General features: G+C 45.5%; 2 protein-coding genes and 1 pseudogene across 6 annotated transcripts; 2 read left to right on the forward strand and 1 right to left on the reverse strand.

Moving 5' to 3' along the window:
* The first annotated feature begins 5,511 nt into the window (after positions 1-5,511).
* KLHL7 (kelch like family member 7) lies at positions 5,512-68,920 on the forward strand. Of its 3 annotated transcripts, XM_062178218.1 has the most exons (11): positions 5,514-5,826; positions 23,150-23,252; positions 24,498-24,591; positions 24,867-24,991; positions 32,051-32,226; positions 35,231-35,405; positions 45,300-45,442; positions 60,601-60,841; positions 64,455-64,656; positions 66,178-66,275; positions 67,540-68,920. In XM_062178218.1, exons 1-11 carry the CDS (start codon positions 5,707-5,709, stop codon positions 67,821-67,823), a joined length of 1,761 nt encoding a protein of 586 aa, XP_062034202.1. In that variant the 5' UTR covers positions 5,514-5,706; the 3' UTR covers positions 67,824-68,920. The 3 variants fall into 3 exon arrangements, with proteins under 3 accessions (XP_062034204.1, XP_062034202.1, XP_062034203.1); XM_062178220.1 differs by lacking the exons at positions 66,178-66,275; positions 67,540-68,920 and adding an exon at positions 65,258-65,297 and having other exon boundaries at positions 5,512-5,826; XM_062178219.1 differs by lacking the exon at positions 23,150-23,252 and having other exon boundaries at positions 5,744-5,826.
* On the reverse strand, positions 57,251-58,259 carry LOC133749942 (poly(rC)-binding protein 2-like; annotated as a pseudogene).
* Positions 68,921-75,967: 7,047 nt separating the features above from the next.
* On the forward strand, positions 75,968-102,953 carry NUP42 (nucleoporin 42). 3 transcript variants are annotated; one of them, XM_062178626.1, is made up of 7 exons: positions 75,968-76,173; positions 77,756-77,984; positions 81,164-81,258; positions 86,612-86,688; positions 87,460-87,546; positions 100,292-100,376; positions 100,917-102,953. In XM_062178626.1, the coding sequence occupies exons 1-7, from the start codon at positions 76,056-76,058 to the stop codon at positions 101,489-101,491; spliced, it is 1,266 nt and encodes a 421-aa protein (XP_062034610.1). In that variant the 5' UTR covers positions 75,968-76,055; the 3' UTR covers positions 101,492-102,953. The 3 variants fall into 3 exon arrangements, with proteins under 3 accessions (XP_062034610.1, XP_062034612.1, XP_062034611.1); XM_062178628.1 differs by lacking the exon at positions 81,164-81,258 and adding an exon at positions 76,737-76,852 and having other exon boundaries at positions 76,082-76,173; XM_062178627.1 differs by lacking the exon at positions 81,164-81,258 and having other exon boundaries at positions 76,092-76,173.
* The last annotated feature ends 21,156 nt before the right edge of the window (positions 102,954-124,109 follow it).

Here is a 124,109-nt window from a genome sequence, read left to right on the forward strand (position 1 = left end):
TAAGTGGAAAGAGGAGTGACTAACTCCTGAAAAATGGGGACCACAGCAAACTTGTCCAGGTCCAAGCAGTGGGTACAGAAAATCTTCTCCAAACACGTAATATCCAAGTATATTTTTGAATTTTCTCCAAGAAGGGCATGCTTTACATATTTTCCAAAGTTGTTGCCAAGGTTCTCCCTCACTGCACTAGTGGTTCAGTGAGACATACCACTCACACAATTCAGGCAAAGCAGATTTATTGCTCACAGGTAGACAGCAAGAATCAATAGAAGCAATGGGCCCATGAGGAGCCAGTCCTTCAAGGTCTAGGAAGGCTTCCTAGGCCAATGGAGTCATGCCTGCACTTGCTTCACATCCCACTGCATCTGAGAGACTATCTGGGATTTTATACCTAGGTACCACTGGGAAGGTGGAGACCAAGCATTGCAGTACATCCTATTTTGGAGGAATGAGGACACAACCCAGACTGTTCTGAACATCATCATTTTCCTCTATCAAGATGTTGCATTTGGCAGCTATTCCTTTTTTTTTTTTTTAAAGATTTATTTATTTGAAAGTCAGAGTTACACAGAGAGAAGAAAGGCAAAGAGAGAGAGGTCTTCCATCCAATGGTTCACTCCCCAGTTGGCTGCAACGGCTGGAGCTGCACCAATCCAAAGCCAGGAGCCAGGAGCCTCCTCTGGGTCTCCCACATGGGTGCAGGTGCCCAAGGACTTGGGCCACCTTCCACTGCTTTCCCAGGCCATAGCAGAGAGCTGGATCGGAAGCAGAGCAGCTGGGTCTCGAACCGGTGCCCATATGGGAAGCCGGCACTTCAGACCAGGGCATTAACCCGCTGCTCCACAGTGCCAGCTCCACATTTGGCAGCTATTCTGAGAACTACAAGATGGAAGGGATAAAGTTTGACCAAGACCATCCAGGGACCTGTCTTCCTACAGATGTATTCCCAGAGAACCAATCCAGGGGGTAGATAGTGAGGAGACAAGGTTTAATCCATGGACTAATATTCTGAAGGACACATTTGGCAAATGCTAGATTAAATAGTGATAGTTGGAGCCAGCACTGTGGCGCAGAGGGTTAAAGCCCTGGCCTGAGGTGCTGGCATCCCATATGGGTGCCAGTTCTAGTCCCGGCTGCTCCTTTTCCCATCTAGCTCTCTGCTATGGCCTGGGAAAGCAGCAGAACATGGCCCAAGTCCTTGGGCCCCTGCACCAGAATGGGAGACCCGGAAGAAGCTCCTGGCTCCTGGCTTTGGATCAGCACAGCTCCAGCCACTGCGGCCATCTGGGGAGTGAACCAGTGGATGGGGGACATCTCTGTCTCTACTTCTCTCTGTAACTCTGTGTTTCAAATAAATAAAACAAATCTTTTAAAAAAAATAGTATAGTTAATATTACTAACACAGTAATAGAACTCTTTTATTATGAACTTTTCAAGAGATAGATTTTCAATTCTGTTTTTGTTGGTGTTGTTAATTCATTCAATTAATTTATTTGAAAGAGTGACAGAGAGAGAGAGAATCTTCCCATCTACTGGTTCACTCCCCAAATGACTACAATAGCCAAGGCTTGGCCAGGCTGAAGCCAGGAGCCAAGAACTCCTCCAGGTCTCCACACGGTAGCCCAACAACTTGAGCTGTCATCTACTGCCTTCCCAGGCACATTAGAGGAAGCCTGTTTGGAAGCAGAGCAACCAGAACGTCAATCAGCGCTCTGATAAGAGATGCCAGTATCACAAGCAGCAGCTTAATCTGCTGTACCACAAAACCAGCCACAATATTGAGTGTTCTGTGCTGGCATCACCACCCTTACCATTTCTCCAAGCCTTATAACACCTGCATGTTGCACAATTCTATTTTTATAGACAAGAAAACTGAAGCAAAAGAGAAGTAACTTGCCGGAAGCTGCACAACCATAAAGTTAGGGTACTGGACTGTGCATCCAGGCAAAGCCTCATGCTTAACCTCTGTGCTATATAATCCCTATGGTTTCTCTTTTTAAAAGTTTTTACTTATTTATTTTCATTTTGTTTGAAAGGCAGAGAGAGGTGGGCACTGTGGCTCACTAGGCTAATCCTCCACCTGCGGCACCAGCACCCCCGGTGGCACCCATTTGGGGGCTGAACCAACGAAAGGAAGACCTTTCTCTCTGTCTCTATCTAATTCTACCTGTCAAAAAAAAAAAAAAAAAGGCAGAGAGAGAGAGAAAGAGGGGAAAAAAAAGAGAGAGAGAGAAAGAGAGAGAGAGAGAGATCTTCTATCTGTTGGTTCTCTCCCCAAATGCCTGCAACACCCAGGGCTGGAGCCAGGCCCAAGCCAGGAGCCTAGAACTTAGCCCAGTTTCCCATGGGAGTGGCCAGGATCCAAATATCTGAACAATTATCTGCTTGCCTCCCAGGAGTTAGCATGAAGTTGGGTCAAAAGTGGGGTAGCTGGCTACCTTACACCTTACACAAAAATCCACTCAACATGGATTAAAGATCTAAATCTATGACCCAACACCATCAAATTATTAGAGAACATTGAGAAACCCTGCAAGATATAGGCACAGGCAAAGACTTCTTGGAAAAGACCCCAGAGGCACAGGCAGTCAAAACCAAAATTAATAACTGGGTTTACATCAAATTGAGAAGTTTCTGTGCTGCAAAAGAAAGTCAGGAAAGTGAAGAGGCAATCGACAGAATGGGAAAAAAATTTGCAAATTACGCTACCGATAAAGGATTAATAAGCAGAATCTACAAAGAGATTAAGAAACTGTGCAACAACAAAACAAACAACCCACTTAAGAGATGGTTCAAGGACCTAAATAGACATTTTTCAAAAGAGGAAATCCAAATAGCCAACAGGCACATGGAAAAATGTTCAGGATCACTAGCCATCAGGGAAATGCAAATCAAAACCACAATGAGGTTTCACCTCACCCCGGTGAGAATGGCTTACATACAGAAATCTACCAACAACAGATGCTGGCGAGGATGTGGGGAAAAAGGGACACTAACCCACTGTTGGTGGGAATGCAAACTGGTAAAGCCATTAAGGAAGTCAGTTTGGAGATTGCTCAGAAACCTGAATATAGCCATACCATAAAACCCAGCCATCCCACTCCTTGGAATTCACCCAAAGAAAATTAAATTGGCAAATAAAAGAGCTGTCTGCACCTCAATGTTTATTGCAGCTCAACTCACAATAGCTAAAACATGGAAGCAACCTAAATGCCCATCAACAGAAGACTGGATAAAGAAATTATGGGATCTGTACTCTATAGAATAGTATGCAGCAGTAAAAAAAAAAAAAAAAGAAAAAAAGAAAGAAAGAAAGAAAAGAAAAAAGAAATCCAGTCATTTGCAACAAAATGGAGGATTCTGGAAAACATCATGCTAAGTGAAATAAGCCAGTCCCAAAGGGACAAATATCATATGTTCTCCCTGATTGGTGACAACTAACCAAGCAATTAAAAGGAAACCTGTAGAAGTGAAATGGACACTATGAGAAACAATGTCTTGATCGGCCCTTGTCCTGACTGTCCAGGAACAAGTTACTACTTTATTCCTTTTAGTATTTTTTTGTTCTACTTAATACCATTGGTTGAACCCTTTAATTAACACACAATTATTCTTAGGCATTTAAAATTAACTGAAAAGTGATCCAGGTTAAATATAAGAGTGGAAATAAGAGAAGGAGGGGATGTACAGTTCAGCACATGCTCACTCGGACTTACCCTTAATGGTAGAGCTAAAAACACGCCAGGGGATTCCAATTCAATCCCATCAAGGTAGCGTGTACCAATGCCATCTTACTTGTTAAAGTGTTCAGCTTAAGTTCATAATTGATCAAAAAGATAGGATTAGTGTCAAAGGGATTACATAAATAAGATTAGTGTCTGCAAATAATAATTGATAGAATTAAAAAGTGGGCCACATGGGAGACCCAGATGGAACTCTGGGCTCCTGGCTTCTGCCTGGCCCAGCCCCAGCCATTGCAGCCATTTGGGGAGTGAACCAGCGGATGAAAGATCTCTCTCTCACTCTGTCTCTCCCTCTTTCTCTGTGACTCTGCCTTTCAAGTAATTAAATGAATCTTAAATAAAAAGAAAGTATAACCCTTCAATAGTGTAAATTATTTTACATAAAACATGCTTCCCTATAATCCTAATAGACCCAGGTAGAAAATGAAGGGGATATATAAAGTTTTCAGAATACAAAGTAACATACAAGTTCAAATAACCCTGTATATAACTATACTTTAGAAACCTTAAGTAAGAAAACAAAGCACTTGCAGAAAAGAATTAGCCTGGGAAACATGACTTCGAAGGAATGCAGTATTTTACACTACAAAGTCCTGCCTGTGCCCACCAACTTCATAGGTGGTCCGTCTTTCTCTCCAAAGAAATGCACCCCTGGAGAATCTTTACCCAGCGCCCACCAGGATATCCAGTCTGATAACAAAATCCTGGGAGGAAAGTCAACAATTCCACACTCAGGGAAACACTCTGTCTAGGGGAAGAGAGTGGGGGCAGGGAGGGGAGGAGAAATGGCAGGAAGACCTGGACCCCACACCCTTACAAGCCCCGGTCTAAATGAAACTTGGCTCTCAGCTTCCAGTTCTTTGCTAAGACGCCGGCCTGGCCTGTCAGGTGCATTCTATTAAACTCCGTAACCTTGCTTATCGCAGTCTAACTGGGTGCTCTCATCCGTCTGGAGACGAGTCTATGCGGTCTCCTGGATGCCTGACACCTTGAAACCTCGCCACCTCTCTTCTAACACAAATACTGCGCAAAGTTGGGCTCCTGTGCACCTATCACCCACGTGTTGACGGGCGCTGATACAAATCTGTAGCCAGCGCACGTTACGCATGAGGGCTTTTGTCTGCTCCACACTTATTGGCCCACCACGACAGTCCAGCCATCTCCGCTGACAGCAAGTTACCAAACTAACTTCCAAGAGCAAGTCCCGCCTTCCTCAGAAGCCTGACTGGAGAGAGTTCTGGAGCTGACACTGACCCCAGCGCGCGCCAAGGGGACACCTACGGGACTGCAGGCTCTCGCTTCGCCAGCACCAAGCTGGCGCACCCTGCGCTCCGTCTAACAAGCCGTCAGTCTGCAGCAGGGGACATCCTTTCACAATTGAACAACTATTTATTGCGCTTCTCCCATAGGCCAGGCTCTGATACTGCAGCGGAAAAAAAGCACCACCCTGTTCCCACGCAGCCGACACTGATGGGAGGCGCTTCTGTGTGACAACCACGTCATCTAAATCCAAAAAACCTATCCGTCTCGGACAGACGGAGGAGCACGTGCAACCTCGGCCCAGCTCCAGGGAAAAATCCACCCAGCACCGGCGGGCTGTCAACATCTCCGAGGCCCAGGTGCGCCGGGGCGCGCGGCTCCGAGCGTCGCGCAGCTGTGACGCACTAGACCCCGCCCCTTGCCCCCTTTATAGTGCTCCGCCCCCTTCCCCCCCCACCTCACACACAGCGAAGTGCGCAGACTCCTGGGCTAGGCTCGGGTGCCTGCCCGGGAAGCCGCGGAGCCGGCCCGGGCTCCTCCCTCTTGTTTCTGAGAGGGCTTCGGGCCTCGTCACGCTACCGAGACGGAGCCGGCGTCGCCGCGGCCGCAGTGCTGCCTGCCGCGAGCCGGGAGAGAGTGACGCCGCCCCCTCCTCGCGGGCCCTGCCTGACGAGCTCTGGGGCGTGACCCGCTCTGAGGGACCATGGCAGCCTCCGGGGTGGAGAAGAGCAGCAAGAAGAAGACGGAGAAGAAACTGGCGGCGCGAGAGGAAGCTAAACTGTTGGCGGGCTTCATGGGCGTCATGAATAACATGCGGAAGCAGGTACCGCCTCCGTGGGAGTGACGGGCGGTCGCCAGGAGGGGAGGGTCCCTGCGGGCCGCGACCCCCGGCCGTCTCCGCCTCGCTCCTCGCGCGCCGGCCGCTTTTGCTATTGGTGCGGGGGTTGGGGGCCCAAGAAGAGCTCCTCGCCGGCGGACCCTGGAGGGGGGGCGCTGGTTGTGTAACGGCGCCGGCCGGGCTGTTTGAGGGGTCGCGAGGGCTGGCACCGGCGCGACCCAGCCCGAGGACCCTCAGCCCAGGGGAAGCGGGAAGATCGCTGGCCGCGGGGTCGGCGCCTGCCCGGGACCCCCGCCCGCCCGCCTGCCTGCCTTGCCCAGGTGGAGCTGGTGGACGCCCTTGTTGTTAAGAGGGGCCCCCTTCGTGGGCTCTGCGGCGCGGAGGCGAAAGGTGGGTTGATGGAACGCTGGAGAAGGCAGCCCGGAGAGGTGGCGCGTGTTTGTTCATTCCGTGATGTGTCGCATAGCCGCGAGCCCAGATGGTTCCTTCTCGATTCTGCAAGCTTTGCCTGGTGGACAAAGCCACCTCCAGGGAGGTCTGTGGGAATGCTAAGGTTCTGTTGTCCGAGGGGGACAAAGCGGAGGCGTGAGTTGTGGGCTTGTCAGAGTGATCCTGCGGGCGAGGCATCGAAGGGTTTTGTGACGATGTTAACGTCTGGCTGCTTGAAGCAAACGCTGGCCGCGGGCATCGAGTCTTCCTTTGTTCACTGGCAGTAGATGTCTGCGGAACTGCGTTCGCACGGCTCCGGGCCTTTGTGCTGGAGGAGCCCTGAAGTCTGACTGCGTTGTGTTGTGTAACTTAGGCTCGTTGCTCTGCTGTCCCGGTGGCGGGCTTGCATGTACATCTGATTGTGTTTGCAGCCCCACTGACTCGTAATTGCGGGTGCATTTAGCCAGCGTCGGCCTGTAATGGTAGTCCGACGCAGCTGCCCGGTGCTAGGTCTTGTTGAGGGCTCCTGATGGTTCCCATCACTCCCCCTTGTAGCTGTGTTTTCATGCCGGGATGAGATTATTGTAAAGCATGGCCTCATCCTTACTTGGAGAGCTGCAAAAATCAAATGTTTACTTAAGAGGGGGAGGGGGCTGAGATTGTACATTTAGCTATCTGCATTTGAAAATGGATCCACATGTATTTCTTTGGCTTCTTTTTGTATTAACATGTTTGTTTACTGTTCAAACAGAAATGTGGTTACTGAGTTACAGTTGCTGGAAACTCGGGTTTCTGTTACTGAGTAGCAAAGGGAAAATGGATACATGGTAAACAGGGATCTCCCTCAGGGCTTAACTGACCTTAATTTGCCTTACTCTCCTTTTGTCATTGACTTTACATTCTCCCATAGTACTTGTACCAACTTCGTGGAATCCTGCATCTTCTTGCAAAATGTGATTTACCTTGTGTTTATATTGCATTGTTCTTTCTAACATCTTGACACAGGGGAGACTTCCCCAAGAATGACTGACAAGGGCAGTTGATGGGAATTTGCAGAAGCAAAAGCTGTTCTGAGCTGGAGGAGGAATATTTGAGTGAGGACCAGTTTTATCAGTGTTCTCCTTTAGTAAATAGTTTTGTGTTTTGACCATTTTTGTTTTCCCTTATGACCTCATTATTTTGGGGACCTGGGTGAGTGTTTAGATAACAAAGACCCCCCTCTGTATACAACCAGAAACACTCCTTCAAAAATTTGAGAACACTCTGAAATTAATATATGTTTCTTTTTTCCTTTCCTTTTTTTAAAAAAGAATTTATTTGTTTGAAAGGCAGACTTATAGAGAGGGTGGAGGGGAGGGGGAAAGAGAGAGAGAGAGAGAGGGAGAGAAAGAGAGAGGATCTTCCATCCCCTGATTCACTCCCTAGGTGGCCACAAGGGCCAGAGCTGGGCGGTTCAGGAGCTGGGGCCCAAGCACTTGAGTCATCCTCTGCTGCTTTCCCAGGCACCTTAGCAGGAAGCTGGGCCAGAAGTGGAGCAGCCGGGAATCTATCAAGCGCCCATATGGGAGAAAATTTTTGAAAATCAGAAAATTGTTTCAGTAAGATTTTCACAAATTTTGAAGGTGATGAGAAGTCAGTATAAGATTAGAACTAAAAACACTGAAAAGATGTAGCAACACAGAAGGTTTTGTTGTTGTAGTGACAGTTATTTTGATGGGGAAGCAGATGGGAGTCAGACTGGTATAAGCTGAAGTGAGTAGGATATGAGGAAATTGAGACAGCCCTTTTGAGAAATTTGGCCTTCATGGGAGTAAGAAAGTCAGATGAAGGTTGCTTGGTTTATTTGTTTAAAAGAGAGATATGTTTAAAAATTGGTGGCGAGAGGGGCCGGCACCATGGCGCACTAGGCTAATCTTCCGCCTGTGGTGCCGGCATTCCATATGGGCACTGGGTTCTAGTCTGGGTTGCTCCTCTTCCAGTCCAGCTCTCTGCTGTGGCCCAGGAGTGCAGTGGAGGATGGCTCAAGTGCTTGGGCCCCTGCACCCGCATGGGAGATCGGGAGGAAACACCTGGCTTCTGGCTTTGGATCAGCGGAGTTCCGGCCATATTGGCCATTTGGGGGGTGAACCAACAGAAGGAAGACCTTTCTCTCTGCTCTCACTGTCTATAACTCTACCTCTCAAATAAATTTAAAAAAGAATTAGTGGGGAGAATTTGAGTTGTAGAGGTTTACTGTATAGAAAACAGAATGAGTAATTGATAATTCCTGAGATGACATCCTAAGTAAATGTGATTAATCTTAGGTGGAGGGAGAGGGAAGACAGTTCTCTTCATAAGTGGGAAGGACAAGAATGATAAATAGCTGTGTTTGGAATCAGAAGGATAAAGGAAGAAAAGAGGAGGAAGAAGGTGAAGCTGGAGGTTGAAGAACGTGGTCTTTATGAAGAGTAGAAATGGTGTGATGGCTGGCAGGGTTCCTGGAAGCTCTTTTGAGGTTGTCACGAATTTATAATGAATCCTTATCCTTAACCTGGCCTTTAAAACCTATATCTGTTTTAATCCCTACCTACTTCTGCAGTCAGATCTCCTACGACTCATCTCTTAACTGTTTCACTCCAGACATCTGTCTTCCTTTCAGAGCCTAAAATATTGTAGCAGTGCCTGGAACTCCCTTCCCCTCCTACTCATGCTTCAGTTCTTACCTTAAATGCCATTTCCTCCCCGAATGTCCTAGATTATGTCAAGGCCCTCTGTTCATTTCCCTCAGGCATTCATCTCTCTAAAAATGCTGAAATCACTTTTTAGTTTAATGTTTGTCTTTTCCACAGGCAACAAACATGTTTGTCTAAGCTCCATGTTGGCAAAGATTATGTCTTAGTGGTGTATTACCAACATTACCACATAGGTACTCAATTATTTGTTAAATAAATAGCTCAGTGGTGGGGACTTAGCACTTGAGATGCCAGTTAACATCACATCCCATATCAGAATTCCATGGGTTTGATGATACCCTGCTCCAACTCTTGACTCCAGCTTCCTCCTAATGCATGCTGTGGAAGGCAGCAGGTGGTGGCTCAAGTAATTGGGTTCCTGCCGCCCACATGGGAGACCTGGATTGAGTTCCCAGCTCCCACCTTTGGACTGCACTAGCCCCAACTATTGCTATTTGGGGATTGAACCAGTGATAAGAACTTGCTTTTTCTCTGTCTCTCTCTCTCTCTCTGGCAAATAAATTAAATTTTAAATAAATAGTTGATGTATAGATATGTCTAGGGGGTGCTGAGAGCAAAGTAAGAAGTGAATAGAAGATGAAACTCTAGGCAACATCAAACTTTTTTTTTTTTAAGATTTTATTTATTTGTTTGAGAGGTAGAGTTACAGACAGTGAGAGGAAGAGACAGAGAGAAAGGTCTTCCTTCCATTGGTTCACTCCCCAAATCTGGCCACAACGGCCAGAGCTGCACCCTATCAGGAGCCAGTAGCTTCTTCCTGGTCTCCCATGTGGGTGCAGGGGCCCAAGCACTTGGGCCATTTTCTACTTCTTTCCCAGGCCATAGCAGAGAGCTGCGTTGGAAGAGGAGCATCTGGGACTTGAACCAGCACCCTTATTGGATGCTGGCGCCACAGGCAGAGGATTAACCTACTACACCACGGTGCTGGCCCAGCAACATCAAACGTTTTAAAGAATAGGACATAACATGCATTGGCAATTAAGGAGTGAAAAGGCATAAAGACAGCCAGGAATGGTATCATTGAAACCAAGATGTAAGTTAGAAAGAGACAATGAGGTGTATCAGATGTTGTAGTGAGGCCAAAAGAGATAATGTGCCAACTGAAAATTTAAACTTGAAAATTGATGCTCTTTTTAATGTAATGTCAGGGTGGGGAGGAGACAGATTTTAGAGGACAAAGGAGGGACAGAGTGCCAAGTATATGGAGAGTGAGCTGCCGTAAACTGTTGCAGTGTCCAGTACATGCAGCCATCCTGACATTTACCACTTGTTGGCTAAGTGAGTACAGCAGCACATAAGTATCTTGAGGGGATGCATGATTGTATCAAAATTCCTTTTTTTTTTTTAAGATTTATTTACTTGAAAGGTGGAATTACAGAGAGACACAGGCAACGAGAGAGAGAGAATCTTCCATCTGCTGGTTTGCCCTTAAAATGGCCGCACAATGGGTAGAGCTGGGCTGGTCTGAAGCCAGAAGCCAGGAGCTTCTTCTGGGTCTCCCACGTGGGTGCAGGGGCCCAAGCACTTGGGCCTCTTCTACTGCTTTCCCAGGCCATAGTAGAGAACTGGATCGGAAGTGGAGCAGCTGGGTCTTAAACCGGCGCCCATATGGGATGCCGGCACTGCAAGTGCCACAACACCAGCCCCCAAAATTCCTTTCAAAAGAGGAGACGGCCAAGACTTGGGAATTGCAAGAACTAAGACAGCCCCAAAAGCATCACTAGCCTTTTTCTGGGACGCTGCCTTCATTGCAGCTCAGCTGTGAGCACTCAGGTGTGCATTTTTCTATCAGAGTTTCAAATCTTGGGGAGAAAGGATCTGATAGACCTGTTCATGATTTAAAGATTAGTCCTTTGATTTATTTATTTATTTGAAAGGCAGAGTTAGGCTGAAGCAGAGAGAGAGAGGAGTCTTCCATCTGCTTATTGACTCCCCAGATTGCTGCAGTGGCTGGAGCTGCACTGAACTGAAGCCAGGAGCTTCTTCCAGGTCTCCCACGTAGGTGCAGGGGCCCAAGGACTTGGGCCATCTTCTACTGCTTTCCCAGGCCATAACAAAGAGCTGGATCAGAAGTGGAGCAGCTGGGACTTGAACCAGCACCCATATGGGATGCTGGCACTTCAGGCAGTTGCTTTACCCACTACACCACAGCGCCAGTCCCTACACCTTTCTTTTAAGTTACAATTGAATTGAATTGCAATTTACTGTTACATGGTAAACTTTTATTATGAAGAGTTATTTAAAAGTGGTTTTGTGTCCTCCATAAACTTTTGGTGTTGTCTTTGGGCACTCATTGCTTTGGGAAGCAACATGTTGTACTGGAAATAACCTGGATTTTGGAATCAAATAGATCTGTGTTTGAATCCTAGCTTAGTCTTCTTACTAATTGGATAACATTGAGCAAATCACAATTTCCTCAGTGTTATGTGTTCTTATCAGACCAACAGTGATTACAACACCATACTTGTCTACCTAACTGATATTAGAATAAGTGAGATAAAGGATGTATGAAGTATTAATAAATTGTCCAGTCCATATAAATATAGACCAGATTCCTGGTGGTAAGCAGCAGAAAGCTATTCTGTCTTAAATAAAAATAATTTTTGGTAAGATATCTGAAGCTCATAGCATTGCCCACGGGCGGGGAGATGAGCAGCCATGGCAAGCAAGCAAGGCCAGGGGTCCTCTGAAAGCTGGACAGCCGAAACCCTGGGATCGAGCTCGCAGTGCAAGAGTCGCCTTGACCACTGCTGCTGCTGCTGAAAGATGTCTTTCTTCCCCTCTTAATGCCACTCAGGAGTCAGAATTGTGGAAGTAGGTTTCCAATTAGCTAGCATTAGATCTTTTTCCAGGTCTTGGTTCTGAAAGGAGTGAATAGAAGAAATTGCTGACTTTTGGCTTCTGTAATGAGAAGCAGTCTCCGGGATTGCTGTTTTGCCAGGAGAGTTCATAATAAGAATTTTTTTCAGAAATAGGAACTAAGGGTTTTAGTTGGATGTTAGTTAGCCAGAATCCATAGATATCTACCACAGTCTGTCCCTTGTGCTGGCCAGTAAAAATGTGCATGCTCTTGTTTTTGTTTTTTCTTCACTTACCATATCTAATTGCAAGTTCAAGTCCACTAACTGATGTCCATTCCTTCTGTAGTCACTTCCAGATCCTAAGGATTAAATGAGGGTTAGTTCTTTATATGATTGTGGAGGGAAAATGAAAAGAAGGGAAACTAGTTGAAACTTGGCCAAATAAAACAGCAAGGATTACAATTAAGTTAGAAGCTACATTCATTTTTTAAAAAGATTTATTTTATTTATTTGAAAGAGTTACAGAGAGAGGCAGAGACAGAGAGATCTTCCATCCACTGGTTTACTCCCCAGATATCTGCAACGGCCGGAGCTGCGCCAATCTGAAGCCACGATCCAGGAGTCTCCTCCGGTTCTCCCACGCGGGCGCAGGGGCCCAAGGACTTGTGCCATCCTCCTCTGCTTTCCCAGGCCACAGCAGAGAGCTGGATTAGAAGAGGAGCAGCTGGGACTAGAACCGGTGCCCACATAGGATACCAGCACCTCAGGCCAGGGTTTTAACCCGCTGTGCCACAGCGCCAGCCCCTACGTTCATTTTTAAAATCTGTTCCTTAGTGTTATTTATCATGTGGTGGTTATAACTCCTTCCTTCACTACCTTCCTGTTCTTTGTCTTTAGCCAACTCCTCAAGGTTCTATCTGTTGAGGTGACTCAAACCTTTAGCCTTGAGCCTTTGATATTGCCTGTTTAGGGCTGTTTTAGTCTGATTGAGATTCACCAGTAGAGGGACAAGTGTTTAGCCTAGCCATTAAGGCACCCAGGTCCCCTGTTAGAATTTGTGGGTACTTTTCCTGGCTCCAGCTCCTGATTCCAGCTTCCTGCTAATGAAGACCTTGGGAGACAGCCATGATAGCTCCAGCTGTTGGGTTCCTGCCATCTGTGTTGGAGACCTGGATTGTATCCCTGGCTCCCAGCTTCAGCCCTGGCCCAGCATATCAGGAACATTTGGGAAGTGAACCAACAGATAGGTGCTCTTGCTCTGTGTTTCCCCCTCTCTCTGCTCTCAAATAAATTAAATATTTTTTTAAAGATTTATTTTATTTATTTGAAAGAGCCACAGAGAGACATCTTCCATCTGCTGGTTCTCTCCCCAAATGGCCATGATGGCCGGTGCTGAGCTGATCCAAAGCCAGGAGCTTCTTCAGGTCTCCCATGTGTATGCAGGGACCTAAGGACTTGGGCTGTCTTTCCCAGGTACATCAGCAGGGACTCAAACTGGTGTCCATATAGGATGCTGGTGCTATAGGCCTCGGCTTTAACCCACTGCACCACAGCATTGGCCCCTAAATCAATTTTTTAAGATTTACCAAGACTGACATGGTGGTGCAGTGGATTAAGTCACCACTTTTGACTCTCAAGTCTTATATCAGAGTGCTGATTTAAGTCCCAACTACACCACTTCCAATCCAGCTCCCTGCTAATGTGCCTGGGGAGCAGCAGATTATGGCTGAAGGAAGTGAGTCCCTGACACCCACATCAGAGACCCAGATGGAGTTCCTGGCTTCACTCTGGTCCAACTGCAGCATGCTTCTGCTTGTTCTTTCTGCATTTCAAATAAATCTTAAAAAAAAAAAAAAAAAAGATTTATCACTAGATTTCACATTACCAGTGTTGGGTATGGGATTTGACTTGACACTATTTACAAGCTAATTAGTTAGATGTTGCTGTTAAATGTGTGCTTACAGAGGACACTAGACGCTTGGATCAGCAACAGTGATTGGTTACTTACAGCATTGCATCATGAAGTTTGCTTTGTCCCAGAGTGCTATGAAGGCAGCAGATGGGAGCCCAGGTGGATGTCACACACAGTAGATTCTTGCTGCAGCCAAGGAATAAACACTAAGCTTAAGGAATCTACTATTTTTATTGCAAGAAAATAAGTTATTTCTTCCCCTAAGATCACCGTCTGCTTACACAACTCTAAGAAATGGTATCTCAGGTAAACAGTGGCAGAGTCTTGCCTTTTTGACATGTCTGGGAGATATGTGGGTCTCAACAGATCCACAGGGGGCTGTCTTTGCCAGCAATCAGAGGCCCCCCAGGGGGATCCCTTGATCACCTGAGTTCCAGGGCATCTCTTGCCCATGGAGTAGAGCAACAGTTTTGTTCTTGATGGCCAGAGTCAGACTGAGAGGCAAATGGGACCCTTTTTTTCTTTCTACCTGAAGAGGAGGTAAAAATGATCAGCCCATAATGGCCAGGTCACAGTCTTCACTTCCAATTTTGTGGAAATATTTGTATCACTTGGTTCAATCTTTCATCTTTTGGCTCCCTGAAATATCTAAACCAGCAGAACCACTTTCAGAAAGACTAATTGCTAAGATCAGAAGCAAAACTTTTGTAAGTGGATTTTTTAAAAAGATTATTTGTTTGTTTGAAAGGCGGAGGAGGAGAGGGAGCTGTCTTCCACCCACTGGTTCACTTCCCAAATGGCTGCTGTGCCAGGCTGAAGCCAGGAGCTTGGAACTCCATCCAGGTCTTGCATGTGGGTGGCGGGATTCTGCTGCTTTCCCAGGCTTAGCAGGGAGCTGGATCAGAAGTAGAGCAGGTGACTTGAACAGGTGCTCATATGGGACACCAGTGTCACAAGCAGCAGCTTAACCCACTGCACCACAACGCCAGCCCCTATAAGTAAATTATTAAGCATGATAGTGAAGGGAGACTCTTCTTTCTCTTGTTTGAGGTTGTTAGTCCTACTTACAGAGAAATCATTCTGTGAAAATAAATCATATGAGATTAGATTATTTAGGAATGACTCTTGCTGCTTAGAGAAGTTTGAAAAGCCAGCAATATAAAGGGCTTTTCCCTGGAAGGAGAGAGAGTGAGAGCGAGCGAGCAAGCGAGTGTGCACTTATTTGTGTTTGCATCTGTATGTGGCTTTAGGGGCTAAAGGAATTGGTAGGTAGAAACATTTCTGACCTTCACTCAAAAGGTAAATGAAGTATTTTGAGCTCATGTCTGTCTTGCTTTCTAACTCAGTTGCTATTCTAATTAAGTTAAAGCTTTAAGACGCTGCTGGTGTAGTTACTCTTTAGAGAACCACATTCTTCTACTTAAGGTCTCCAAAGTAAGGTGTGCCCTAAGCTAGATTTGGGCTCAGCTGTGCCCCTCCCACGCACCCACTCCTGACATATGAATATGCAGATTCAGAGATTTCAATTATTGGGATGTGCAGAGGTGATTAAAAGGCCCACCTACATTGGCTTTTTTTAGCAAAGCTTTGTTTTCCACTTCAATTTTACTAGAGAAGGGCTGCATATGGGGGATTACCAAGTAGCATCCTTCAGCCTATGGTGTGTTTTATTGTCTTCTTTGCCTGTTGATCCTTATGTAAACTCCCTGAGATGAGAATCCCAGAGCACCGAAGGTCCCACCCCAAACCCTCAACAGGAGCTAGCTGGACTAAGCAGCTCTAAGTTCTTATTTCCAGGTTTGCCTTGTCTTGGGTTTGTATTTGCTTAGCAGCACAGGAATGCCTTGTTCTCTCCTAACTGCTGATGGGCTGCTCTCCTCCAGCACTATCTGTTCTTTGTTGATCCTCCATGGAGCAGCTCAGGCGGTTATTTACATTGTTACACCACAGAGCTTTGAAATGAGTAGATAATGCATTAGTGCCTGCCTTGACATATGACGGGCTGCAAGTTCACTTCCATTTCTTTCCTCAAATATACCTAAGCCAAGTTGTTCATAGCTGTCCAGATGTACCGCAGTAAACCAGATGACAGCCTAAAACACCTGATTCCATACTAGCAACATGACATTCCCTCAAATTTGACTCTTGTGAGCCCCTTCATTACCAAATTTCCACATCTGTGTTCTCTCTGAATTAAAATGAAAGGCAATTGAATTCCAACTATCTACTCTCCCTGATGTGTTACACAGCTCAGAGTCTTCATCCAGAAAGACTGAAGTCATTGGGTACAGTCAAGGTGGCTTCTTCAGTAGATGCAGCCTGGGCTAACTTCCCTTGGAGAGAAGTCAGAAAATTTAGCACCTCTGAGACTGAATTTCTCCCCTTTCCAGGTGCACACTTTTTCAGTATGTCAGAGCATTCCTAAGACTCTTGAAAGTAGCACCGCAGCATCTCCAACCCAACAAACCTGAAAAGATAAAAGCAAATCTCCCATTTCTATTCTATTAGCAAAGATGCTGTTCCCAGCCAAGAACAGAACAGAAACTTTGAAAATCCTCTCTTCTCCAGAAACCCAAGAAAATAAAATCTTGGCTTTTGGCCCTGACAGGTTACTGTAGTCTCTTGGCTGTCAGAAAGCTGCAGACTATGATTAAACTCAGCTGGGAGGGGTCTTCCCTCAGAAGGCTAGCAGGTGCACTATTTGCTGTCTGTAGATGATTGTTCACCCATGTTTCTCTGGCATAGGGTGCATTCTTTTTCTTGGACAAAATGTTATCAATTTGCCAGAGTGAGGATATATGCAGGTCTCATGGAGTTACCTTTCTTTCCTTATTGCCCATCCTGCACATTTAAAGCTTTATTTTATTTTTAATTTCTTTTAATTCCATGCTCCTGGCATCCTAGGCATGCTGAAGTGGTTGAGTTCTGTGTAGTGACAAAGCCTTCCCTTCCCTCCCTTTGAGAGAAGAGTGATCTATATTTGCAGCCACTAGTTCTGCAGAGCAGTTGGTGGCTTTGCAGTCTCTAGCTTGCTGATCCTCCTGGTGCTTCTGCACCTGTGCATCCCTATTATGATCCTGCCCTGCTTTTCATTCCCTCATGTCTGTGAGTCCTGTCTCTTGGAGCAGTCTCTCCTCTTTTCCTTTCCATTGTCTCTGCTGGAAGATGACATTTAACAGGTCTCCTTTAGGGCCTTAACACCATACCCCTGAAAACCTTGCCTTTCTCCCATATTTGATTTATCCAGGGCCAACCTGGAATGTCACTAGGAGTGACTAGTTGAAGAAACTTTTTTTTTTTTTTTGACAGGCAGAGTGGATAGTGAGAGAGAGAGACACAGAGAGAAAGGTCTTCCCTTTTTTTGCCATTGGTTCACCCTCCAATGGCCGCTGCAGCCGGCGCATCGCGCTGATCCGAAGGCAGGAGCCAGGTGCTTCTCCTGGTCTCCCATGCGGGTGCAGGGCCCAAGCACTTGGGCCATCCTCCACTGCACTCCCTGGCCATAGCAGAGAGCTGGCCTGGAAGAGGGACAACCGGGACAGAATCCGGCGCCCCGACCGGGACTAGAACCCAGTGTGCCGGCGCCACATGGTGGAGGATTAGCCTGTTAAGCCACAGCGCCGGCCAAAGAAACTTTTTGATAAGCCATGTAAAGGATACTCATTAGGCCCCTCCTCGGCTGTAACAGAATTTGGACAGTTGATTGCATGCCTCCAGCTAATGGCAACATATGTTGTTAGATGCCAAAACTTCATACAATGCTTTGGAACTTAAGTAGACCTCACTACCTTTGCTGTCTTTCCTGTCAAATGTGATAAAGAATAAAAGGTCCAAGGTCAGCATTGTGGTGCAGTGAGTTAAGCTACTGCCTGTGACAATGGCATCCCATATGGGTGCCAGTTCAAGTCCTGAATGCTCCACTTCTGACCCAGCTCCTTGCTAATGAGCCTGAGAAAACAGTGGAATATGGCCCAAGTGCTTAAGTCTCCGTCACTCACATGGTAGACCCAGATGGAGTTACAGGCTCCTAACTTTAGCTTGGCCCAGCCTTGACCCCTGTGGCCATTTGGGTAGTGAACCACCAGATGAAAAGTCTCTCTCTTTCTCTGTGTCTTTCTCTTTCTAATTCTGCCTTTCAAATAAATAAATCTTTTCAAAGAGTAAAAGATATGGGGCCAGTGCTGTGGCACAGTGGGTTAAAGCCCTGGCGCCCCACATAGGCACTGGTTCAAGTTCTGGCTGCTCCACTTCTATTCCAGCTCTCTGCTATGGCCTGGGGAAGCAATAGAAGATGCTCCAAGTCTTGGGCCCCTGAACACATGTGGGAGACCCAAAAGAAGCTCCTGGCTTCGGATTGGCTCAGCTCTGGCTGTTGTGTTCATTTGGGGAGTGAACCAACAGATGAAAGGCCTCTCTCGCTCTCTGTCTCTACCTCTCTCTGTAACTCTGTCTTTCAAACAAATAAAATAAATCTTAAAAAAAAAAAAAAAAAGGTAAAAGATCCTGCATCAACGGATGCCTAAAATGCCTACCTGTTTTGAGATGAGCTTCTTCTAAAACCAAAGAATTCTTCCTGCCAAAGCCCCAAAGCTTGTAAGTGCTAGAATTACCCTGAAATTTGTGTTCCTGTGTGATACTTGGAGTGGCTGTACATATGAACTTGAGGGGCCTTTCTTCACTACTAGTTCTGACACAGCAAACAAGTAAGTTAATATGAAGACAGACTGAAGGCCGTGGCTTTGACCTGAGAATAAAACTGGGTTTCCTGTACTTTCTCCCCTAAACTATGTTTGGTATCACTCCCTGCTCAGGTTAAGGCTGAGCAGCTAATGACCCCAGTGAGTAGATCCCACCTGAGGCTGACTTAGGGGAGAATAATGAGCCAGGAGGCCTGGCTATGTGAGGCCAGTGACCCCTACTTGCACTCTTGACAGGAGGAGAAAAGGACTGAAACTTCCTTCCCATTGTGTCCCTGCTCAGAGGAAGAGGGGAGCACACTATGCCTGAGGAATCTCATGTTTTCCCTAAATGATTAACTTATCCCAATTTCATTTTTTTCAATTATACAATCCCTTACCACAGTTTTAAAACTAATAGAATAATGTTTAAGAACACTTTTTTTCATAAAATACCTTTATACAATTTTATTATATGAAGAAACTACATTATTCCAGCCCAAAAAATTCATAAATATTGATAGAATCATGTTTTCCATTTAAAAAGATGAAAAGATCACATTTGAAATGGTAAGAGATGATATCCACAGGCTTTACTTCAACTTCTAGAGGTCCAGGGAAATCCTCATGCAGCCAGGGTACCAGGAGCAGTCAGGCTAACTCACCATGCAGAATTTACAGCTTAATTTCTAGACATAACAGGATGTTGGTGCTGCAGGTGGTGAGCTTTGCCTGCTATGTCACAGCACCCGGCCCTCTTTTCTTTTTAAAACAGGATTACATTTTTGTAATCCAGCAAGGAAAAAATATTCCTAAATGATGTTCCTGATTGGATTCCCAAGCATTCAGCTTTACGTGATAGTGATCACTTCTGTCCCATGGGCCTTTTGCATTCATGACTATTCATCACCAAGGTTATTGAAAACTTTCTTTGAATATAACATACCAAGATGTGGCAAATAAAATCTAAATTCATCAGCTCAAATGTGATTATACTTTTTTTCTTTTTTGACAGAGTGGACAGTGAGAGAGAGGCAGAGAGAAAGGTCTTCCTTTTGCCGTTGGTTCACCCTCCAATGGCTGCCGCGGCTGGCGCGCTGCGGCCAGCGCACCGCGCTGATCCGAAGCCAGGAGCCAGGTGCTTCTCCTGGTCTCCCATGCGGGTGCAGGGCCCAAGGCCTTCCCAGGCCATAGCAGAGAGCTGGACTGGAAGAGGGGCAACTGGGACAGAATCCGGCGCCCCGACCGGGACTAGAACCTGGTGTGCCGGCACCACAAGGCAGAGGATTAGCCTGTTGAGCCACGCGCCGGCCTGTGATTATACTTTCAATGAGAATAGCTAATGTGTATCTGTTCACTTTGATGCCACATAAACTTAGGAGATAAAGGAACTCCAAGAAATACGTCTCAACTACATTTACAGGGCAGCCATCTCCTAGATACAGTTCATTTTGCTGAAGTTGTAGGTTATTATAGGCATTAGTTTAATTCTTACCTGGAGCCAAGATGCAGTACAGGTTACAGACAAATCAGCAGGACCATGGACAGACACAAAAAGCATGAGGAGCCCTCCTAGCACGCCGGCAATCTTCACTATCTCTTCAGATCTCAGCCCATGGTACCCCGGAAAACAGGAGGTTGGAACACTGTTAGGCTTGTAGTATAGAGTTCTCATTTATTCTGCTGCCCCTGTGCGTGCACACAGCCCTCATGTTGACATCTTACGGTGGTGTGATACACTTGTACAACTGGCGAGAGACAGTGTGGTTGCATTATTACTAACTAAAGGCCATCCTTTACAGTTCTTCATTTCGCCACGAGCCTTCTGTGGGTTTTGACAAATGTGTGAAATGTAGCCCTCGTTACAGTATCATACAGAATTGTTTCCCTACCCTAAACACTTCCTGTGCTTCACTTTGTCACCTTATTTTTAAAAATTAATTAATTTATTTGAAAGGCAGAGTTACAGAGAGGCAGAGAGAGAGAGAGAGAACAAAATATGTCTTTCTTCCATCCATTGGTTCACTCCCCAAATGGCAGCAACAGCCAGAGCTAGGCTGATCTGAAGCCAGGCCAGGAGCCTCTTTCAGGTCTCCCACACAGGTGCAGGAGCCCAAGGACTTTGGCCATTCTGTACTGCTTTCTCAGGCTATAGCAGAGAGCCAGATCAGAAATGGAGCAGCCAGGGCTTGATCTGGCACCCATGTGGGATGTTGGTGCTGCAGGTGGTGAGCTTTGCCTGCTATGTCACAGCACCCGGCCCTCTTTTCTTTTTAAAAAGATTTATTTTATTCACTTGAAAGGCAGCATTACAGAGAGGGAGAAACAGAGAGAAAGAGATTTTCCGTCTGCTGGTTCACTTCCCAAATGGCTGCAATGCCACAATGCCAGCCCTTGTCACCTTATTTTTTAAGTGGTGTCCTTATTCTATACCAAATCCCACTTAATGTAGATGCCTCACATTTCTTATTTCTTAATACTTTTTTTTGCTGCTATGACTTGAGATATTTTTTCTAATTTATGTTTCTCTATGGCTTATTTACATATAGAATAGCTATCTGATTTTTCATATTTATTTTGTGTCTGGCCATCTTACTCATTTTTCATGTTAGTTTTACAAATGTCAAGTTGATTTATGTTATATTTCCTAACTGGCTTGGCCAAAATTTCCAGAAGAGTGTTAAATAATAGTAGTGACAAGGGTATGTATGCCTCATTTCAAACTTGAAGAACAGCTCTCCTGTGTCACCAACACATGTGGTGTTTGCTGTTGATATCTGACAAATGACCTTCAGTATATGTGGAGACACACCATTTGATTGATTAGAGTTTTTCAGGATTTTTAATTGTGTCACACACCCTTTTGCCATCTATGGAAGATTTTCTGGATGAAAGTTTTCTTTTTTAGCCTATTGACATATGGATTACACTAGTAAAATCATTGTTCTTAAACCTTCCTTACGTTCCTGGAGTAATTGATTAATACCTTTCTGGATTCAGTTAGCAAATATTTGATAGCTGTTATAATTTCATAAAGAAAAGATAGTTTAAAAAAAGGCAGTAAGAAAGCATAATAAATAGTGTAAAAGAAGATGGCAAATATCAGCCAAAATATATTTTCATAATAAATATGAAGGGTTTAACTAACCCCTACTAAAAGTAAACTTAGATATTGAGAACTGAAGTTCCAAAAGCTGAAAATAATAAACACAAAGAAAACAAATAGGAGACATGAACAGAGGAATTGCGAAGTTGTTTTTCTTCTTCAGTTTAACAGGTAGTGTTCAGGGGTTAGTTGTTTTCACTTTTTTAACTTTGTCACTCTTCATCTCATTTAGGACACAATACCTCTTAAATTCTCTTAAGTTACCCAGGTCTCGCTCTCTTTTCCTATCTGTGGATACACCTCTTCCTTAGCTGACTGATAGCAGGAGGGAACTCTGTTGTAGTACTATCAAGTAAATGTTCTGTTTGGATATAAAGAGCTCTCACTTCACCTACACATATACAACATTAACATACAGCTGGAAATTAATCTTGGACAAAAACTCAGTTGTCAAACAAAGATTTTTTCTCCAACTTCTTTCAGTGCCTATAAATCCACTCTACTTTTAAACTCCCTATTCTTAGACATATTTTTTACCACATTTGAGTGTAGCCCTACATTTTCTGGAAGTTCCCAGTAGTAGCCACAAATTGCTCCCCTGTGAGAACTCAGGGATCAGATGTGACCTGATTTGCTTGCAACTGTGTATGTCCTGTATCGTTCTTCTCTCTCTGTCCCCTCTTCCCTCCCTCTCTGTCACTGTGCCTTTCAAATAGATAAATAAGTAAAACTTCAAAAAATAAATTTTAAGTTTTATTTCGCAAAAGTGATTTATTTTTCCTTGAAATTCATCTGTAAGGGTTGCAGTAAAGCTTAGGATTTTTCTTTAATATTCCGTTTTCCCCAAGTTTTAATTATTGGCTTTTCTGGCAGGCTGGTGATGCCATTTTGGCCCTGGTCAGAATTCACGCTGTGGCTTCTGTCCAGCTTCTGCCAGCAGTACGTTTGAAAGAAGTGTGCTGAAGGAAAGCTTGTTGGAGAGAGGACATTCAGTTCTTCTACTCTGTTTGTTCTGCATTGTTTCTGTGTCAAGTTAGATCTCCTGAGGCTACCTTCTTGGAGAATGCAGTATGCACTCTGGATTTTATCAGTGATAACTGGGGGAACGTAATGTAAAAACAGATGGCTGACTTTGAAGAAATTGTCAAGGACACTGCCATTATGACGTTTAATTCCTCCCAGAAAAGTGCACCTTGGGAATGATCTTTGAAGTTGTGTCAGAAAAAAAATTTGCTTTCAGAACGATTTATAGATGTCTTTAGTTCTGATTATAAGAAGCTTTCGTTTTTTTCTCTTGACTTTGGGAGCTCAGTGAGAAATTTTGGTGTTAAATGGAAGCATCTTAAAGTCCCTCGTAAATATGAGGGGCCTTTAAAAAGTTCACAGGAAGTGAGTCTTATGAAAAAATTACGCATAGCTTTTAAAACTGTTAGAAAGTTAACATCTAATTCCCCCTTTTCACAGACTTTCTTAAATACCTTCATATGTCTTATAAACAAACTGTGTGCTGGAAAAAGCCTGGGTTTAGATGGAAAATAGAAAGCCTTCAGTAAACATACGTGTGTGTCTGTGTGCCTGTGTCTGTGTGCCTGTGTGTTGCTAAGCTCGACCTAGTGAGCCCCATTTAACTTCATGTATTTCTCCTTTGATAGAAAACTTTGTGTGATGTGATCCTCATGGTCCAGGAAAGGAAGATTCCTGCTCATCGAGTTGTCCTTGCTGCAGCCAGTCACTTTTTTAACTTAATGTTCACAAGTAAGTTTCTTAAAACAAAACATGTCATCATTTTTCCTGTGAGAATGAGATGGGGTTAGGTTTAAAGCTCTCAAGGAGGCCGGCGCCGTGGCTCAACAGGCTAATCCTCCGCCTTGCGGCGCCGGCACACCGGGTTCTAGTCCCGGTCGGGGCACCGATCCTGTCCCGGTTGTCCCTCTTCCAGGACAGCTCCCTGCTGTGGCCAGGGAGTGCAGTGGAGGATGGCCCAAGTGCTTGGGCCCTGCACCCCATGGGAGACCAGGAGAAGCACCTGGCTCCTGCCATCGGAACAGCGCGGTGCGCCGGCCGCAGCGCGCGACCGCGGCGGCCATTAGAGGGTGAACTAACGGCAAAGGAAGACCTTTCTCTCTGTCTCTCTCTCTCTCACTGTCCACTCTGCCTGTCAAAAAAATAAATAAATAAATAAATAAAAATAAAGCTCTCAAGGAATGGAGGCTGATAGAATAGCAAAGTGTTTGAAAAGTGGTCACATGATGATTGTTCAGAGGGGAAACCTTTGAGAGCTAAAGGCATGATGCCCTCACTAATGGAGATCCCCAGCTTCCACTTGAATGCCCAGGATTTGCTTCTTTTCCTCCTCTTCCTCCTCTTCTTTTTTTTTTTCCCCCTAAGGATTTATTTATTTGAAAGGCAGAGTTACACAGAGAGAGAGGGAGAGGTGGAGAGAGAAAGAGAGAGAGAGATATCTTCCATCCACTGCTTCATTCCCCTAAATGGCCACAACAGCAAAGGTTAGGCCAGGCTGAAGCCAGAGCTTCATCTAGGTCTCCACTTTGGATGCAGGGGGCCAAGCATCTCGTGGGTACTCCAACTCCCTACAAGGGCTTTTAGGAGGAATTGTGAGAGATTTGCAAGTTATAGAGGCGATGTATATAAATGGTATTGTTCTTACAGTTTATCCAGTTACATTGGAGGCATTTGCTTATAGCAGTATGAAAAGAGGGCTGTTAAATTATTTTAGGAGTTGGGCAAAGCTAAATGTAGTTGTGTGTTTACTCGGGCTTATCTAAAGAACTACACTGATTCATTAATTTCTTGGATTAATTTAAGGCACATCTCCAGTTTGGAGAGTTGGTTTCCATTATAGGAGTGGTGGGCTTCCTGGGGTCTTTTCTTACAGAGAGCTCTGTGCCATTCTTCTCCATGTGTCATCTGGCCTGGAATGTTCTGGGCCCTCAGTTAACCTGTGATAGTCCTGATGCTATTCATGTCTCTTCACTGCAGCAAACATGCTTGAATCAAAGTCCTTTGAAGTAGAACTCAAAGATGCTGAACCTGACATTATTGAACAACTTGTGGAATTTGCTTATACTGCTAGGTGAGTGAAGAAAGATCCTTTCTGTTTTAGCAGAGTAAAGTTGGGATCTACCGTGGCAAAGCTTGCTGTGACAGATTGGCGTGCCCCAAATTCTTCAGAGTAGAAAACTGCAAGGACGGAGGAGTTAAGAATCTTCTGCCAAACTAATTCAAGGACTGTAATGCTTAATTTTTGTTTTATTTTAGTGGCTAGTACAATACATTCTACATTAGATTATTGTGGTAATAAGAAATTGTGGGGCAGTAATAACTCATTTTTATTTTATTTATTTGCAGAATTTCTGTGAATAGCAACAATGTTCAGTCCTTGCTAGATGCAGCAAACCAGTACCAGATTGAACCTGTGAAGAAAATGTGTGTTGATTTTTTGAAAGAACAAGTTGATGCTTCAAATTGTCTTGGTAAGAAATACCAGATCCTGATTTCTCGTTAAATCCACAGTGTGTATTTTAATAAAGGAAAAAAGCATTGTTAAAAGTATCAGTTCAGGGCCGGCGCCATGGCTTAACAGGCTAATCCTCCGCCTGCGGCGCCAGCACACCAGGTTCTAGTCCTGGTCGGGGCACCGGATTCTGTCCTGTTTGCCCCTCTTCCAGGCCAGCTCTCTGCTGTGGCCCGGGAGTACAGTGGAAGATGGCCCAAATGCTTGGGCCCTGCACCCCATGGGAGACCAGGAGAAGCACCTGGCTCCTGCCTTCGGATCAGCGCAATGCGCCGGCCGTGGCAGCCATTGGAGGGTGAACCAACGGCAAAGGAAGACATTTCTCTCTGTCTCTCTCTCTCACTGTCCACTCTGCCTGTCAAAAAAAGTATCAGTTCAGGGGCTGGTGCTGTGGCTTAGCAGATAAAGCTGCCACCTGCAGTGCCAGCATCCCATATGGGTGCTGGTTTGAGTCCCAGCTGCTCCACCTCCAATCCAGCTCTGGCCTGGGAAAGCAATGGAATATGTTCTAACTTTTTGGGCCCCTGCACCCATGTGGGAGACCCAGAAAAGGCTCCAGGTTTTGGATCAGCACAGCCCCGGCCATTGCAGCCATCTGGGGAGTAAACCAGCATATGGAAGACCTTTCTCTCTCCCTCTCTGCCTCTCTCTAACTCTACCTTTCAAATAAATAAATAAATCTTTACCAAAAATAAAGGTATCAGTTTACCTTAAAGACACTGCCTAGTAGAATGTTCCTTTTAATAAAATTTAAGAGGAGCTTGGCATTGTGGTGTAGCAGGTAAAGCCACCACCTGCTTCATCAGCATCCCATGTGGGCGCCAGTTTGAATCCTGGCTGCTCCTCTTCCCATCCAGCTCCCTGCTAATGCTCCTGGGAAAGCAGTGGAAGATGGCCCAAGTGCTTGGGCCCCTGCACCCACATGGGAGATCCAGATGAGCTTCCTGGCTTCTGATCCAACTCCCTGTACCTGAGCTATCTTCCACTGCTTTCTCAGGGACATTAGCCAGAACAGCCGGAATTGAACCAGCACTCTGAAATGGGATATGGGCATTGAGCAGTGGCTTAACCTGTTGTACCACAATGCCTACCCCTAAATATTTTATTAATAGCTTCAAAATAGAGTGCTATAATAATTGCTCAATTAGCAGTTAGATTTTTATGTCTTCTAGTATAAACAAGTTAGTAATTTTGACAGTGTGGGAGACAACATAGTTAAGGATTAGAATACTTGAATTCTAATAGCAGTTCTTTCACTTTCTAGCTATGTGACCTCAGACAAATTATATAACCTTAGTTTTCTCATCTGGGACAGACTTAGCACATCATATGCTTAAGTAAAAATAACATTCATGTTTATCTCATCAGCATACCATCACTAGATGGAAGCCTTATTCCTTATCCTAGATACAAGAAAGCTCTTTTTAAAAGCCATTTTGTGCTTTGGAAAATGTTGATACAGTATTTAATGAGCTTATTTATTGCTATCAGGTAAGTATCTCTTCCCAAGCTCTTTTTTTTTTTTTTTTTTTTTAAGGTTTATTTTATTTACTTGAAAGGCAGAGTTAGAGAGGGAGAAGGGGAGATAGAGATCTTCCGTCTGCCTGTTCACTCTCCAAATGGCTGCAACAGCCAGGGCTGGGCCTGGGTCCTCCATGTGGTTGCAGGGACCCAAGTCCTGGTCTGCTGCCTCACAGTACATTAGCAGGAAGCCAGCTTGGAAGCAGAGAAGCAGGGACTCTAATCTCAGGCACTTCAGTATGGGATGCAGGTTTCCCAAGCTACAACTTAGCCTGCCATGCTACAGTGCTCACCCCAGACCTTTGAAATAGCTTTGCCCTACCCTTGCTGTGATTCCACTGCAGGAAGGTAAAGAACGTCAGGGTGGAAACGTTAAGAAAGCAGCGAGCAAAGAAAAGTGGCCTCAGCTGAAGTAGAGAGAGAGAGGCCTTGTCATCCTGGTCATCCTGTGCATGCTAAGATTTTACCTCGGGGAGGGGGAAAATGAACACAAGATAGAAGCTGGGCACAAGGCTCCTAGAGATGCTTGGGAGCGTTTCTAAAACCCCTCTGTCCTTCTGCCTCCTCCTAGGCCTTCCTCCTTCTGGATCCTCCAGTATTCTTTCCAGCACATTTCACCACTGTGGGCACAGAGAGAAAGATCTTGGAAGGCAAATGGAAAGAAAGCAGAATAAATTACAGGGGAGGATAAAAGCCAGGCAAAGGAGATAAAAAATAAGGCTTGGCCTACTACCCAGAAAAGGAATTAAACTAGAAGGGGACTGGTATGCTGGTGAACACGCGACGAAAGTTTTCAAGTCATGGCTCAGAGAAGTTCCCTATGTTAGAAAGTGAAAGACCAGTCTTTAACCCACTGATGCAACAGAGACACTCTGGTGTTAGTCCCTCCATCTCTCTGGGCCATGGTTTGGGGCTGCATATATCTGTAAGATTGATGTTCCTAAGAATTTAAGTTTTTTCCCTATTATATATAAACATGAGCTCTCAAAATGTGTTTTTAAAAGAGAATTGTGCAAAGTTTGCAACTGTTGAAGTGGAGGAAAAAACATTGTATTCCAAAGCATTACTTATTTAGGGTGTTGCAAGGGAATAATGTATAATCACCTGTGTCTTTCTGAGAAAAATATTAGAGAAAGTGCTCCAGCCAGGTGAGAGGTGAAGAGCTCAAGACATATATGTACTGGTTAGATTTCTTAGCTGTAACCAAAGTAATATGACTTTTGTTGATTTAAACAGAAAGAGATTTTTATTTTTTAAATTGAGAAGCAGAGAGAAAGGTAGACAGAGCTTGTCCTTCTGCTAGTTCCCACCCCAAATGCCCATAACTGCCAGGGATGGACCAGACCAAAGTCAGGAGCTTGGAATGCAGTCCAGGTCTCCTCCATGGGTGGCAGGAACACAACTTCAGCTGTGATCGTCCTCCTCTCAGATCTGCATTAACAGAAAGCTGCAGTCAAGAGCCAAAGCCAGGAATCGAATCCAGGTACTCCAGTATGAGACTCAGGTACCCTAAAAATAGGATAAATTCCTGCTCTCAGAAAGTTAATTTTTTAAACTATTTTTTTAAAAGATTTATTTATTTATTTACTTGAAAGGCGGAATTAGAGGAGAAGAGGGAGAGACAGAGGGAGATCCTCCATCTGCTGGTTTACTCCCCAAATGGCCACACAGGCTGAAGCTGGACCAATCAGAAGCCAGGAGCTTCTTCTAGGTTTCCCACCTGGGTACAGGAGCCCAAGTACTTGGGGTTGTCTTCTGCTGCTTTCCCAAGTGCATTAGTAGGGAGCCGAATCGAAAGTGGAGCAGCCAGGACTTGAACCAGTGCCCATGTGGGATGCCAGCGCTACAGGCGGCAGCTTTACCTGCTATACCACAGAGCCCACTGCAAGAAAGGGAATTTTTTGAAAGGTTGATGAGTGACTAATAGAATTGCCCAGAAATATAAAAAATCAGCTTTAAAAAGCTATATGAATTTACATAACACAGAATTGTTCTGGTGAGTATCACAGAATGTTTTGCCTAGTGATCAAAGAACACAGTTGTTTCCAGACACCTGTGCAGTGTTTGTAAATCCTGCTTGTTGATTGCATATAATCTGGAGTACCTACAAGAGAAGAGACACAGGCTCATCCCCCAGCACCGTGCAGTAAACTCTAGAGTAACTGCAAAGGGTCATTCCTTCTCCCACATCATTGTGGACACTTGGAAACTTAACTGAAGAATGAAGTACTTTTAAAAAGATACTTAGGGGCTGACCTTGTGGCATCACAGACTCAGGTAAAGCCACCACCTGCCATACCGACATTCCCTTACAGGTGCTGGTTGGAGACCCAGCTGCTCCACTTATGATCCAACTCCCTGCTAATATGCCTGAGAAAACAGTGAAAGATGTCCCAGGTGCTTAGACCTCTGCACTGACATGGGAAACTTGGATGGAGCTCCTGGCTGTGGCCTGGCCCAGCCCCAGAAATTGCAGCCATTTGGAGAGTGAACCAGTGGGTGGAAGATCGCAGTCCCTCTCTCACTCCATATCTCTTCTCTAACTCTTTCCCCCCAAAAAAAGATACTTAAAATGAAATTACATAGCAGCATTTAGCCTAGTACTTAACATGCCCACATCCCAGTGCTTGGGTTCCATGCCCAGCCCCTAACTTCAACTTCCTCCTAATGCAGACCGTAAGTGGCAGCAGGTGGAGGCTCAAGTAACGAGATTCCTGCTGCCCATGTAGGACATGTAGATTGAGTTGCTCGTTCCCAGACTTTGACTTGGCACAGTCCTGGCTGTTACAGGAGTTTGGAGGCTGAATAGTAGATGGGAAAGCTTTTTCTGTCTCTCTAATAAGTAAATTGTTTTTAAAAGAACTAATAGATTCTATAGACATGTATGATAATATGAGGAGTTTTCAAAAAGTTCATGGGAAATGCCTATTAATGAAAAATTTATGCATGCATATCAATTTTTTTGCAGCAAAATAAACTTCTAATTCCATTTTTCCACAGACTTTTTGAAGTACCCTTGGAAGCATGCAGTAAGTCAAAACCTTTGAAATGTAGCCAGAGTATTTCTTAGGAGAAAATTTGTAGTCTTAAAATGTTTTCCAGATAACTGCATTTATTTCTGTCTTTTTTGGCTTAAGTATTCCACTCAGGTAGGGAAAACATTTAAATATATAATAGGAGTAGAAGGAAATATTTTTTGAGGCATAGATTAATGAAGTAGGAAAATAAAACTAAACAACTTGGCCAATAAAGCAGAAGCTAATTATTTCAAAGAATAGTATAAAGTAGCCAGAAACTTAACAAATCCAAAAAAAGATCAAAAAACCATCAATAATTAGAATTATAGATATGAAAACAAAAAACCAAAACCAAACTTTTCTGAAAAACAGAAAATTTGAAACCCAAAACCTCAAACAGGTGAAAAGGATAAAAGACCTGTTCCCAATTAATACTCTGCCTGATGGCTTTATGGATACCAGGCTGTCAGTGAATAGATCAGTGCTTCTGTTACTTAAGTTGTTCTAAATCAATAGCGTATAAAACTTTCCCAATCATTCATTCAGCTGGGGTGGTATTATCATAATGCGAACACTGGGTAAGGGACATATGTGTGCATATACTTGTACAAAACTTCAGTTTCATTTAGAAATGTTGAGATTTGCTTTTTTGTAAGTGCTAAAGAAAATCAGCAAATTAAATTAGGATGTGTTTTAAAGCAGAGCCTGGTGCAGGATAGTGACATTAGGAGAGCTTGTGCATGTGTGATGACACAGGGTACTTGGGGACTCTATTTCCTTCAGTTTTGCTGTGAACCTAAAACTGCTCTGGAAGTTCACTAGTTAAAAAGTACTTTGTGACCAGGTAGGATTTAATTCAGAAATGCCACAATTTCAGTGTCAAGAAATCTAGTATGGTAACTTGCTATACTAATCAGCTGTAGGAGAAAAAAACTTAGCAACAGATATTAATAGCTCTTTTGTGATTTCAGTTTCTATGGCTGATATTTTTTAAAAATTTAGGCTCTTAAAGTAGAAATAGTTTTTGAAAATATCATATTCCTAGTGGGAGCAGAAGTGTCCAAACATGGCAGACTCTTCACCACTAACACCCAGCACACAGAGGTATCAGCCAGCCAGCACATTTTACAAAGAGGAAAAGGCCATAGAGTCTGACAAGCAGGCATCAATTATGAGAACCTTTATGGTAGAAATACGAAAGCATCAAATCTTACTCACTGAAGACAACCTGCACAGTCAAAGATGATAAACTGAAAAAGATTCAACTTGGACGTAAAGGAGTGTTGTTGCATGCTTGGTCACATGCAGAAAAATAACTAGTGATTACATACAGAAAGCGAACTGCAAACTTTCTCTGCATCAGCACAAATAGTAAATATTTCAGTCTTTGTGGGCCTCATGTAGTCGTATCTTTCCTTCTGCTCCCCCATTTTTCTTCTACTCCCTTTCCTTCCTTTTCCCTCCCACTTTTCTTCATTTTCTTTCCCCACAAACCTTTAAAAATATAAAACCACTCCTAGCGGCTGATCCTACAAGACAGTCTGGGTTTGGCCCATGGATAGAACTTTGCAGACTCCTGATACAGAATAGATATGACAAATGGTGTGAAACTTGCTCCAAAATTAAAATAATCCAAAATTAAAATATCTGGGAAATGTATAGGGCTTATGTGGGAAAATTGTGTATTCACACTGAATCTCATAAAAAATCAAAACATTATAAATAAATGTATCTCTGAACAAATGTGATATTTGTCATGTTCTTAAATGGAGCACCTGTATGTTGCAGAAGTGAGCTCTCCTGAGTTCAGTGAAGTCCTACTTAAAATCACATCATAATTTTTTTTTTTTTTTGACAGGCAGAGTGGACAGAGAGAGAGAGACAGAGAGAAAGGTCTTCCTTTTGCCGTTGGTTCACCCTCCAATGGCCGCCGCGGTTGGCGCGCTGTGGCCAGCACACCGCGCTGATCCGAAGGCAGGAGCCAGGTGCTTCTCCTGGTCTCCCATGGGGTGCAGGGCCCAAGCACTTGGGCCATCCTCCACTGTACTCCCTGGCCACAGTAGAGAGCTGGCCTGGAAGAGGGGCAACCGGGACAGAATCCGGTGCCCCGACCGGGACTAGAACCTGGTGTGCCGGCGCCGCAAGGCGGAGGATTAGCCTAGTGAGCCGCGGCGCCGGCCATCACATCATAATTTTTAACATAGAAAAGATAAAACTTATTTCCTCTTGCAAATATATTTAAAGATGTTTAATCATGACCTAGAAACATTTGAACAAAATGTGGAAGGGGACTGGTTGTGCAAAAATCAAAATCAGCCAAACATAAGACATGGGTATAAAAATAGACAAATCAACCGAACAGAAAAGGATTCAGATTTATGGAACTCACTCAGTCTTATTTTTCTGAAATCATTCTTTGTCTTCGGTGTGTATTTGATTTTCTTAAGTGACGCTGCATTCTTTCCTTGTCTTGTGTGTAGGTATAAGTGTGCTGGCCGAGTGTCTGGACTGTCCTGAACTGAAAGCGACTGCAGACGACTTTATTCATCAGCATTTTACTGAAGTTTACAAAACTGATGAATTTCTCCAGCTTGATGTCAAGCGCGTAACACATCTTCTCAACCAGGACACTCTGACTGTCAGGGCAGAGGATCAGGTGACTAATTGCCTTCTCACATTTTTCTTAGTGAAAATATACTCTGAGTTCTTACACCTCTTGTTTAGATACATGACAAGGAGAAGAATCATATTAGAAAATGATGTGTTTTTTTCATTACACAGAGTAAATAGAGTCTTGTTTCTTAAGAAAAGTAAGTCTTGGGTGCTTGTGAGGGCTGGCTGTTGGAGAAACAGGCCTGATCGAGGAAACAGTGTTAGGTACCATGGTAGACAGATCTGCCTCCTCAAAAGATGTCCACACCCTAATCCCTGGAACCTGAAAATACATTACCGTACGTGACAGGTGGGACCTGATAGATGTGGTTTTAAGTTAAGGGTCTGGAGATGAGGATGTTGTCTGCGTGGGTCCCATGTGATCTTGAAGTTCCTTAAATGTGCCAGAGTGATGCAGTGTGAGACAGACTTGACTGGTCATTGCTGGCTTGGAAGGTGAAACAGCCACAAGCCAAGGAATGCAGGCAGCTGCTTGGCACTGGAAGAGGCAAGAGAATAATTTCTTCTGTACAGCCCCAGGCAGCCCTGCCAGCACCTTGGTTACCTTGGTTTTAGCCTGGTATGACTGGTTCATTTTGTACTCACCTCAGAAACTGCCAGATAAACTGTTAGAAGTTAGAGGCAGGGCACAGGCGTTTGGGAGCTGGTTATAGGACCTTTTGATATGCAGACCTGTTGCACATTTTTAGCTTCACATCCATCTCTGTATTTTAAGCCACTATGTTAATGGTAATTTGTTACAGCAGGAATAAGACACTAAAATAGGTACTATAAGATCACAGGCTTTCAGTAACTTCTGTTCTAAAGATGAAAGGTTTGCATTAAATCATGTTCTTTTGCCCTTTTTATATGACCCAGAGCATCTCTTTGTAAGCTGTCCCTGAGGTTCTTACTAGGTGGAAAAAAAAAAAAATGCAGACCTAACATGAAAATCAACTGACATATATTCAATTTGGAAAGGAAAGAAATGATAACGTCAGCCTGGAGAAACCTGACAAACACTACCTATAAATCATCAAGGTTCACACCCTCAGTACTGAGTGGTGCTAATGGCACACACTGTACCTCATGAAGACGCACCCTCAGTACTGAGTAGTGGAAATTGCAGGGCACCTCTTTAGTTGTTCTCCAAAAAAACCTGTACAGTTTCTGGCTAGAACTCAAAACTGTTAAGATCATCAAAAATTAGGAAAGGGTGAGAAACTGTCACAGTCTAGAAGAGTCTAACATGATTTAATAAATAAATGTAAGGTGGTCTACTTTATGAGGTCCTGAGACAGAAAAATCACCTTAGCTAAACACTAAAGAAGTCCAAAAAGAAATATTAACTTTAGTTAAACTGTCAATATTGGTTCAGTATTTGTGACAAACAAATCATGCTAATGTAACTTCTTAACAACTGGGTACAAGGTATATGAGAATTCTGTATACTATCTTTGCTACTTTTCTGTAAATCTGAAGCTTCTAAAATTAAATATTTTTTAAAGACCAATTCCCATAAATACTTAACTCATCAGAAAATCAGAAAATGGACCTTGTTAACATCACCACAGAATTAACTAATTTTGCTCCATAGTGTGTGTGTGTGTGTGTGTGTGTGTGAGAGAGAGAGAGAGAGAGGGAGGGAGGGAGGGAGGGAGGGAGGGAGGGAGGGAGGATGGGCTTGTTTTCAGTGTTAATTGATTTGTAAATTATGGTAAGGAGCTGCAGCTCCTTCAGTGCAGTTAAATCAGTGCAATATAGTATTTGGGGAGAAAAACTTTTAGGTAATGTGATATTCTATTATTTAAGTTCAAAATCTTTATGTCTTAGAGTTTCTAGGAAGCAGGTAAGTCTGTGAATTCACAATGCAGAAATGTTAAGATTGAAATAAAATCACAAGTGAACCTTCATACCTCTTTTGATGGAAGGCCCTTTGGAAAATTAACCTGTTTTTCTGATATTGAATGAGCACATACTGAAACTAATTGACCAATAGATTTTTTTTAACTACTGTGTATGTCATATCTCCTTCCAAAAACAAAGTTATATTTTGCTATAAAGAATCATGAATTTGAGGCTGGCACAGTGTCTCAATAGGCTAATCCTCCGCCTTGCGGTGCCAGCATACCAGGTTCTAGTCCCGGTTGGGACACCGGATTCTGTCCCAGTTGCCCCTTTTCCAGGCCAGCTCTCTGCTGTGGCCCGGGAGTGCAGTGGAGGATGGCCCAAGTGCTTGGGCCCTGCACCCTATGGGAGACCAGGATAAGCACCTGGCTCCTGCCTTCGGATCAGTGCGGTGTGCCGACCGCAGCAGCCATTGGAGGGTGAACCAATGGCAAAGGAAGACCTGTCTCTCTCTCTCACTGTCCACTCTGCCTGTCAAAAAAAAAAAAAAAATCATGAATTTGGGTCTGGCACTGTGGTGTAGCAGGTAAAACCACTGCGTGCAGTGCTGGCATCCCATGTGGGTGCCAGTTTGAATCCCAGATGCTCCATTTTGATCCAGCTCTCTGCTATGACCTGGGAAAGCAGTAGAAGATGACCCAAGTCCTTGGGCTCCTACACCCGCATGGGAGACCCAGAAGAAGCTCCTGGCTTTGGGTTGGCACAGCTCTGGCCATTGTGGCCAACTGGGGAGTGAACCAGAGGATGGAAGACCTCTCTTTCTGCCTCTGCCCCTCTGTAACTCTGCCTTTCAAATAAATAAATAAGTCACTAAATAATAATAATAATAATAATCATGAATTGATTACATTATCCAGTAGTAGTAATAGTAATGGTTCCAAAAAAACTTAGTACTAGAAGATTCACTACAGCGGTGTGAAAATCGTTATGAAATATAAGTATAGGCAGGTGTTTAGGAATGAAAGCAAGTATCTGAATAAAATACTGGGAATAAGTGGCTGTTTCCTCCTGAAGTTTTGCCCCTTCTGGGTGAGTGCAAACAGGTAACTGGAAATGCTGCTTCCATCTAAGAACTTGACTGTGCTGTTTTTCCCCTGTAGGTTTATGATGCTGCAGTCAGGTGGCTGAAATATGATGAACCTAATCGCCAGCCATTTATGGTTGATATCCTTGCTAAAGTCAGGTTTCCTCTTATATCAAAGAATTTCTTAAGTAAAACGGTACAAGCTGAACCGCTTATTCAAGACAATCCTGAATGCCTTAAGATGGTGATAAGTAAGTTGCCTTCATATTCATTTATAACCTGATCCATAGCCATTTTCTCATAATCCATTAGAATTTCTTTATAGTCCGTTAGAATGGATCAGACTCAGTAGCTGGGGAGAAACACTCAGGACTCTGCTCTTCCAGATAATTAGTGCCTTGGAGTTCTCAGCTATACCCCTGCTAAGACTTAGCCTCAGACCTTATTTTATGTAGACCTGTGTGATAGAAGGTAAAAATTAGGTAAGCTTTTCCCACTTTTGTATACAGAAGCTTTCATGCACCTGTTCCCACTGTGTCCTTTTCATTTCACTTAGCTATGTGGTATACTTTGTATATGTTTTCTTTCTTAAACAGGTACTGTGGGGAAGGGGGCAGCCTGGAGCTAATAATTGCCATATCTTTTACATTTCCTTCAATTTCTTGGTTTCAGGCTAAGTCCCAACCCCCCAGAACTTGGGTAAAATGCCACTTTAAAACGTTGTGCAATTAATATGTTGCTTTTGTTTCTGGGTAATATTGTGTCTACTCCACTAGGGACTGTGCTCTCAGGCTGAGGCCCTATGCTCATTCGGGGCCTTCCCTTCTCCACCGCCCCCACAGTCCTCTCACACCCTCCTCTGTGGGATCCGTTAGCCTCCGCCATCCCAGGTTTTCCCCCTCTTAATTCTCTCTGTTCAGTGAAACATCCTCTAAAGATTCCTGGAAAAGAGCTCATGGTCAGTAAATATTTGAAGACTTGACAAATCTCATGTTTGTGCTACAATAAAACATTGACAGATGTTTAAGCTGAATATAGAATTACATTGAAAACCATTTCCAGTTAGCCTTTTGAAAGCATTCTCTATAATATTCTCAATTCCAGTATTTCGGAAGTCTAGTACCAATTTGATCCTTTCCTTATCCCTCTCTGTAGAAATTTAAGATCTTTGTTAATCCCTGACATTTTGAAAGTTTACAATAATGTACCTATGTGCCTCTTTTTTTTTTTTTTTTTTTTTTTTTTTTGAGCCTTGTTAGTTGAGCACTCTCTATTCAGCCAGATTTCTCAGTTCTCTTTTACTAATACTGCAGTTCTTAAGCCATTGAGTCTTGAATGTTTGTCTCTTATTAGTCATCTTTGTCTCCTGGTCCTCTTATTCTTTTTTTTTTTTTTTAATCTCTTTTGCTTTTTTTGCCTTTTTTTAAAAAAGATTTATTTATTCATTTGAAAGAGTCACACGGAGAGAGAAAGAGAGGCAGAGAGAGAGGTCTTCCATCCATTGGTTCACTCCCCAATTGGCTACAACGGCCACAGTTGTACTAATCCATAGCCAGGAGCCAGGAGCTTCTTCTGGGTCTCCCACGTGGGTGCAGGGGCCCAAGGACTTGGGCCATATTCTACTGCTTTCCCAAGTCATAGCCGAGAGCTGGGTCAGAAGTAGAGCAGCCGGGACTTGAACCAGCGCCCTTTTGGGATGCCAGCACTGCAGGCAGTGACTTTACCCGCTACACCACAGCACCAGCCCTGTTTTTACTTTTTAATTTCATGTTTTATGCTTCAGTATCGTATCACTCTAAAGTAGATAAGTTGTGTGTTTTAGAAGTTTTCTTAGTACATAAAATATAGACAACTTATCTTTGAATTTTCATCTTTTTGTTGTTGAAGCTTTTTGTAAATGATTTCCTGTTTCAATCATGTAAGTACATTATTAGCAGACTCGTAAATGATGCTGTGTGTATGGGTGGGCTTCTCAGTTTTGGGCTGAGCTTTGGAGGATTCACGGCAGCCAGCTGTTACTGAGGGCTCCCAAATGCCAGTGCCTACAGACATTTTCTCAGGGAAGAATATGCTGGGTGTTGGTGTTTGGGAGCTGAATAAGGGGCATTTGGCAGCATAATCCCAGTTATCTGTCCCATGTCCTCCTCTGTTCTGTTGCCTAACTCTGGCTTATTGTCTCCAAAGACTAGTTCTGTCTCCTACAGTGCTCAAAGTACCATGGGTCCCTGATTGTGTAGCACATGAGGGATGCCTGGGATTTCAACTGTTGTTTCCTCAGAATTCAGAGTTCTCGTGTTTTCTTCTCTAACTCCACCTTCCGGGATACTTACTCTCTCCAGTCATGAGGCTCTCCAGGGTAATCTGGCGTGCTTTTCACTGGGGAAGCATTTATGCTAGACTAACCTTCCATCTGCTGCTTTTCTCCAATAATTGGGCTTTGAGGCTACAGTTCTTTGACTGTCATAGGTAGAGTTTGTATTTATTTCTTGTTTCCTTGTTTGCTATGGTTTTCTTTTCTTTTCTTTTCTTTTTTTTTTTTTTAATTTTTGACAGGCAGAGTGGACAGTGAGAGAGAGAGACAGAGAGAAAGGTCTTCCTTTTGCAGTTGGTTCACCCTCCAATGGCCGCCGTGGCTAGCGCGCTGCGGCTGGCGCACCGTGCTGTTCCGAAGGCAGGAGCCAAGTTGCTTATCCTGGTCTCCCATGGGGTGCAGGACCCAACCACTTGGGCCATCCTCCACTGCTCTCCCTGGCCACAGCAGAGAGCTGGCCTGGAAGAGGGGCAACCGGGACAGAATCCGGCGCCCCGACCGGGACTAGAACCCGGTGTGCCGGCGCCGCAAGGCGGAGGATTAGCCTGTTGAGCCACGGCAGCGGCCTGCAATGGTTTTCAAGAGGAGAGGAGAAAAAAGTTTCACTGTCTTGTTCAATCTCAAGTTGTTTTTATGTTAAATACAAACCAGTCTTTTCATCTGTGTCTGGTTTAAGATTTTGTTTATTTATTTGAGAGGTAGAGTTACAGACAGTGAGAGGGAGAAAAAGAAAGATTTTCCATCTGCTGGTTCGCTCCCCAAATAGCCGCAACGACCAGAACTGGGCCAGTCTGAAGCCAGGAGCCAGGAGCTTCTGCCCGGTCTCCCACAAGGGTGCAGGGGCCCAAGCACTGGGCAATCTTCCACTGGTTTCCCAGGCCACAGCTGAGAGCTAGATCGAAAGTGGAGCAGCTGGGACTCGAACCAGCACCCATATGTGATGCCGGTACCACAGACAGAGGATTAACCCACAGCACCAGCCCCCCAAGATTGTTTTTAATTATCTAAATTTTCCTTCTATTTGTTTTTGACCTTTATCTTTTAACCATTGAGCCTATGTCTTCCTGAAATGTGTCTGCTGCAAAGTAATCCATCTCTTATATGATTGGAAACATGATAAACTTAGTAAGTCTTTTGTCCTTGCTCATGTTTTCAGTTCTCATTTCCTTGTTTTAAGAATGGTCACTTTATATTCTGTGTTTGATCATGGCAGTGTCTGTGGTTGCTGTAAACCAAGTGCTATTTGTTGCTTCTGTTGTCTTATTCTCTTGAGCATTGTAATTTTGAATTATGTGCTTATATTGCTTGGTGTTAATCTGCAGGAATGCTGAGTGGCTTGGGTTGTGTTCCAGCAGGTCGTCTCTGGTTTCTTCAAGAGAATAATGTCTGCTTTTGCCATGTTTCTTAAGGCACAACAGTCCAGGACTACTTCAAAATTTTCTTGTCTTACGCTTTCCTAGACCTACAGGAAGGATAAAATCAAACCTCAAAGCTGCAGGAGGGCAGAACTGTCATTATCAGTCCTCAGTGTTGGAAGACTTCACTTGCCCCTGGAGCTGAAATTGAAACAGGCAGTTTACTATTTCTGCCTTTACTGACAGGCTGGGTTTTTGTTTTTACTTAGGCCGTCCTTTAAACTAAAAACACAGGCACCAATCCAGGGGCTCCAGTTTCTTGCACAGACCTCCATTCCAAGTTCTCACCCCTCATTTTGAGCAGGTCCAAGACCTTGTGTCCTCAGTCTCGCACAGCAGTCACAGCAGGCTCTGGACCCCCAGAGTTAGCATCAGCCCTGAGAACAGCCCCAGGTCTCTGCGTGGGTGCGTCTAGTGTTTAGTCCTCCTTCATTTTTAGACCTCTGAGATCTTGCAGTCCTTGTTGTGCATTTAAGAGAGTGTTTTATTCTTTCCAACATTTATAGTAATTTTGTAGCAGGAAGTTTTTCTGAAGATCTAATCTGACATTTTCTATAAGTTTAGATTGTTATTTATGTGAAAAAAAAATCATTTTCTAGTGTAATGACAGATACACTGAGTTATGTATATTCTAGTTAACCCTCATGGGCTCTTAAATTCCCATCATCGTAATTAAACCAAAAACTACTGGACAGTTACCCCTAAATGAGGCAGCATTACAGACTTCAGTTTACATGTGATGAGTGAGGAGGTCTCAGAGAGAGAAGTGGTAACCTATTTTGAACCCTTCAGTCGTTTTTGACACTTCTTTTGAGCGATTAGTTTGTGTACCTAGTTTCAGATGCAAAATTAAGAAAAGAATTAGAAGAAATGAATACTTTAGCTCACACCTACAATATCCTTCTCACGAGTGGTGATAAGTTTGAGTGTTCTGATTATTAAATCACTTGTTCCTTGATTTGGAAGTCACACAGCTACTACTTAGTAGCATTGTGTGGTAGTTCTAGGTAAGTTGACCTGGTGTTGTCCCTGTTTTGGAAAAATAATTATGTCATGGGGGTATTTAAAAAAGTTTGTGGGAAAAAACTGAATTAAGAGAAAGTTTAATATGGTACAAAAAAATGAAATCATACTTTTTTTATAATACACATTTTCTATGAATTTTTTGAAGTCTTCTCATATAGCCATATAATGAAATGCTCTATAGTTACTAAAATTATTTTACATAAACTTCTGGTAATGTGGAAAATTTTCATAGGTAGCAAAAGCATAAAACAGTGTGTGTTGTATCTTTTGTTAAAGTAAAATGAAACTTTAGAAAATACTTGAAAGTGTTTGAACCCATTTGAAGTTGTCAAGGAGAAAAGAACTCAAGGGCCTATGGGAGTAACAGGCATATACTTAACTCGGTATACCATAGTCATCACACTAGTGTGAGAGTGTGAGCCGTGGACATATCCTTCTGCTTAGGTTTAAAGGATGGGAAGAGACAAAACAGGAAAGGAGGATTCACTTGAAACAAAGGCTGGTGTCTTGAAAACCAAGATGTATGAATGTTAAGAGTGGTACATGGGTGCAGGCATTTATCTTGATGGCTAAGATGCCATTTAAGACAACAGCATGCCACATTAAGCTTCTGGTCTGTAACCCTGCTCCTGATTGCAGCTTCCTGCTAATGCAGCCCATGGAGGACAGTAGTAATGGGTCCCTGCCACCCATGTGGAAGACCTGGATTTTGTTTGTGGCTCCCAGTTTTGGCCCTGACCAATCCTAGTTATTATAGACATTTGGGTAGTACTTCCTCTGTCTCCCGAAAAGATAAAACTTTTTTAGAGACTAATTTGAGAGACAGAGCTATAGACAGAGAAAGGGAAAGACAGAGAGAGAAGTCTTCCATCCACTGGTTCACTCCGCAAATGGCCACAAAGACTGGAGCTGGGCGGATCCGAAGCCAAGAGCTTCCTCCAAATCTCCCATGTGGGTGCAGGGAAGCAGAGAAGCCATCCTCTGCTGCTTTTCCAGGCCACAAGCAGAGAACCGAATCAGGAGAGGAGCAGCCAGGGTACAAACTGGCACCCATATCAAATGCTGGAACTGCAGGTAGAGGCTTAATCTACTATGCCACAGTGCCAGCACCCAAAAAATAAATTTTTAAGAAAGTAGAAATAGTTGTGGCACAGCAGGTTGAACCACCACTAGGGATACCTGCATCCCAAATCAGTGTCTAGGATCAGTTCTCGCCTCTGCTTCCAATCCAGTTTCCTGGTAATGCGTCTGGGAGCCAGCAGATAGCCAAAGTACTTGGGTCTCTGCCAGCCATATAATCCAGTTGGAGTTCCTGGCTCTTGGCCTCAACCTGACCCAGCCCTGGCTGTTGCAGGCATTTGGGGCGTGAACCAGAAGATGGAAGATCTCTGTCACTGTGCCTTTCAAATAAATAGAACTTTTTAAAAATTTTTTTAAAGATTTATTTTTATTTATTTGAAAGTCAGAGTTACATAGAGAGGTGGAGCCAGAGAGAGAGGTCTTCCATTCTGCTGGTTTACTCGCCAGATGACCACAATGGCCAGAGCTGAGCTGATCTGAAGCCAGGAGCCAGGAGCTTCTTCCGGGTCTCCCACGTGGGTGCAGGGGCCCAAAGACTTGGGCCATCTTCTACTGCTATCCCAGGCCATAGCAGAGAGCTGGATCGGAAGTGGAACAGCCGAGACTCACCAGCGCCTATGTGGAATGCCGGCGCTACAGGCTGGGGCTTTAATCCGCTGTGCCACAGTGCTGGCCCCAGAACTTTTTTAAGCTAAGAAAACTTTAAAAACATTTAAAAGGAAGGACTAGAGCATAAGTGACCACTAGGTCTCTTTAACTGCACAGATGAAAAAAAATCAGCACCCCACCACCACCACCACCAAGTGATGTTAGATTAGGGCTTTCATATTGTGGATTCCCATATGTGTTACTGTCAGGTTTGTGTTATTCCTCCATTCCCAAGCTGTGTGCTATTTGGCCTTAAAGTTTGACTAGACAGAGCACTCCACTCACTTCTTCATATGGATGTGAGCTGTTGGAGACAACTAGCCAGTTTCATAGTCGGGTGTTTTGTGTTCATTTTGGTTCTGAATTTTAGAAATCGGAAACAGGATTATTCCAGAAATTCAACTAAGTGCAGGGATTAGGCTCTTGAACAGGAAACGTTGCTATTTAAAGCTTCTTTTAACTTATAAAGCTTATTCCATTTTTTCCCTTTTTTTTTTTTTTTTTTCTTCAAATAAAGAACAGTGAATGGCTGTAACTCCCTGACTAAGCCCAAGCAGCTGAGACTCTTCCAAGTATTGAGGCCCTGGCAAGGCTCAGTGGGGGAAAGAAGGCCTCCAGCGTCCCTCCTTCAGATCTTCAGTGTCTTCCTACCACCTGACTTACATTGCCTTTTCAGAGCAGAAGAAAACAGAAAAGATGATTGAAAGATAGAATAAAACTAAGCTAAAAGAATTTACAGCTAAAGGAGAATGAGTTACAAAGTGAAAAGCAAGTACACGATCAAAGCTACCACAAAGGGCCAGGCCGAGTTCTTACTCAGAATTTACCAGTGATAATACCTAACTCTGCAATGAATAGCTCCCAGCGGAATGAGCCTGAGGAACAGTGAGCTCCTCGGGAAATTGTCCACTCCTTGGAGAGGGGAAAAAAAAGCCCATCAGCAAAAGAAGCCATGGCTCCTGTTTCCTGCAGGGCCAGCCACTTAGGTCCAGTTCCCCCCAGACCTAAGTTCTTCCTCTGCCTGTGTCTTGCTGGGAGAATGGTGCTCAGACTACACAGTCCACCTTGTGTGTGTGTGGGAAACCCTTCTACAGCAGTGGCTCTCAAACCCCAGTTACTGGTTCAGAAGGTCTGGACTCCTGTCCAATAATATCAATTCCCCACACATTTCCAGGTGATTTGATGCCCCAGGTGATGGCACCTCACTTCAAGAACCACCCACAGTCTAAATCCAGCCTTGAGCTAAAAGCGGTTTTTACATTTGTAAAGGATTGCAAAAGACAAAGAATGTTTCACAGAAACCATACATAGCCTGGAAAACCTGAAGTGTTTACTATCTGGCCCTTTACAGAAGAAGTTGCCAAGCCCTAACCTAGATCATGTGCCAGAGCCTGAGCCACTGTTGTTTCCAGCTGTTGATATACAGAAGTACAATTCAGATTCCAATAGAAAAGGAAATGCTAAGCGTTGGCAGTGATTTTTGTTCATTCACTAACTATTCTCTAATCATGGCTTCTCTCTCTATCCCTTTTATAAAAGTCAAACATAGCCCTGTGTACAGAAGTGCTTTGCCTGTATTAATTTTTTTGACATTTTTGGATCAAACTGTACCTCATGTACAGTTCAAAGAGTATAAAAGGATACATAGTGAAAAGTCTCTCTGTTGCCCCTGTTCCCTACCCCCTCGTCCCCTTGTGCTGGGGGCACTGTGATTGGTCATGGGGCTGTGCATACAGTCATGTACTTATATACACATGTATAAATTATATATGCACAAAAACATACATTTTAACACAATGGTATTATGCAATGTGTATTTTTCTATAGCTTGCCTTTTTTTCATTCTACATTATTTCTTGGAGCTCATTCCATTGTGCATGTATTAATCTTTCTCATTCATCTTAACAGCCACATTTTAAGTTTTATGTAGATATACCATAATTTTCAAAATACTTCCCTAACAGTAAACTTGGCTTGATAACCTCCTGAAGAGGGGAATTCCTGCATGAAAGAGTCTGTACATTGGAGATTTTTGTGGGCACACTGTATTGTCTCCAGATAGCTGAGCCCATCCACATCCCCCTTGTTATACCCTGTGTTTTGGTCAGTTTGATTTTGACCATCCTGATAAGTGGGGGAAAAAGTATGGTTTTAACTGATGTTTCTCTAACCAGAGAAGTTGAACATCTCCTTATGTTTAGAAGTTGTAGTTCTTTTTCTGTGTGAACTGATTCAGACACCTCATCGGATTTTCTGTTAAGTTACTGGTCTTAATCATATTAACAAATGGAATACCTTTTTATAATTTTATATTATTTATAAATATTATATTTTCCTAGTTTGTCATTGTCTTTTTTTTTTTTTTTTGCCATTTAGTAATTTGACTAAAACAGAATTTTATACAGTTTAACATTTGTTTATAAAGATTACTTACTTGAAAGAGATGCAGAGAGAGAGAGAGAGTAGAGATCTTTTAGCCACTGATTCACTCCCCAAATGGCTTCACTGGCTAGGGGCTAGACCACGCTGAAGCCAGGAGCCTGCAACTCCATCCAGCTCTCCCATGTGGGTAGCAGGGGCCCAAGTACTTGGGCTATCTTCAATTTCTTTCTCAGGCGCATTAGCAAGGAGCCAGAGGTAGAGCAGCCAGGTTGTGAACCAGCCCCCATGTTGGATGCTGGTGTTGCAGGCAGTGAACCTGCTGGGCCACTACAGAGGCCCCTTGTCTGAACATTTGTTTATGGCTACTGTGTTTTTTGTCATTCTTAGCCTTCCCCATGCTGGACCTTTGTTGTTTGTTTGTTTTAAATGCTTCTGTTATTTTACTGCATTTATGAGGTGTTCTTGCATATTCAGATTTTTATTGATCAGAAATTTAGAATAGAATAGAGATGGGTACGGTTTTTTCCTCCAAAGTCCGTGAAACAAACAAGCTTGAAAGATTCATCTTTCCACTGATTTGAAATGAAACCTTAAAACAGTTTTCAATTAAGTAACCTATAACAAAATTAGGGAAATCCTGAAAGAAGAGGGTCATTAAATCATAGTAGTTCTCAACCCTTGCTGCACTGTAGAGTGGTCCACACCAGTGCTTCTCATCTTAATTACCTTGTGGTTTTCTTGACTATGCAGATGATGACTTGATAGACCCAGGGTTGAGTCTGGGATTCAGCATTTCTCATGAACTCTCAGATGCCAAAGCTGTTGCTCTTTGAACCACATTTTAAGTGTCTAGGATTTAAAGAGCCCTTGTATACAACAGTGCATGAGCCCTGCCATCGCAGGTTCTGATTTAATTGATCTGTGGCAGGCCCAGGTATAAGTAGCTTCAGAGTTTTCCTGGGGGTTTCTAATGTGTGCTAAGATTGGTCTGGATTTCAGTAATTATGATTTTGGCAGATGTTGCTTTAGTAGCCAGATAATTCTCTGGGACGTAGTAAGGGGAGGGGGACAGTCTGGAATAATGGTGATTACTGAGAATAATGAATTGTTTAGGACTCAAGTCCTCAGACATGTCTCTTGCTCTTCCTTCTCCTTCTCCTAGAATGCTACAGAGGGATGATAAAAGTTCCAGGAATGAATTCACTATTATGTCTGAGGATTTCCTTCTCAGAGTGTTACGTGAGTGCTGCTGTTCTTGAAGAGTTGCCATGTATTTTTCACAGGTGGAATGAGGTACCATCTCCTGTCCCCAGAAGATCGAGAAGAACTCGTAGATGGCACCAGGCCTAGAAGAAAGAAACATGACTACCGCATAGCCCTCTTTGGAGGCTCCCAACCACAGTCTTGTAGATATTTTAACCCAAAGGTAAATAAGTAATTCTTATTCTTCTCTTTGTTTTGAAAGCTGTAAGGACACTGACACCCACCATAAGTAGTGACTCATGTCTTCAGAGTTGCTCGTTTATGTTCTTTCAAACACCTATGGTTGTCATCTTCATTTACAGATACGGAAATTGAGCCTTATCAGATTTCAGATGTTTCCATAGTTGCTCTGGAGTGCTGCACAGTAACTACTATCAAAGAAAATAGAAAGCTAGTTCTTTCTGTTAGCAACTCCTTGTTTTCATTATGTGCCATTTTCAATGAAAATCTGCTTCTGGCGCTAGATGGATTTTCTTTCTTCAATAATTATATTTTAATATAAAATGATACCTAATCATTGCAGAAAACATGGAAAACCTAGAAAAAAAACAAAGAAAAATATAAAGTTACTTTTAATCCAATCATCTGGAAGGTAGCCAATTTTAGTGTTCTTTCCTGGATATATTTATTTATCATAAACCATTAGACGTTTTCATAGGTCATTATCGTAGATCATTATCAGACCAGGTTCCGCTCGATTGCTACTCCTTGTTTCTCAGACCTATAGGAGAAATAGTTGGGGGTGGGGAGGGGGAGTTCCTGCATGTATTGCTAGGACAGAGCAGTTTCTGCAGTCCTGAATGACGGCTGTCCACACTCACATGTTGCTACCATAGCTGATGCCAAATCAAGCACACACTGTGACCCCTTTCATCACTTAAGTCCATTTGTGGTTGCTGCCTATGAGACCAGCACATCCTGTCAAGTAGATTCTTCTCTGATACCTTCGAATGTTCTGGGATATAATGTGGTGATGCAGTGTTATCAAGGGTGCTGAAGACAGAAAATACTAAGTATCAATTCCTGTGAGGACAGAACAGTGTCAACAGTGGATGGTTCCCAGTGTAATTAGTGTATTATCAGGTAACCAACTGTTTCCCTCAAAATATGGTGACAAAGCAAGGGCTTTGGATTGTTCAGTATCGCTGCCAAAGTGGCTGGTGGTCAGTAACAGGGAGCCAAATTGGCCGGAGGGAGGAAAAGTCCGTTAGCTTCTATGACTGCTGGATAATGCAACCTCTGTCAGTGCCAGTGTAGTCACTCATAAGCCCCGTTGAACAGGCATCACATTGGCTAGGGAGGAAAGATAAAGATGAAGTCCTGTCTGTAGAGAATGTTTTGAAGTTGTGGGCATTCTGAGAATTCATTAAGAGACAGCTGTAATGACACAGTGGATTAAGCTGCCATTTGGGATGCCTACATCATGAATCAGAGTGCCAGTTGGAGTTCCAGCTACTCTGCTTCTGACCCAGCTTCCTGCTAATGCATCCTGGGGACAGCAAATTATGGCTCAGTGGTTGGACCCAGGCCATCCACATGGGATACCCAGATGGAGTTTTGAGCCCCTGGCTTCAGGGTGGCCCAGCCTTGACTGTTGTGGGCATTCGAGGAGTAAACCAATGGATGGAAGTTCTCTTGCTTTCTCACTCTTACTCTGACTTTCAGGTAGATTAAAATATATAAACTTTTTTTTTATAAAAAGCATTCATATGGGACATAACTTTGTCCTTTCTGGAGAGTCACCTACATTGTTTTCCCTCAAATCTTGTCAGCAGTCTTCCATTCTTGCTTATTTCAAATCTGCATCCATCCAGGTAAGCCATTAGCAACATCCAGGAATTGGCCAGAACTGACCTTTATCTTTCCCTCCTGGACATAGAATGCACAGTAAGAAGGACTGCTTGAAATAGTCAAATCAGAATACGTTCCTTCATGTTTTCCTTGAGTGCAGTTCTTGAAGGGGCTTTAATTTGCTTTAGCAGTTCATTTTTGGTTAGTATCTTCAAAAATGAACCAAGCTGAAGTCTTCCAGATTTGCCAGCTGACACATGGGGAGCACCTCCCTGAGGGCACAGTCCTGGTTGAGGGCATGGTCTGATCATACTGGGACAGGCTTCAGTGCAGCATCCTGATTCCCAGGATCACAAGGTAGCCTGAAGGGCCAAGCAGTACTCTTGTAGCCTGTCCCTTTAAAAAGCCTTCTTCTGCTCTAGATTTTACTTATAACTGACTGCATTTTGTTTGACTCAGTAGAAGTGCGAAAAAAGGGCCACCCATATACAGGATACATGCCCTGTCTGCTAAGCAGGAGATGACTCCAAGGATATATAACTTTCTATAAAGGGCCAGAATAAGTATATTCAGCTTTGCATGCCATGTGTACTCTGCTGCAGCGATTCAGCTCTGAACAGCCACCTACAATCAAATGGGTGTGCCTGTGCCCCACCAAACTCTGCGAAAACAGGTGGTGAGCTGGTGTAGCCTTTACACTTTAGTTGACCACCCTCTGCTTTGAACCCATGGATATCTGGGGACTTTGAAGTGATCAGCACTATTCTAGGCTACTTTGTCTTCCGTCCTGTCTAGTACATGTCTTACTTGCAGCATCCTTTCCATTTCCTCCTAGTCTGCAGAACTTCTCAGCATGATGGGTATCAACGTAGGATGGAGATGACTGGGAAGGGTAGATAGTGTAGGACATCTGCTCCTTAAAATGTGGGAGAGAGCTAAAGAGTCAAGAGGTCCTTAATGTCAGACCACAACATTATTTTCCCTGCTAGCTGACGAGGAAGTCCATCTGGTAGTCTGGGTAGACAGTAATAGAATATGCATTAGCCCAAGTGTTAGACATAACATGTTAGCCAAGTGTTAGCCAAGTTGGTGGTTGTATTAATCTAGTACAGTAAGAAAACCATATCTGGCCCTGTTGATTGAAGGCAATCAGAATCACCGGCAATCTTCAAGGAAGCAGTTCCTCCTATTCAACTTTGGTACAGATCTCCAGTAGTTTCTCTTTCTTAAGATTGATTGATTGATTGATTGATTTGAAAGGCAGAATTACAGAGAGGCAGAGAGCGAGGTCTTCCTTCTGCTGGTTCACTTCCCAAATGGCTGCAATGGCTGGAACAGGACCAATCCAAAGCCAGGAGCTAGGAGCTTCTTCCGGGTCTCCCACATGGGTGCAGGGGCCCAAGCACTTGGGCCATCTTCTACTGCTTCCCCAGGCCATAGCAGGAGAGCTGGATCAGAAGTGGAGCAGCTGGGTTTTGAGCGCCTATATGGGATACTGGCACTGCAGGTAGTGGCTTTACCCACTGTGCCACAGCACTGGCCCCAGTTTCTCTTTTTTACCATAAATCTTCACTCTAACCCATAGTGTCAATGATAAGCTGCCCGTATCAAAAACACCTTGGTAAGGATGAAGGATCAAGTTGTATTGACTAAAGGCCATAATATCTGATAAGTCCTTATTGGGCTGCTCTCAGCTCAGACATCTATTCCTAATCCATTCTTACATCTCTATAATACATGCTGGTTCTTAAATTTTTTATTTACGTATTTTTTTCACTAAAGATACATGGCTTCATTTCTCAGTAGAAGGCTTGGTCACAAGTGCCATGAGAATTCATCATGGTCAGTGCATTCCAATAAACACAGTGTCCTCAGCATGCTTAAATGGTGAGTGAAACACATCTGTTTCACAGCAGTTGAGGGTAAGCCTGTTGAAATTTCAGTGACTATTTCTGTTTTTTAATTTTTTAGGATCCTTTTGTGTCAAGAACAATAAAATGAGAAACTTTTTCTTTCTTTCTTTTTTTTTTTTTTTTTTGACAGGCAGAGTGGACAGTGAGAGAGACAGAGAGAAAGGTCTTCCTTTTTGCCGTTGGTTCACCCTCCAATGGCTGCTGCGGCCGGCGCATCGCGCTGATCCAAAGCCAGGAGCCAGGTGCTTCTCCTGGTCTCCCATGCAGGTGCAGGGCCCAAGCACTTGGGCCATCCTCCACTGCCTTCCTGGGGCCATAGCAGAGAGCTGGCCTGGAAGAGGGGCAACCGGGATAGAATCCAGCGCCCCGACCGGGACTAAAACCCGGCGTGCCGGCGCCACAAGGCGGAGGATTTACCTGTTAAGCCACGGCACTGGCCGAGAAACTTTTTCTAAGCTAAAACAAATCATAGCATTTTAAATTATAATTCTGCAAGCCATAGCTTTCAAACTTTGATAACAGTTATACCCTATTTGTTTCCCAAAGTCAAACTGTAATGTTGATTTTGGCAGTTAAAAAACAATTTCTACCAAGTGTTTGTAGAAAATATTTTATTTGGCCGGCGCCATGGCTCAACAGGCTAATCCTCCACCTTGCGGCGCCGGCACACTGGGTTCTAGTCCCGGTCAGGGTGCCGGATTCTGTCCCGGTTGCCCCTCTTCCAGGCCAGCTCTCTGCTATGGCCCAGGAGTGCAGTGGAGGATGGCCCAAGTGCTTGGGCCCTGCACCCCATGGGAGACCAGGAGAAGCACCTGGCTCCTGCCTTCGGATCAGCGTGTTGCGCCGGCCGCAGCACACCGCCGCAGTGGCCATTGGAGGGTGAACCAGCGGCAAAAAGGAAGACCTTTCTCTCTCTCTCTCACTGTCCATTCTGCCTGTCCAAAAAAAAAAAAAAAATTATTTACTTTTTGATATTTTTAAATGGCTATTTTAATGTACACTTGGACATAAAGAATCCTGATTTCATTTAGAAAGCAAGGAATGTTTCTAGAATAAAGCAAATGTGGGATGACCCTTAGCACTTTATTTTTAACCTGAAGTTCTAACACTTTCATTGATTTTTTTTTTTATTGGACAGTTGAAAACAGGTGCATATTCTACACGACCCTGGAAGTGAAACTGTAACTTCAGAATTCTCATTTGATGTCTTGCTTTGCTCATATAATGACCCATTCTTAATTGCTCTTTTTATAGAAAAGAGCTCAACCAGCTGTTTTTAGATATCCATTGGGAAAATTCAAATCATTGCGGAATTACTGATAAAAACATCCTCATTCCGTCAGAATTTCTTATTCACCAAAGCTAATGTTACAATGTGTATTGAATGTTTCTCTTAAAACTGCCAGCTCCTTCCTGATTGCTGTAAAAATTCATCTTGCAAAACCTTTGCCATTTACTGTTATTTGTACACTATACTTCAGTGTAAGTTGGCCAGTCCTCACTACCTCTGATATGAAAGTAATTGGAGAAGCTGAATTCATTCTAAATTTTTATTTATCTTAGCTCTGCCAACATGATTGTTTGATTATTCAAGTACTATATGGAAGTTTTATTTTACAGTTGTTGAACTTAATGTTTGTAAATGTTAAAGTAGGTTTCATTATCATTAAATAGTGTATTCTACAGTACCCAAAACTGGTGATCATTTTCAGTGAATTAATCCCCTTTAAAGAGTGCTGTGTAAGCAGTATTATTTAACTGAATTATCCAGAATTAAGTCAGTATACCTATAAGCTGTTTATTGTCTTTCGATATTCTTTGGATATCATTTTTGATAGGCAAATATTTGTAGTAATTGATGACTAAAATGCTATAGCCAAAAAAAAAAATCTTAACTTTTTTCAGAATACTGATAGGACAAGAAGGCCTGGGTGGCTATATTAAGCCGAAATGGTATTTTTCTTGTTATGGTCCTTTTATAAACCCTACTGAGCCTCTCTTTCCCCATCCTGAATCTGTTTTTAAATCTTCAGGTATATAATGATTATAAAAGAGTTACCTGTATTCATTGTTCTATTTCTCTTAGAATTGGTATTTTCATATTGTAGCATGGTAATGCCCGATGATGTTGATGCCTAAATAAAAGTTGACACAATTGACCAGTTTCATTTGGATTCCTCTTGCCAATGAAATGATGGGCTGAGGGTTTAGACTTTGTCAGGACCTTGGCCCAAACTTTCATATGGTGGAGAAACCAGAGACTAGAGAAAAGGGGACTCTGCATGTTCCCTGCTGAAAACGAACAAGGAATCCGACTGCCAGGATGAGGGCCAGAGCCTGTAAGTGTCTTAGGCAGGAGACCTTCCCTGAGAGAATGTTCACAACTCGGCACTCTGAGGTGAACCCATCACCGTGTGGGAGACCCAGAGAAAGCTCCTGGGTGCTGACTTCAGATCGGCCCAGCTCCAGCCGTTGTGGCCACTTGCGTAGTGAACCAATGGATGGAAGTTTCTCGCTTTCTCTCTCTCTCTGCCTTTCAAATAAATAAATAAATCTTTAAAAAGTGAGACTTATGAGAATATGTCAGTATTGTTTACCATCAGCAAAAGGTGTTCTAGAAGCAGTACATTCAAGTAAGAGCACTCACAGAAACAAAATATTTGAAATAAACAGCAGCAGGCATTCCAGAGGGTTTGGACTTCACCTCTTTGACCTCCAGTCACTGGGAGGTCCAGTGACTGACATTGCTGGAATGTAACTGTGGGCCATTCCGGGTCTCCCTGAAGCTTGCTTAGTTGTCAGCATGGTAGGCACCCGTGGTTGAAGTCGGTGTTCTGCAGCTTGTGCACGGTAGGGTTTCTGCCTGATCCCAGGCAGTTTGGTAGACAGATGATCTTCACATTGGCTTCAAGATGCCGCACCGTATTCTTAGGTGAATTCTCAATTGAGGCGTCTGTCTTCCTGGAATGTCTCCTGAAACAAGAGTATTGAGCGTCTCAGTCTGTTTCCTTTCAAGCAGCTCCATGCCACACTGATTTGTAGTTTTGTTCCAAGATTAACATCACTGCCCCTTCCACTTCACCTTGGTACAGCGCCTGAAATTCCCCAGCTTCAGAGATTGTGTCTCTGTGTTAAGTCCCTGCATCTGCAGGAAACCTCCAGGGCAAATATGACCAACCCTGAGGGATGCTTTCAAATGCCTTCTCCATAAGCCACAGCCAGCCTTAATTATCATAAGTTAGCAGTTTTCCCCCTTTCTTAGGTTTGGAGAGAGTGGAAACAGCTGCAGGTATTTGGTTGTAGGCTATAACTGGGAAGAGATAAGGAAAACAGGAATAGAATCTTTGTTGGTCTTTGAAGGGACTAGCTGCTGGGAAGTAGCTGGAGAAGAGTAGGCTTGGGTGAGAGTCAGGCTGAGGATACCTGTGTACTATGCCGTATCACCTGATGAGGATAGGCTGCCTTTGGTAGATGTTCTCATGGTGACCCAGAGTCTCCATAAGCTCTGTCATCTCAGAAGTACTGAATCATATTCAGTTCATTCCTGCATTACCAGGAAGCTGGAATTGGGAGTGGAACCAGGACTCAAACCCTGGCACTCTGATATGGGATGGGGATATCCCAAGCAGCATCTTAACCACTTCACCTAGCACCCACCTCCAAAAGTGTCATTTAACTGAATGGAATCTAACTGAACTTTGCACTTTTTAAAAGAAGTGAGAATATGTGGAAGAACTGAAGCTCTAGACTATCATTCTTTTTTCTTTTGTAGGACTTGGCAGAAGGACGGTCTTTGGTTTTTTTTTCTTTTAAGGAAACAGCTATTTGGTGAAAGAGCATTTCAAGTCTAGGTATATGACCTTAGGCACGTCAGTTAGCCTTTCTAAACTTTGGTTTTCTGGTCTGAAAATAAGAAATTTAAGTCTTCTCAAATTTGTGTGAATGTCATTTATGGTCATCTCCTTATTCATGTCTTCAATCTTCATTCACTCCTGAGTCAGTTTTCTGATTGTCCGCTGTTTTAATGTAAAAGGGCTTACCATCTTCCCCGCTCATTTGGTGAACTTGATTAATTCTTTAAGCCTCCTGGTCATCTGCGTCATGCACTGTGCAAATCTGAGCACAAAAAGTAGATTCCATTGTGGAGAACATTTTGTTAAATGACTCTGATTGCATTCTGGGATTTGAGATAATCATTGACAGTGTGATATGCCTTCATAACATTAAAAATTACTCTCCAAAGTTCACTTGAAGGGCAAATCTGTTGAAGATCGCTGGTAGGGTCCTCACACAAGGATACTTCCCTAATATTTATTTTCTACTCAGAGCACAAATGCTGATAGTATACCCCTGTCATTTTTCAGTTTCAGATCGAGTTTTATTTCATACTTGAATTTCTGAGTAGTTACAGGTTTGAAAAGTACTTTGTTTTTCAGTGTGACAGTTTGAGAACAGAGAGGAAGAGCATGTGAAGCAGCCAGTCATAATCAGTAATTCCCCGACTTGCTGTCCGGCCGCATTTCTGGCTCCCTGTGAATTTATTAATCATGAACAGCTGAGAAATGTCCATTTACTCACATTTATTGCCAAGTAAGCCCAGTTGTCTTAGCAAGCAGCTACAGCACAAACTGCCCAGTGGTAGAAGCTTTCTTATTTGGCTACAATGCTGTTATTCTTGAAGAACTTAGGATGCAAAAATATTTCTTCTAATGACTAATTATTAAATCTCCTTCTGGACTTTGGGAAGTTACTATGTCTCCAGCAAAATTTGTGTGAACCTATTGAAAATGGGTACATTTCAAAATATGGGTGTAGCCTGAGAAATAACTTGGCATGAACAAGTGTTCTGCAAAACTATAGTGTCCCAAGAAAATACCAAAAAAGGCAAATTAATGTCTCTTGTCCTATAGTTGAAATTTAGCCATACAGAATTGAGAGCTATTAATGTTTTTTTAATTCTTAAAGCCTTTAACTTAATGTAACTTTAATGTTACACTTCTCACTATTGTGAAAAGCAGTTGGGATTTTTTTTTCTGTACCATAATTAAGAACTTTTTCCCTGATTGTTGTATTTTAATATATGTTCATTGTAGAAAATTCAAATATAGTAAGATGTAAAGGAAGAAGCTAAAGTACTCCCAGCATGTAAAGATGCTTATCAGTAGTTACGGAACATGAGATTACAAATACAGAATCATGCCATACCTGCTGTTTTACAAAACTTTTTTAACTCTCACTTTATATTATGGAGATATTTTCATGTCAGTGAAAATATAATCCTTTTGAGGTGCTGCAGAGTATTCTGTCATAAGGATATACCTTAATTTAATCCTTATCTTCTTCATGGGCATTTGGCCTATTGGCAGTTTTTCCGTGTTAAAAGACTCCTGCAGTGAAACCCCCTTAACCGTGGCAGCTTTGCCCTCTGTCCAGAGAAGAATTGCTCTGGGGCTGTTGTTGGGGGTTAAGCCACTACTTGGAGTGCCTGCAATCCATATTGGAGTGCCACTTCGTCCCAGCCACTCTGCTTCATAGAATATTCTCGTGGAGCTACTTCTAGGAATTTACTGGCATCTGACATAAAACTGCTTTCTGTAGAGTATCACCAGTTTGCTGATTTTTAGCTAGCCTTTAGGTACTAAGTCAGAAAATAAGAGAAAACACTTGTGATTTATTGGATTGAGTCTTCCTGAGTTTCTCCAAAGAAATCTGAAAGTTTTTTTTTTTTTTTTTTTTTTTATTTTGTAATCTTTCCTTTTTTTCTAAGACCCTGAATCCCTAGTTTGGTTTGAATCCTCTCCTAATGGTCCAAAATAAAGTTCTCAAGTCTTTAAAAAATGTATTTCTTTACCTTTTGGATTGTGATCACCTTGATTTTCAGTCTACAGTGTTTCTCTTATTTGAGAATCCTGTGTTTTCAGAAGAAATTTTATAAAAATTATTCTTTAAAGGATAAAAGAAAATAGCACACTGATGTCTTGGCCTTGAGGCATTTGAGAGAAAATGTTTACAGCTCCTTGCTAAGAAGTTGTTGCTGTCCTGGGAGTGATGAGAACTGTTGGACTAAGGCTGGAAGACCAGACAGGGCTAGAAAGAATGGAGTATACTCATCCAGTCTAGACTGCACAGTGCCCAAGGATCCAGAAAAAGATCAGGGAATCCTACAAAAATGAAGAGTCTTGAGCTTGAAAGTACAGAATGTAGCATGTCACAGCAGAGGCAAGGAAGGTAGAATTTACCCCCTGGATGTGTCATTCTGTGTGTGTATTATGTATGGGTGATATATATATATATATATATGTGTGTGTGTGTGTGTGTTGTATATATTATATATACATATCAAAATTTAAGAAATCCTTCTGCCCATGTCTTTTTCAGTGTTCCCATTTTCCTATCTTCTCAGCACCTAAGCATATAACCTTGCATGGAATAGATGCTCAATAAAACTTGGTTAAATTATCTTTTTTAAGGTAACAGTTCCCTGCCCATACATACTCCCCTCTGTATCAGTGACTCTAGTGCTGTTTGTCCACCTTGTTGCTAGCATTAATGCTGCTTGTTTCTCTAGTTTGCCTGTAGCTGAGGAATACCCCCAGGTTGTGTATAACTTTCCTTTCACCTGCAGTCTCCAGTTTGGAACTGGTTGCATCCCCCAGAGTTTAGGCCCAATGCTTATACTCCCTTGAGCTGCTGAACTTGACTTCCCATATCCTTTTTTCTCACTCTCCTTGAATCCTCGATTACACGTTACCTCCTAGATAGTATAACCAGTCACCAAGGAGCAGGCATCAGGTCACCTTCTCAGCGTTCTGTTTTGGATTGGGGGAGTTAGGTAGGTTTACCAGAGAAGTCTACCACACACACATACAAAAAGAGAGATGAGAGAGATCAACTGCCCCCTCTCTCCCACATATACACACAACCAAAGCCAGGTGTGTTCAGACAGGTGTATCTAAATGAATCCAAGTGTAAAAATACTAAATTTTAGCTGAAATGAAGTCCATTTTGCATTCTAGGTAGAAATTCTTACAATGGACTTTAACTTAACATAGGACATGAACTATTGGGCACAATATTAGAGCTGGGTAGTCTATATATCAAGCTTAGTGTCTGGTGTGTGCAATAACTTTTGACAGTTATCTAAACTCTCGTTAAACATGTTATAAATCTGCAGATTTCTAGAGAAATTGGATTCCAAATTGAAAGCAGGTAGAGCATGTGCCTGTTTCTCCCTCTTTCCTCCCACCTCTGGCTGGCTCAAAAGCTAATCTTTTTTACCCTTATGCTGATAGTTCCAAGAGAGCAGTGTATTTCAGTGCTTAAATCTGAAGTCTGCCCAAGCCCTGTAGGACCAGTACTAGTAAGCATCCACTTACTCCCTGCCCCAACCCCTGAGTAGCACTAGAAAGTCAGAACTAATCTGTTCCAAGCTCTCTGCAACCATTTCCTCATAGCCTCGTGTCTAAGTGCTGAAACACATCTGGCTAAAAGAGTGCTGTAAGGTTTTTCCTTTTAATTCTGACTGTTACATGGGCAGTTATTCTTTATTTGAAGTGTATCCAGTATTAGAAATTATTTAAAGCAGTGTATGACCAACTTTCTCATCTTAAAATTAATTTTTGGAATATTTATTGATTTATTTGAAAGAGAGGTCTTCCATCCAATGATTCACTCCCCAAATGACCAGAACAGCCAAGGCTGGGACAAGCCAAAACCAGGAGCCAGAAACTATATCTGGGTCTCCCACATGGGTGGCAGAGTACCAAGCAAGCACTTGGACCATCTTCTGCTGCTTCCCCAGGGAACTGCGTAGTAGCCAGGACTTCAGCTGGCACTTAAATGGGATGCCAGCCTCTCATCCTAAAATTAATTAAAAAGAAATGGAAAAATAATGTTCCTGAGAATATCTTTAAAAATTATGGAGAAGTGCCTATATGGCTTTCTCCCCCAACCCCTACCACCAGTTTCTATTCACAAAGAAAAAGCTCCAGTCCATCTTAATTTTTTTGAGAAATTCCTGATGTTACAGAATTGAAATTATTTTATGCTCTTAACATTTCCATGACAGAGAATTTTATGAGCCAAGGAAAAAAAGACACCAGGAAAAACTTAGAAAACTAAGTATGATCTCAGAACTAACGATTGAACAGAGAAAGGAACTAAAATGTTTTAATTAAAAAAAATCACAAGTGGATGAAGTATGAAGAAACTGAAAATTTATAAGCTATTTAAAACCTGGAATTGCTGTCAGAAACTACACAGATGGGTCATGGGTGGTGAACAGCAGCAGGGATTCTGGATGAATCTGCATTGTTCTCGTTGCTCCCTATGCCATCTGTCTCTTAGGAAAGCCTGACATTGATAAGCTATTGAGCCAGACTAACGCTGGCAGCAGATCCAGTGATCTGCCTTTCAGTACATCCTTCTACTGGGTTTGCAGTTTTGATCTGTACCCCAGACATCCATCATGTCTCACTGACTCTAGCACCCTTACTCCCAATTATGCAGCCAATCAAATCATTTCGAATGTTGAATTCATGAGATCATGTCTGAATGGATGCATCTAGTCCTGCCCAATAGCCTTTGACCTCTGGAGAGCTGGATTCAACACCACTGAATCTGATGTTATAGGTCATGGGAAAATGATACTGTTGTGTTGCCAACAGTTACAGCTTGGTCAATCTGGCTGTGGGATGGCATGCTGTCCTTGAGTGGTACAAGCCTGACCACCTGCAAAGATGACCAGAGAACTGGAAGGCTCGGGTCCAGACAGAATGGTCGTGCCCTTCTTGGGGGTCGGGGGAGGGGGGCTCCAGCATGACCACAGAGACCTGTTTGACACACTCCATGATGGATTGCAGGATGCCAGCAATAGTGAGGGCCCTCTCAGTTGAGTTGGGGAGCATCTCCTCTGCCACCTGCACCTGAGCCCTGAACTCATATTTCCTGGATCTTGCAACCACCTTTTCCAATGAGAGAGCCACACTGACTGGCAGGGTCCACCAATCTCAAGGTGATCTGAGGTCTACTGGCAGCTGTGCTGTTGGTCATGGAACTGCTGATGTCCTCTTCCTGTCTGTCGATGATCTTAGCAAAGGCTTTGAAGATGGCATCAGTGGGTCCAGCAAAGGGATCACTCTCAGGACAGTTCCCTTCTGAGGTGCTGATTTGGGCGTTACTCTTAGCAGATTCTCCTTTCTCATGATGATATTGCCCACTTCCTTGCCAGATAGTGGGAGTGATGTTTAATCCACCCTCAGTCACACTGGTGTCCATGTCGAGCAGTGTTCTTGGGAGCTGCACCATAAGTGGTCACGTGTTTGGCCATGGATGTGGATGAAAGGCAAAAACTGCAGGCACGAGGCCATGGAGGAGGAAGGGGGAGCAGGCACAAAATGGAAGGACTGGAGGCTAGTGGGTGGGGGAGGGGTGCAGAATAATGGGGTGGGTGGAGGAGAAGGAAGGGGGAAGGAGACCTCCATGGCGGGCGGGTGGGTGGGTGGGTAGGGCTCTGGCTGCTTCTGTTGGTCTGACCCATATGGCTTTCTAATAACAAATAAAAAAAATTGGGTAAGCATGGTGAAATTTAAATTCACTGAGTTAACATTGGTTATTAATGAAATTATTTTTCTATGCCAAGTAAACTTGGTCGGGTAGAAATTATGAGTGATTTGCAGAATATGTAAGCAAACCACATATATTTACCTTTGTGGGATTGCTCCCCATAGAACATAGTCATTATTTCCTATCATTTTCTTTCTTTCTTTTTTTTTTTTTAAGATTTATTTGAAAGACAAAGTTAGAGAGATCTCCCATCCTCTGGTTCCTTCCCCAAATGGCTACAATGGCCAGAACTAGGCCAGTCAGGAGCCATGAGCTTCTTCCAGGTCTCCCACGTGGGCACAGGGGCCCAAGTATCTGAGCCATCTTCCACTGCTTTCCCAAGCACATTAGCAGAGAGCTGGATCCAAAGTGGAGTAGTTGGCTGGCGCCGCGGCTCAATAGGCTAATCCTCTGCCTGTGGCGCCGGCACCCTGGGTTCTAGTCCCAGTTGGGGCGCCGGATTCTGTCCCGGTTGCTCCTCTTCCAGTCCAGCTCTCTGCTGTGGCCCAGGAGTGAAGTGGAGGATGGCCCAAGTCTTGGGCCCTGCACCCACATGGGAGACCAGGAGAAGCACCTGGCTCCTGGCTTTGGATCAGCGCAGCGCACCGGCTGCAGTGGCCATTGAGGGGTGAACCAATGGAAGGAAGACCTTTCTCTCTGTCTCTCTCTGTCACTGTCCACTCTGCCTGTCAAAAAAAAAAAAAAAAAGAAAAGAAAAGAAAAAGAAAGAAAGTGGAGTAGCCAGGACTCGAACCATTATCCATATGGGATGCCAGCACTACAGGATCTGATGTGCCATGACACTGACCCCATTTTCTTTTATTTTAAGGTAAGGTGCACAGTTTTTCTTAAGAGAACAAATGAGAATTTGTATCCATTGAGTAAAACTGAAGCTTCAGGAAGATACTATGTTTATCCCATAGTTTTGTATGCCTACTGATTGATTACCACTGAGTAACCCAGGGAGACATCGATCCTACTTGGAGAGTGAAGTCCTGACCAATTAAGGCTCTGTGTCCTGGTCACCTAAACACCAGAATGTCCATCTTCACCATGAGTCAAAATAGTCTGTATTAGAAGCTGCCCTCTGTGGTACGCTCATCTAGTCTAGTGAACATCTGAGACGTGATAGGTACCAGTCCAGTTTTCCCAGAGGGAACTCAACATTAGAATCAGCCTGTTCTGTGCTTGGTTGAGATTGGGATTTTTTGAATTCCTGTGTGACCTTGCTTGTCTTCAGAAAGCAGCAGACACGCTGTAGCTTCCTTTCTCAAAAAAGGCAAGGGTTCAGCACACTGATTGGAAGCATCCCCACTCATACACCAGACGCACATGGGACACAAGCATGCGTGGGTGCTTGTTGGTGAGTGTGGTACTGTGAACAGGCCTTGCCGTGAGGTACAGACAGGTGCTCCTTTCTAATCACTAGAAAATTGAGCATCCAGACCACTCAGACTTGTCAGCTACTTCATGGTATTGATCACAGTTGGAAGAGTGGCCGACTACACTGGCTCAACATAATGTCTCTAAGAAGTCACTCTGTCACAGAGGTCCACACAGTGCCTTCCACCTCCAGAGATCAGTAGGAGAGTGGCAGTTGAAGCTTCGCATTATCCTTTTTTTTTTTTTTTTTAATACCACTGAGTACATCTGGCTAGAAATGTATTTGAAAAAGAGGCTTTTTTAAAGTAACAAAATGACCTATTTTAGAATTTCTTGTATGTTATCTTCAATAACAGAAGGAATAGAAGACAGGGTAGTGGTGATCTGTCCAGATAAATTAGAGCCAGAAAGTCACCAAGGTAGTCATGTGCCTTCCTCCTGCTCTGCCCCAACGGGCCCCCACTCTCAAGAAAGCCTGAGGTTAATTTGGATTTTAATCTCAAGCCACATGTGTCTGTGTGTGTTCCAGTAAATTAACACATTCTTATATGTTCTGTTTGTTTGACCATCTCCTGTTGTTTTTGTTTTTATTTTCCCCTCACCAAAAGCTTTCTGTCCTTTCCTGTTACAGGATTATAGCTGGACAGACATCCGCTGCCCCTTTGAAAAACGCAGAGATGCAGCATGTGTGTTTTGGGACAACGTAGTATACATTTTGGGTGGCTCTCAGCTTTTCCCCATAAAACGAATGGACTGCTACAATGTGGTGAAGGACAGCTGGTACTCCAAACTGGGCCCCCCAACCCCTCGAGACAGCCTGGCTGCCTGCGCTGCAGAAGGCAAAATTTATACCTCGGGAGGCTCCGAAGTAGGTAAGGACTTCTTACTTTATTTTTGTTCAGGGGAAATGCTTTTAAGCCAAGCACTTTGGCTTACATATTTAAGTTAGTATTGATATTATTTATAAGGGGACTTTATGCTTCAGAGCCCCTTTCCCTGATAATTTACCTTACCCCATTATAAATCATTAACTAACAAAAATTCATCTTTCTAGGTTACATTAATTGCCAGTTGTTTTCAACATGATTAAGTTGACACCATCTGAATTTTATTTCTAGGTTAGTTTGGGGTATGTGATATCAGTAAAAATGAACTATTTGATTTGCTTTAAGATTTTTTTATTAATATTTTGATTGATTGTATCAGCATTTTTAAGATTTTATTTATTTATTTGAGAGGTAGAGTTACAGACAATGAGAGGGAGAGACAGAGAAAAAGGTCTTCCATCTGTTGGTTCACTCCCCAAATGGCCACAATAGCCAGAGCTGTGCCGATCTGAAGCCAGGAGCCAGAAGCTTCCTCAGGTCTCCCACACGGGTGCAGAGGCCCAAGGACTTGGGCCATCTTCCAGTTTTCCCAGGCCACAATAGAGAGCCGGATTGGAAGAGGAGTAGCCGGGACTAGAACCAGCGCCCATATGGAATGCCGGCACCGCAGGCGGAGGATTAACCTGTGTAACTAGGTTTTTAATCTAGTTGCTGATAGTGGAATTTCATTCTTGTTGATCAGATCAGAGTGTGGGTATAAAAACTTTTCTTGCTGATGAATAGTTTGTTAATGTCCAACACTGATCTTTTCCTAAATAAAATAATTTTCTAAGTGAATAAAGATGCCAGATAAAATACCTGTGTCCCACATCAGAGTACCTGCATTTGATACCTTCCTGCAGGACCTGACTCCAGAGTGCTGCTAATGCAGACCCTGGGGAGGTAACAGTAATGGCTCAAGTAATTGGGTTTGTCATGTGGGAGGCCTAGATTGAGTTCAGGCTCCCAGTCTCAGCCTAGCACAAGCCCAGCCATTTGCAGAGTAAACTGGCAGGTGGAAGTGCATGTTTCTCTCTCTCTGCCTCTCAGATGAATTTAAAAAACAAAACGGATTGGTAAAGAGAACTCAGACCAATTAACCCCAAGGTATAGATTTTAAATGTTATCTTTTTATTTTTCTATATTAGCCCAGAGACTGTTTTACTTTTGGACAGCATAGTTATCTGTTTCAAGTTTCTACACCCCACCATGTGTCAGATGAGTACAAGAAAAACTGATTTCCTGAAGTGTCTTAGGAGTTGACCTTTTTCCTTTAAAAGCATTCTGCATAGAATATTTCAAATACACTAAACCCTAAAAAGAATAACTGTTCTGTGACACAGCACATCACCTCATTTCAGAATCTACCAACTCAGGTTTTCAGTTAAATAGTAGTGTTTTTTTTTAAAAAAAATATCTACTATTCATGTATACTGCACACATTCCCCTCAGTTCCACCACCTGAACCTACCAAGTTGGAAAAGAAGTTCTTGTTGGCCATGACCATTGCTTTTTCTGTTTGTTGCTCTCTGATCTTTCCTTTTTCTACTGTGGTGGCAAATAGAAAATTTTAAAGGCACATTGTACTTGTTTTCAAATCATTTGGCATTAATCTAAAATGGTGTGAGGTAAGAAATAGTAAAGTTCTAACTTGCTTTTTCTCGGGGGGAGGGGAGAACACTTAATCTTCAATGTCATTTCTAAAATTCCTCACTGAGTTCCTGCACTGTGAAGTGGCAAAACATGACAAATCTATGAGTTATATTTTGCCCTCAAAACGTATCATCAAAATACAACAGAAACAGTGGCCAGTATTGTGTCGTACCACTGCTTGTGATGCCAGCATCTCATATCAGCCCAGCTACCCATATGGGAGATGAGGATGGAGTTCCTGGCTCCTGTCTTCAGCGTGGCCGAAACCTGGTTGTTTGTGGCCATTTGGGGAGTGAACTGACTGATAAAAGGTCCTCTCTCCCTCTCTCCCTCTCCCGCTCCTCCTCCTCCTCCTCCTCCTCCTCCCTCCCCTCTCCCCCTCCCCCTCCCCCTCCCCCTCCCCCTCACCTTCCTTCTCCCTCTCCCTCTCTGTCGCTCTGCCTTTCAAATAAATATTTTTTTAAAAATACAGCAAACACATTTATACCTTTTAAATATACCCAAGAATGGACTAAGAGGCAGGCATTGTGGTATAGCAGGTTAAGGCACCCCTTGGGATACCTACATCCTATACTGCAGTGCATGGTATCAAGTCCCACCTCTGCTTCCAATCCAGCTTCCTGCTGATGGACCCTGGGAGGCAACAGTTGATGTTTCCCACGCGTGTGGGAGACTCACATGAAGTTGCTGGCTCCTGGCTTCAGTCTGGCCTAGCCACAAGTATTGTAAGTGCTCTCTCTCCTCTCCTGCTTTCAAATAAAATCTAAATAAATAAACTTTTTTTTTTTTTTGACAGGCAGAGTGGACAGTGAGAGAGAGACAGAGAGAAAGGTCTTCCTTTTGCCGTTGGTTCACCCTCCAATGGCCGCCGCGGTAGCGCGCTGCGGCCGGCGCACCGCGCTGATCCGATGGCAGGAGCCAGGTGCTTATCCTGGTCTCCCATGGGGTGCAGGGCCCAAGGACTTGGGCCATCCTCCACTGCACTCCCTGGCCACAGCAGAGAGCTGGCCTGGAAGAGGGGCAACCGGGACAGGATCGGTGCCCCGACCGGGACTAGAACCCGGTGTGCCGGTGCCGCAAGGCGGAGGATTAGCCTAGTGAGCCGCGGCGCCGGCATAAATAAACTTTTTTTAAAAATAGACTTTCAGGCTTACCCATGTGATCACTGAGAGTAGTCAGGGAGTCCAGCTTTGTTAGTGATGCAGCAGGTGTTATAGAATATTAAATAAGCCATAGGATATTTTTAGATAGTGGTTTTTTTGTTTGGAGTTTTTTGTTTGTTTTTTTAGTATTAGTCTTTTAGTATTAGTCTCAGATGTTTTAACCCTATAAACTATCCTTCAAACATGAGAACTATTTAAAAGTAGTCTTTATATAGATTATTGAGAACAAAGTCAGTTTTGAGATATCTTTATTTGAAATTGATAGAAAACTTGCTCTTCACATGCCCAAGTCCAGAGTACTCCTGTAATTTGAGCAAGGGAATCATCTTCTAATACCATGTACATCACACACTTTATAAATACATGAGAAATATTTAGCCAGATACTTAACTGTAAGTTTTAATGTTTTTAAAGTGTGGAGCTACCATCCGTAAGTATGTTTTTTCACTCTGTGTTAACATTTGAAGTTTGAATAATTCCCACGATGCATAACAGGGCTTGACGAATTATGTGTTGTTTCTTACTTAATTTTTGTATTGAAATCAAGCCACTTTCTTTTTCTAATGTTTAATTACCCATAAATAAACCTTTTTAGTAGAGCCTTTTTTGCTTATTTTCCAAGGTGTATACAGAGTTATTAACTTTGTCTGTTCCTACCTACATGCTGGTGGTGGTGTTGATGGAGTGGGAACATTGCAACTCTGAATTTTTCCTTCCCATAATAATGATTCATCTATACTAAGTCAGTTCACACTCAGTTCACTGCAGACCTGCAAAGCATGATGGGCCCTTTTCCCTTACAGGGAACTCAGCTCTGTACCTGTTTGAGTGCTATGACACAAGAACAGAAAGCTGGCACACCAAGCCCAGCATGCTGACTCAGCGCTGCAGCCACGGCATGGTGGAAGCCAACGGCCTCATCTATGTGTGTGGAGGAAGTTTAGGGAACAATGTCTCTGGGAGAGTGCTTAATTCCTGTGAAGTTTATGATCCTGCCACTGAAACGTACGTATCAACTCAAAACTCTTATTTCAGTTATTCTGCAAGTTCAGTTGGTGATGTCACTGATGGAGGGAACTTGACAGAAGATGGCTTTTGTATTAAGACTATTATTATTAAATCAACCAAGACACAAATAACCGCTTTTAAAAAGGCAGATTGCTGGGGTGAGCACTTGTGATGGTCATCAAGATGCAGCTTGGGACATCCTCATCCCCTGCTGGCGTGCCTGGTGCAGCCCCAGCTCCTCCATATCTGATCCAGAATCATGCTACTGTGTACCCTGGAAGGCAGCAGATGAAGCTCAAGTACTTGGGCTCCTGTGTGCAAGCATGATGGAGTTCCAGGCTGTTGCAGGCATTTGAGGAGTGAACAGCAGGTGGAAGATAGCTTTCTCAGTAAAAGTTTTTCAGAAGACAAAATGGTAAAGAAATGACTAGCCAGTTTTCTGATCTTCTACTTAGTGGTGGAACCTGTACAGTGTGGCCAAAGGCAGTGTGCCAATCATTGAATAACAGAGGTGGGGGGAGGTACAGTGACATTAAAGCTAGTTAGGAAATAAAACAAGTAATGTCCTAATGTTTTCCTTTTGTTGACATATCCAAAGATCTTTGATAAGAAAAGTTACATGATCATATGGCTGGATTGTTCATTGTTCTTCCTGTACCAGAACAAGTTATTAGGTAAATATGTTCAACTTAAATGTTGTGCCAGGGGCTGGTACTGTGGCATAGTAGACTAAGCCTCTGGCTGTGGCTTTGGCAGCCCATATGAGTACACTTTTGTGTCACAGCTGCTCCTCTTTGATCCAGCTTTCTGCTATGGCCTGGGAAAGCAGTGCAAGATGGCCCAAGTGCTTGGACCCCTGCACCCACGTGGGAAACCTGGAAGAAGCTCCTGGCTGCTGGCTTTGGATCAGCCCAGCTTTGGCCATTGTGGCCAACTGGGGAGTGAACCAGCAGATGGAAGACCACTCTCTGTGTAACTCTGACTTTCAAATAAATAAATAAAATCTTTTTAAAAATGTTACATCAAAGAGTTGCACCAACTGTGAGGCTTCAAGGAATTAATGTCAGACTACAAAACATAGAAGCCCTCCATTCTAGCTATTGCTTTTTTGTTAATTAAGAGATATGAGCTTTTTTTTGGTGTTTTTTGTTTTTTGTTTTTTTTTTACATTATTTATGTGAAAGGCAAAATTACAGAGAGTTAGAGAGAGCAAGGTCTTCCATCCACTGGTTAGCTCCCCAAATGGCTTCAATGAATTTTGGTATTTAAAAGGTTATCTAAGTAACCAGACATTCCTCAGTTTACTGTTAAGCAAAGGTCTCAAAGTTAATTAAGAATTTTGGAAGCTATGAGTATGTTTAAGCTCATACAGCATAGATAAAGGCAGTTCCTGTTTCTATCTGGTGAGTTCACCAGACAGATGATATTTAAATTTTTATTTCACCAGACAGATAATATTTAAATTTTTATAGAGATTTGTCCTGGGAACAACACACTGATGACTTTTTATTTTTTCAGGTGGACTGAGCTGTGTCCAATGATTGAGGCCAGGAAGAATCATGGGCTGGTTTTTGTAAAAGACAAGATATTTGCTGTGGGCGGTCAGAATGGTTTAGGTATGTGATGTTAATTCACTGTTCCACTCTCCTATGAGTTTGCTGGTGCTTCCTTAAATTATTGAAATGTTTCTTAAAATCCAGATACAAGCACTTACCGTATCATGGTATCTGTCTTAATTTCTGGGAAGTACTAAGCATGCATTTTGTGAAACATTGTAGGGTACTAAACATCCCTGTCTATGAAACATCACCAGGGGCCACCAGTCCTTGTGACAGCGCCCACACATTGTCAGATGCTCTTGGGAGGTGGTTTCACATCAGTTTACCAACTACTGAGTGATAGAAGCATCTGAACTTTAAAAAAACTTCTTGGACATCTTAAGTAGAAATGTAAAGACTTATATAAAGTCCCAAATGGCAAAGTTCCTAACCATTTTTAAGCAGTGCATGAAAACAACAATATTATTTTTTAATGACAAAATTGGACCTTTGTATTTTTTTAAATAATGATGTGCTAAAGAATCTCCTTGTCTTAAATAACAGGGAATACAAACTGAACCTAGAGATAATCCACAAACTTCACTTCAGTCAGTAAATTTTAGCTCTTCTGAAGTGTAGCAAAGAACTACCTTCCGGCCGGCACCGCGGCTCAGTAGGCTAATCCTCCACCTTGCGGCGCCAGCACACCGGGTTCTAGTCCTGGTTGGGGTGCCGATCCTGTCCCGGTTGCCCCTCTTCCAGACCAGCTCTCTGCTGTGGCCCGGGGAGTGCAGTGGAGGATGGCCCAAGTCCTTGGGCCCTGTACCCCATGGGAGACCAGGAGAAGCACCTGGCTCCTGCCATCGGAACAGCGCGGTGCGCCGGCCGCAGCGCACCTACCGCGGCAGCCATTGGAGGGTGAACCAACGGCAAAAAGGAAGACCTTTCTCTCTGTCTCCCTCTACTGTCCACTCTGCCTGTCAAAAATAAAAAAAAATTAAAAAATAAATAAAAATAAAAAAAACTACCTTCCTTCTGTATCCCTATCCAAAGCTATTTTCCGTAAACTGATAAAAGACAGAAGGAAAAAGGACATTTGTATGTTAATCACTGGTTGATTTGCTTTTTCATTTTTCATAGCACATTTTTGTCAGGAAAAAAAAGTATTTATGAAGCTGAAAAGAGTTAAATTTCTGTTATGTTGAATTGAAATGGTGGATTTTTTGGCATACTGCAAAATTCTTTTGAAAATGTTCATAATAGTAGAAAAATCATTACTTTTAAGAGGTCTTCTTAGACTTCCATAGTGTTTCATGTTGTTCTCATTGTCTTATTCTTTTAGGTGGTCTCGACAATGTAGAATATTACGACATTAAATTAAATGAATGGAAGATGGTCTCCCCAATGCCCTGGAAGGGCGTGACAGTAAAGTGTGCTGCCGTCGGTTCTATAGTTTATGTCTTGGCTGGTTTCCAAGGCGTCGGTCGATTAGGACACATCCTTGAATATAATACTGAAACAGACAAATGGGTCGCCAACTCCAAAGTCCGTGCTTTCCCAGTCACCAGTTGTTTAATTTGTGTTGTGGATACTTGTGGAGCAAATGAAGAGACTCTTGAAACATGAAAAATGAGTGGAGCTGAAGATTCTCCAGACACTCAAAAATATGGCCACCAGTGCTTGTTCCGAGAGAGTGGCTACAAAGTTTTGGTTTGGTGTTTTGTTAAAGAATGTTTAAATGAAATCCCTATAAAATTGATGATTGTTTTATATGGATTTCCTTACTTAATTCAAAGACCCTATTTTAGCTGGCCAAATAACCAAGAACATAGCAAGAAAACTTGAAAAGTTATATGCATTTGGTGGAAATATGAATTTCTGGAATGAATTTCACATTTGTAACTATATGACAGAGGAGGGACTGGCTCATCAGTGAAGTGCCCTCACCGTAACTCTGATTCTATTTTCATACATGATGGAAGTGCTGTGTAGTTAGGTCTGATTGTTTAGTCAAGAACTAAGAGTTCTTGAAGTCTAATTCAAGATGGGCAACTCTAATGGAGCAACTTAGCCTCACATGGTCTTGCTTGTCTTCATTTGTTTCCTTTAGTGCCAAATGTATTCCATTTTAAAAGTACATAGGAGTGGGTCATCATACACTCACAAAATTTCATGAACAATGTTTCTGGGGCTTAACGATGTGCCCAACCCCTCATAAAATATATTTAATCCAATTAAATATATTCCATCTTTTTAACTTGAGAAATAGTTAGCTTAGCACCCATCACTAATTTATGTCACTGTTTTCACACAGTAGTTAACAAGACTCTGCCTCTTCAGTCCTCACTGCTAGATAAAATCCAATCATAATAAGAATGATTCAATAGGAAAAGATAAAGCTATTTAGCAAAATTGTAGATCATTAGAAAAGCACTGATCATTGTATCACATCATGTTAATGCTGAACTATGGATTTAAAAGATACATGATTTCTTTTTCCTTAGCAAAACAGTCATATTTAACACAGTTGTCTCTGAAAGTTTCATAATAACTTAATGTATGTATTCTATTCATTGCTTCTACATGGTCTGTAAATCTTTTACAACCTCAGTTACTCAATTGTTTGTTAGTAACGTTTTGCCCTTTTCACTACATATGGAATGAGCCATATAAAGCTGTCACCATCAATGTTTTTAATCTGACAATATTAAATATTTTTTAACTTAAAATAGACTGCTCAGTTTTACTCATTCTTCCATTTAAATATGTTAGGTAATGGTTGTTTTTAGAAATTTGTGAAGCAGTGTTTCTATTTCACTTTTCACTATTTTCTTTAAATGGAGATTTTAATAATCTTAAATAAAAGTATTCAACACACCATGCCCTCTAAACACCCCAGCAGCAACTAAGCTACTTTCTGTCTCTACATTTGACTGTTCTGAACATCTTAATGTAGACTTTTTGATGGTTGCACTCCATTGAAGAAAATGTCACTGGTTAAATTTTGTGGAGGGTAGAATACCAATTTATGTTAATACGGTTATATTACATAATTTGATATAATAATCTCATGTAGAATATACAACACCTCCTAAGATTTTAAATACATTAGTCTTTGTTTTTAGGCTGTGTCAAATGACTAGAATACACAGTGCTATAGACAGGTTTTATGTGGGCCATGATTAAGGAGTTGTTTTCTTTGGTAGTCTATATCATAATTTCTAGTTAATGGATTTATTTTTCTGCCTGGGAAATAGTCCATAGAATTGTCAGTGTCAGGAGTATGGGTACACTAAGTTGACAAGTACACATTTTCTGTATGTTTTCTCCCCAAAATTCCCATCCTGTATAATGCCCCTTTTCAGTATTTTTTAAAAATATTTTCTTGTGTGTGTGTGTGTGTTTTAAGATTTATTTATTTACTTACTTGAAAGTCAGAGTTACACAGAGAGAGGAGAGGCAGAGAGAGAAAGAGAGGTCTTCCATCTGCTGGTTCACTCCCCAATTGGCTGCAACAGCCAGAGCCATGCCAATCCGAAGCCAGGAGCCAGGAGCTTCCTCCAGGTCTCCCACGCAGGGGCAGGAGCCCAAAGACTTGGGCCATCTTCTACTACTTTCCCAGGACATAGCAGAGAGCTGGATCAGAAGTGGAGCAGCTGGGACTCAAATCAGCACCCATATGGGATGCCAGCACTGCAGGCAGCAGCTTTACCTACTACGCCACAGTGCCAGCCCCCCTTTTCAGTAGTTGACATACGGGGGAAATTTTGCCTCTTAAAATTGGGTACTATTGGGGACCCATGCTGTAGCAGGTAAAGCCACCTGCTCCAGTGCCAGCATCCCATGTGGGCACCAGTTCGAGTCCCAGCTGCTCCACTTCTGATCTAGCTCTCTACTATGGTCTGGGAAAGCAGTAGAAGATGGCCCAAGTCCTTGGGCCTGGAAGAGGCTCTTGGCTCCTGGCTTCGGATTGGTGCAGCTCTGGCTATTGCGGCCATCTGGGGAGTGAACCAGTGGATGGAAGACCTTTCTTTCTCTGCCTCTCTGCCTTTCAAATAAATAAATAACCCTTTAAAAAGAATGGATACTATTAACATTCAAAAATTATATTTACTCCAACTTGGCATTAAACCAGCTCTCACTAAGTCCCAAAAAGTAGGTAATAGGACATTTTAGAGTCTGTCAACACTAAATCTTACTTTAGATATCTTCTTCTCTTTGCAGCTGTTTAAAAAGCTTAAATCCACTTTCCTCTTGCTAACTTGCCTCCTTCCCAAGATGATTCAAACTACTTCACAATCAAAATAAAGAACGTGTGCTGGGATGCTGAAACAGCATCTCCAGAACAAGATCGCTTCGACTTCCCGAGCTACATGCCCCCTCCTAGCAGGGGTGCAAAATGGCCTCCAAGAGCCAGCTTACTGGAGGGTCATAAGGGATTCTCCCATCTACCAGTTCCTCTATTTAATCAAGCCCAGTATCCGCATTTAATTTCCAGGAGCACTTCCTTTTTGTGATTCTTCTGTTATGTAGCAGGCTGTTCTTATTTTCCCTCTCCAGGCATATTTTAGTTTCTTTAACATGTACTTACTCCAGGTGTGTCTTTCCTCTAACTTTATCAATCGGTCTGCTTTGCTCTTTTCTGTTGGCGTGTATCCTCAACTATCTGGTCCTCGGCCAGATATTTGTATTTAAATTCAAAATGGATACAAGAGTGGCTTAATAATCAGTGAATGTCATCATAGGATGACAAAATGGTCAACTGTTTTTTCTTGGGGATCCATAGGTATTTTTCTGGAATGTTTGATTCTCCAAAAAATAATCTTCCCATCTCCTACCCCCTGCGGGGGAAGGAGAACAAATTGGGAAGACAGAGGCTATGACCCTGGCTGCGGAGTTTCTAGAGCTCAGGCCAAGGGACTCTTAACATTCCATCAGCCTCTGGAATCAAGCCTCTCAGGTTCTTCATTTTTCAGGAAAAAAGCCCATCTTCTGGGGCTGGCGCCATGGCTCACTTGGTTAATCCTCCACCTGCAGCACCGGCAGCCCATATGGGCGCCAGATTCTAGTCCCGGTTGCTCCTCTTCCAGTCCAGCTCTCTGCTGTGACCTGGGAGGGCAGTGGAGGATGGCTCAAGTGCTTGGGCCCTGCACCCCATGGGAGACCAGGAAGAAGCACCTGGCTCCTGGCTTCGTATCTGCATAGCTCTGGCCATGGTGGCCATTTTAGGGGTGAACCAACGGAAGGAAGACATTTCTCTCTCTCTCTTTCTCACTGTCTAACTCTGTCAAATAAAAAAGCCCATCTTCCATCTTCCGGATGGTGGGGACAGTCACCTCACTGTGTGGGGTTTGGAAGCTAAGTTCTAACCACAGCCCACATAGATTCTGAACAATCCACCCCTCTTTGGTCCTTGTGGACTTTTAATTCCGGAGGTGTTTGACATCCTCTGGGGACCTTGGCCTTGGCCTGACCCTCCTCCTCTTTTTTTTTTTTTTTTTTTTTAATTTTGACAGGCAGAGTGGGCAGTGAGAGAGACAGAGAGAAAGGTCTTCCTTTGCCGCACCGCGCTGATCCGAAGGCAGGAGCCAGGTGCTTCTGGTCTCCTATGGGGTGCAGGGCCCAAGCACTTGGGCCATCCTCCACTGCACTCCTGGGCCATAGCAGAGAGCTGGCCTGGAAGGGGGGCAACCAGGACAGAATCCGGTGCCCCGACCGGGACTGGAACCCGGTGTGCTGGCGCCGCAGGCAGAGGATTAGCCTGTTGAGCCATGGCGCCGGCCAGCCTCCTCCTCCTCCTCTCTTCTGAGGGATACCTGCTCTTGTCGTACCTACCTGCAGCCTTCATAAATTGTGGTTTGGCAATATGGCCATCTCCTGATTTCCACCTGTACCTCTCCCTACACTGACCCCTCGGAGTTCTGCAGGCCTCAGCCCCAGGCTGGCTGTCTCCCACTGCACCCCACCTAGACAACTTCAGCCAGGACGGGGACCTTGCCTCCCTCTCCACCTTCACCACACTGACTCACTACAGCTTCAGCCACCAGTGGTATCATCTGGGGTCTTGGATCCCAACAGAGACCTTACACATACTGTCAGCGGGGTGAGAAGTTAGTGGCTACAAAGAGATTGGGTAACACATGTGAATAATAAAATGAATATATTAAAGAAAATAGAAGCCAAGACTCTCACTATCAAAGAAGAGTTAAAATATGGAAGGAAGATAACGTGAATCCTGTGATCTGGAGGCAGAATCAGTGAGTGTTAGTGCAAACTCAAAATTTATATATAGCCCAGTGGATTAAGCTACCAGTGTGGTATCCCACATGAGCACTGTTTCAAGTCCCAGTTGCTCTATTTGCAATCCAGCTTCCTGCTAATATGCTTGGGAAAGCAGCAGAGGATGGTTCAGTGTTTCGGTCCCTGTCACCCATGTGGGAGACCCAGATGGAGTTCCAGGTTCCTGGCTTCAACCTGGCCCAGCCCCAGCTATTGTGGCCATTTGAGGCGTGAACCAGTGGATGGAAGACCTGTACCTCTCTCCCTTTCCCTCTCTCCTCTCTTCTCTCTCTCCCCCTCCCCCCTCTGACTTTCAAATAAAAATACCAAGGCAGGCATTGTGGCGTAGTGGGTAGGGCTGCCACCTGTGATGCTAGCTTACCATATGGGTGCCAGTTTGAGTCCCAGCTGCTCCACTTCTGATCCAGCTCCCTGCTAATGTGCCCGGGAAGCAGCAAATGATAGCCCAAGTGCTTGAGCCACTGCTGCCCACATAGGAGACTCAGATGGAGTTCTAGGCTCCTGGCTTTGGCTTAGCTCAGCCACAGCCATTGCAACCATTCGAGGAGTGAACCAGCAGTTGGAAGATTCATTTCTCTCTCTCTCTCTCTCTCTCTCTCTCTCTCTCTCTCTCTCTCTCTCTCTCTCCTCCCTTCCCTTTCCCTCTCCCTCTCCCTCTCCCTCTCCCTCCTTCTCGCTCCCTCTCTCTCTTCTCTCTGTCTCTTCTCTCTGTCACTCTGCCTTTCAAATAAATCTTTTAAAAAAAAAAAAATGTCAGAGTTGAGCCGGCCGCAGCGGCCATTGGAGGGTGAACCAATGGCAAAGGAAGACCTTTGTCTCTCTCTCTCTCTCACTGTCCACTCTGCCTGTCAAAAAAAGAAAAAAAAATGTCAGAGTTTGAAGGAACCCCCACCAAACAACCTGGGCATGATTTGAGCATCAAAATGATAGTAATGCGCTATGACCCATTGAATAAAATCAGAAACCAAGTGAGTCCATACTTACTGGAATAAATGAGTGGAACCAAAGTTTGGTGAGGAATCAGATTTTTATATTTTCAAAGTAACTCCCAACAAAGTGGAGTAACCATGGTAGAGGAATTTGGCTGATGTGGTCTTAATCAAGTGATGAAAGTGAACGTCACAGGTTCTAGGACAAACTGTGCACAACCAACAGGTACAGTACAGACCACAGCATCACTTCTGTGATGAGCCTGCCAAAGAAGCATGGTCTGAATCTAATCACAATAAAACATTTAAAAGACCTGTATTGCGGAGCTTCTACAAGGGTTCCTGTAATCGGGGCTGTGACCTGTGCTCAGGTTAAGCTGCCTCTTTGGATGCTGGCATCACATATCAGGGTGTGAGCTGGAGTCCCGGCTGCTTTGCTTCCGATCCAGCTTCCTGCTAATGTACCTGGGAAGGCCCTGGAAGATGGCCCAAGTGCCCGAGTCTCCACCATCAATATGGGAGACAAGGATGGAGTTCCTAGCTCCCGGCTTCAACTTGGCCCAGACCTGGCCATTTGCAGCCATTTGGAAAGTGAACCAGCTGAGAGATTTCTGTCTTTCTCTCTCTCTCATCCTGCCTTTCAAATAAATAAATCTTTTTGAAATATAAACTGTAATCATGTCAAGGTTATGAAAATCAACTAAAGACTGAGGAAATGTTGGTACTGAAAGTCTATACAGAAAGATGACTAAGGCAATCATGATTCTAAACTGAGTCCTTTCCTTTAAAGGACATTATTGGGACATTCAGCAAAATGCCCTAATTTTGAGTTTGTTACTGCTATACAGCACAATGTCCTTGTTGGACTTATACACTATTTGGATGCTGGGGTATTTGGTTGGCAACATACACTCCAATGGTTCAGCAGAAAACTTCTTTGTACTGTATTTCAAAAGTTGCCCATAAACTTGTTTCAAAGTGAATTACACTGATCTATTTAGAAAATACAGAAGCAGGTGGTCAGCCTAGCAGTTAAGACACTAGCATCCCTTAGGCTGGCGCCGCGGCTCAATAGGCTAATCCTCCGCCTGCGGCACTGGCACACCGGGTTCTAGTCCCCGTCGGGGCGCCGGATTCTGTCCTGGTTGCCCCTCTTCCAGTCCAGCTCTCTGCTGTGGCCCGGGAGTGCAGTGGAGGATGGCCCAAGTGCTTGGGCCCTGCACCCGTATGGGAGACCGGGAGAAGCACCTGGCTCCTGGCTTCGGATTAGCGTGGTGTGCCGGCTGCAGTGCGCCGGCAGTGGCGGCCATTGGAGGGTGAACCAACGGCAAAGGAAGACCTTTCTCTCTCTCTCTCTCTCTCTCTCTCTCTCACTATCCACTCTGCCTGTCAAAAAAAAAAAAAAAAAAAAGACACTAGCATCCCACATCAGAGAACCTGGATTCAAGTCCCAACTCCAGGTTCCTGCCAACGCAGATCCTGGGATGCAGCACTGATGGCTCAAATACTGGGAGACCTGGATTGAGTTCCAGACTCCTGGCTTCAGGCCCAGCCCTGGCCATTGCCAGCCTTTTCAGAGTGAGCCAACAAATGTAGTAAGTCCCTTACCCTTGATTCTGTATGGCTCTCAATATTTCGTAAAAATTTTGTTTGAAAGGTAGAGTTAGAGAGAGAGAGATTTTCCACCCACTGGTTCACTCCCCAAATGGCTGCAATGGCAGGGGCTGGGCCTGGCCAAAGCCAGGAGCCTGGAACTCCATCAAGGTCTCCAACACGAGTGGCAGGAGCCCACGCACTTGGGCAGCCATCTGTTTTCCCAGACACATAACTGGGTCGGAAGTGGCGCAGCCAGGACTTGAACCAGTGTATACATGAGTTGAGGCATTGCAGGCAGCAGCTTAACCCACTGTGACACAATGCCGGCCCAATTTTTTTTTTTTTTTTAAATAAAATAAACCAGTTACTAGCAGTAGTTAGTGCCCAGTGCTGCTGTAGATTCAGCTGTTTCCAAAATCCGAAGTATTTGAGCACAAACAATAGTTCTCCCTGGAGTCGAGCCGGCGCCCCTCGGTTCCATTCTTACTGATAGACCTTCATCAGCAACCTTTAACAAGTTTCTCGGGGTGTAAGAAAACAGCAGATAAAGGTCGTTGTAACGCTTTTCAGTTGCAGCGCTCCACAAAGAATCAGCGTTTCCTGCGAACGTCCCAGCCGGTTTTATCCGTCATTCACAAGAACGACTTGCTCCCTCGAGCCGCGACTAACTTTCCCGCAGGGCGGTGCTGAACTTGGCGCATCCCGTGGGCCCGATCGCCTCTCATCTCGGACCCGGATCTTCGCAGGCGCCGGGGCCCGACGTACCACTCCGTCTCCATTTAACGGTTCAAGCGTCCCGCCTTCCCAGGCCACACCCAGTGCGCCAGGCCCGTCCCGCTCGTACACCTTATTGGCTCAACTCCACGCCTCTCATCGCGCAGGGGGCGGGCCCAGGGAGAAGGGCCCTTTGCGAGGCGCGAACAGATGACGACACAGTGGCGGGGCTGAGCGCTTTCGGTCGCTCGCGTCTCTGCGCTCGCTCGCAGAGGACCGCGCGCTCACGGAGGACGGCTCGCTCGGCGATGCGGTCGCTATGACCATTTGTCAGTTTTTCCTTCAAGGCCGGTGCCGCTTTGGAGACCGATGCTGGAACGAACACCCCGGCGCCAGGGGTTCCGGCGGGGGACGGCAGCAGCAGCAGCAGCCTGCAGGTGACGCTTCCCGGGCGGGCACGGCCTGACATGGGGCCCGCGCGTCCCTCGTGGGTCCCCAAGCGGGGTCCGGCGCCGCCCAGCGCGGCTCAGGTGACCTGACGTGCGGGGACCGCGGCCTCCCGGGCCAGGCGGCGCGTGGTGCCCGGGCGCCCCCGTCGGAGCGCTGGTCCGTGGTGGCGATCTGTGGAGCGAGCGAGGCTCTGGCTCTGGCCCTGGGCGCTCGAGCCAGACAGAGAGTTTTTAGGTCAGAAGTGGCTGTCAGGGCCTCGTGGGTGGTTGCGTGGCGGCGGTGGGCGCCTCGGCGCGGTACGCCGACGTGTAGCGGCCCTTTCCCGCGACCCCGAGGTTTACTGAATTCTTTCTAGCAGCTTGGGTCCGAAGCGGGGCTCCTCCTCGAGGGGTAGGCCGCTGCCCCCTTTGGAACTCTAACGCTAGCTGGGACTGCACCGCAGAGAAACGCACGCGCTCGGGAAGCCCTGGGAAGGGCTGCACCGGCCCCAGCGAGCTCTGCGGGGTCGCCCTGGGCTCGCCGCCCACCCCATCCTCCTGTCCTTTCGCAGCGTTGGTGGTGACGTGGCTGGTCCCCGCTTCAGGAGCCAGCCCTGTTGGCGTCGGGCACAGTTGGTCGGGGTGAACTATTCCCGATGAACAAAGTAGCACCCAGACTCCGAGGAAGGTGAGCGCGGCCCGCTCGCCCCGAATGCTGAGTGCGTGCAGAAAGTGCAGATAGCCCCTGACAGATAAATGGATTGAACCCCTAGGAACAAACGAGTGTGTGTGGAATTAGAAGCGTGAGGAGGTGAGGCTCTGCGGTCGTGTCCTCACCCCCCCAGAGGACTTGGAACTTTGGGGAGATAAGGTACCACTGGCTCCTGTTTGGGGGGTCTGCTGCTGCTGCCTCCGCCTTTTCCTCTCGGTTGGTCAGGAGGAGCTGGCGATGCGCACCTCCCATCATTCCCGTCTCTTACCATAGCGGATGGAGTAGCCCAGAGACAGGTGGATTACCTCTCTGGGCCCCAGCCGCGAATGGTGAGTGAACATGACTGTCAGCACAGGACAGAGTCCCGAGGGCTGATTTTGAAATGTGTGAAATAATAATAATCAACTCATAGAACCTCAGTGCATTTTATCCACATATTAAATTACCTCTGCAATCTCCCCAGGAGGAGAAGGGAGGCTGAGGCACATAGATTTAAGCATCTATTCAAGGTCAGAGGTAGAATCTAATCTTTTTTTTCACTGTCCTTTTTTCATTCTTGGCCCATTTGTTCAGTGTTTTCTCAGACCCTGTAGGAGCAAAGGATGATAAAAACACAGCTTTTTATCCACAACGAGCTTCTGGTGTAATAGATCTGTGTCAGCTGAACCTACTATCATTATTTTTCTATGGATTTTCAATCCTCTCTTAATACACAAAAATGCCATGAGACCACAGTATGATTTGTTGATATTGTAGTAGAATGTTGTCCTTATCAAATCTTATGTGTATGTCAGCACATAACAAGATGAAACATAATGAAAGTGTTAGAGATTTTGAAAGAGGAGTTACCAGTAAAATTGTTAATTTTGTTTATTTTAGGTAATAACAGATGTGGTTGGAATGCTACCAGTCAGAGATACTCCAGTGTTATCCAGCCATCCAGTTTTTCCCAGTCTGCGCCATGGGGAGGCAGCAGAGAGCAAGAAAGGCCGGCTGTCGGTGCCTTTGACTCTGGAGCTTCCACTGTCAGGAGCAGGGGCTTCGGATTATCTGAGAACTCGTTTGCTTCACTTAGCTCTCATGGGCAGGAAGACGAAAAGAAACTTCTGTAAGTGAAGCCTTCAGGAAAGTTACTACCCGTTTCTTTGTTGCTGTTGTTGTTTTTCCCAAAAGCACTTGCAGTGTTTTCTTGAAAAAAGAAACAACCCACTGTTAAACAATCAGAGTATGTGGTGAACATTTGGTGCCCACTTTCCATATTGGAGCACTTGGGTTCAAGTCCCAGGTCTGCTTCCCATTTCAGCTTCTTGCTAATGTGCACCCTGGGAGGAGGCAGATGATGGCTCAAATATTTGGTTCCCTAATACCCATGTAGGAGACCCACATTGAATTCTGGGCTCCTGGCTTCATTCTGGTCCAGCCTCAGCTATAGTGGACATCTGGGGAATGAATGAGCAGATGGAAGATCTGCCTCTGTTTCTGTCTTTCAAATAAATAAATAACAAATTTCTTTTTTTTTAATTAATTAATTTACTTTTAATTTTTTTGACAGGCAGAGTGGATAGTGACAGAGAGAGATAGAGAGAAAGGTCTTCCTTTTTGCCGTTGGTTCACCCTCCAATGGCCGCCGTGGTAGGCGCGCTGCGGCCGGCGCAACGCGCTGATCCGATGGCAGGAGCCAGGTGCTATCCTGGTCTCCCATGGGGTGCAGGGCCCAAGCACTTGGGCCATCCTCCACTGCACTCCCTGGCCACAGCAGAGAGCTGGCCTGGAAGAGGGGCAACCGGGTTTATTTTTTATTTTTGACAGGCAGAGTGGACAGTGAGAGAGAGACAGAGAGAAAGGTCTTCCTTTTTGCCGTTGGTTCACTCTCCAATGGCCGCTGCGGCCGGCGCATCGCGCTGATCCGAAGCCAGGAGCCAGGTGCTTCTCCTGGTCTCCCATGCAGGTGCAGGGCCCAAGGACTTGGGCCATCCTCCACTGCACTCCCGGGCCATAGCAGAGAGCTGGCCTGGAAGAAGGGCAACCGGGATAGAATCCGGCGCCCCAACCGGGACTAGAACCCCGTGTGCCGGCGCCGCAAGGAGGAGGATTAGTCTGTTAAGCCACGGCGCCGGCCAAAATTTCTTTTTTAAAAGTGTTTTCTTTTAAAAGAAATAAACCACTCTTTAAAAAAAATAAGAGTATAGAGCAGGCCTTAGGTCTAGCAGTTAAGAAATCCACATCCCACGTTGGCGTGCCTGGCTTTGAGTTCTGGCTCTGTTCCTGTCTCCGGCTTCCTGCCATGCACCCACTGGGAGGCAGCAGGTGATGCTCACCGATTTGGGTCCCTGCTTCAGTCCAGACCAGTCCCGGTGTGGTGCAGGCGTTTTGAGAGTGAACCGGCACGTGGGAATTCTGTCTCTGTCTCTCTGCCTCTAAAATAAATAAGTATATAAATTTTAAAAATCAGAATAGGCCGGCGCCACCGCTCAATAGGCTAATCCTCTGCCTGCAGCGCCGGCACACCGGGTTCTAGTCCCGGTCGGGGCACCGGATTCTGTCCTGGTTGCCCCTCTTCCAGGTCAGCTCTCTGCTATGGCCCAGGAGTGCAGTGGAGGATGGCACAAGTGCTTGGGCCCTGCACCCGCATGGGAGTCCAGGAGAAGCACCTGGCTCCTGGCTTTGGATCAGCACGATGCGCCTGCTGCAGCGGCTATTGGAGGGTGAACCAACGGCAAAGGAAGACCTTTCTGTCTCTGTCTCTGTCTCTCTCACTGTCCACTCTGCCTGTGGGGGGGAAAAAAATCAGAATAAGCAAAAAGGTAAAAAGTCATCCATGATCCTGTAACTCAGAGCTAACGACTGATTTGCTATATCTCACCCTAGACTTTATTTCACTTAAAAATATATTACCTTTCCGTATGAGCAGAATGCCTGCTCAGGGCTGCACATGCTTTTTCCACTTTCTGCTGATGATACTGTATGGTGACTATTTTTCTGAAGTTCATCCTGTGCAAGTTCATTGTAAAGGATGAGTTCTTTACAAAGTACAAGGTGATTTAAAACAACTTGTGATCTTGGAGATCTCTGATGAAAGAATCTTCAAAAGGTTCATGAAAAGGCATATCATGAAAAAGTTATGCATGAATTTCAGAATTTCTTGCATTAGTATAAACATCTTCTGGGGCTGACTCTGTGGCACAGCAGGTTAAAGCCCCGCCTGCAGTGCCAGCATCCTAGATGGGTGCTGTTTGAGTCCCGGCTGCTCCACTTCTGATCCAGCTCCCTGCTAATGCACCTTGGAAAGCAGTGGAAGATGGCCCAAGTGCTTGGGTCCCTGCATCCACATGGGAGACATGGAAGAAGCTCCTGGCTCCTGGCTTTGGGATCAGCTCAGCTCCAGCCATTCTGGCCTTTCAAATTGGATATATCTTTAAAAAAAGAAAAAGAAAGAATCAGATCTTTCCATGGCTTTGCCACAAAATAACTGTTGATTTAAATCTGTTTCCGTTATGCAAAATATGAGAATTAGGCAAAATGATCTCTAAAGTCCTATAACCCACTTTGAAAATTTTATGATTCTGTATCACTTCTGCTGTTCCTAGTTAAATGTTCACTGATGTTAATTATAATTAACAAAGAAAGATTAAAATTAGTGTTTTTTATTTTATTATTTCTAGTTCTTTAAAAAATGCTATCTGTGATAGTTTTTAAGTATATCTTAATGGGTCATTGTTTTAAAAATCAAAATTACTGACTTCTCTGACATTATAAATAATATAGCCATAAAATACAGTTCTTTCTTCCTTTTTTTTTTTTAAATTTTATTTGAATGGCAGAGACAGAGGTTTCCACCTGCTGGTTCACTCCTCAAATGCTTGCAACAAACATGACTGGACTAGAGTAGGCCAAAGCCAGGAGCTCAGAACTCAGTCCAGGTCTCCACCAGATTAGCGGGGAGGACCTAAGTACTGGAGTCACTATCTGCTGCATCCACGTTGTACACTAGCAGGAAGCGGGATCAGAAGCGAAGCAGCCGGGACTCAACCCAGGCCCTGCAGTGCGGGATACGGGCATCCCAAGCAGGGCTGCAACTGCTGTGCCGCACTCTCACCGCTGTAGTTCAGATTTCTGTAAGCTGCTTTAAAGAACATTCTTTAGGAAATATAAGCGAAGAAATCTAAAATTATGTTTAGTAGAATTTAAGATTTCAGTCATCGAAAATCGTAAATGATAAATTTTAGCAAACAGGTAGTAAAAAAGATCTTTTACTCTATTTTTTCCTTTTTTTTTTTTTTTTCCCAGGGAAGGAATTATAAAAGATATGGTGGTTTGGAAGTCATCCGGACAGTGGATGTTTTCTGTTTATTCACCGGTAAAAAGGCAGTCTAATATTTCAGGTAACTGAGAAGTTAGGTACCTTAAAAATGTGTTCTAAAGCTGTTATTTTCCAAAAATAAGATCATGCCAAATAAATTAACCACAGTTACCATTAGGAGAGTTTGGACAAGATGCCTTCCTTTAGAATATCCCTTTCCCTTTTTATTTTGTCCATAGTCCCTAAGCCCTTTGTGATCTTAAACTTAGACCTCCATCCAGGCTTTTCCACCCACCTTGGTGGTCCTGGACCATCAACCTGGTGAGGAAACAGCAGGTACATAGCAGAGAGAACTCCGGCAGTCAGTACCCAAAACTCAGGGGCCTCCGCTGTTGTCATCCTGCTCACTCATTCTGTGTGCATTTGCGACACAGCACTCTCTGGTTACTCAGTCATTCAGCAAGTTGCATTGAATTTCTTCTGTGCTGGGCCATGCTCAAAGCTAGCAGTGACTGAATGATGTACAGATTCCTCCCTTGCAAAGCTTATGTTCTTGGCAGAGAAAGGCAAGAGGTAATGCAGAGAAATGAGAGAATTTCAGATAGTGATATTTCTATAAAGGAAATAAAATATTAAGACTTTAGTCCGTGTAAGAATTAATACTTAATTAGTACTAAAGTAGTTTTCATCAGTTCAGAGTTAAACATAGTATCTATCACCCTAAAGAAGTGATTCTCAAAATAAAGAACATGGAACCCTGAATAGAGTTGCCTGATAAAAATACAGGACATCCTGTTAAATTTAAGTTTCTCATAAACAAAGAATAGCGTTCTTAGTATATATACAGCCCAAAATATTTGGGACACTTTTAGACTAAAGAAGTGTTTGAATGGCTGAAATTCAGATTTAACTGGGTGTCTTGTATATTTTTTTTCTGTAAAATTTATCAGTGGCCTCTTTTCTTTGATTTTTTTTTTTTTTTTAAGATTATTTATTTGAAAGATGGAGTTACAGAAAGGCAGGGCAGAGAGAGAGAGAGAGGTTTTCCATCTGCTGGTTCACTCCCCAAATGCCCACAAAGGCCAGAGCCAGGCCTATCCAAATCCAGGAACCAGGAGCTTCTTCTGGGTCTCCTACATGGGTGCAGGGGCCTAAGGACTTGGGTCATCTTCTACTGCTTTCCCAGGCCAAAGCAGAGAGCTGGATTGGAAGTGGAGCAGCCAGGACTAGAACCAGCACCCATATGGGATGCCAACACTGCAGGAGGTGGTTTTACCTGTTATGCTACAGCACCAGCCCCACGTCCTGTATTTTTAGTTCCTAAATCTGGCAGCCCTACCCCTGAGAGTCTTTCAGGGTCTGGACACGTCTAGAAACATTTTCATTGATTGCCATTTTCACCACACCGACGGATGCCAAAGCACTGTTGGATAAGACTGCTTGAATTTCAGCGTAGTCAAAGCAAAGACAGCAGACTGCTTGTAGAATGTAGCACTCAGAATGAGACCTTGTAAATGCCTTTTGAACTCCACAGTGTCCCCCAGGAAAGGTAAAAATGGTTGATGTTGTTACATCTTCACCCCTGAGTGCGTAACTTTTTTTTTTAAATTTTTTATTTATTTGAAAGTCAGAGTTACACAGAGGGAGGAGAGGCAGAGAGAGAAAGAAGTCTTCCATCCAATGGTTCACTCCCCAGACGGCTGCAACGGCCGGAGCTGTGCTGATCCGAAGCCAGGAGCTTCTTCCCGGTCTCCCACGTGGGTGCAGGGGCCCAAGGAGTTGTGCCATCTTCTACTGCTTTCCTGGGCCATAACAGAGAGCGGGACAGGAAGTGGAGCAGCTGGGTCTCGAACCGGCATCCACATGGGATGCCGGCACTTCAGGCCAGGGTTTAACCCACTGCACCACAGTGCCGGCCCCCTGAGTATGTAACTTTTTAAAAACAATTCTCAATGTCACTGGTGACAAGCCCACAGTCGCCTCTTCCCCGTGTGTAAGTGTCATAGTTGTCTCCAGGGAAACATGGCTGGCTGATTTATGAGCCAAGCTAGCCACTTTTTTGTCCATTTTTATTTGTAAGAATGACAGCTATGGTTATTCAGACTTGGGTATTTGGCAGACATGTTAAAAAATGAAGTGAGCTTGTGCCTTCAGAGAAAACAGCTGACAGTGATTATTGCCAGGAACAAAAGTCAAGCTTTCAAGCAAAAACTAGAATCTTTTCTGTCACTATGAGCAATGTGGTTTCTCAATACTTAAAGTCTCTTCTGGTGAGATAAGTGACATTAACAGTTGTGAGTCTTTGGTACTATACAACATTAGGTGCCAACACTCAGAAGTTCTGCATAAGTCACTGTATTTTCCCAGTGATCCCGGGTGTGATGTTATAAACGTTTGCATGGCTGAAAAGTCCATTCTACATACAAGATAAACCAGTGCATTTGAATATAATGGTACTAAGAGTCTATTTTTTTAAAGATTTATTTATTTATTTGAAAGAGTTACAGAGAGGGAGAGAGAGAGGGGTCTTCCATCTGCTGGTTTACTCCCCAAATGGCTGCAACAGCCAGAGTGGGACTTGGGCCATCTTCTACTGCTTTCCCAGGTCATAGCAGAAAGCTGGATCGGAAGTGGAGCAGTCAGGACTTGAACCGGGGTCCACATGGGATGGCAGCACTGCAGGTGGCGGCCTTACCCACTATGCCACAGCGCCAGCTGCCTAAGTCTTTTTTTTTTTTTTTTTTTAAGATGTATTTATTTACTTGAATGTCAGAGTTACACAGAGAGGGAAGGAGAGGCAGAGAGAGAGAGGTCCTCCATCCGCTGATTCACTCCCCAGATGGCTGCAATGGCTGGAGCAATGCCGATCCGAAGCCAGGAGCCAGGAGCTTACTCTGGGTCTCCCACGTGCGTGCAGGGGCCCAAGGATTTGGGCCATCTTCTACTGCTTTCCCATGACATAGCTGAGAGCTGGATCGGAAGTGGAGCAGCCAGGTCTTGAACTGGCGCCCATATGGGATGCCGGCACTGCAGGCGGCAGCTTTACCCGCTACGCCCTACGCCACAGCGCTGGCCCCCTAAAAGTCTTAATATGGCTTAAGTCCACATTATAGCTAATCTTTAAGAAACTAGCACTTGTCATATTTTGCTACAATATCAGAATATCCACAGTTATCTGTGAAGGCCGTTTAGATCTTCCTTTCCTGGCTGCATGACTGGGAGTCCAGCTTTTCTTCATACACTTCAGCCAGAACAGCTTCTGGCAACAGAGTGAATGCAGAGGCTAAAACAAGAGATTTCCAAACCTAAAACAATGCGGTTCATCTCTCTCGAGGTATTTTTTTGTTTTGGAAGATAGTTTTTTCATTTAAATGGATATGTAATTGGTTTCTTGTAAATGATTAAACAAATATTTTCCAAATTCCTCAGTTTACTTTTCGAATGTGGGAGTTAGCTATATATGTAAAACACAGATCTTTGGGGTCCTTTAAGGGTTTTTTCCTTCTTAATGGTTCTTAAGAATGTAAATAGATCCTGAGACCAACCATTTTTCTGTACCACTGTCCTTAGGCATCTGTTATTTAGAATGAATTAACTTCCTGTGCAGCTAGAGTGATGCTACTTCTGTACCACCCTTGCAAGAATTGAGAAAATAGCACAAATTATTTCCTGTGTTCTGTGGTTCAGAAGAGGAACCCTGATTAAGCTATACCTGGAGGGTATAGAAAGTAGCTAGGGGAACAGTGTTAATTTAGATAGAGTGGTTATTCTTTCTTACAAACTGAGATTGGAACTGAGTTCTGAGTGATGAGAAAGTAGTGATTATGGGAACATTTGGAGAGAACATTCCCGGAAGTAGCATAGGGGATTCAAAAGCCCTGAGTTGGGAATAAGAGTGGCCTTGTAGGAGAACAGCTGAGGCCTGAATAACTGGAGGGGAATAAACAAGGCAGAGAGTAGTATGACTTAGGGCCACAGAAGAAGCCAGGGATCACGTCTCATTGGGCCTAATTACCCTGGGCGGGCAGCCCTGAAGAGCAGGAGACGGGTGCGTTCCAATCAGGAAATGCTTGCTCAGGCTGCTCTGTGAAAACAAAAATCATCTGTTGGGAGCAGAGATAGAAGTAGAGGCAGGGAGAGAAGTGGGTGAGTGCTGTTGAGGACTGCATTGAAATTATTAGCAGTAGAGACAGAATTGGTCAAATTCAGGCCATTTCAGAGCTAGAACTAGCACGATGCTGATTAAATATGAGAAAAGAGATATCCAAGATGACTCCTGAGTGTTTTGGGCTGAGCAGTCGATAGGTGTGGGAAGGACAAGTCACTGGAGGCCATCCAGGGTCCCGACTTGAATGTTTAATCTTTACTCTGAGGCACGGGTCTTTGGAATTATTTGTATTCTTGGAGTTAATTATATCTGCGTTAATCCTCTAGAAAATAACCCAAACGCTTATTTTCCTTTCTTAATAAACTTTCAATCATAAAACTTATAGCTGTAGAAAACTTGGAAAAGCATAGGAATATGTAAATAAAATGAAAATCACCTAATATCACAAAGATATTTACATACTCACAAATATATTTCTTGTTTATATATATGAATATAAAATTAGGACCCTAATCTGGTTTTGTGTTCTTTTTTGTTTGCAGTTTGTCTGTTACTAAAATCCTGGAATGAAATCCTTACACATAACACCCTGGTTTATATATATAATTATTTTCAGAGGTTAAGTCCTAGAAGTTTTATTATAAGTCAGAGTGTGAGCATTTTAGGACCTGGTGATGCTCACTGACAATTTTTCCCCAAGAAAAACTGTTCTGTTCCCTTAATAGTAATTTAAGAGACTATATATTTCCCATATCAGAAACAATAAATATCTGTTTTTAATTTTTGCCAATCCAGTAAATATGCATTTTATCTCTATTTTAAGTTGCATTTTAAAAATTTAACTATTTCATTTATTTACTATTTGATTTATTTTTTGTAAATTGCCTGTGCATTCTTGCCCATATTATTTTTCTTACCAATTTGTGAGAACTACTCATACACTGAAATTAGCTCTTTTGTCACGGATATTACAAGAATAGTTTTCTGAGTTTACTATTTGTCATTTAATTTTGCTTATTGTGGTTTCTGACAGGATGTTTTTGGACAGAAGTATGAATGTATGTGTTCAAATATTTTCCTTTGTTATTCCTACTTCATTTATCTTGAGAAAATTCTTCCCAATGAAAGACCAAATAACCCACTCTATTTGATTCTAATTTTATAGTTTACTAAACGTGAGATAAGTGATAGGCTTTGAGTTTCTCCTTATGCTTATGAGAGTTTTCTAATAATCAACATTAGCATATTTTCTTGTCTAGCACCTCTAGCTTTACTATCAAAATTATTAATATTGATCTTAAAGATTCCAATTGATTCCTCACTTCAGGTTTTACAGACATATCACCAGAGGAGTTGAGGCTTGAATACCATAACTTCTTAACCAGCAATAACTTACAGAGTTATGTAAGTTTGTTTCCTATTCATCTACCTCAATAACAGACGAGCTGTTCATTACTGTTTCTTTGGAGTGGCTTGCTTGTGTGTTGGCAGAGTTGCTGAGGTCTGTCATTTTCTTCAGGACAGGCTATTTTTATTTTCTAAATTACATTCTTTGAAATTTGTTGGTAATCTATCATGATAATGCATTTTGACTGTAGTGACTAGGGATATAATTTTTGTTATAAATGAATTACCCAGCAATCAGCCTAAAAATCAAACCCTTTCATCTTTTGACAAACATTTATTAAGGATCTGTTAGGTGCAGATCCCATGATGAATGCTAGAAAAACAGTTAAGTAAGATGCAGTCGATCATACGGATTAACACCCTTACATCAAATACCAAAAAACAGATAACAGTAAAAATATGGGCTAGAAAAGTTGGCATTCCTAACAGAAAACAATCTAAATTTTGTGTTTTTCTATTGTCTGCGTCATCATCATGCATTTCAACTAGTACACATGTTCAGCTCCCTTCCAAATGTCACCACTCTGCTGCCAGGTGCTGGTGATCCTTAACCAGGTGATACAAGGAGTGGAAGAGCAGGGAGAGGGACGAGCGCTGGAGTATCCGTGGCGAATCAGGGTGGGGTCAATGCAGGTTTTGCAAGTTAATGCACCAGAGAACTGTTAGAGAAACTTTCCTTGATTTTGATGAAGAAATAAATGCTAAGTTGTTATTGAAGAGACTAACATACACCCAATACTGAAGCATTTTGTTCTCTTCTCTCTTCAGCTAAATTCTGTCCAACAGTTAATTAATCAGTGGAGGAACAGGGTAAATGAGCTGAAAAACATAAATGCCTCAACTCAAGCGGCTCTGGTGAGTATCAGGAGACTTCAGGGAAGTAGCTGACCTGCTGCCTGTGCTGCAGAGTCTGTTTCCCCTTGGGTTTGGAGAGCAAAGCAAGCATTCTCTCTTGAGAATTATAAAGGCTGTATTCCCAGCATAACAACATTGAGAATCTGGGTCCTAGAATTTTCATCTGTTCTCAGTTGGAAAGCAGAGATGATTATGCTTTTTAGAGTCAAGTTGTTAACTTTATTTTTTTTAAAGATTTACCTATTTATTCAAAAGTCAGAGTTGCACAGAGGGAGGAGAGTCAGAGAGAGAGAGAGGTCTTCCATCCGATGGTTCACTCCCCAGATGGCTGCAATGGCTGGAGCTGCGCCGATCCAAAGCCAGGAGCCAGGAGCTTCTTCTGGGTCTCCCACGTGGGTGCAGGGGCCCAAGGACTTGGGCCATCTTCCACTGCTTTCCCAGGCCATAGCAGAGAGCTGGATTGGAAGTGGAGCAGCCTGGACTAGAACCGACGCCCATATGGGATGCCAGCGCTTCAGGCCAAGGCGTTAACCCACTGCACCACAGTGCCGGCCCCATAGTTTTTAACTTTAGTAGTACTAGTTTTGAGAATTGGAAAATATTTCATAAATTCAAGTATTTAAAGTTACCTGAGTTCTTAAGAAAAGTTACTTTGAAAAGTGACAGGAATACACATTCAGACTAACACGCTCTTGTGTGACTGAAAGATTCTCACCGTAGTAGGTTCCTGGTCGGCCACAGAAATGCCGCTAGAAGACTTAGAAAGGGTCTTCAGAACGTTCTTGCAAAATATGTATTGTGAAAACATTGTACACCAAAATCCATTTACCTTTCAATTCCATTTTTCTACAAACTTTCCAAAGGTCCCTTGTATGCTCACTTGTCTCCACAGATCCATGGTCCTGACTATAGCAAGTTTGCTTTTCTGTTTCTGTCAATAAAATTGTGATTTTTCTACCCCATTAAAAAAATCCTTAAGAACGTTATTTTAAAACAAGAAACTGGGGGCCAGCGCTGTGGCATAGTAGGTTAGGCATTTTCCTGCAGTGCCAGCATCCCATGTGGGTGCCAGTTCAAGTCCTGGCTGTTCCACTTCCAATCCAGCTCCCTGCAAATGGTCTAGGAAAGCAATGAATAATGGCCCAAGTCCCTGGGGCCTACATCCACGTGGGAGACCTAGAGGAAGCTCCTGTCTCCTAGCTTCGGATCGGCCCAGCTCCAGCCCTTGTGGCCATTTGGGGAGTGAACCAGCAAATGGAAGACCTATCTCTCTGTCTCTCCCTCCCTCTGTAACTCTCACAAGTAAATAAATAAATCTTTGCAAAAAAAAAAAAAAAAAAGCAAGAAATTTACATTTAGAATGTTAGTAACCCCAGTTCCCCCAGCAGTCCAAAGCTTCTACTGTAAAAGTCCCGGGAGTGGTGTCTGCCTAACAGCAATTGCCGACAGTCGCAGCGTCCTCCCCTCCCTTGAATCCGTGCTTCCTAGCCAGCCCGTGTACAGGCTGATTCTTTCCCCTTTCGGCTGCTGTGCCATTGGAATTGAGTGGGCCATCTTGGAAGTAGTCTGTTCCTAGGTGAGAGTGGCCTGTAGTCAGTAATGGGAGCTGGAGGAGGGAAACTGAGCCAAAGAACCTGGAGCCGGAAATCCCGAGCTCTTGGCTGATGTCCTCGGGCCCCTCCGTGGGTAGGGGTCCGGAACAGCCCACCTATCGCTGCCTTAGCGTGTGCAGCAGCCCCTTCCGTCTGCGTGCGGAGTGGTGACCTACTGTGTGGATGTGCTAGAACGTGTTCATCTGTTTTCCTGCTAAAGAAGAGTAAACCGAGGGAGCAGAGTCAAACCTAAGAGAAAAGTGCGTGCTGCCTGCTTCATCTGTGTGACCCTCCGCACAGCTGTCAGCACAGTGACGGAAACGTTCTAAATCTCGATGGAGGTCGTTTGTCAAAACTCGTCGAAATATGTACCAAAAATGGTGCACTTTATTGTGTAAAATCTATACCTCTTAAGTAAATGTTTTTTGTTTTTTTTTTTTAAAAAAAGCTATTGGAGCTTCCCTTGCTCAGGAAAGGCCTCTCGGAGGGAGGAGTCAGGGAGAAGCTCCTGGAAAGGGAGACTGAGGTTTCGGGGCTGAAAGACCTCCCTAGAGCAGGGACTAGTGAGGGAAAAGGAAATGCTTCATGGATTTTAGTAGTAACCTCTTTTTTTTTTTTTTTTTTTTGACAGGCAGAGTGGACAGTGAGAGAGACAGAGAGAAAGGTCTTCCTTTTGCCGTTGGTTCACCCTCCAATGGCCGCCGCGGTAGTGCGCTGCGGCCGGCGCACCGCGCTGTTCCTGGTCTCCCATGGGGTGCAGGGCCCAAGAACTTGGGCCATCCTCCACTGCACTCCCTGGCCACAGCAGAGAGCTGGCCTGGAAGAGGGGCAACCGGGACAGGATCGGTGCCCCGACCGGGACTAGAACCCGGTGTGCCGGCGCCGCAAGGCGGAGGATTAGCCTGTTGAGCCACGGCGCCGGCCAACCTCTTTTTTTTTTAAAGATTGATTTATTTATTTGAAAGGCAGAGCTGCAGAGAGCCATAGGCAAAAGAGAGAGAGAAGTCTGCCATCTGCTGGTTCACTCCCCAAATGGCCACAAGGGCCGGAGCTGCGCCAATCCGAAGCCTTGGAACTTCTTCTGGGTCTCCCACGTGGATGCAGGGTCCCAAGCACTTGGGCCAATTTCCACTGCTTTCTCAGGCCATACCAGAGAGCTATATCAGAAATTGAGCATCCAGGACTCAAACCGGTGCCTATGTGAGACGTCAGCATACTGGGGCCAGCGCTGTGGCATAGCGGGCCTGCAGTGGTTTTACCCACTATGCCACAGCGCAGGCCCCAGTAGTAACTGTTTAATAAGATAATTATATTCCAGCATTAAATTGCATATCCTATAGAGGTCTCTTTCTCCTGTTGTCTAGATTTTTTTTTTTTTTTAAGATTTATTTTATTTATTTGAAAGATAAGAGTTACAGAGAGAGGTAGAGACAGAGAGGTCTTCCATTCCACTGGTTCACTCCCCAGATGGCCGCAACGGCCACAGCTGAGCTGATCCAAAGCCAGGAGCCAGGATGCTTCTTCCAAGTCTCCCATATGGGTACAGGGGCCCAAGGAGTTGGGCCATCTTCTACTGCTTTCCCAGGCCATAGCAGAGAGCTGGATCGGAAGTGGAGCAGCTGGGACATGAACCCATGCCCATATGGAATGCCAGCACTGCAGACTGGGGCTTTAACCCACTGCACCACAGCACCAGCTCCTAGATTTCTTAATAAATGCAAATCTTCCCTTATAATATAGATATCAAAGTGTACTATCAAGAATATTTTTCTGGGGGCTGATGATGTAGTGCAGCAGGTTAAGCTGAGCTTGCAACCAAATCAGAGTGCCAGTTTGCGACCCAGTTCCTCTGCTTCCCATCCATCTCCCTGCTAATGCACCTGGGAAGGCAGCAGAAGATGGCCCAACTACTTGGTCTCTTGTCATCCATGTGGGAGACCAATATGGAGTTTCTAGCTTCTGGCTTTGGCCTGACCCACCCCTGACTATTGCCACCTTTTGGGGCAGGGACCAACAATGAAAGATCTCTCTCTCTCTCCCCCTCTCCCCTCCTCCCCCACCCCCCGGTGCTCTACCTTTCAAATAAGTGAATAAAGTATGTATGTACATGTATATACCCATGCCCCATGGGTACAGGTGTTTAGCCTAGCAGTTAAGGTGCCTGCCCACATTGGAAGGTCTGCATCTGATTCCCAGCTCTTGCTCTTGACCCCAACTTTCTGCCAGTACAGACTCTGTGAGACAGCAGAAATGGCTGAAATAATAGGTTTCTTGCCACACATGTGGAAGTAAATAAGAATAAGCTATTTTTGTGATTATATGTGCTCATTATAGAAATTTTTTAAAAAGCACAGATAAACTCTCTCAGGGACTGGCATTGTGGTATTGTGGGTTAAGCTGCTTCCTGTAGTGCCGTCATCCCGTATGAACATGGGTTAGAGTTCCAGATGCTCAGCTCCCTGCTAATGTGCCAGAAAAAGCAGTGGAAGATGGCCCCACTCACGTGGAAGACCTGGATGGAGTTCCAGGTTTCTGGCTTCAACCTGGCTCAGTCCACCTTTGGGGAGTAAACCAGCAAATGGAAGAGATTTCTCTCTCTCTGTCTGTCTTTTCCTCTCTCTCTGTAACTCTGCCTTGCTCGGCGCCGTCCTCGTCCAGCAAGAGACAGAGACCGAACACTTTGCACGGGGTTCCTTTATTGCTCGGCAAGCAGGAGATCCAGCTTCGATCTCTTCTGGGCAGGAACTTCTCTTACACCCGCGTAGCAAGGGTTTATATGCACAATACACGTCACAAATCAGGTGATAGGCTAGAAGCGCGGGGATAGGACAATCTCGTGGCAAGGCGGGAAGGAGCGAGCTAGAGCGGGAAATCTAAGGCGGGAAGGAGCGAGCAAGAGCGGGAACTCCCTGAGATGAGGAAGAACCCGGAAGCAGGGAGTCGGCGCCATCTTAGGGGCACGGTTCCTCCGGTCTGGTTCCCTACATCTCCCTCCTTTTGTTTTTGCACAAATCACATCCCCGACGGCCCTGGCTCATGAGGGCCGGGAGAATATTTACTAGGCAGAGAGTAGAGGTGCATACCCAGCGTGCTTGTGATCCGTTAGTTACGGAACTTCAAGGGCCTGGCCACAACCCCTGATGTCTCCGTTAGGGATCAGTTTTTATTCCCTTTTGCTGGGGCAGGCTGGGAATTGAACCTGCATGCATATGCATATGCTCTCCCAGGACCCCCGGAACCCCCGGGTGGACTCCTGCTGCAGTACCTTTGGTCTCGCATACCCAGTTTTCGCTCCCCGTCAGGGATGGGTGATACAGCCCAATGAATGAGAGGGGGAACAAGACAACTCGAGGAAGGTGTGTGCCTGATGGAGGCATTGTCCATATGTGAGGCGTGAGTAGGGATGGGGGGACGAGGGTTTTAATCGCTTTGTTAGCTGTTGGTGGCGGAGCTGGTCCTGTGGGCCTCCGCCATCAGAGATATGCACGGGTGCCGTAGTGCGCCAGCACGCCCACTGTCCAGGCGTACCAACACAGGGGGCTGAGAGGTAGGGGGATGAATGGACTACCTGTGGCAAATGGTCAGGACTAGAGGACCTGCGAGTACTTTGTAACTGGGTGGCATAGTACGACTGACCGCCAGAAGTGCATTGGAAGTATGAGGAATCGCAAGAGCTGTGCATGGATTCTTGAAAGGTCAAGCAAGGACAGGAGTGGTTTTTGCTATGGGGATCAGAAACGCGGGGTTTGGGCACACATATGTAGCCGCGTGGTAGGCCGGGGATCCCCTGGAGGGGCAGATATGCAGTTTTGTCCCCACAATCAGCTGTGGCGATGTGAGTACGCTGCAGTACGGTGTTGCTGGTCCCCCCCTTGCAGTCGCAAGGGTTGCCTACGTTCTGCAGTAAAGCAGTGGGGTTGGAGTTAAAGCCCGCATAAGAGCCAGGGAGCAAAGCCGCTGCCAGTATGAAGAAGCGGAAGGGGTGCATCTCACGTCTCGTTGTTTTGTTGCAATTTGTCGTCCTGTGAGAGCGTGGTAATCTCGGTTATCTCGGGGGAGATGTCGTCCGTAGGTGATAGAGGTGTATCTTGCGGCGGCGGGGCTGTTTTTCTGACCAATCTTTCCGGTATCCAGAGAGGTTCTCTTCCAGATTCCTGTGGGAAGACACAGACCGCGCCTCGGTTCCAGCATAATACCGGATCCGGGCCGTACCACTTTCCCGTGAGGACATCTTTCCAACGGACATAGCCTCGTGAAGATGGCTCCTTTAACATGTGTCTCTCAGCGGGGGACATAGAATGATCTGTCAAATTCAAAAAGTTTATAGTAAACAGTGCAAGGGAGAGGCGCATTCGAGGGGTTTTGCCCGTGGCAATTCCCTCCTTTTGTTTTAAGAGAAAAGCCTTGAGGGTTCGATGAGCCCTTTCAATTATGGCCTGTCCCTGAGGGTTATAAGGGATTCCAGTTTTATGTTGTATCTGCATACGGGTGCAGAAATCTTGGAATGATTTACTTGTGTATGCAGGACCATTATCTGTTTTTAAAGTTTTTGGTTTGCCCCAGGCTGCCCATGCAGCAAGGCAGTGATTAATGACATGGGTGGTACGCTCACCCGTCTCCAGAGAAGCAAAAATTACTTGGGAACAGGTGTCAACTGACACATGAACATACTTTAAGGTCCCAAACTCGGATATGTGGGTGACATCCATCTGCCAGATATGTCCTGGTAGTAATCCTCGGGGATTAACCCCCACCGAAGGCACAGGGGTTAAAGTAGGGCATGCGGCACAATGGCGAACAATATCGCGAGCGGCAGCACGAGAAAGACCGAATTTGGCGGCAAGGGTTTTTGCGTTTACATGGAACTCTGAATGAAACTGGATAGCCTGCTCTTCTGGGGAAGAAAATTGGAGTATCCAAATGGGGCGTGTGGCTTGATCAGCTATAGCATTGCCTGTGGTCATGGGTCCAGGTAAGGAAGAATGAGCTCTAATATGAGTAATAAAGAAAGGAGCAGACCGATTCCAAATAGATTTTTGCAGGGTGAGGAAAACTGTCGCTACGGAGGATGAAGAATTGACTAGTCCTGCGGCCTCAAGGATAGACACAGAATTAACCACATAGCGTGAATCAGACACAATATTGACAGGTCCGGGGAAATCAGAGAAGACTTGGTTAACTATAAGAAGTTCAGTTACCTGGGGGGAGTTAGTAGCGAATTGGAATGTTTTTGGCACAGATCCTGAAACAACATATGCACCGACTCCTGTTTTAGAACCGTCGGTATACACTACTGGGGCTCCCTGTAAGGGCTTTTGGGATGTGGACTTTGGAAAAATAACTGGGTGAGACTGAACAAAGGTTAGCAAAGGATCAGAGGGTGTTCTGTTTGTAATAGTTGCGGAAGTGGAGCAGACTAAAACCGCCCAAGCATCAGTACAAGCGATTAGCACACGTACCTGTTCCATGGAATAGGGGACAACAATGGTGGATGGTTCGCGTCCAAAATGTTGGATAGCCCTCTGAATGGCTAGGAGAGTTATCTCCGCCACTGCCACGGGATAGTAACTAATAGATCTAGTAGATGACATTGAGGGATGGATCCAGAGGAGAGGCCCATCCTGCCATAGGACCGCGGTGGGCTGTTTAAGGGTGTCGAGGACCCAAAGAGTAAGGTCTCCCGCAGGGTCCCAACGTTTTAGGGCAGCTTTACTAAGGGCATCGTTGACAATTGACAGTGCTTGTTTGGCCTCAGAGGTGAAGGTTCGGGGGGAAGCAAGATCCGGGTCTCCTTTAAGTATATTAAAGAGGGGCTGCAATGCAGCATTAGGAATGTTAAGGTAGTGCCTAATCCAATTGATATCCCCTAAAAGTTTTTGTAAGTCATTTAGAGTGGAGATAGCATTGATTTTTATTTGAATTTTTTGAGGTCTAATTTGAGTAGGGGCGACTATAGCCCCAAGATAAGAAACTACAGACGACAATTGCACCTTATTAGGTGCAATATGCAGCCCTGCCCCTTCCAGCACTTGTTGGAGTGTACTGTATAAGGCCAGGAGCCTCTCTGCTGTGGGGGCTGCACACAGTAGGTCGTCCATATAATGTAGGCACCTGCAGTCGGAATATCGGTCTCTAAGAGGTTTTAGTACTTGGGCTACATAGACTTGACACATGGTGGGGCTATTAGTCATACCCTGAGGCAAGACTGTCCACTCCCAACGCTTGTCCGGTTGTTCCTGGTTCTGGGTGGGGACAGTAAAAGCAAAACGTGGGGTATCCTTTTTGTCCAATGGAATGGAAAAGAAACAATCCTTAAGATCTATTACAATAACAGGCCATTGGTTGGGAAGTGCCGAAAGCAGAGGAAGACCACGTTGCACAGGGCCCATAGGCTGCATCTGTGCGTTGACTGCCCTAAGATCATGTAAGAGTCTCCATTGACCTAATTTTTTGCGGATGGCAAAAATAGGCGTATTCCATGGAGAGGTGGATGGGATCAAATGACCAGCGTTGACCTGCTCCAAGACCAGAGTGTTGACTGCCTCCAGTTTCTCCTGAGATAGGGGCCACTGTGGAACCCAGACGGGTACGTCCGTTAGCCACGAGATGGGTAAAGGCTCCACTGGTTTAGGAGGCGAAACAGTGACCCCTAGGAAAAACCCAGGCCAACTTTACTTGGTCTTTGTTTTGGTTCAATGGGGGAAGGGTGGCCCTGGAGCTGGACACCGAGTCCCTTGCCTGGGACGTAACCCATATTTTGTAGCATAGATCGTACTGCAGGGGAAGTGGTGACCAAAGCAACATCCATTTCGGCCAGGACGTCTCTCCCCCAAAGGGAAATGGGTAGAGGTAAAATGAATGGAGAAAACTGTCCTCTATGACCCTCGCTATCCTGCCATGACAACAAGGCTGCACTGATTTTTGGGAAATGAGCAAAACCAAGTCCTTGCAAGGTTTGTTCCGCCACATTTGTAGGCCATGTACTAGGCCAGTCCTTTGTTGCTATAATGGATTTGTCGGCTCCTGTGTCTAAAAGTCCCTTAATGTCCTTGCCATTAATCTGCAACACTAAAGTGGGACGTTCATTTAAAAGCATATGTAAGCCGGTAAAATTAATGCCAGAGGACCCAAAGTTACCAGCGCCGCGAACGTGGTTTTTAGCTGGGATTAAAGAGTGAAGACTGGGCAGTAATAACATTTGTGCGATACGGTCTCCAGGATTGATTACTAAAGGTCCCTGAGGGGCCTGAACCATGATCTTTACTTACCAGTGAAATCAGAGTCAACTACCCCGGGGATCACAGCTAGCCCTCGGAGGGCGGCGGAGGACCGACCCAACACTAATCCAACCGAATCCGGGGGCAGAGGACCGGAGCAGTCGCTCTCCACTAATTGTACCCCCATCTCCGGAGTTAAGAGGAGAGGGGAGGTGGCGCGGAGGTCCAGGCCTGCGGACCCGTGAGTGGCACGGGCTGAGGGTGCACTGGGTGTAGCGCAGACACGGGAGGTGGAACCTGAGAGTAGATTTGATTTTGGGGGCTCCTCGCTGGGTTGGGGAGCCCCCTCTGGCCGTTTTTTGGCCCCTGGGCGCTACCTGTAAGTGGGTTGCCATCGATATCGAAAGCAGAACGGCATACCTCTGCCCTATGAGGGCCCTTGCGGCAACGGCGACAAGGCTCTATGCCTGAAGGCTGTGCCGTGGAATACCCATGGCTGAGATTGGGGCAATCGCGTTTTCTGTGACCCGGTTGATGACATTGGAAGCAAAGTCCTGAAGATATGGGGGGTCGGGTCGATTTAGATTTTGGACTGTTTTCTTTGACTTTTGCCAGCATCGCAGCTAGGCCCGCATTAGTAAGTGGCCCACCGGTATCTCTGCAGTATTTTAACCAGGAGTCCAGAGATTTATGTCTATATTGTCGAAGAATGTTTTTGCACTCTTTATTAGCCTGCTCAAAAATAATTTGTTTGACCAGTGGCTGAACGTCAACCTCGGAAGGGAAAATACGCGACGCAGCCTCAAGTATGCGAGCGACAAAATCAGCGAAGGGTTCGGCCGTGCCCTGAACGATCTTGGTGAGGTGGCTAGCTGAGTCACTTGGATTGGACGCCTGCCTCCACGCACGTTGGGCACAGTTGGAAATTTGCCTGTATACTTGTCTAGGGAATTGGGTCTGGTCAGCCTGATAAGGTCCACGCCCTAAAAGCATATCAGCATTCCACGTAGGGTGGCCGTCCTCAGCATTTTCATCTGCCTGGTCATGACAGCACTCTGTATTCATAGATTGCCACAAAAGAAAGCCGCCTGGACTTAAACAGGCCCGAGCCAATTGGGTCCAGTCGCTAGGTGTTAAAATGGACTGGCCGACTGATTCAAGGAGTGACAATGTGAATGGGGCTGTGGGTCCATAGTCATGGACCGCAGCCTTAAGTTGTTTTAATACTGTCATGTCCAATGGTTCGTGCCGGGCCTCTCGCGTGCCCAAAGCCAAAACAGGGTAAGCCTGAGCGGGGGCAGCGGGAGCGCCAGTTCGCAACTGTTTCCAGGCTTGTTGATGAAACTGTCTGCCTGAAAAAGGTGGCACATTTGGGACGTTTAATGGCCATGGCGGCACGGGTGTTAGATGGGGCTGAGGCACGCCTACATGACCGCCAGTAGGAGGCGCTGCGTCTTTAATCTGATGGGCGGGCACGACATCGATAGGAGGAGCCGTAGGCACTAGAGGGCGTAAACAGGCATCTTTTAACTTTTGCCGCAGCTGCGCATACGTAGGAGGCGGGGATTTAGGATCGCCGTCCCCTTCCCCCTCAGACTCAGAGGAGGCGGAGCCACATTCGGAGCCTGAGGCCAGTGAGGAAGTCTGGCATCCCGTGTCCTTAAATTGTATGAGGTCCCGGGCGCCGTCCGAGCTCTGAGAACGAACTTCCTCGAGAGCCTCGCGAACCGCCGTAAGAGTCGGGCGGTCCGCTCCCACCGACCTCTCCTCTTGGAGGCACGCCCGCAGTAGTTCCCATAAGGGGAGAACAACGGGGTCGATATCGGGTTCCTGGGGATCGTTAACTGTGCGCCGGAGATCCTTTCCTAATTTCTCCCAAGACTCAAGAGTTATTTGGCCCTCGTGGGTGAGCCACGGCGCAAAGAAATCAACACTTCCAAGGAACCTGACAAGTGTGGTCTTAGAAACCTTAATCCCTTTGCTACGCAATAATGCTTTTAACGGATTAAGCAACATTGAATGGCTAGATGAATTTCCCATTTTCAGTTTAAAGCGGGAAGACACGTCCGCTATCTTATTTTCAGTTTAAAGCGGGGGAACAAGTCTGCTATTCTTTCAGTTTAAAGCGGGGAAACACGTCCGCTATCTTAGGGTGCGTCCACCCTCCAACCACGAGATATACCTCACTCGCGGGGCCCAGACGGTAAGACTGACCTCGCTTACCTTCTACTTACCGGGCAACGTAGAGGAAGCTCCCCGTACGGGCCACCAGCTGCTCGGCGCCGCTCTCGTCCAGCAAGAAACCGACACCGGGCGTCTCGTAGAAGAGCTCTTTATTACTCAGGGCGCGGGAGATCAGACCTCGATCTCTGGCGGGCAGGAACTACTCGCACATCCGGTGGTCGGGGCATATATACGCAGTACACGTCACGAATCATATGATTACAAGGCTGTGTCAGGATAGGACAGCTCAGGGGTAGCGCGGGAAACTTTGCCGGGGAAGAAGAACCCGGAAGCAGGAAATCAGCGCCATCTTAGCGCTGCGGTTCCTCGGGTTTGGTTCCCTACACTGCCTTTCAAATAAATAATTTTTTTTAAAAGAAACACTTAAGGCCGGCGCCGTGGCTTAACAGGCTAATCCTCCACCTTGTGGCGCCAGCACACCGGGTTCTAGTCCCGGTTGGAGCGCCAGATTCTATCCCCGTTACCCCTCTTCCAGGCCAGCTCTCTGCTGTGGCCCGGGAAGGCAGTGGAGGATGGCCCAAGTCCTTGGGCCCTGCACCCGCATGGGAGACCAGGAGAAGCACCTGGCTCCTGGCTTCGGATCAGCGAGATGCGCCATCCGCAGCGGCCATTGGAGGGTGAACCAACGGCAAAAAGGAAGACCTTTCTCTCTGTCTCTCTCTCTCTCTCTCTCTCACTATCCACTCTGCCTGTCAAAAAAAAAAAAAAAAAAAAAGAAACACTTAAAATTTATCAAACAGAGACTGTCACTATTAACTTACTGATTTATATATATATATATTTCTATTATTAGTAGCTATAATTACATTGTTTATCCAGTATTTGAATTATATCCTATCCTTTCAACATCATATTATGGGCATTTTTTCCATGTTAAACAATTAAACACATTAAACCATATATATATATATATGGTACACACAAACACACACATACACACACACACTTATTTGAGCGAGACAGACCAACAGGCTCCCCTCCACTTATTTACCTGCAATGGGCAAGACTGAGTCAGGCTACAGCTGGGAGCTGGGAACTGAATCCAGGTCTCCTACATGGGCAACAGGGGCCCAATTACTTGAGCCATCACCTGTTGCCTCCCAGGGTGCAGGAAATTAGAATAAGCACCAGAATGGGTTTCAAACCCAGGATTCCAACATGGGATTCAGGCATCCTAACCAGCAACTTGACCACTAGGCTAAACATTCAGTACACAACTTCACATTTTTATAAACACATATTTTAAAAACTGAATTTGGAGCCGGCGCCGCGGCTCAGTAGGCTAATCCTCCGCCTTGCGGTGCCGGCACACCGGGTTCTAGTCCCGGTCGGGGCACCGATCCTGTCCCGGTTGCCCCTCTTCCAGGCCAGCTCTCTGCTATGGCCCGGGAGTGCAGTGGAGGATGGCCCAAGTGCTTGGGCCCTACACCCCATGGGAGACCAGGAGAAGCACCTGGCTCCTGCCATTGGAACAGCGCGGTGCGCCGGTCGCAGCGCGCCTACCGCGGCGGCCATTGGAGGGTGAACCAACAGCAAAAGGAAGACCTTTCTCTCTGTCTCCCTCTACTGTCCACTCTGCCTGTCAAAAAATAATAATAATAATAAAAAATTAAAAAAATAAAAAAAAAACTGAATTTGGCTGTACAGTGTGGAGGAAAGGTACTTTATTATTTGCATACCATTTTTTTAAAGCTCTCTGATGTAAAGGATGGAATGAATCAAGCAGCACCTACGTTCGGATTTGGCAGTGGGCAAACAACCACCTTTGGATCACCAGGTAAGTGACACGTGCAGACCTTCACTGATTTAGAAAAGTCGAACTTAAAAGCCTTCAAGTTATAAAGCTGAATCACCCATGCAGATTCTCCCACCTTACGTTAGGCAGCGTTGAAGAACTGGCTCGTCAAGCATTTGTGCGAGCAAGGCCAGAGTGGGCATGGTGTTTAAAGGATCCTGTGTTGGGGGAATGATTATTTCAGGAGTTTCACAAGAATACGTAACTGTGGTGGCAGCACTTTCGGGAGGTTTCTGTTGCTCTGTGTACCAGCAGGGCACTGTCATTACAGCTGTGAGATGGGGTGACAAGCTGCAGGTGAAGTCCACCCCCTGTTCCCTTAACTTTTCCTTGGGGTTGGGGTAAACCAGAGTGGAAATGAGGCCCATAACAGAAGAGACAGGGCTGTGGGGTTTAGTGTGTTCTAACTTCATTTCCCAATAAGCTTCCCAACCTCAAAACATGGCAGAAATAAGGACAGCAGGGAGTATAACATAGCCATGTCTTCTGACTGTAATAGATTTTTCCTCCTGTATTTTGTAGGTTTTCCAGTGAAAAACAGCAGTAATAATGCTCAGGTCTTTAGCTTTAAACTAAACTCTGGATTTGGCAGTGCCCCTTCCGGAAGCCAGTCAGTGTTTGGGGGTCCTCCAGCGTTTGGAGCAGGTCCCTCTGCCGGTTCTGCCATCTCTGCTTCCACTCCAGCTTTCGGATTTGGGAAACCTGAAGTCACATCTGCTGCTGCATTTTCATTTAAAAGCCCTGCAGCTTCCAACTTTGGATCGCCAGGATTTTCAGGATTTCCGGCTTCCTTGGCGGCAAGCCCAGCCGGAGCCCCAGCAGCCCCAGCCTTTGGCAGTGGCGGTTCTGTGGCTGGTTTTGGTCACGTGAGCTCACAGTCACAGACTACGTTCTCTAAGCCATCTAATGACATCTTTGGAAATGGCAGCATCTCCACCCCTGTCCCAGTATCAAGTGTCCTTGTCACAAAAGATAACGTGTTATTTACAACCAAGGATCAGCTAACAGCAGAAGAACTGGAACAATTTCAATCCAAGAAATTTACTCTGGGAAAAATTCCACTAAAGCCACCACCTCTGGAGTTTCTAAATATTTAAAAGGATGCTTGCTTTTAAATGCAAAAAAGAATGTGTTTTGAAATTATTTTGAGCGGTTCATATGAGAAAGCAGACACACACATGCATATATGTACATATGTAGACATACACATACAAATAAGGAATATAAGGTTTTGCATTTTCATTTTTTTCTTAAAGCTAACTATTTAAGATAAACAACAAAACTGTTTAGCAAGAAGGGACATTTTTTGTACTATAATTACGAATACAGCTGAAAAAAATTGCACTGAATAAAGTACTTTTCTCATTGTATACCACTTGTCTCACCCTTTAAAATGTTATCTTTAATTTTTTTTTAGGAAGGAGATAATTTAACTATTGTAGGGAAATGCTCAAATGTTTAGCTTACTAGTAGGATAACATTGGTGGCAAGACTTCATGTGGAAGATTCTCTAAAAGACATAACTAATTTAATCTCAAGAGTGACAGCTCTTCAATGACCTGGGGAGCCCTCACGCCTCATGATTTGGTTCTGTCTCAATTCTGGCCACCTCCTGGACCACCATTTATGTTTTCTTCAATAGTTTTTGTGTTGGCTTCATGTCTGTGTGATTGTTTTAATTCCTCACAGCAGTCAGGTGGAGAAGGAACAGAAAGTACGGTCTCCTGTGAGTGACTAGTACATGTGGTGGCGTCAGGATCCCCAGCTGCTGTGCCTAGAGCTGCTGCTAGGCTTCTGAGACAGGTTTGGATTCCCAGCGTGCGCAGACTGAGGGAGGTCGGGAGGCATTGCACGACGATCCGCACACCGAAGGCCTGAGGCCCGAGTCAGAAGTTCTGTGCTTGCCCGGGTTTTAGAATGCACACAGCAGTTACCTCCCACGGATCTGGTGCTGAGCTGATTTCTTTAAGTGAAAACCTTACCCAATAAAGGATGTGCTGTCCAAATGGTTTTAATTTATATGTAAAAGATTCAGTCCTCTAAGGATCCAGATTACCCATTAAACTTGAAGAACTGTGTGATTTTGACAGGTCTGGAATCCCTGCTTTTAAAGTAGGATCCGCAGCCAAGGTGTTTTGTTACTGTGGTTTCTTAGTAAGCAGATGTTCAGAGTCGCTTTATAACTGCAGACAACCCAAATGTCTATCAGGTGATTGGATAAACTGTGGTATCATCTACAAAGGAGGATTAGTGATACAACAATGTGGATCAGTATTAATCGTGTTGAGTAGAAGAAGGCAGACCTCACCAAGAGGAAAAAGCAAACATAACACATGTAATCTGTAGACAGTTACTCAGTGCTTGCCTGGGAGACAGGGATGGGAGGGCCTGGGCTTTATAAAGAAGCAAAAAGAAACTTTGGGGACGATGGCTGAGTTCATTGTCTTGATTGCAATGATGACTTCATGAATGGATACATATGTCAAAACTCATTGAGTTGGATACTTTAAAGATATGTACTGCATTGTACCTAAAATATACCTCAATAAAACAAGAAGAATGAACTAAAGTAAAATAGTGTGTGACAAAGAGAAAAAAGAATCCTTAACATAGTATTCACAACAGGCAAATGTATATGGTCATGTGTAGCTTAACAGGGATAGCTTCTGAGAAATGAGCCATTAGCTCACTTCATCCTTGTGTTAGCATCACAAAATAGCCTACTACACAATTGGCTAGAAGGGATAAATTCACGTGAAGTCTGTTGGCTGAGTATATCCGTACAGTGGATAACACACAGCCTTGGAAAGAAATTCTGACACATGCTACAATGTGGGTAAACCTTAAGGATACACAAGTGGAATAAGCCTGGCACAAATACTTGTCTGAGTCCACCCACGTGCAGCAGTTAAATTCACAGGGACAGCAGAATGGTGGTTATCAGTAGCTGGGGAAGGGCAGAACCAGAAGCGACTGTTTAACAGGTACAGAGTTCCCATACTGCAGGGTGCAAGTGTTCTGGATGTCAGCTGGTGAGGGTTGCACAGCAGTGCGAATGTATTTAATGTCACCAATTAGCCAAATGTTTTAAAGGGGGAATTTAATTACATGTATTTTACTACCAAAAAAAAAATTGCTTTCCTCTGAGGAAAATTGGACACAGTCAGGCACAAACAGCCCTCGGCATGTCTTTTCCACATTAAGTGGTAGCACAGGGTGCGTATCCGAGAGACTTCTTCCAGAGTTCTGAGCTAGCTACTTTACTGTCATTGAGGCCACTGCTGAAGTGTCCGGGATGTCACTTTGTAAACTGACACCCGGGTTTACTCGATCCCTCCTAATGGGTCCTTTCCACTCACTCAGTTTATGTCACTAAAACTGCAGAAGCCATTTTAAGAAATTTATTTGAAAGAGTTGCACAGAGAGAGGAGAGGTAGACAGAAAGGTCTTCCATCCAGTGGTTCACTCCCCAGCTGGCTGCAACGGCCAGAGCTGCACTGATCAGGAGCCAAGAGCTTCTTCTGGGTCTCCCGCACGGCATCAGTTGATTTTTCACCTGCATCAGTCATTACTATGATGAGTGGAAAATACCAAGTTTATGTTCATTGTCTCGGTATCTGATGAACCGTGAAGCCAGGCTGAGTCAAAAGGGCCACGCGGTGCTTCTTGCACCTGTCTAGGCCTCCTGGAGTCCTGCTTCTCATCTCCAGAGAGCTTGGCATGCAGGGTCATCAGAAGATGGCCGCGAAGACAGATGTGAGGACCGCGTTGATGATACCAGATCACTAAGTTTGTCTCCATGTCCACCAGGCTGTGGCTCGAGAAATAAGGGATGCTAGGGAATTTGATGCCATTTTATTTCATCTTCAGTTTTGAAACCAAATTTGGACTTTGTTCAGGATCCCCAATTTCTTTAGTAAGTTGTTCTCTGGAATAAACCCCGCTGTAAGGGTTGTTCACCAATGCCTTCATGAGAGTGTAATTGAGAGAAGCTGTGACTGACAGGACACTGCCCACTTTCTCTACTTTGAACCTGCTCTTGAAGAGATCTTCTCCATGTCTCTTGCAGCACTTGGCTGAGTATATCCATACAGTGGATAACACGCAGCCTTGGGAAGAAATTCTGATGCTACAATGTGAGTAAACCTTACAGATCCTTAAGGGTAGATTCTAAAGGCTCCTTAGGTCCTGGGTTTTTCTGCAATTGGTGCCTTGCTGTTCAATTCTGGAACAAAATCTGCTTTCCTGACACTTTGGTGTTGGTGTCCAAAGCAACTTTTCATTTGGTAGCATGACTTGGGTAGGTTTTTTGAAGATGTTGATGAGAATTTCCAGTTGGAGTTAGTGCTGCTACACCTATGACTGGCTGATGCATTTGTGTTTCAAGAGTTGAACAGGGCTTTGGTCATTTAAATTGAAAACTGTACTTAGTCCCGACGCATCAAAGCAGAAGTGTTGAGGAAATCTCTGCCACTGGTATCCTTTAACACAGGGCCCGTCAGGCTTCTCTTCCTTGGGAGCCTCAGTGAATCCATCTGGGGGCTGGAGCTGTGGCATAGCGGGTAAAGCCGCCGCCAGCAATGCTGGCATCCCACATGGGCGCCGGTTCAAGTCCCAGCTGCTCCACTTGCGATCCAGCTCTCTGCTATGGCCTGGGGAAGCAGTGGAAGATGGCCCAAGTCTTTGGGCCCCTGCACACATGTGGGAGACCCAGAGGAAGCTCCTGACTCCTGGCTTCAGATCGGCACAGCTCCAGCCATTGCAGCCAACTGGGGAATGAACAAGCGGATGGAAGATTGATCTCTCTCTCTCTCTCTCTCTCTCTCTCTCTCCTTCTCTCTCTGTGTAACTCTTTCAAATAAATAAATAAATCTTTTTTTAAAAAAAGAATCCATCTGTGACTCCTTATGACTGGTACTCCCCTCCACCAAGAAAGAAAAAAGAGAAGACCTTGCTTGAACTGTCTGCCATCTGCCGTCTCAGAAGCCACTCGGATCAGTCATTTCCATGACTTGGTGGATCCCACACGCAGTCCTGTGTCAGAAAACAGTGGCCTGGTTTGGGTTGTTACTCATCGACTTCAGGGACCCACTGGGTGCAGTGGAGCGGCTTTGGCACAGGCCCTGAAGGATTATGGGAAGATGCAGACAAAGGGTCAGATCTCTCAAGGAGCTCATCACCAAACTGCAGGTGAGCAAGAGTAGAAATGCTGGATCCAGATTCAACTGGTAACAGGTGAGCAAAAACACCAACATGCTACAAAGTGAGGCCAGTGCTGTGGCAGAGCAGGGTAAGCTGCTGCCGGTGATGCCAGCATCCCATGTGAGTGCTGGTTCATGTTCTGGCTGTTGCACTTCTGGTCCAGCTCCCTGTTATGGCCTGGGAAAGCAGTGGAAGATGGCCCAAGTGCTTAGGCTCCTGCCACCCACGTGGAAGTCTGGAAGAAGCTCCTGGCCCCTGGCTTCTGTCTGTCCCGTCCTCGGCCATTGTGGCCATCTGAGGAGTGAACCAGCAGATGGAAGATCTCTCTGTCTCTCCCTCCCTCTCTCTGTGTCTCTTTTCTCATTTAGACGGGGGTGGGAGCAGAGGAACGTGCCTAAGACCCAAATCAATGTCCATGCAATGCGGGTCTGGGGAGGATGGGGGCAAGGAGCAATTTAGAACACTGTTATAAAACTGAAAATGGTCATAACTTTCAACTTAGCATCTTCACTTGTAAAACACCCCCACACTTATATATATATATATTCTAGAATGTCCCTTAAAAAAAAAAAAAAAAAAGACTTGAAAGCCGAGGAGAGAGAGAGAAAGAGAAAGATATCTTCCATCTGTAAATTCACTTCCCAAATGACAACAGCCATGTATGGGCCTGACTGATGCCAGGAGACAGGCACTCTTGCCGGTCTCCCACATGGATGGCAGGATCCAAGCACTCGAGTCATCTGCTGCTGCCTTCCCAGGCGTGTTAGCAGGAAGCTGGATCAGAAGTGGAGCAGCCTGGCTGCAAACTGGTGCTCTGATACGGGATGTAAAGATCCCAAGAGGTGACTTAACCCACGGCTCCACAACACCAGGCCCAACGATGCCCCATTGGAACATCGTTGCTCATAACCAGACACATGGTTGAATCAACGAAGCAACCGACACACAACAGAACACCATAAGGTGTATAAAGAGTGAGGTAAATGTGAATGCACTGGTAGGGAAAGTTTTTCAAGATACTCTGTTCAAGGGCCGGCGCTGTGGTGTAGCGGTAAAGCTGCCACCTGCAGTTCTGGCATCCCATATGGGCACAGGTTCGAGACCCGGCTGCTCCACTTCTGATCCAGCTCTCTGCTATGGCCTGGGAAAGTAGTAGAAGATGGCCCAAGTCTTTGGGACCCTGCACCCACGTGGGAGACCTAGAGGAAGCTCCTGGCTCCTAGCTTTGGATCGGCGCAGCTCCAGCCATTGCAGCCAATTGGGGAGTGAACCAGCGATGGAAGAACTCTCCTTCTCTGTGTAACTCTTTCAAATAAATAAATAAATCTTTTTTAAAAATATACTTTGTTCTATGATATGATGTAAAATACTGTAACATTGATGATAAGTATTAGGATATGTATAAGAATAAGCACTGGGGAAGTGGGCCCCAAAATATTAAAGATAGGGTGGGAGTTGAAAACGCTGGTTAAGATACTCACATCAGAGTACCTAGCTTTAATTCCCAGTTCGTGCTGCTGACTCATATCCTGCTAATGCAGACCCTGGGAGGCAGCAGAGATGGCTCAGGAGACTGGGTCTCTGTCACTCCCATGTGAGACCTGGATTGAGTTCCAGGTTCCTGGTTTCAGCCTGTTCCAGCCCCAATCTTTGCAGATATTTGGAGGCGGACCAGTGGATGGGAGAATTCTCTCCCTCTCCAAAATAAATATTCAATATAATGTTATTTGAAAGGTATGATATCATATTCAGTTTTTCTATGTGATTTTAATTCTATTAATTCTTTTAAGTGAATGCAATTATTGAACAAATTGCTAGGCACTTTACATTCATCTTTTCATTTAACCTTCTCACAATCATTAGGTGATAGAAACTATCACTTCCACAGGGAAGGGGGTTAGGCTAGTTCACCTGTCTGACTTCACCCACTTCTGTAGAGAAACTAAGAGCCTTTCAAACTTGAGCTAAATCTATTGCCTTCAAGGTTCTCAGCTTTGTCAGGAGCTCACTTCTGGCTGTTTTGGCTGCTTCTCATGATTTCATTTCCCTCTCAGAACTCTTTTTTTTTTTTTTTTTACAGGAAGAGTTAGACAGTGAGAGAGAGAGACAGAGAGAAAGGTCTTCCTTTGGTTCACTCCCCAAATGGCTGCTACAGCTGGCATGCTGCACCGATCCAAAGCCAGGAGCCAGGTGCTTCTCCTGGTCTCCCATGTGGGTGCAGGGCCCAAGCACTTGGGCCATCCTCCACTGCCCTCCTGGGCTACAGCAGAGAGCTGGCCTGGAAGAGGAGCAACCGGGATAGAATCTGGCGCCCCAATCGGGACAGAACCTGGGATGCCGGCGCTGCAGGCAGAGGATTAGCCTAGTGAGCCACGGTGCTGGCCTCTCAGAACTCTTAAAATGTAGTTCCCCTGGGAAGTTAACCTGAAGCTACCTTTGTACAATTTTTAACAAAGATTTGTTTATTTATTTGAAGGTCAGAGTTACAGAGAGAAAGGCAGAGACAGAGGGAGAGATCTTCCATCTGCTGGTTCACTCCTCAGATGGCCTCAATGGCCAAGGCTGGGTCAGGCCAAAGCTGGGAGCCAGGAGCTTCTTGTGAGCCTCCCATGTGGGTGGCAGGGGCCCCAGGACTTGGGCCATCCTCCACTGCTTTCCCAAACGCGTTAGCAGGGAGCTGGATCAGAAGCAGAGCAGCCAGGACTTGAACCAGTGCCCAAGTGGAACACCAGCACCTCAGGCAGCAGCTTTAGCTGCTACACCACAGCGCCGGCACCTAAATATTTCAGTGTTGCTACCACTTGGTTGGCTTTCTTCTTGAGCAGAGTGATGGTGGCAAATACAGGTGCCAACAGCTTAGGGCTTTTATCATTTTTTTAAGATATCAGTTCTAGCAAAATACATATTATAATAGATATAGCAAAAGTCCCAGAGAGGATGCCATCCGGCCCAGCCTGAGTCACGTGTCCTTGTCTGAACTGTAACCAAAGTGATTGGCAAGGCTGGGTGGCCCTGGGGTTGGGGAGAAGATGGGGGCCATGCTCTCCAGATCCAATTCCAGAGAAGAAAAGGTGAGAGCTGACAAAGACTAACTGCTGTCTACTGCAGCCTCCCTGGCGGGCATCTGCTGCTCTCTCCATCCCCCCAGCACTCTGAACGTCACTCAATTCGAATCTCTCTCTACCACCTCTGGAAGTCAGACCTTGCTCCCAGCCTCCTTTACAGCTACAGCCGAGGCTTGTGACGAAGATGTCACCAGCCAGCTATAACGGCCAATGACCGAGCTGGAAGCTCGGGAAGCGAGAGGCAAGCCGACAGAAGGATCCATCCCGGCAAGGGCGGTGAACTAGGCCCATCACAGGCTCATCCAGGCTTGAGGGTTGGCAAGAAAGAAGACTTCGACTTGGCCGACGTTGCCTGCACTTCCAAGCCAGAAGAAAACACAGCAAAATGGACACAAGTGTGTGGGCACGGCTCCCCGTTGCCTCCTTGGTTGCTTTTGGAGTTGCATCCAAAGTTTGGACGTCCATAAGAAATGAGGAATCTGTCAGGGCAGAGAGGTTCAGAACCAGGGGCTCCCTGTCTCGGGGGCAGCAGGGAGTCAGGCGGTCTCCCTCATGACCACCCATGTCGTGCAGTGCAGGGGACAACATCACACTGTGGTCTATGGGACTGCTGGAAGTCATGCTAAAGACTAGCTCTGTTGTACCCCTCACCACCCAGCAAAATTCTGCACCACCACTTATGGATGACTGTATTCTTTTCATGTCAATCTATTAACCTATGCAAGGTTTTAGTGCTGCAGACCTGGCCAGGCCCGCCACACTGGCTGCTGTGGCTGTCTCCCAGGTGGGGAGGAGCAGAGGCACCTGCTATAGCATCCACCGTGGTGGATGGCAGAGTGGTCCCCAAGCCGGCAAGAAGCATTAGGGGCGTATCCACCAGACCAGGCCTGCAAGCCAGACCTATGCAGTGGCCAAGCCACGTTGCTGTTTGTCGTGGGGGCGCTGTGTCAGAACCCTGCATCAGAACACTTTGGCATTCCTAGCAAGAGGTGCATTGTTATGAGTGCCCAAGAACCATGCTTAATACAATTAATAGGGACAGTGCTGTGGCATAGTGGGTAAAGCTGCCGCCTGCAATGCCGGCATCCCATGTGGGTGCCAGTTCGAGTCCCGGCTGCTCCTCTTCCAATCCCGTTCTCTGCTGGGACCTGGGAAAGCAGTAGAAGATGGCCCAAGTCCTTGGGCCCCTGCACCCATGTGGGAGATCTGGAAGAAGCTCCTGGCTCCTGGCTTCGGATCAGCTCAGCTCCGGATGTTGCAGCCAATTGGGGAGTGAACCAGTGGATAGAAGACCTCTCTCTCTCTCTCTTTCTCTCTCTCTGTGTAACTCTGCCTTTTAAATAAATAAATGGATCTTTAAAAAAATACAATTAATAGAATTTCAATCTTGAAGCCCTCGCCCATTAAATTCCATGTCCTGACCCCCTCCTGCCCTTCTGTTTGTCCCTGGGGAGGAAGAAGGCTGGAGGACACAGAGGCAAGAGAGCAAAGGGAGGAGTTTGGTAAATCCAGCTTGGCCACCAGGGCTGTGGGCATGCTCTGAATCTCCCCCAGATGCAAGGCTGGCTTTCTGGGGAAGGGAGCCATGTTGTGCAGTGAACTGTGACCATCAAATGCACCCCCATCCTAAGCTACTGGAGAGACAGGAATCCTCTTCCATCTTTTGCTTCTTGGGCAGGACCTGTGAGACCCTTGAAACCATGAATGAGATCTTAGCTCCATGGCTCCAGTTATCTTCAGAATGTGCAGCAGCTCAATTCCACTGAGCTCTTTAGAAACACAGTCATGGGGGGGCGGCACTGCGGCTCACTTGGTTAATCCTCCGCCTGCAGTGCCAGCATCCCAGGTGGGTGCTGGGTTCTAGTCCTGATTGCTCTTGGAAGAAGCTCCTGGCTCCTGGCTTCAGATCAGCCCAGCTACGGCTGTTGTGGCCATTTGGGGAGTGAACCAGTGGATGGAAGACCTCTCCCCCTCTCCCTCTCTCTGTAGCTCTACCTCTCAAATAAATAAATAAAATCTTAAAAAAATAAAAATAAAAACCCTATCATGTAGTGGTGCAACCATCATAACACCGTAGCACAGCGTGTCGCCCAGTGTCTGTGGGGACGCTGGTGTGAACCTGCTGAGCTGCCAGTGTATAAAGCACATTGCCTGCACTTATACAGAGTAAAGGATACTTGACGATACATGACTAGGTTTCTGGTTCAGGTATTCACTGTCCAGTTTCTTTTGTTGTTATTTTAGAGTGCATTCCTCTACTTAGAAAACAAAGTTTGCTGTAAACCTGTGCTGTGGTAGCCCAGCAGGAGCCTCAAGCAGCCCGTGTTTACAGTGTCTCTTGGTGACATCAAGAGGCCACGTCGGGTGATGACCTCCGCCATCTGGGCGTGTGTAGGTGAGCTCCATGGTGTTTCGGTGCATTTCTCCGAAGGCGTCCTGTTCACTGATTGGAAGCCATGACCGTGACTTTGCTTACCCCTACCTATAATTCTGCACTTCCAGTGTTCATGTATAATTAATTTCCCTTCCTGTATCCTGTTCTTTAGGTAAATTTTTTGAAATACCATCTATGGATTGATGTAAATTGCAATGCATACAGCCTAAGTGCTGACAGCTGTCCACGCCCATGACACCACCACCATTCCCAAGTTGATCTCCAGCCCCCACGTGTTCTTGGACCCCTTGCAAGTCAAGAATTGTCCCCTTCCAGCTCTAAGCAGCCACTGACTTACGTCTTTAGAGACGCAATCACATTTTCTAGAATTTTACTTTGGATATAAAAGGAATCACATAGCCTGTAGTCTCTGTTGCTTGGCTGCTATCACCAGGATCACTGGACAGTCACAGTGTATCCGTTATTTCCCTGTTTTTTTTTTTATTATTTTTAAAGATTTATTTATTTATTTGAAATGCAGAGTTACAGTGAGGCAGAGGCAGAGAGAGAGAGAGAGAGAGAGAGAGAGAGAGGTATTCAATTTGCTGGTTCACTCCCCAAATGGCTTCAATGGCCAGAGCTGGGCCAACCCGAAGCCAGCAGCCTGGAGCCTCTTCTAGGTCTCCCACATGGGTGCAGGGGCCCAAAGAGTTAGGCCATCTTCCACTGCTTTCCCAGGCTATAGCAGAGAGCTGGATCAGAGGTGGAGCAGCTGGGACTTGAATTGGCACCCTTATAGGATGCTGGCACTGCAGGTGGCAGCTTTACCCGCTAGGCCACAGCGCTGGTCCCCTTTTTCCCTGTTGTTTAAGTTGCTAGTCATGTGCCATTGTGTGGGTGGACCACAACCGGTTTATTCACTCACCTGTGGCTGGATGCTGCGCCATTTCCTAAAACCACTGTCAACTTTCGTGCCCAGTCCTCAAGCAGACACTTTGCCCTTACTTTGCCTGGTGATGGAGAAAGCAGCGTTTTCCACCACTGCTTCTGTCTCTGTCCCTCCCTGGACTCCTCGGGTGCCCTCAGGGACCTCGCTCTCTTGTAGTTGCCCTGCCCACCCTCTGACGGGAAGCGGAGCAACCGGGACTCGAACCAGCACCCATAGGGAATGCCAGCATCCCAGGCAGTGGCTTTAACCACTATGCCACAATGCCAGCCCCGGTTTCCAGCATTTCTTACATCCTGCCTTAGCACGCTGCAGCTGGGGACTGATGCTGCGGTCTTGCTGGCCTTAAGCAATAGGTTGTGCCCTTGGGCAGTGCCCCAGGATACTGGCTCAGGCTGTGCCTGGCTCTGGACATGACTGTGGCTGAGCTGGAGCTCCACCAACAGGGGGGCTGGGTGAGGACAGCACTTTTTTTTTTTTTTAAAGATTTATTTTATTTATTTGAAAGAGTTACGGAGAGAGGTAGAGATAGAGACACACAGAGAGGTCTTCCATTAGCTGGTTCACTCCCCAGATGGCTGCAACAGTTGGAGCTGTGCTGATCTGAAGCCAGGAGCCAGGAGCTTCTTGCAGGTCTCCCACATGAGTGCAGGGGCCCAAGGACTTGGGCCACCTTCTACTGCTTTCCCAGGCCACAGCAGAGAGCTGGATTGGAAGACGAGCAGCCAGGACTGGAACCGGCATCCATACGGGATGCTGGTGCTTCAGGCCAGGGCTTTAACCCACTGCGCCACAGCACCAGCTCTGAGGGCAGCACTTTTTTTTTTTTAAATCATCTTGTCCCATAGCTCCTGTTTCCAGCACTTCTTTTTTTCTTTTTTAAGATTTATTTACTGGGGTCTGTGTTGTGGTGTAGCAGACTAAGCCTCTGCCTGCAATGCCAACATTCCAAATGGGCACAGGTTCGAGACCTGGCTGCTCCACTTCTGATCCAGCTCCCTGCTAATGTGCCTGGGAAAGCAGTGAAAAATGGCAAGCAATTTATTTATTTGTCTGAAAGGCAGAGTTGCAGAGAGAGAGAGAGAGGGAGAGGGAAGAGGAGAGGGAGAGAGACACAGAGAGAGAGATATTCCATCCACTGGTTCACTCCTCAGATGGCCATAACAGCCAGGGCTGGGCCAAGCAGGAGCTAGGAGCCAGAAGCCAGGAGCCAGGAGTTTCTTCCAGGTCTCCCATGTGGGTAGCAGGGGACCAAGTGCTTGGGCCATCTTCCACTGCTATTTCCAGGCCATTAATAGGGAGTTGGACGGGAAGCGGAGCAACCGGGACTCGAACCAGCACCCATATGGAATGCCAGCATCCCAGGCAGTGGCTTTAACCACTATGCCACAATGCCAGCCCCTGTTTCCAGCATTTCTCACATCCTGAAATGGTCCCCCTACCTCCCCTTCAGTCCCTAGTATCCACCAAAACTTGCAATATACCCCCAATGTGCCTGTTCCTCTCCTCTCGTACCAGCAGTTCTGTCTCCAGGGTGCATCTTCTGGCTTCTCCCACATCACCTCTTCCCTGTCATTGAAAACTTCAATCCCCATTACAGGACCCACTGAACAAGCACAGACCTGAGCCCATCTGCGTAGTATGGAAATCCCAGAACAGCAGAGGTTCAAGCCCCGGAGCTTTTTCCTCTCTCTCATCCATGCAGTCCAAGGGAGAATGATGCAGAGCTGGAATGATGCTGGCCTCTTGACCATCAGAGACCCTCACTGCCTTCTGCTCGGCCATCTTCCCACAAGACAGCCATCCCTAAAGATGCCTCATGATCCAAGACAGCGGCAGAAGCTCTAGACCCTCTTATATATCCACGCTCCACCCACATGGACAAAGAGCACAAGGGCAACAAGGGTGCCTTGTGGAAAGCCACCTGCTACCTTCTCCCCTGTAGAACAGACAGCCTACAGCCGCTGCACAGGTCGGGGAGGAGCAAATAGGAAAGGCGGTCCCTGTGCTGGGGGCATGAAAATGAATCTTCTGTTAGGAAGAGAGGGGTGAGGAACCGCAACTTGCGGATTCAGCCACCTGAGAAGGACCTGCCCAGAAGGGACCAGAGCAGAGAGACCACAGAGATTCTCTTCTCTTGAGCACGGGAAGAGGGAGGCTTTCTGAAGTCTTCTAGTGTAACAACGGATCTTTCATCCCCACGACATTCCTCTGTTTACTTGGGTAATCACTTGTATAGTGTCCGTCTCACCCCAGCCCTCCCCCCCACCCCAGTCAGCAGTGCGTCTGGTGAACTTCCAGTAAATCTGACTACAGCCTGGCACGAAGCCCAGCCCACAAAAGATAATTAATAATTTGTTGAATGAAAGGAGATTCCTCATCGAACCAAATGAACTTTCCTTTGTTGCTAGGGACAAGCATCAGTCAAATAGATTTAGTGGGGTCCAGGCTAGAAAACTCTCAACTCTGGGCCGGCACCGTGGCTTAACAGGCTAATCCTCCACCTTGCAGCGCCGGCACACCGGGTTCTAGTCCCGGTTGGGGCGCTGGATTCTATCCCGGTTGCCACCCTTCCAGGCCAGCTCTCTGCTGTGGCCCGGGAAGGCAGTGGAGGATGGCCCAAATTGTTGGGCCCTGCACCCACATGGGAGACCAGGAGAAGCACCTGGCTCCTGGCTTCGGATCAGCGCAATGAGCCGGCCACAGTGGCCATTGGAGGGTGAACCAACGGCAAAAAGGAAGACCTTTCTCTCTGTCTCTCTCTCTCACTGTCCACTCTGCCTGTCAAAAAAAAAAAAAAAAAGTTTAGAAAACTCTCAACTCTGAACAAATGTATTTGAATCGGAAATCTCGAAGAAGAAGCATGTCTTTATTTCAAGCTAATGTGTTAAATAACACAGTTGATTGTCAAATCCATTGCCTGGAGTTCTAAACTCATGATACTAATTCATTACCATTTGGTGCAGTTTATCCCGGTGAATTTTTATTAGATCTATATGAATTCTTATTGTTAAGGTATAATTTGGCCGGCGCCGTGGCTCACTTGGCTAATCCTCTGCCTGCAGCGCCAGCACACCAGGTTCTAGTCCCGGATGGGGCGCCGGATTCTATCCCGGTTGCTCCTCTTCCAGGCCAGCTCTCTGCTGTGGCCCGGGAAGGCAGTGGAGGATGGCCCAAGTGCTTGGGCCCTGCACTCGCATGGGAGAACAGGAGAAGCACCTGGCTCCTGGCTTCAGATCAGCGCAACACGCTGGCCACAACACGCCAGCCGTAGCGGCCATTTGTGGGGTGAACCAACGGAAAAGGAAGACCTTTCTCTCTGTCTCTCTGTTTCTCTCTCTAACTCTGCCTTTAAAAAAAAAAAGTATAATTTACATGCAATAAAATACACCTGTTTTCAGTAGTGTTCAGTAAATTGTGACAGCTGTATACACCTGTATAAACATCACCACTCTCCAAATATGGAACTTCTTACCCCAGAAAGTCCTCTCTCCCCTTTGCAAGCTAGCCTCAGCCCCTGCCAATAGCCGATCTGTTTTCTGACACACCAGGTCCATGTCGCCTGTTGTAGAAGTTCGTCACTCAGCATAATGTTTTTGAGATTCATCTATACAATATAGATCAAAAGTTTGTTAATTTTTTTTTTTTTTTGGACAGGCAGAGTGGACAGTGAGAGACAGAGGGAAAGGTCTTCCTTTGCTGTTGGTTCACCCTCCAATGGCCGCCGCGGCTGGCTCGTTGCGGCCGGCACACCGCGCTGATGCGATGGCAGGAGCCAGGTGCTTCTCCTGGTCTCCCATGGGGTGCAGGGCCCAAGCACTTGGGCCATCCTCCACTGCACTCCCTGGCCACAGCAGAGAGCTGGCCTGGAAGAGGGGCAACCGGGACAGAATCTGGTGCCCCAAGCGGGACTAGAACCTGGGGTGCTGGCGCTGCAGGCAGAGGGATTAGTTTATTAAGCCATGGCACCTGCCGGGGAGAGTTTTTAAAGGAAAAAAGGGCTACATCAGCAGGAAAAGTTACATACAGCATGGAAGCTCTGGGTACAGGGAGTTACAGTGGGGGCTTCCAGCACAGGAGCTCTGGGCGCAGGGAGTTACTTTGTTTAGCAGTCTCTACTGTGCTGTCCTTGGTCTACAGAGCTAGCTGTCCCTGGTGAGCTTTGACATCTCCGGAACACCTGAATGCCTGCTTTCACAAGGACTCGGGTCTGCTATGGGAAACGGAGGCTGCTTTTCCTATTGTTTTAAAAGGGAGTCGCTTTGGCTCTTCATAACCTTGTTTTAATTTCTCCAACAAAATCCCTGAATCTGATTACACCTGGCCCCGTCCTAGTTCCTTAATAATGCTGGCTTGTGGTCATAATTTTGAGCAACACAGAAAAGCACACCGTTGAAAGTGAGCGCTCCTGGGGTGGACCCCTCACCCTGCGACCGCGCTAAACACCAGTACATGAAACAGAGCCCAACACAGTCCTAACAGAAGTGGAAGCGCTCTCTTCACGCCATCTTGATACCTCACCCCCCAGGGGCGCTCGCCAAGTCTGACGGGGAGGGGTCCCTTGCCCGCTCCGCACGCACGCGCGGCCCCGGCCCGCCTGTTGCCGCCCTGCGACCACGCCCACCCACCCCCTCCTCCGCGCAGGCGAGCCGCAGGAACTACAATCCCCAGCATCCCTTTCGCCGCAACGCTCCGTGTTCGAATTGTCCAATGAGAGAAGCTCGCTCAACAGCCGCAAGCGAGAAGAGCCGGGGTGACCGCGTTCCTCGGGGAGCCACCGACTGTGGACAGGTGGGAGACGTGAGGGCCCCGACAGCTGGAGGGAGCCCCCCGCTTAGGTCCTCCCGGCCGGGGCCCGCGGCTCCGGGGAACGCGCGCAGCTCTGGGGCGCTGCCGGGCGGCCGGGCTGCGGCGTCCTGCGTCCTGGCAGCGCTCCCAGGCCCGCACGCGGGGCGCCGCCCTCGGCCCTGCCCCGCGCTCCCGCAGGTCTTTCCCCATCAGGCGCGTGACTGCTGAGTTGTGCTTTTTGCTTGGTTAAGGAACTCCGAGGCCACCATCGGCGTGTCACGTCGCTGGGTTCCCGTGGCCGCGGTGGGGACCCCACTTCCCCTGCTCTGCCTCCAGCCCAGCAGATGGGTCGTCCGCAGCCGCCTCCGAAACTTAACACGCTTAAACCAGCCACCAGGGGGTCGTGTCCGATTTCAACTTGGGGGTCAGCTCTTTTTTTTTTTTTAAGGTTGATTTATTTGAAAGGCAGAGTGACCGAGAGAAAGATCTCCCATCCACTGGTCACTCCCCACATGGCCATCTTCCACTGCCTTCCCAGCAGGGAGCTGGATGGGAAGTGGAGCAGCCGGGGCTCCTGGCCTCACACCCCGCGCCCCAGTGCTGGCCCCAAACCTTCCAGTGTCTGTAGGAGCCCTGTTTGCCGTCTGCTCGCTCCTCTCTCCGTCACCGGGGTGGGGGGCATCTGACTCCCGTGTGACGGTTCGCCAGAGCCTGGACATCTCCAAGTGTGCCTGCCGATTTTGCCATTGGGCTGCTGTGACCCCAGCCAGACCTGCCGCAGCCCTTCAGCGCCCGTCCCCCCTCCCGCCGGGGAGGGAGCCCAGCCGCAGCCCCACGTCTGGCCTCCCTTCTGCCACATGTTCCTCCTCCGGCGGTGAATTGGGGCGCCCGGCGTCTGGTGAACTCCTCATCACCTGCGTGTGAAGCCCTAGAGCTTAGCTTTCCCAGCGCCCCGTTTCCAGTTCGTGCTCCGCCATACTTCCTCCGCGTTTTGTTGCTGATAAGACAGACTTTTTCTCGACCTCGCAGAACATTTACGTTTCCAGTTTTTTCCCCTCTTGCTTTCCTCTCCCCAGTTATGCCGTCCCCAAATGCCACCAGCCCCCTTTCCACCTGCCAGACAGATTTACTCCCTCCGCCTCTCCCTTCACCCCAGGCCTGCTGTAAAAGCTCCCTTTCTGGTGAGCATCCTCTCTTCTTTCCATCAGGATACTCAGATCTACAGGGATTCCTAGGGAGACTAGTAGCCCACGTTGGAATCCAGATTTCATGTGGCCACACCATTTGCTGATGTTTTCTAAATGACTTTCCTGTACTGGTAAACCCAATGGGCAAGTGCTGTTCATAAGGCAATTGTCAGCTTTAACACTGTGCTATCAACATTTATTTATATATATATATATATTTTAAGATTTATTTATTTATTTGAAAGTTAGAGTTACACAGAGAGAGGAGGAAAGGCAGAGGTAGAGAGAGGTCTTCTATCTGCTGGTTCACTCCCCAATGGCCACAACAGCCAGAGCTGTGGTGATCCAGAGCCAGGGGCCAGGAGCCTGGAGCTTCTTCCAGGTCTCCCACGTGGGTGCAGGGGCCCAAGGACTTGGGCCATCTTCTACTGCTTTCCCAGGCCATAGTAGAGAGCTGGATCAGAAGTGGAGCAGCCGGGACTCGAACCGGCGAGTTCTATATATAGGATGCCGGCACTGCAGGCAGCAGCTTTACCTGCTACACCACATCGCCAGCCCCTGTATATTTGTTTTAAAGGGTTAGGTTGTTTTTTTTTTTTTGGGTGTGCAAAAGACTTTTTAAAATTTTTTTTATTTAATAAATGTAAATTTACAAAGTGCAACTTTTGCATTGTTGTGGCTTTTTCGTCCATAACCTCCCTCCCTCCTGCAGCCATCCCATCTCCCACTCCCTCTCCCATCCCACTCTTCATCAAGGTTCATTTTCAATTACCTTTATATACAGAAGATCAACTTAGTATATACTAAGCAAAGATTTCAACAGACTGCGCCCACACAACCGCACAAGATATAGAGTACTGTTCGACTAGTAGTTTTTCTGTTAATTCTCTCTCTCTCTCTCTCTCTCTTTTTTTTTTTTTTTTGACAGGCAGAGTGGATAGTGAGAGAGAGAGACAGAGAGAAAGGTCTTCCTTTTTGCCGTTGGTTCACCCTCCAATGGCTGCTGCGGCTGGCGCATCCTGGCTGATCTGAAGCCAGGAGCCAGGTGCTTCTCCTGTTCTCCCATGCGGGTGCAGGGCCCAAGGACTTGAGTCATCCTCCACTGCCTTCCCGGGCCACAGCAGAGAGCTGGCCTGGAAGAGGGGCAACCGGGATAGAATCTGGCGCCCCAACCGGGACTAGAACCCGGTGTGCCGGCGCCACAAGGCGGAGGATTAGCCTGTTAGGCCACGGCGCCGGCCTTCCGTTAATTCTCATAGTACAACACATTAAGGACAGAGATCCTACGTGGGGAGCAGGTGCACAGTGACTCCTGTTGTTGATTTAACAATAGACACTCTTCTTTATGACGTCAGTAATCACCTGAGGCTCTTGCCATGAGCTGTTGAGGATGGAAGCCCCTTGAGTTCACCAGCTCTGAACTTATTTAGTCAAGGCCATATCGCAGTGGAGGTTCCTTCCTCCCTTCAGAGGAAGGTGCCTCCTTCTTTGATGGCTTGTTCTTTCTGGTGGGATCTTGTTCACCGAGATCTTTCATTCAGGTCGTTTTTGCCACAGTGTCTTGGCTTTCCATGTTAAAGGCTTAGTTTTATTTGAAGCAACCTAGAAGCACAGGAATAGTTTAAAAGCTGTAGACTCTAATTTGTGATTATTTTGTTTTTCAAAACTTTTTTTTCCCCCTAGATCTACCTACATAGCTATTCTTTGGAAGTGGCACATTATCTCAGCATAGTTACCCATTTATGCATTTAGATGTAGGAGTGAGGAGATCAGTGTGAAAATTGCTAAGTGAATTATGAATGCTTGAAACAGGAGAAAAAACAGCTGGTCTGCTTGCGTGAATTAAGGCGGAATCAGTAGACCAGTGTGAGCTGACGTGCTCACTGGTCTTGGTCAGGTGCGTTTAAGGTATTCAATAATGTCTCAGTCTGTGATGATGTGTGTATATCCGAGTCCCACTGCAGCCAACAGCTTGACACAGGATCAGATCTCTCCTTCACTGTGTCCCACAGTGTGGTCTTACTTCTGGAGATATGTGAGATGACTTTGGGCAAATGTAAACAAATTTTCTTATTTTGATAGGTAAATGTTTTATGGTAGATTAAAAAAAATTAGAAAACCTTCTTCCCTCTCCCTTTCCCTCCTCATCTTCCTCTCCTTTTTCCTCTCCATCTCCCCCTTCCTCCCTCTCCCCCTGCGTCTCTCCGGAAAACATCAGGGAACGTTCTCGGAGTTCAGTAACGAGGCCTGCTCCTCAGCCATCCCTTCCTCCTGTGGCGTTCCAAAGAGCCGGGCACAGGTGTAGTCAGTTAACTTCATGGCCGGCTTCCTGTGCTCGAGTTAGGGCAGCCAACTGGACTAATTGTGCTGCAGTTGGGTACCAGGAAAAGACACTGGGCATTTATGTGTGCAGAGGCCATGAGTTGACCTGGACCGTTTGCTTCTGAGAAAGAGGAAGAAGGGTGTCGTGATCTCCTGCCCAGAGCCCCGAGCAGCTGATTTGATGTCACAGGGCCTGCCAGCTTGGCGACGTTTCAACACCAGGCTCGAGCCCCTGCGCAGCAGATCCCATGACTCCACGGGACCGCCCCAGCCACTCTCCTGCCAGAATTCTGTTGTGAGTGGTACTGTGTGAGGAGCTCCTGAAATATCTTCTTCTTTTATAGGGATTTTATAGGAAGAAGGTGCTTAACCTTGCAAGTTTGATTGATTTTAGTGATTGCCATTTATTGATTTAATTTTTTCTTGAAAGGTATGAGATGATTTTAAAAAATGGGTGTGATAAGAAAATTTTAGACCAGTGGATAAAGAATAGGGGCAAAAGGATAAATGGAGCTGAAAATGAGGGCTGTAACCAAATGTATGCTGTGTGGCAGAGTTGGCCCTCAGTGTTTTAACAGCAAGATAGTGAAGACAACAAAGAATTATGTGACTGTCTCCCTAACATTTTTTTTAAGATTTATTTATTTACTTGAAAGGCAGAATTAGAGAGAGAGAGAGAGGTCTTCCATCCACTGGTTCACTCCCCAGAAGGCCACAACAGCTGGAGCTGCGCCAATCTGAAGCCAGGAGCCAGGAGCTTCTTCCAGGTCTCCCACGTGGGTGCAGGGGCCCAAGGACTTGGGCCATCTTCTACTGCTTTCCCAGGCCATAGCAGAGAGCTGGATCAGAAGTGGAGCATCTGGGACTCAAATTGGTGCCCATATGGGATGCCGGCAGTGCAGGAGGCAGCTTTACCTGCTACGTCACAGTGCTGACCACTACATTTTTTCTAAGAACAAAACCCAACCCACTTGAGAAGGCAGCTAATTCCACCTGCTAAGGTCAGAGAGAAAGCTTCTGTCAAATGTATAATACCTTCAACACCATCCTCAGCAATGACCCTGGAATGTACAACAGTGGCTTCCTGGAGCTGTTGCCTATGGTAGCCTCCAGCGAGGGTTCTGGGCCACGGTGAGCACAGGGGATCAAGATGGTGCCCTTTGGGAACACATCTTAGCAGGTGGGTTTTGGAGGGTGTGGTGGGACAGAGAATGTACCAGTCCCAGCCGCTGTGCTGTGGATTGTAATGCACCCTGCCAGAGGTGGGATCAGGGCTGGCTCCGTCATTTGTAGGGCCTGGTATAAAATGAAAATGCAAGATCCCCTTTTCAGAATGCGAGAATTGCAAGATGGTAGCAGCAGAGCCTTCCGTGAGTCTCGGGTCCTTTCTAAGGCAGAGGGCCTGTGGGACTGCTCACATCAGCCATCTGTGGTAGGGTACCTACTCCTTAGGCAGAACAGTTAATCCTCATGTCAAACCAAAGACCTGGGTGAGGACAGAGCTGAAAGTAAAGGCCAGCTCTGCCCGCACCTGCTGCTGACCCCCAGAGTGGAAATACAGGTAATTCTCCAAGGCCTGCAGAAGGCAGGAACCCCAAGCCACAGCTCAGGTGTGGAAGAAATAGGACTTTATTTTTCATAGCAGGTTAATTTTTTAATCCATGCCTCACACTTCAAGGCTAACAGTGGCCAGCCTGTGGCACAGTGGGTTAAACCACTGCTTGTCATGCTGGCATCCTGTATCAAAGTTCCAGTTCTAGTCCCAGCCACTCTGCTTCTGATCTGGCTCCTTGCTAGTACTCCTGGGAAGGTTACAGATGATGACACGAGTGCTTGGCCCCTACCACGCATGTGGGAGACCAGCATGGAGTTCCTGGCTCCTGGCTCCTGGCTTTGGCCTGCCCCAGACCTGGCTGTTGCAGTCATTTGGGGAGTGAGCCAGCAGATAGGATTATCTCTCTCTCTCTGTTTCTCCCTCTCTGTGATGTTCTGCCTTTCAAATAAATAAACAACTTTTGTGTTTTTAAAGACTGATATACAGAAATGAATTGTTCTCTGTGGAGAACAATCTTAAAGTCCAGTCCTGCCTGCCATGTTTTGGAAATAAAGCTTTATTTTTTGAGTTCTTCAGGTGATCTCTAGAGGAAGTACTGGGGGCAGGGGACATGGCGTGTTGCCCCACATGGTCTGGAGCATGCTAATTGTTCATGAAAAGGAGAAGAGGAAGGTAGGCTGCTGAGTGACAGGAGGGCACTAGTGGGATGCTGTCCTGTACCCTGGTGGGCCACCTGGGACAGTGAGACCTGAGCCTCTTGGTATCAGGCCCAAAGCTCAGAACATTTATAAGATATTTAGGGCACCAAAGAAGAATTTGACTTGCATATTTGTTATATGCATGCATTTTTAAAATCTGTTCATTTATTTTCATTTTATTTGAAAGGCAGAGTGACAGAGAAATCTTCCATTTGCTTGTTCATTCCCCACATGCCTGCAACAGCCAAGGCTAAACCAGGCTGAAGCTGGGAGCCCAGAACCCAATTCAGGTCTCCCACGTAGGTGGCAGGGTTGCAACTACTTGAGCCATCATTTGCTCGGGATATGCATTAGCAGGAAACTGAATTGGAAGCGGAGAAGCTGGTACTCAAATCAGGCGCTCTGATATGGAATCTCCTGGGGTATCTTTTTTTTTTTTTTTTTTTTAGAGATTTATTTTTAATTATTTCAAAATCAGAGTTACACAGAGAGAGGAGAGGCAGAGAGAGAAAGAGGTCTTCCATCTGCTGGGTCACTCCCCAATTGGCCGCAGTGGCCGGAGCTGTGCTGATCGGAAGCCAGGAATCAGGAACTTCCTCTGGTCTCCCACGCTGGTACAGGGCCTAAGGACTTGGGCCATCTTCTTCTGCTTTCCCAGGCCATAGCAGAGAGCTGGATCGGAAGTGGAGCAGCCGGGACTCAAATTGGTGCCCATATGGGATGCTGGTGCTTCAGGCTAGGGCGTTAACCCACTGCGCCACAGCCGGCCCCTCCAGTGGTATCTTAACTGCTATGCCAAACAGCCACCCTATTAAATGCATATTTATTGAACACATACTAGGTCAAGCACTGCTCTTGGAATCTGGGATAAAACCAACAGCAAGGGGGCTGGTGCTGCGACATAACTGGTAAAAGCCACCTCCTGCAGCGCCAGCGTTGAATATGGTTTGAGCTGGTTGAAGTCCTGGCTGCTCTACTTCCAATTCAGCTCCCTGCTAATGGCATGGGAAACCAGAAGAAGATGGCCCAAGTACTCAGGCTCCTGAACCTAACAGCAGACCCAAAGAAAGCTCCTGGCTCCTGGCTTCAGATCAGTCCAGCTCCAGCCATTGCAGCTGGGAGTGAACCAGCAGATGGAAGATCTCTAACTCTGCCTTTCAGATATGTAAGTAAATCTTTAAAAAAAAAAAAAAAAAAAAAAAAAACAGCAAAACAAATGAAATTCCTATTCTGTGGAGCTTACATATTGCTTGTGAAAGAATTTTTTTTTTTTTTTTTAATTTTTAAAATTTGTTTGAGAGGTAGAGTTACAGAGAGGGAAGGTAGGGAAAGGCCTTCCATCTGCTGGTTCACTCCCCACATGGCCACAACATCCAGAGCTGGGCCAATCTAAAGCCAGGAGCCAGGAGCTTCCTCTGGATCTCCCACACTCTCATGCAGGTGCAGGGACCCAAGCATTTGGGTTGTCTTTCACTGCTTTCCCAGGCCATAGCAGAAAGCTGGATCAGAAGAGGAATAGCCAGGACACAAACTGGCATCCATATGGGATGCCAGCGCTGCAGGCGGGATGCTTGGCTT

This window comes from Lepus europaeus, chromosome 20 (assembly GCF_033115175.1).
Source record: "Lepus europaeus isolate LE1 chromosome 20, mLepTim1.pri, whole genome shotgun sequence".
Taxonomy (NCBI): domain Eukaryota; kingdom Metazoa; phylum Chordata; class Mammalia; order Lagomorpha; family Leporidae; genus Lepus; species Lepus europaeus.

Excerpts from the sequence above, each read along its gene's own strand:
- KLHL7 (XM_062178218.1), top strand. The coding sequence starts at position 5,707 with ATGGCAGCCTCCGGGGTGGAGAAGAGCAGCAAGAAGAAGACGGAGAAG. Across the intron at positions 5,827-23,149 it reads TGAATAACATGCGGAAGCAG|AAAACTTTGTGTGATGTGAT; the intron begins GTACCGCCTCCG and ends CTCCTTTGATAG. Across the intron at positions 24,992-32,050 it reads TGATGCTTCAAATTGTCTTG|GTATAAGTGTGCTGGCCGAG; the intron begins GTAAGAAATACC and ends TCTTGTGTGTAG.
- NUP42 (XM_062178626.1), top strand. The coding sequence starts at position 76,056 with ATGACCATTTGTCAGTTTTTCCTTCAAGGCCGGTGCCGCTTTGGAGAC. Across the intron at positions 81,259-86,611 it reads AAGGCAGTCTAATATTTCAG|GTTTTACAGACATATCACCA; the intron begins GTAACTGAGAAG and ends TCCTCACTTCAG. Across the intron at positions 100,377-100,916 it reads AACCACCTTTGGATCACCAG|GTTTTCCAGTGAAAAACAGC; the intron begins GTAAGTGACACG and ends TGTATTTTGTAG.